A 144179-nucleotide genomic window follows, 5' to 3' on the forward strand; every position below is an offset into this window, starting at 1 on the left:
CAATGATGTTATAATCGAAGCATGGATCAAAGCTGGAAGCTGTATTTTCTGACAGAATGTTGACACAAAAAGAATAACATATGATGATACTGTACTATCTAACAATTAGTATTATTAAGCAGATAACATGTTGGAATGACAAATCACCAAGGAAAGATTATATGCACCACCTTCCCCTACAACTACTGTTATACAATTGTGGGCCCACACTGAATCTGAGAACACAGAAGTCCACAGATTTGTGCCGATTTTTGAGCACACCATTTAATCTATGTATTTACTTATGAAATGTGTGTAAATATATGTGTAAAGATATTTTATCTTATTTCTGTCTTTCAGTGAATGTATTATATGAGACCAACTGTAGCATTGTTTAACAAACAAGTGGCTTTGATTGGATTTTGATTGGAAACCTTAAATATAAATGTTTTTTATGAGTTTTTTATTTTATTTTATTTTATTTGTTTATTATATTTTTCTATTTATTTTTATTAATTAATTAATTTATTATTCATTCATTCATTCATTTTCTTGTCGGCTTAATCCCTTTATTGATCCGGGCTCGCCACAGCGGAATGAACCACCAACTTATCCAGCAAGTTTTTACGCAGCGGATGCCCTTCCAGCCGCAACCCATCTCTGGGAAACATCCACTCACACATTCACACACACACACTCATACACTACGGACAATTTAGCCTACCCAATTCACCTGTACCGCATGTCTTTGGACTGTGGGGGAAATCGGAGCACCCGGAGGAAACCCATGCGAAGGCATGGAGAACATGCAAACTCCACACAGAAACACCAACTGAGCCGAGGTTCAAACCAGCGACCCAGCGACCTTCTTGTTGTGAGGCGACAGCACTACCTACTGCGCCACTGCCTCTCAATTATTTATTTATTTATTTATTTATTTATTTATTTATTTATTTATTTATTTATTTATTTATTTATTTATTTATTTATTTATTTATTTATTTATTTATTTATTTATTTATTCATTTATTTATTCATTTATTTATTAGGGTTTTTTATTTTTTTATTTTAATTTTTTATGGTTTTCAACTCCAGCTCTCTCAAAATCAATGAGCTCTATGCACAGCTAGTGTGAGACATGGCCTAAAGGGATTTGTAGTTCTTAACAGGATCTTTAGTTCACCAGCAATCTGTCAGGAAGGATCACTGGTGATCGCGACATCTTCTTGCTGAAATGTCCACCCTGAATTCATCTATAGTTTAAGTTAGGTATAAGCAGATCTAAGAGCCATCTCCAAATGGTAAACAGTCGTGAGCAGGAGGTGAGCTGTACAAACTTTCTTGGGCTCACATGACACAGTCTTAACCTATTGTTTTTATTCCTGTCAACACCTACTGCAACCCTAAAGTTACCCCTGAAAATAACATGTTTTGTTTTATTTATCTCTTACTTGTGCTAAAAGGGAGCAAGACCATACTTTACCTGTGGTTGTGATTGGTGGAGTAATGGACTCTATGAGTGAGATGGACTGGGTTGTTCTGGACACTGATGTGCTGGACTGATTTACTAGATATGATATTAAGAACATTTTTATTGCAATATCAGGAAAAAAGTTTGTGTTCTAGAATTATTTCTGGCTAATTTACAGAAGAGGCTGTACTCACCTATACAGAAAGCTCCACAAACTGCTGGCCTGACTAACTCATACACATAGTAATCTCCAGGACAGGCTTTGACTCTTATTGGGTGGGATGTGTAAGCACAGCAGCCGCTCCATGAAGAAACACAGATGTGACGGAGGACCACTCCATCTTCCAGCTGAGGGTGGGATTCATTGAGCCACAGTGGGTATAAAGTGCCACACATGCCTTCATTTACACATGATTCTGGCATCTGAGCACTCTGATTGTTGTTGAACAGCCTGTACCAGCCATTCCACAACACAGCGTAGTCACAAATTACATTGTACTGATTATTACTATAGTAAAAGCTATCTGTGGATCTCAAAGGTTCATCCAGGCTAGTATAGTTGTAGCAGGGGTCGACACTTGGGGTGGTGAAAGGTACTGTCATAAAAAGCAGAAAGAGAGTATTATAAACTGCAGGTTATTCATGATAAAAATAATAATATATATATATATATATATATATATATATATATATATATATATATATATATATATATATATATATATATATATATATATATATATATTAGTGCTGTCAATCGATTAAAAAGAATAACTAATTAATCAAACTTTTTATTTTTTTTAATTAATCGCGATTAGAGCCGGTGGCTAGAGCCACTGCCTGTCTGCCCTCATTGGCTGAGGTGCCCCTCTCAGGAGGCACTTGCTCTTCACTTTGCGATAACATTGAGAACCTGCCCCTGTAAGGGTCTCTGCTCTGTGTACGGGCCTGACACAGACACACAGACAGACAGACAGACACACACACACAATGCGTGCAATGACGGCAGCCAGAGCAACTTCCTTTAGATTGAATAGGCATGATCGCGTTCATCAAATTTGCTTAAGCGTTCTAAAGTATTACTGTATTTCACAAGGATTCTGACACAACAACGCGAAGCAGACGCTTTCGTTGCGTTTAAGGAGGAAACAGGTCAAACTTAATAAAAAATTGGAGGGCGCATGCAGAAAGGCAGAGGATTCATCGTGACTTCATCTGACACTTTCTGAGTACATTTACATAAGACACCAATACTCCGATTTTAAAATGATTAAGATAATACTCTTATTAAGAGTCTACCATGTAATCAGCGATTTTTGATTACCTTAAAGGACCACCGAGTCATTAATTATTCACTCCCCTGTTTATTTTTATTCCACAAATTTCTGTTTAACTGAGATTTTTTCAACGCATTTGTAAAGATAATAATTTTACTAACCCACACCTCCTTCACCACCCGCGTCCTCAGTTATGTCCGCGACACCTCCCTTACCACCTGCGTCCTCAGTTATGTCCGCGACACCTCCCTTACCACCCGCATCCTGTTATGTCCGCGACACCTCCCTTACCACCTGCGTCCTCAGTTATGTCCGCGACACCTCCCTTACCACCCGCATCCTGTTATGTCCGCGACACCTCCCTTACCACCTGCGTCCTCAGTTATGTCCGCGACACCTCCCTTACCACCCGCATCCTGTTATGTCCGCGACACCTCCCTTACCACCTGAGTCCTCAGTTATGTCCGTGACACCTCCCTTACCACCCGCGTCCTCAGTTGTGTCCATGACACCTCCTTCACCCCCCCGCGTCCTCAGTTATGTCCGCGACACCTCCCTCACCACCCGCGTCCTCAGTTATGTCCGCGACACCACCTTCAACACCCGCGTCCTCAGTTATGTCCGCGACACCTCCCTTACCACCTGCGTCCTCAGTTATGTCCGCGACACCTCCCTTACCACCTGCGTCCTCAGTTATGTCCGCGACACCTCCCTTACCACCTGCGTCCTCAGTTATGTCCGCGACACCTCCCTTACCACCTGCGTCCTCAGTTATGTCCGCGACACCTCCCTTACCACCTGCGTCCTCAGTTATGTCCGCGACACCTCCCTTACCACCTGCGTCCTCAGTTATGTCCGCGACACCTTCCTTACCACCTGCGTCCTCAGTTATGTCCGAGACACCTCCCTTACCACCCGCATCCTGTTATGTCCGCGACACCTCCCTTACCACCTGCGTCCTCAGTTATGTCCGTGACACCTCCCTTACCACCCGCATCCTGTTATGTCCGCGACACCTCCCTTACCACCTGCGTCCTCAGTTATGTCCGTGACACCTCCCTTACCACCTGCGTCCTCAGTTGTGTCCATGACACCTCCTTCACCCCCCCGCGTCCTCAGTTATGTCCGCGACACCTCCCTCACCACCCGCGTCCTCAGTTATGTCCGCGACACCTCCCTCACCACCCGCGTCCTCAGTTATGTCCGCGACACCTCCCTCACCACCCGCGTCCTCAGATATATTCGCGCATAGATGCTAGAGAGGGCGGCGTCAGCGACACCTCCATCAGCACCCGCGCGTCCTCAGTTATATCCGTGCATAGGGCGGCAGAATAGAGGTCCGCGACACCTAACTTCATTTTCATAACCGGTCACTTTCGTTTTCACATTGGGTTTGAGGGCAGCGTGATCGTCCTCTGCCTAGAGCGGCAGCTCAGCTTGCTCCTGCCCTGCTAATAACTGATTTATTTTATCTTTGCCCTAATGACGGTATATAATATTTGACTAGATATTCTTGAAGACACTTCTATACAGTTTAAAGTGACATCTAAAGGCTTAACTAGGTTAATCAGGCTAACTAGGCAGGTTAGAGGTAATTAGGCAAGTTATTGTATAACGATGGTTTGTTATGTAGACTATAGGAAAAAATATAGCTTAAAGGGGCTAATAATATTGACCTTAAAATGGTGTTAAAAAATTAAAAACTTTTTTTATTCTAGCTGAAATAAAACAAATAAGACTTTCTCCAAAAGAAAAAAAATATTATCAGACATACTGTGAACATTTCCAAGTACTATTTATGATAAGGAATAATTAATATACCTGCACAATATACAGGAGCTGGGATTGAAACTGTTGGCCTGGTTAACTTGTAGACATAATAATCTCCGGGACAAGCTTTGACTTGGATTGGGTCAGATCTGTAGCGACTGCACTGATCATCACGGGAGCCAAAAACTTCTCGAGTAACAACTCCATCTTCCAGTCGAGGATGAGATCCACCAAGCCACAGAGAAGTAAATCCTCCACAGTTCATATAAGGGGCACACCAATCTGGCATCTGAGAACTTGATCCATTAATGAAGAGTCTGTACCAGCCGTCCCATTCTACAACATTGTCATCGTGGCCATTTACATGGCTGTATATATCCCAGTAACTGCCTGTGCTTCTCCAGTAGTCGTCTAGTATGTTGTAGTTACTGCATGGCTCATTATCTATGTTAATAAAACATCAGCATAAACAGGTAATATTTCAGAGCTTCACAACACTGTAAAAACTATTACACTGTAAATTGCCTTCATTTTTATTAGATTAATCAAATTGACTTTTGAAGTTTTTTCAACTTATATCAATCAACTATATGCTATACACTTTTTATGCGTGTATATACGTATTTAACAACACACTTTACATGGCAATTTGCACATAACAGCTGCACATATAATGTTGTACATAGTAACATACCTGTACATACACTTGTCAATTTGGATATTTGCATTCACTACTTGCTTATATTTTTAAAATACATTTATTATCTGTTTTTGTCCTGTCTCTGCAATTCTGTTGCACTTACAATCTCTGTCATAAAATCAGATTCCTTGAATGTGTGAACATACCTCCCAACAAAGCTCTTTCTGATTCTGATTTAAAGAAGGTATTCTGAAAAAATGCTGGTAATCTATAACCATTTGTTTTTTCCTACCATGGAAGTCAGATTTCAAACATTCTTCTAAATATCTTCTTTTGTGTTCAGAAGAAGGAACAAAAGAAAGAAACTCATAAAGAGTTCCGATTTTTCCACACAACATGTGTACTACATGTGTACTGTAAAAACATTATTTTATGACAACAAATGTTTTATGTTACTTATTAATAAATGAACCAGGTTTCAATCTTTTTTGTCTATTTATGCAAAGTTTAACTTGATATTTGTATTTATTTTTCGATTGATGTAAGTTGAGTTAACGAAAAGTTAAGTTGATTCAACTAAAAATTGAGGCAGTAAGTTTTTCTACAGTGTAAAAGTGCTTATGTTTCTTTTATTTCCTTAAAACATTTTTCAGATATATTTAAAACTTACTCATGGTGATGCTGGAGTCAGTGATTGTTTGTGGACTTACAGTCAAAGTTAGCTGTGAAATAGTGCTGACATCTAAAACAAAGAAAAGGTTAAAAAATATTCCTCAATTAAAATAATTTAAAAAGTATTTAACGACTTTTTAAAAATGGTTGGTGGGGGCTACCTATGCAGTATCCTGAACACGAGAAGTGTGGATTTACAAGTTCATAGACATAATAATTTCCTGGACACGCTTTCACTCTGATGGGGTTTATCTTGTAATTACAGCAGCTGCTCAAGTCATAAGTAGCACAGACCTCTCTGGTCACCACTCCATCCTCTATCTGAGGGTGAGGACCATTCAGTACCAGACTCACATATGCGTTACAACCAACACCAGCAGCACAGGTCTCGGGCATCTGGATGTTCATTCCATAGTAGAAAAGCCTGTACCAGCCACTCCAGGTGAAAGATTCATCACACAAGTAATCTCTAGTTTCATTGTTGGCTCTCCAGGGGCGATCCATAGATGCATAGTTGTAGCAGGGGTCACCGCTGATGTTTGGAAAAGCAACTGTCATGATGTAAAAGTACAGTTAACATAATACACTAAAGAAATTTTTTAGTATTACATACATGAATTACTTATATAATGATAATTAAAGGCTTAGTTAACCCAAAAATGAAATTTCTGTTCATAATTAATAACTCTTATTTCATTCTGATCCTCCAAGACCTTCATTTATCGTTAAAACACAAAATAAGGTGTCTAGATAAAATCTGATAACTCTCTGACCCTTCGTAGATTGTAACATTTATGAGAGGGTAAGTCCAGAAAAAGGACCAAAAAGAGTGTTGAAACTGTCCACGTGACTTCAGTGGTTCATCTGTGATCTACAAAGCTTCAAAAACACGTTGTGCTACTCTGTGCTGACTTTAATGGCAATACATTGCACTGCCTATAGTAAACACACACTCTCAACTGACACAGGAGAGAAGACATTGGCAAACAGTTGTTTTACAGTGAGAGCAAATCTCTCTCCTCCAGCTCTTCCGTGGGACCCTTGCACTTCCCGGATCAGCACACCCACTCTGCGCTGCCCCACTGCTGGTACATCAGCAATTGTAGCGATGAGTCCATTAGCGAGAGCTCTGCCTGCCTGGTTAGTGCGGGCCAGCCATTCGCGGTGGCTCATACGCACAATCAGACTCGGCTATGCGATTCAGTTCGCGAAACGGCTCCCCAAGTACACGGGTGTGTATTCACCAGGGTCAGTCCCCTGTCCGCCCCTGTCTTGTGAGAGGAGATTGCTGTCCTATTGGCGAAGGATGCAATCGAGCTGCTCCCTCCAGCCGAGATGGAGAGCGGGTTTCACAGCCCGCACTTCATCGTGCCTAAAAGAGCGGTGGGTCACGACCAATCCTAGATCTCCGCGTTTTGAACCACTGTCTGCACAAGCTGCCGTTCAGAATGCTCACGCAGAAGCGCATCCTCTGGTGCGTTCGTCCTCTGGGCTGGTCTGCAGCATTAGACCTGAAGGACGCGTATTTCCATGTCTCCACTCTTCCTCACCACCGTCAGTTTCTGCGGTTTGCGTTTGAAGGTCGAGCTTGGCAATACAAAGTCCTCCCCTTCGGGCTCTCTCTGTCTCCGCGGGTCCTCACCAAGCTCGCGGAGGGTACCTTAGCGTCCTTTGGCTCGCGGGCATCCGCATACTCAATTATCTCAACGACTGGCTGATTTTTTTGCCCACTCTCGGAGCAAGTGCTCCGGCACTTCCACCTGTTGGGGTTTCAGGTCAACCGAGAAAAGAGCAAACTCACCCCCTCGCATAGGAGCTCTTCTCTCGGCCTTCTCGCGCAGTTACTGTGCAAAATCAGGGAGGATGTGGAACAGGTTGCTGGTTGCGCCCCTCTGGCCCAACCGGACCTGGATGTCAGAGCTCTCCCTCCTCTCGATGGCCCTCCCCTGGCAGTTCCCTTTAAGAGAGCACTTACTCTCTCAGGAACAGGACACCATCTGGCACCCTCGCCGATCTTTGGAACCTCCACAGTGGTCCTTAGAAGCGAGGAAGACTTAGGTAACCTACCGATTACGGCGTTTAATACCGTCACTCAGACTAGAGCCCCCTACCCGAGTGCGCCTATGCCCTGAAGTGGAGTCTAGTCACTGAATGGTGCGTCTCTCGCAGAGAAGACCCCCGTAACTTGCCAGATCAGCGTTGTGCTTTCTTTACGCCAAGAGAAGCTGGAGAGCAGGCTGTCGCCCTCCACTCTCAAGGTTATGTGGCTGCCATCTCCGCTCTCATGATGCGGTGGTTGGCAGCACCGTGGGAACACATAACCTCATCATCCGGTTCCTCAGGGGCGCTAGGCGAATTAATCCACCCCGCCCCCTCTCATGCCCTCTTAGGATCTCGCCCTCGTTCTCACGAGCACGCGTCAAATCCCTTCGATACTCGACTCAGTATCTTTATCTTTCCAGGTTGGGGACCTGGAGGCATTTTTCGGTCCGTGACTCGTGCCTGTAATTGGGCTGGCCTACTCTCACGTTCCTGAGACCCCGCCCGCTATATGTGTCCAAGGTTCCTACCACTCCGTGAGCCGAGGTGAGCCGTGTCCCCTGAGACTGCGTGCGCACTCCACTCGGAGTGTTGCATCCTCTTGGGCGCGTGCATGCGGCGCGTCTCTAACAGACATCTGTAGAGCTGCGGGCTGGGCGACACCCAACACATTTGCAAGTTTTTACAATCTGCGAGTGGAGCCGGTTTCCTCAAGGGTATTAGGTAACACTTGGTGAATGAGGAAACAACTCGGTGAAGGTGTTGAAACACGATTGCTGCGCCATTCTCCCTAACACGGAGATACGTGCGCCTTTTTATCTGTCAGTAAAGTTCCCCATCAGGTGAGCACTGCAGATTCCTCCTGGTCAGCCCGCGTTTTGGGTATAGGTACCCACTATGCGTGATCCTCACTAGGCAATCCCATATGCTTATTCTGCCACGGTTCAGTCCCCCCTTTCGGGCGGATCTGTGTCTTCCCTCTCCGCTAACCACCTTTTATTATGCGTACTCCCCTCCTTAGGGGTAGTACATATGTACCTGCCATCATATCTCCCCACTGGGTAGCAGATGGCCTCCGCAGCGTCCTCCCTATCGGGACTGCATGCTTCCCAACGTACTGTCGTATTTTCCTAGAATTATCTAGACGCTTGCGACTTCCCAAAAAAATATCTAAATCCGTAAAACTTCTGTTGAAGTGGGATAAGTAAGGGCCAGGGACACGTTGGAGGACCGCGCCTCCCATGATGTAGGAGCGTTCACGCTTGCTTGACTATCCTCTCATCGGAGGCGTTGGTAAGGTGCAGTCATTATGGCGCTTTCCATTCTTCTCCCATTCGTGGATGTTCTTAAATCAAATCCACCAATAGCATTGGAGTTCCCCACCCGAAGGGGAACGCTCTGATTACTAAAGTAACCCTCATTCCCCGAGGAGGGGAACGGAAATGCTATTTACCATCGCCGTAATGACTGTCCCTTAGCTGTTAGTTCAAGTCTCTTCAGCTTAAAAGGATAGCGAATGCTTGCTCCACCTGTGCTTGTGTGCTGAGATAATTGGCAATGAAGCACATGTGCGCAAGCTTACGCTGCCAATTCATTGGCATTCATTGGACCGTTCCATATCCTTTCAGACAAGTGGCTTCTGAACCGAATCCTCCCATTCGTGGATTTTCTAAGATCAAATCCACCAATAGCATTTCCGTTCCCCTCCTCGGGGTTTTCTTCTGTTTATCTTATTTAAATATGTTAGGACTAAGAGTGAGGCAAACGATGGCAAACTTTTCAGTTTTGTATGAGCAATACTTTTTGTTGATATATATATTGAACAGAGCAAGGGGGGCTAATTTATATCTTTATGTCTTGTTTTCTTGTGGAGAAAGTCTTATTTGTTTTATTTCGGCTAGACTAAAACCGGTTTATAAATATATATATATATATATATATATATATATATATATATATATATATATATATATATATATATATATATATATATATATATATATATATATTATATATATATATATATATATATATGTATTAAATGTTATGTTTCATGTTGATTTGACAGTATATCTGCACATGCTGTATGTTGCTGGTAAATAATGTCATTTTCTGCCAGTTTCATATCATTCACTCTGCTCTGACCAGCAGGTGAAGCCAGTGTAACGGTTCTGCTGTCAATCATAGATCATCCCACCTGTGACTCCGCCCATTTCTCCTGTTGCTTATTAAAGGTGAAGTAGGTGATTGTCTTCAGAAACAAGTGTTGTTGTGCTGGTTGAAAGTCTCTTCACATTTCAATAGTGTTTAAAGTAAATGATCTAAATGTGTTTGTATGTATTTCCTGGTTAAGGCAGAAGACTTTGGCTGAAGATTTTGGCAGGTCGCCTACTGCATTATTAACATCTCATTATTTCATCTCATTATCTCATTATATTTATGCCACTTGCATATACAGTTGAAGTCAGAAGTCATAATTATTAGCTCCCCTTTGACTTTTTTTTCTTCCCAGTTTTTTTTTTACTTCCCAAATTATGTTTAACAGAGCTCAGAAATTTTCTCATTATGTCTGATAATATTTTTTTCTTTTTCAGCTAGAATAAAAGCAGTTTTTAATTTTTTAAACACCATTTAAGGTCAATATTTCTTAGCCCCTTTAAGCTATATTTTTTGTAGTCTACAAAACAAGCCATTGTTATACAATAACTTGCTTAATTACCCTAACCTGCCTAGTTAACCTAATTAACCTAGTTAAGCCTCTTAATGTCACTTTAAGCTGTATAGAAGTGTCTTGAAGAATATCTAGTTAAATATTATTTACTGTCATCATGGCAAAGATAAAATAAACCAGTTATTAGAAATGAGTTATTAACACTATTATGATAAGAAATGTGTTGAGAAATCTTCTCTCCGTTAAAAATAAAAAATAAATAAATAAATAAACAGGGGGGCTAATAACTCTGACTGTACATTTCTGCATTCTTCAGATTCCAACCAGATCGTGCCATCTGGTTGACTTTTTTTAAATGTATATTTTTAGCTTGACAAACAAACATCACTTCAACTCTATTAAGGTTTAGAACAATGGTCCATTAGTTAATGTTAGGAAGTTTATTTACTAACAATAAGTACCAGTAATACTGTAAAGCATTTATTAACAATAGTTCAACATTAGATAATGCATTATTATAATCCAAAGTTGTGCATGTTAACATTAATTAATGCACTGAGTTATTATGAACTAACCTGAACTAATGTTATTTCACTTAAATAGCATTAACCAATTATTACTAATTGTCTGTTTATGTAGTAAATACATTAACTAACATTAACTGATTGACAATTATTTTACTTTTATTAAGTGTTACTAGGTCTTGCATTTTTACAGACATTCTGGCTTTATGCTTGACTAAAAGTGCATTTAATTACTTGACGTAAGAACTATATATATATATATATATATATATATATATATATATATATATATATATATATATATATATATATATATATATATATATTTTTTTTTTTTTTTTTAGGAAGTGTATTTACTAACAATAAGTGTATATATATACATATATATATATATATATATATATATATGTGTGTGTGTGTGTGTGTGTGTGTGTGTGTGTGTGTGTGTGTGTGTGTGTGTGTGTGTGTGTGTGTGTGTGTGTGTGTGTGTGTGTGTGTGTGTGTGTGTGTGTGTGTGCAATAAATACTTTTCTTTAGTTTATATTGCAGCATATAAATTGCCATTTATATGTTTGCTGGTGATGAGGAAACATACATAAAAAGAGGACAGTATCTCTTCCTTAACAGAATACTAGTTCACAATATTTTACTATTTAGTTAAACTTCCAAATAAAACAGACAGCTCAGCTAAAATTAAATGCACGTCTCATTTAACCATCTCTGTCTGTTTTTTAATCCAACCTAAAAACTTTACAGTTTAACAAAGCTTTTACTGTATGAATGGGTTTTGCTTTGCTGGCTTTTGAGCAGATAAATATGTTTATTTTCTTTTATTCTGTATTTTCTAACTTGTTTTCGTCTTTCACTTACATTAGTTGTCTGAGGTTTTAGGTTATTGTGAAGCACATTGGTCAACTTGAGTAGTTTTTAATTGTGTAGATGAATAATCTGTCATTGTCAGTGTCATTAGTATTATAAGAAACATTTCATTCTAAAAGTCTTACCATGAATCAGGAGAAGCGGCACAAACAGTGAGATGAAAAACCTCATTGTGAGGAATGACACCTGCCCACACAGACAACATGAGAACATGCATATAGATGAAATACATTGATTTGTTAGAATTTTTTTATTAATATTTGCAAAAACATTTTGAATTATGATATTCACTGATAAATAAAATGATAATTTTTACTAAGTAATTTAAATCCATTAAAAGCAGAAGAGTCTTTAAAGTGTAAGTATATCAGAAGTATCTTTACCTGAAGTCAGAGCAAAACTCAGATTGGCAGATTCAACACAGAGATGATGATGCTCAACTGCAAACCTCATGATCACGATCAGGGGCTTTATTAATACCCGTGGGTGGACCTTTACTGGAACTGTACAATTTTAGCAGTAGAACCAGTAAAATACCATAAACCAGTTTTTTTCTTTCCATTTTTCATCTGTGATTTTCATCAGTTTGTAACGTGAGCTGATTATTTTATTGTATTCGTCTGCAGTCACTGTGACATTCTTTCACTTTCTGCTTGAACAGATGTAAATGTAGATGGGATGACAACTAATCTGTTTAATCTGTCCTTTTCTTTTTGCAAATATTTTTGTAAAATCAACAAAAAAACACTGTATTTTTATTGGCTAATGTTTATGCATTAATTCATTTTCTTTCCGGCTTAGTCCCTTTATTAATCTGGGGTCGCCACAGCGGAATGAACCGCCTGTCTAATGTTTAGTCATTCACAATTAAATGAAAAGCTTTAGATGTAGATTTTAAATCAAGTCAAGTAAGTTGCAGTTTGTGAGGTGAACAAATGAACAAAATTTTAACAGAAATACGTTATCCTTTATTTATCAGGGGTTGCCACATGCAGCGGAATGAACTGCGAACTATTCCGGCATATGTTTGTTATGCAGCAGATGCCCTTTCAGCTGCAACCCAGAACTGGAAAACACTCATACACTGTCTCAATGTCCAGCTTAGTTTATTAAAAATGTACTGCATGTCTTTGGACTGTGGGGAAAACCGTAGCACCCAGTGGAAACCTCCACCAACACGAGAAGAACATGCAAACTAACAAATTAAAATAAGCACACAAGACTATATATTACTAAGCATAATAAACTCTCACAGTGGAAGTAAATATTTATATAAATGAAAGAAAAAAATTATATACATGGAATATGATTTACAAAATCCAATTGAAATAAGCCTCACATCAAATCCAAAAATCTGAGGTAAATAATCAGCTTTGGCATCTGTTACAGTATATTCTCTATTGTTATATTCATGTTTACGCAATGGTGTATACTTTCCCTCTTTATTTATTCAAGAACTCGAATTATGCACTTCAGCATTTTGCAATCATACAACACATGCATTCATTATAATTCATTGTAACGTCATAAAAAGCAGAATGTTTGTGACGTTTTATCTGGATATGGCAATTTCTAAATGAATTATTTATTAAATAGTATTTATGCAACACCTCTCCTCTTAGTCACAGTGCTTTCCATATACTATACACTCAGCGGCCACTTTATTAGGAACACATTATTCTTATCAGATCAGAAACATGTTTACACTCGCTGTATAAATCTTTCACCACACCAATATAAAACTAAGTTATCACTGTCTAATGAGATCATTGCTGAAAAGTGATCAATTGTGACTGATGCATAAGTTTGCATGCTGAAAAAAATACCCTTACACAAAGGGAAAAAAAAATCTCACACAATACATTCCATTCAGGAAAATCATTAATTCACTCATTTTCTTTTCGGCTCAGTCTCTTTATTAATCTGGGTTCACCACAGCGGAATGAACCGCTAACTATCCAACACGTTTTATGCAGCGGATGCCCTTCCAGCCGAAACCCATTGAGGAAATTATATTCCAAATTAATTTTAATGCATCATAATGCTTTTACAGCTCTAATATAATAACACACAGAAACACAACCACATTCAGCAATACTGAAACCGTGTTCCCAGATATTTTGAATGTACTTAAGATGTAGGAATGTTCAATGAGAGTGAATATTGTTCTGAATAATGCATGCATATGTACTGTTCTAATATGACTTTTTAAATATATCTCACCAAATGTTTACATTTTACTTTCTTTACAGCTGTCAGTGCAATAGCTGAACTTCACTTCACCTTACCATAGAACAACACAACCAGTACTTCAACATTCTACACAACCTTTAGAACTGAAAACACAAACACACTCCTTACATTTAAACATCGCAGCACGTGTGTTGGAGTATGCATACATGTGCCAGTGAGTGCCTGTGGTGTAAATGGTTCTATAGCTGGCGGGCCAAAGTGGACACCTAAAATAATCGTTGTATCATACATGTGTACAGCCTGCATGGAAATATGAAATTAGTAAATAGTAATTTTTGTAATGTTTGGGTTACTTCAAAAAAGTCTTTAAACTTCAAGTAAAAAATAATAATAATGTAGTTTTTTCTGCTGGTAAAATGGTCACAGGTCATTTTTGACCTGCCAGTCAACAGTAGGTTTTTGTATTTAATACACAGCTCTCTGGGATACTTTATGATCAGTCATTCATTATCAGTCTGACAAATCATTTGACCAAGATCAATCATGAAATTTCAAGGTGTGTTATATAAGGGCTAAAGCAGGGCTTGACTGGGGCAAAAATCTGGCATTGAAAGGGGTCTGGATGCAGACCAGGGGCTTCATGTATCAACGCTGCGTATGCACAAAAACTGCGTACGCCAGGTTTCATGCTCAGAATCGCTCTTGTTTGGATTTACTAATGATGAAATGAACGTGGGAATGTGCGCAGCTTCATGCCTGGCGTATGCACATTTTTTGTGCTTGTCTGTTTTTTCCATTGGCGACTCCTAGATGCGGTTGTGTTAAATTGCACTCTACAACGTGTCTTTGAGCCGTGCAATGGCAGCTGTATGTTTGGTTACGCCGGTCACTTGATGCAGAAGTATAAACCAGGCTTCAGTAATTGCGATTCTACCACTGTAAGTTGGGAATACAGTAAGTCAGAATCACCACAGCTCTGATATGCTTGGTGTTGTTCACAGAGGGTTTTACTACATCAGAGCGGATTACTTTCTCTGTTTTTTCTTGATGATAAAGAATGAATTGCGACGTCATTAATCTGCTCATTATGGGGGCGTCTTGACAGTCCATCTGCATCCAGGTCTCAATTGCCTGCACAATATTGGATCTTGAATGAATCAAATGTTGACAGGCTGGACAGCCACCTGTACCTGGTTGCCTTAACTTTTACAGATGTTTAAATTAAGGATGTGAATTTCCACAAAATCCTGTGATCGACGATCTTTTAAATGAATGATCAATTATTGATTAATCATTAATCACCACAATTCATCATCCTACATTATTTTATATGTAAAAAATCTTACCTATTATATATACAGGCTAAATAAAGGCATCTTATCAGAGCTGAAGATCACTGTGGTCACGGCACGTTAGTATGACAAAGAACAGACCTATAAATGACAGACCACACAATCTCAATAAACACTTGATGCCTGCTGTCAACTAGGTTACATTATTTAAGGGCTTTTGTTCTGACATTGATAGCATCTGTTTTTGTCAAATTTATGTTTTCTTTTTTTTAATATTAAGATATTGTTCCTAAATATAAAGTTTATCAATTAAAAGGCTTATTGACTATCAAATGATCATTGAGTTATCACTAGCATCCCTAGTTAAATGTTGGTAAGTGAGTTGGCTTTACTTTTATTTAGTCCCCTACTTGCGAGAACAATCACTCTCATTCTGGCCTCCTGGAATCTGAGATCTGCTAATTCCAAGGACTGGGCTGGCACCTTCTCTATGATGATGTCAAATGCCCACTGCAGTCTTGCTCCTAGAACTATTATTACAGCTTATCAAGTACCCTTGATAATACGACTTAACTCTGGGCTTGTGTGTTTGCATATGGCCAGCATACAAGACATCTAAGGTGTACCAGGAGACATCACAGATGCAAACTTTTGCAGACTAGTTGCAAAATATCAATTAACAAAGTATAACACTTTTAACACAGCACAGCCCCTTCCCTAAACTAAATCAATGATGTTTTCAAAAGCAAACTAAAAGAGAAAAGCCAAATCCGCTTACCATGATTTCACACTGCCTTTTTCTTTTGTTCTGCCTGGTTTTTGGAACCATCTTTTGTCAGACTCAAACCCTGCTCGGGAAACCCTAAGATTAGCACAGAGCTATCTGTGAAACATATATGTTTAAGTTTACAGCTTAAAACTATTACTATACGGTACATGCTATTTCTGGAATATTATTAGATTCATAGTGCAATATACAATGTTTGCTTTTCATCAACTGTATTCCAAGGACAGCTAGCAATTTCTATTATTTTTTATTTATTGGCACAATCAATATGAAATATTATGAAATATTCACATCTCTCATTGTAAGATTGTGACTGTAATGTTCGTTTGACTAGAACAAATTGAGGTTGGAAATGGACATTTCGGCGCTTAAACTTTGAAATGTTGTTGCCATTTTCTGAGTTCACGTTATCCGTCCGTTATTCCAACACAATCGTTATTCGATTATCCTTCTCAGTGTACGTTGTTTACGAGGCTTGAATGTAGATGACAGGTAAGAAGGTCACGTGACATACATTCTGCAACACCTAGGCCAGCTTCCAGCCTCCACCGCTGAGACTGCAGCTCTGCACAAGACTTTTGGCCAGCGGAGAAATTCAAATGGTTGTGCTGAACTGAGTCTGGTTTCTCTTGAGGTTTTTTTTCTTCACTCTCCTATCTGTGAAGTTTTTTTTTTCCCTCTCCGCTGTCGCCACTGGCTTGCATGGTTCAGGATTGGTAGAGCTACGCATCGATGGATTTTCTCTTTAGTGTTTGGACTCTCAGTAATGATTTTAAACCACACTGAACTGAACTTAAACACTAAAAACTGAACTACCCTGATCCATTTACTATGACCATTTATGTGAAGCTGCTTTGACACAATCGACATTGTAAAAGTGCTACACAAATAAAGCTGAATTGAATAGGACTACTCTTCTGTAGTACATTAGGATAGGGGTGAACGCCACCCCTCTTCGCTCTTTGCATGTTATTATTTTGTTTTCAAATAGTTAGATGCTTCTGGGAAGTTAGATTTAGTTTGGGTTTTGTTCTATTCATTTCTTCAGCACCGCCCGCGTCCCTTCTGCCAGCTCTCCTGTTTTTTTCTCCGTCTTTGTATTCGTCTCAGTGTTTTATATATTGTATATAGTAAATTTTTGCTTTACTTACTTTTTCTTTATTTTGGATTATTTCGTTGTTTTTTTGTTCACTTTGGGTCTTGTAAATTAAAGCACATATTTTTGGTATTACTTTGGTTGTCTTTTGCACTTATTCACTGTTTGTATAAATATATTTAAAATACCTAAATGTCAAACCCCACCATCCCCTAGCATAACATCAGGGGTTTGTAACACTGTGTATGGAACGTAGCATTAGATATAGAGTTTATTAAGACTTATCACGACTGCATTTATGATCCGTTATTTTACTTGAATTCATATATAAGCAGTCTCAAAACAATAAATATATCCCATAACGTCACCTTTTATTTTAACCACAGTAACAGTATAGCATATTATCAATTTTTGCTACTTTTGGTTGTCATAAATGTACTTGTTAATAGCTAAATACATAGGAGACTCTGTAATATCAATTTCATTTTGTGTAAAGCTGATGCTTCGTAAACATATCAGCTGCATAGAGAACTCAATATTAATAAATAAACTCATAATAATTGATAGAAAGGCATTATAGAGGACTAGAGTGACTTTTCCACCCTCTTTCACTAAAACCTGCAATACAAGAATATTTCTGTCATTTGATAAGTGACTAAACTTCACCCCATTTAACCTGTGCTGCAGCATTCTTCTGCCTTTTAAACAGAAAGTAGCAAGATTCCTTTTGTTTTTTTTATTTGTTTTTTTATTTACTTTTTATGCATACGTATCATTGCACTACTGTTAAAAATAAAGGTAGCACTTTACAATATGACTATGCTAATATGCATTAATTTATGCTTTAATGTCCAGATAAACATCAGTTAATGAAAAACTGAATTTACATGAATGACTATATTTAAGCAAATGATAAAAGTGTGTATAATTAACAGATTGTCATAATATATGAATTGCTATGAATTTAATGACTTGGTGTATTAACTTTTAAAGAATTGCTTAGTCATATTAAAACACTTAATCTAATAATCATGCTTACTAACAGATGTTGATGCAGAGTTAATAAAAGAATAGTTTAATACATTAACTCATAATTATATGTGCTTTAGTTCAGCATAATTGTGTACTTGTATTGTGAAGTTCTCGTAATGAGGAAACATCTTTAAAGATAGCAGCAATCTTTCTTATGTTTAATGAGAAAAGTTGTTACAAAATCAAACAAGACAGACCATAACATCACTTTAATTGTGGAATAAATTTATTTTATCCTCAAATACCTTTTGAATGTTTATGCCGCTGTACTGAAACTTTACTAAATGCCTGAATCCTAAATTAAACACATTTTCACAAAACAATTTCTTTTAACTAATTACCTTTTATAACTTAAAGATTGAAAAAAAGAAAAAGACCAACCCAAGTTTTTTTTTTTTTTTTTTTTTTTTTTTTGTATAATTTGAATAAACGTATCATTTACTGTTTTGGATCTTTGTTAGACTGCTAAAGTATATCATGTCCTCACACATATATATAAGTCTGTGTAAAAATTTTAAGTAAATACCATATAAAATTGTTATATAATAAAGAGATACCACATCCATTAAAATGAGCCAAACTAAATGTTGCACTTTCTGTGTCAATAATCTAAAAAAGGGTGAAGAAACTCATCAGAGGAATGAACAACAGCACCAGAGAAGCACACAGACAAGAAGCCTCAGAAACCGTCACTTGGTCTGGGAGAAACTGAACATCTGTGAACAGAGAATATCAGTCAGTCTGATGAAATAAAAGATTATTTACAGCTGAATCAAACAGTGTTGAGGAGCAGCTCGACATGGAGATCAACAATTAGCCTAACTACATTTTTCAGAAACTTGACAATAGCTCAGCTATAAAACAATAGCTTTTCCACAAGATAGCTACTTTTTCCAGCAAAGAGAAGCGTAGTTTGACAACAGCTATATTTAATTCTGTAGACCTTGCAGATTTACATTTTGACACCTAGAGTCTGTTTGAGAAAAATGAAAATATATAATTAATGCTCAATAAAGCATTGAGCTTTGATTTTATAATTGTATTTACTGTTTTAAGTACCAAATAGTAACTTTAGAAGGGTAGTTTATTTATGTTAATGATGAGTAGCCCATAGTTTTGGAGCTCCAGTTTCAGAACAGCGTCCCCAACACTACATTCAGACATATGAAATGCTGACCTGTGTTTCCTCCAGACCACACTAGAGGACCCATAGATAGTGACGCACTGTCATGGAGATCCAGAGCCCTGCGCTCTCTCCGCTGCTCTCCAGAGTCACAGCTCTAGAAGAGAAAAGAGTCAAATCCAGCTGTGCAAATCCCTGATAAACATCACTGAACAAACACAAAACCAACAGGAGTGCACAAAATCCCCAGCAGAGGGCAGAACAAACATGTTTAACAGCCTTCATCATTAAACCTCAACACCATCATATCTCCCTGTCTGTGTTTAGTGCTGAAACATCAGTGGGAGATTCTGAAGACTTTTTAAACTCACCGTTGAGCATTGTTCACTGGACAGAAGGCAAAGGTGAACAGCACAGTGCAGGTAAAGCTTAGTGGAGTTTGCAGTGAAGATGAACATCCTGAAGGAGAAACGGCTGCTTGTGGAGACGCCGTTCTGCAGCAGCTTCACTGTGTCGTCCTCAGGATTGGGACACCTGACGAGATCAACAACCACAATCAACAAAGCAAAATATTTCATCACATGCATTCAACTCAGAAGTGATTTCCAGTTATTCATTTCACAAAAACTGAAATGTTGAATGTCTAAAATACTGAAAAGATACAAATCTCAGAGAATTCCAAGAGTAACATGGATTATTATTTATTCAGACACAGATTTTTAAAAGTGTTGTGAGTTAACACTGATGTTTAATGAAGAGAGAAGTCTTTACTCATCAATGATGAGGTCCCAGCGGAGACTGTAATCGGGGTCATTCACAGGTGTAGCCCAACACGTGTCCATCACCAGGGCAAACTGGCGGCTGTCGACCCCCTCAACACCAACCTCCACATGCATCTCCTGGTCCAGCTCTGCATCCTCTCTACCAGTGAAGGGCTGAGTGAACTCTTCATCCACATACGGGACCATCCGCACCTGATAAACCCCTTCACCAGAGGGGAGGACCTTGTACAGGGTGCTGTTTAAATTATAGATATATTGTTTTATGCATAAAACATATATTGAATGACTAGATTGTGTAAAATTGTCTAATTTTCAACTGCACCAATATTAAACAGTCAAACTGAAAGCAGAATGAGTGTTTAGTGGCACCTCTGCACTGGGTTGATCTCCGCGTTCATGGAAAGTGTTTGTGTTTGAGGATAAACACAGCTGAAAGAAAGCTTCAGGATTCTCACTCTGCTGATGAGACCTTCTGTTCCCGGCGTCCCCACAATATAGTTACTGTAGATGAAGTGGCTGCCGTTGGCCTGCAGACAACACATATACAATTTATTTGTTATTTTACTTGAATTGTTTATTTTATTTCTCAAGGAATAGCAGAAGTTATCGAGAAATAATGGTGCGTTATATAATATTGGTGGAGAATGCAGGCAAAAGTGTCAGTGTGTTTGGTAGCATGTTGTTCTTCAATCTTCATCACTGAATGAAAGACTTGAGAAGTCTCTAGGAAAGTTTGTTTGGTCCATTCCTATTATTTAAGATATTTCAGATCAACAGAGAGAACAGACAAATGGAGGGAGGTAGAATATCTTAGGGTGCTAGAGGAAGCAGCATGATGAATGAGGGCAGACAAATATGGAGGGGCAAGACTGTGGAGGGCTTTGAATGTCAACAACAAAACATCAATACAAAAATGAACCGGTAACCAGAGGTGCTGCTGCTGCAAGACAGGGGTGTTGTGATTAGAACAACTCAAGCAACCTTGTAGTAGAAAACAGATTTAACAGACAGGTAGTTGATTTTACCACAAGATTTGTGCCACAGATGTGTTGATCGTTGTCGAAGTTAAACTCCACTCTGCCGTTCTGGACGGTTCCTCTGCAGCTGGGGTCATTGAGGTGTAAGTGCTCAGCTGAAAAACCAGCTTCAAAAAGCTGACAGCGAGACACAGACATGGAGCCAGAGCTGCTCTCACAGGTCTCATTGAAATCTGAGAGAAAAACATGATCATTAATGACACAAAAACACCTTTTATTTCACATTTGACTGTAGAATCACACACTAACCAAAGGAGTCTTGAGCTGCTCGCTGTTTTTGGTGGCCTTTATTACATAAACAGCCATAAACACCATTTTTCATCCCACACCTTTCCTCTTCGGTGCAGTTGAGTTCAGAACAGGGGTTTCTGACATCTAGATGGACAAGTTAGTAATGTTCATTATTACAAGGTTTTCTGATAATTGTACACAAAAATAAAACCTTCACTTTGTATGATTTTTTTCTGTAATGTAATGAAGAGCACCTCATGAAGCCGCTTTGGAACAAATATAATTGTGAAAAGTGCAATACAAATACACTTGACAACAATTTACTTTAAATGTTTTGTTTTTTACTGCACTTTTACGATGTTTAAATGCATTCTAAGCACCTCACATATAAATTAGCAAATCAACTCCATATGCACGTTTACCTAAAATGAAACACAAACTTGCAGTCTAGGGGCTCTATTTTTATGGTCTAGCCACAAAGTCTGGGAGAGGAAGGGGGAGGGGGTGATGGAGAGTCGGTGGAGCGAGGAAGCGATCACAAAGTGAGGACCGGGGAAGGGGGGCGGGATGGAGCGACAACCCGGGGAAACCATTACAAACTGAGGAGAGATCACAAACTGAATAGTGGGGGGAGGGGGTCGGTGGAGCGATGACACTAGGAAGCGATCACAAACTGAGGAGGGGTAGTGTTTTGTAGCGACGACCGACCCTGGTATTTATATTTATGTAGAAAAGAGATATTGTAGTTTCTGTTGTGGTCGTCTCTGGCATGTCAGTTGTATAGCTAGTGTTAAACCTCACATCTAGAAACACAAATAAATGTCAGACAGAAAGCCATCATCTCTAACATAAACAGAAGGCAGAGTTAAATGTGTGTCCAGTACCTGCACAGTATGCTAAATTGCAGGTGGTCGGCCTCACAAACTCATAGACATAAAAACCTCCAGGACAGGCTTTGACTTGAATGGGATTGGACTGGAAATAGCAGCAGTTGTTTCTCCAGTGTGCGCAGACATTACGAGAGACCACTCCATCCTCAAGTGTTGGATGTCCTCCGCTCAGCCACAGTGGAGCATTAGTGCCGCAGCTATTCTCATCAACACATGTGTCTGGCATCTGAACACTCTGACCATTAATGAAGAGACGGTACCAGCCGCTCCAGCTCACCGCTCTGTCACACATTAACTGAGAGGAATCTTCGTTGCTGGTGGCTCTCCATGGCTCATCCAGGACGTTGTAGTTGTAGCAGGGGTCAACAGGGGGAGCTGTTGGGAGCATATTCATTAGTTATAGTGGTGTTGGCATTTGTCATCTCATGACAGAGCACTGAACAGGCAGCATTATGTTTCATGCTCACTGATGAGGACAGCAGACTGAGTACACTGTAGTGTTGATGAAGTAATGTCATTAAAGGGTTTAGCAAACCTGGACATAATTTATTGAGATTTAAACAGATTTGTTTCTGTTGAACATGAGTTAAGAATGGGTTATCATCTGTTAGAATTATTTTTAGAGAACAAATATATAATCGTGCAGGGTTTTCCCCAAATATCATCTTCTGGGTTAAATACCTATATTAGGGATAACATTTGAAGCAATTTTCCCTACACACTCTGTTTCAAGGGCGAAGAGGAAGGGGCACAAAAATAGAATTGGGATTGGACCTAAATCCTGGGGCTTTGAAATAATGCAAAATGAAACAAGGATACACATTTTAACTTGATTTGACTTCTCTGTCCTTGCATGCTTTTATTGCGTCATTCCCTCGAATCCTGAAGAGACAGGGCTAAGAGGCACGACGAGAGGGAAAACAAGGATGCACAAATGGGAATTGAGAAGCACCCCTCGGACTCAAAACACAGCTCTGCAGAGCTTTACTCCAACCAGCTCCAATGCAAATCTGCTTAATAGTTTCTAGTCTTGATTAGTTGGGTTACCTTGATGAGTTGGGTTAGCAGTGTTTGATTTGGCTAATCTGTTACTAGATTCTAATTTGTTTCTGAAGAAACTACTAATTGCTGTGCATTGATCAACATCATGTAACAGGTCTGTGAAGAATGCAAGAAAGAAAGATTTACCAGTGGTTGGTGGAGTAATGAAGTCTATGGATGTGATTGGCTGAGTTGTTGTCACGGCTGTGCTGAGCTTTGTTGAATCTTTTGGTATTAAGAACATGTTTATGTCATTATAAGATATTTTCAAATAAAATCCAGAAAAAATACAAGACTGAAGTGCACATGAATAAATACTCACCAATACAGTAAGCTGCGCAAAATCTTAAACGTTTAAACTCATACACATAATAATTTCCAGGACAAGCTTTGACCCTTATAGGGTGGGGGGCGAAAGAACAGCAGCCTCTCCATCCAGGAGCACAGACCTGACGGAGGACCACTCCATCTTCCAGCTTTGGGTGAGATCCATTGAGTGACAGTGGGTTATAAGTGCCACACATGCCTTCATTTGCACATGATTCTGGCATTTGAGCACTCTGACTGTTGTAGAACAGCCTGTAAAAGCCATTCCATGAATCACCCCAATCACAAAAGCTATAGTAGTTAGCAGGGTTTTCAGTGGATCTCCAAGGATCATCCAGACTGATGTAGTTGTCGCAGGGGTCGACACTTGGGGTGGGGAAAGACACTATTATAGAAAAAGAAAACAAGCAGAAAATACTGAAGATTCAATTTCCACATATAAGATAATGGATCATGTTTAAAAGCCCTGTATTGGTAGGTGTCCCTACAATAACTGACAAAGCATATCAGACACTGTGTAAAGATGAATATACCTGCACAATATCTTGGAGCTGGGATTGAAATAGGAGGCCTGGTAAACTTGTAGACATAATAATCTCCAGGACAAGCTTTGACTTGGATTGGGTTGGATCTGTAGTAACTGCAATAAGCATCACGGCTGCTGTGAACTTCACGAGTAACAACTCCATCTTCTAGTCGAGGATGAGATCCATGAAGCCACAGACCATTAACACCTCCACATGTCACATAAGAGGCACACCAGTCCGGCATCTGAGCACTCAATCCATTAAGTAAGAGTCTGTACCAGCCGTCCCATTCATAATTGTTGTCATGTTCGTTTACACCATTATACGTAGACAAGAAACTGTCTGTGCTTCTCCAGTTGTCATCGATAATGTTGTAGCTATTGCACGGGTCATAATCTGATAGTGAGAGATTATCAAATCAAAACTGGCACCTTTATTTATATAAACGTGTTTGTGTGTGTGTGTGTGTGTGTGTGTGTGTATACACTACTTACTAAAGGTGATAGTGGATCCAGTTAGTATATCTGGACTTGCAGTGGAATCCACCTGTGAGATAGTGCTGACATCTGATTTAATAACAAATAATATTTAATCATTACTGGATATTGTATAATCATTACTCAAATCATTCTAAATGCTTAAAAGAACAGTACCTGTACAGTATCCTGAACACCCGATATGTGGAGATGCAAGTTCATAGACGTAATAGTTTCCTGGACACGCTTTCACTCTGATGGGGACTGACTTGCTATCACAACAGCCTCTGCTCCAGTAATTACTACCACAGACCTCTCTGATCACCACTCCATCTTCTATCTGAGGGTGAGGACCATCAAGTACCAGATTCATGCCTGTGTTACAGATGAATCCAGTAGCACAGTTTTCTGGCATCCGGATGTTCATTCCATAGTAGAAAAGCCTGTACCAGCCACTCCAGGAGAATGACCACTCACAAACGAAATCTCCACTTTCATTGTTGGCTCTCCAGGGGCGATCCAGAGACTCATAGTTGTAGCAGGGGTCACTGCTGATGTTTGGGAGAGCAACTGTCATGGAGTTTAAAAAAGATAATGGTTAACCTGTGTACTGTATGGAAGATAGTAGAATACTGTAACCCAAAACACAATGATGTGTACATGTTGAGTAATTAAAATATAATCAGTGGAGGCAAAAGAAGGCAAGTGGGAGTTTGTAGATTCACATCCCAGCCAAGGGAAATAGGAGGTCACATCTTTCATCAAGGTTCTAAATTAAGTGCTCTCCAAATGATCCAATAGTATCTGGATGCAGCCTTTCATATGTAAACTGAGACTGCATAATCACACTTGCAATATCAGACACAATGCACTCAATGGAGCTGGTGATGTTAAAGTTGGGGTTAAGTGTGCACATTTTAAAGTAAAGAATTGATTTTAAAATATGATAATTCAGCATAGTCATATACAGACAGTGTGAATAAACTGTTAAAATGTTTAAAGTTCTGAGCATTAAGTAAATGCATTAATGGCCCGTTACCACTGAGTGGTACAGTACGGTACGGTTCGGTTTGGTATGCTTTTATGGCCGTTTTCTGTCACCATCCTGCACTTTGTCTCCATTCCCCTAGAGGTCCCTGTGTTTCCCCTCTGTCTTTGTTCTTCCTCGTGTGTTCTTGTTTACTTCATTTTGATCACCTGTAACTTGTTCTAGCCAGTGTATTTCAGTTGTCACTTTGTCTGTGTTCCTCACTCGTTTTTTGAGTCATCTCTGGTAAACTTGCCTTGCGTTTTCCTTGATCTCCTGAGCTACGTCTAGTAAGAGTGTTTTATTTTCCTTGTTGCTGACTGCATTATTGTCTGTTTGTTTTCTCCCCTCGTGGAGTTTTCTTTACATGTTTATTTTACTGTTAGAATATTTTGTATACCTCATTCTGAGAAGAACCTGAGTTGTCTGTTTTGCTACCTCATTTTTGAGAAGAATCTAAGTTGACTATTTTTAATAAATCCTTGTTTTCTGGATTCCCTCTTGGAGTGTTTTCGTTTCGGTCCAACACGACTTCCTCTTTGGCTTAGTGGTAAACACACCAGTTTCAACACCAGAGACCCGGGTTCAAGACCCGATTGTGACAGTTTTTGCTGTCAAAAAGTGTACCGATCCAAACTGTACCATACCACTTTTTCGGCATCCTTTCAAAAGGGTACCAAACGGGAGAAAGGGTACCAAAAGGTGGAGCTACACATGCAGCTGAACGCTGATTGGTTACGGAGATACGCAACAAGCTAGTGGAGCTACACAGAACGTAAACAAAGGAACCGCCATGTTTTTTTTTTTCATACAAAGCCGAGACATTACATTATGCTTTTGATAACGAGCATGGATGACCCGAGCTTAAACAAACCTTGTCGTCGTCTCGATGAACAGACACAAAGCCAAGAAGAAAAGTATGTCGTGTGCAGTTGTTGCTTTACAAGCCCGTCTAAATGTGCTAGCGGTATTCGATTTCTTTCGGGAGCTTGCAATCGTTTCTATATTTTATATAACGACCTTCGGGAGTGAAACGCGAAAAAAAAAAAAAGAGAAGCCGTCAACACACAGGAGCAAAATTGTTTTAGCAACCTGAATCATGAACAAACTGCCATGTTTATCTTCGCCTTTTGGGTTATTATGAACTGGGAATGACAAAATGACTCTCTAACAGAGTTTACATGTGCTGGTGAAGATTACAGACACAGATGAGAGGTTTGCGCTGACTGTGGGCTATGTTTTGTGTTGTTTATGAACTCAAATAAGGACTAAATGTCTGCTATGTGTAGTGTTTCTGTAATTAATAATATATCGGAGACTGTAAGGGGCTGTATGTGTTCACATATGTTGCATTTATATTTTTATTTTATATAATTATAGACATTACAGTAGCCTATTTTGAACTGTCATTGATCTGCAGTTATAATCAAATCATGTTCATAAAAAAGTTAGTAATAAACATTTATAAACAAGTGTTTATGTGTATAAAGCAGCTGTTTTGTAAGAAGTGCTGCTCATTATGATATGTGAACGACCCGTACAGCTTTACTTAGACATTTATTTGAGCGAGCATGACGTCAACTCAACCTTTGTCATACACCACGCCCACCAAAAGAGTACCTTTTGTGGTGGAAACGCAAGCCTGATAAAGGTGACCCGTACCAACCGGAACCGTACCGTACTGTACTAGTCAGTGGAAATGAGGCATAAGTAAAGGCTATTCAGTTCCGTGGTGACATCTGCTGCATTAATAATGGATTACAGACAACTGCTTAAATATTATTTTAATCTAAATTGATTTGCACCTGCACAGTATGAAGGTCTGAGGATCGACAGATCTGGCTTGACAAGTTCATAGACGTAATAATCTCCTGGACAGGCTTTGACTTGAATGGATGTGGATTTGTATTTTGTACAATTATTGGACGCAATATCACTTCCCAATACATCACGGGTCACCACTCCATCCTCAAGTGTTGGATGAGAACCGTTGAGATACAGTCCAGTTTCACCACCACATCCCATATAATTTATACACCAATCAGACATCTTGGCACTTTGTCCACTGAGATACAGCCGATACCAGCCGCTCCATTCAACCATGGTGTCATTATATTCATAGTAGGACCAATGTCTTGTATCTCGCCAGTATTCATCCAGAGTGGTATATTCATAACATGGATCAAAGCTGGAAGTAGTATATACTGAAACAATCAAGACAAAAAGGAGAGTATGACAATGTTATAATAAACACTTCTGTGCATTATAATTAGCATTTTTATTTAAGATAAAGTGGAACAGACAGTACATCTGATAAACTTCTATGTGTGTATTAAAGAGAAGATAAGGTGATGATGGATGAGAGAACCTGACTAACCAGTCTGTCCACTTAGAGTTAACACCAATATATCTTACACACTGCATTAAACATCTTCAGAGTGTTTAAGGTTGGAATTTGAATGTACAGTATTATGAAACCACTATCTAGATTTTTACAAATTAGGATTATTATAATAGCAGTTGTTTAAAAAATACTACAGTGACTTTGAATCTACTTAAAGGGGTAATTAAATTTGAATATAGGTCTTTGTTCCCCCTCAGATTGTTTAAAGCTTTAAGAGTTTCTGTTTTTCACTCATGAACACTACATAATCATTGACATCCATAGTAGGAAAAACAAATGTGATGGAAGTCAATGGTTTCTGGTTCAAAATATCAGTCAATAAGTCAATGGTTTCCAGTTTCCAGCTTTCTTCAAAATATCTTCTTTTGTAGAATAAGAAACTCAAACAGGTTCAGCACAAATGGAGGGAGAGTAAATGATGACAGAATTTCAGTTTTGGGTGAACTGTACCTTTAAATGTAAACACTTGTTAATTAGGTAAAATCTCCTTTAAACCATGTATTATGCTGATTTGACAGTATATCTGCACATGCTGTGTGTTGCTGGAAAATAATGTAATTTTCTGCCAGTTTCCTATCAGTCACTCTGGTCTGTGCTGTTCCTGCTCTGACCAGCAGGTGAAGCCAGTGTTACTGTTCTGCTGTCAATCATAGATCATCCCACCTGTGACTCCACCCCTTTCACCTGTTGCTCATTAGCATCTCATTATCCACTAGCTTATATATTTCTTCAGCTTGAAGTTAACCTTTAGGTTGATTTTTAAAATGTTTTTTTTTTTTTTTGTTTTGTTTTGTGTTTGTTTTACTTCACTTTAACCCTATTATATTAAAGTCTTTAGACATTTACCAGATTCTTGTTTTAAAAGCTTTTTCGTTGTTGTTTAATTTGCTAAACATGCAAATACTAGAAGTAATTACCAGCCATTTCATTTTCTTAACTGCAATAAAGCATGGTGTTTGTGCTCTACGTGCTATTATTTTATTCATATTGCTGCAATGTTTCATATTACCACTTATATTGCTACTGCTGATGCTGACATTCATAAAAAAGATCTCTTCTTTAACAGACGCACAGAGAGCTCACGACATCATACTGTTCAGTTATACTATAAAAACAGTTCAGGTACAATTTAATTTCTCTTCCTCGTCCTGTCTTTTGTTTCATGTAGAATTTTAAGGACTTGCTGATTACTCCAACAATATCTCATGGCAATTCGTAATTTTTGATTTAGTGGCTATGATGCTAAAGGAAACAAGGATACACATTTTAACTTGATTTAACTTCTCTGTCCTTGCATCATTTTATTGCATCATTCCCTCGAATCCTTAAGGGGTGGGGCTAAGAGGCCAACGAGAGGGAAAACAAGGATGCACAAATAAGAATTGAGAAGCACCTCTCGAACTCCACTCACACCTTTCCGGAGATTTGCTCCAACCAGCTCCAATGCAAATCTGCTTAATAGTTTCAAGTCTTGAACACCTTGATGAGTTGGGTTAGCGGTGTTTGATTTGGGTAATCTGTTACTAGATTCTAATTTGTTTCTGAAGAAACTACTAATTGCTGTGCATTGATCAACATCATGTAACAGGTCTGTGAAGAATGCAAGAAAGAAAGATTTACCAGTGGTTGGTGGAGTAATGAAGTCTATGGATGTGATTGGCTGGGTTGTTGTCACGGCTGTGCTGAGCTTTGTTGAATCTTTTAGTATTAAGAACATGTTTATGTCATTATAAGATATTTTCAAACAAAATCCAGAAAAAATACAAGACTGAAGTGCACATGAATAAATACTCACCAATACAGTAAGCTGTTTGATATCTTTGTCGTTTAAACTCATACACATAATAATCTCCAGGACAGGCTTTGACCCTTATAGGGTAGGATGTGAAAGTACAGCAGCCTTTTTTACCAGGAGCACAAACATGACGGAGGACCACTCCATCTTCCAGCTTTGGGTGAGATCCATTGAGCGACAGTGGGTAAAAAGTGCCACACATGCCTTCATTTACACATGATTCTGGCATTTGAGCACTCTGATTGTTATAAAACAGCCTGTAAAAGCCATTCCATGAATCACCCTAATCATGATTAACGTTACTGAAGTTAACAGGGTTTTCAGTGGATCTCCAAGGATCATCCAGACTGATGTAGTTGTCGCAGGGGTCGACACTTGGGGTGGGGAAAGACACTATTATAGAAAAAGAAAACAAGCAGAAAATACTGAAGATTACATTTCCACATATAAGATAATGGATCATGTTTAAAAGCCCTGTATTGGTAGGTGTCCCTACAATAACTTACAAAGCATATCAGACACTGTGTAAAGATGAATATACCTGCACAATATCTTGGAACTGGGACTGAAAGAGGAGGCCTGGTAAACTTGTAGACATAATAATCTCCAGGACAAGCTTTGACTTGGATTGGGTTGGATTTGTATCGACTGCAGTCATCATTAAGGGACCCATAAACTTCTCGAGTAACAACTCCATCTTCTAGTCGAGGATGAGATCCATGAAGCCACAGTGCAGTAACACCTCCACATGTCATGTAAGAGGCACACCAGTCCGGCATCTGAGCACTCAATCCATTAAGGTAGAGTCTGTACCAGCCGTCCCATTCATGATTGCTGTCATGTCCATTTACATCATTATTCAGAGACAAGAAACTGCCTGTGCTTCTCCAGTCGTCATCGATAATGTTGTAGCTATTGCACGGGTCATAATCTGTTAGTGAGAGATTATCAAATCAAAACTGGCACCTTTATTTATATAAACGTGTTTGTGTGTGTGTGTGTGTGTGTGTGTGTGTGTGTGTGTGTGTGTGTGTGTGTGTGTGTGTGTGTGTGTGTGTGTGTGTGTGTGTGTGTGTGTATGTGTGTGTGTACAATACTTACTAAAGGTGATAGTGGATCCAGTTAGTATATCTGGACTTGCAGTGGAATCCACCTGTGAGATAGTGCTGACATCTGATTTAATAACAAATATATATATATATATATATATATATATATATATATATATATATATATATATATATATATATATATATATATATATATATATATATATATATATATATGTATGTATATATTTAAACATTACTGGATATTTTATAATCATTACTCAAATCATTTCAAAAGCTAGAAAGACGTGTGGTAGAGAGAACAGTACCTGTACAGTATCCTGAACACCCGATATGTGGAAACACAAGTTCATAGACGTAATAGTTTCCTGGACACGCTTTCACTCTGATGGGGACTGACTTGCTATCACAACAGCCTCTGCTCCAGTAATTACTACCACAGACTTCTCTGATCACCACTCCATCCTCAATCTGAGGGTGAGGACCATCGAGTACCAGATTCATTTGTGTTCTACAGTTGAATCCAGTAGCACAGGTTTCTGGCATCCGGATGTTCATTCCATTGTAGAAAAGCCTGTACCAGCCACTCCAGGAGAATAAATTATCACAAACGACATCTGTACTTTCATTGTTGGCTCTCCAGGGGCGATCCAGAGACTCATAGTTGTAGCAGGGGTCACTGCTGATGTTTGGGAGAGCAACTGTCATGGAGTTTAAAAAAGATAATGGTTAACCTGTGTACTGTATGGAAGATAGTAGAATACTGTAACCCAAAACACAATGATGTGTACATGTTGAGTAATTAAATATAATCAGTGGAGGCAAAAGAAGGCAAGTGGGAGTTTGTAGATTCACATCCCAGCCAAGGGAAATAAGAGGTCACATCTTTCATCAAGGTTCTAAATTAAGTGCTCTCCAAATGATCCAATAGTATCTGGATGCAGCCTTTCATATGTAAACTGAGACTGCATAATCACACTTGCAATATCAGACACAATGCACTCAATGGAGCTGGTGATGTCACTGTGTGGGGTTGGGGTTAAAGTTGGGGTTAAGTGTGCGCATTAAAAGCTTTGCATGTAGCTCAGATTGTAACTGCACCTGGTCTGCATCCAGAACCCTCTCCAATGATCAAGCATTTTAAGGTAAAGAATTGATTTTAAAATATTATAATTCAGCATGGTCATATACAGACAGTGCAAATAAACGGTTAAAATATTTAAAGTTCTGACCATTAAGCAAATGCATTAAGTAAAGGCTATTCAGTTCCATGGTGAAATCTGCTGCATCAATAATGGATTACAGACAACTGCTTAAATATTATTTTAATCTAAACTGATTTGCACCTGCACAGTATGAAGGTCTGGGGATCGACAGATCTGGCTTGACAAGTTCATAGACGTAATAATCTCCTGGACAGGCTTTAACTTGGATGGATGTGGATCTGTATTTTGTACAATTATTGGTCCACATATCACTTCCCAAAACATCACGGGTCACCACTCCATCCTCAAGTGTTGGATGAGAACCGTTGAGATACAGTCCAGTTTCACCACCACATCCCTTATAATTTATACACCACTCAGACATCTTGGCACTTTGTCCACTGAGATACAGCCGATACCAGCCGCTCCATTCAACCATGGTGTCATTATATTCATAGTAGTGCCAATGTCTTATATCTCGCCCGTATTCATCCAGAGTGGTATATTCATAACATGGATCAAAGCTGGAAGTAGTATATACTGAAACAATCAAGACAAAAAGGAGAGTATGACAATGTTATAATAAACACCTCTGTGCATTATAATTAGCATTTTTATTTAAGATAAAGTGGAACAGACAGTACATCTGATAAACTTCTATGTGTGTATTAAAGAGAAGATAAGGTGATGATGGATGAGAGAACCTGACTAACCAGTCTGTCCACTTAGAGTTAACACCAATATATCTTACACACTGCATTAAACATCTTCAGGGTCTTTAAGGTTCAGATTTAAATTTTACAGTATTATGAAACCACTATCTGGATTTTTACTTATTAGGATTATTATAATAGCAGTTGTTTCAAAAAATACCACGGTGGCTTTGAATCTACTTAAAGGGGTAATTCACATGAAAATAAAAAATAAAAAACTCGCTCTTTATTCCCCCTCAGATGGTTGAAAGCTTTAAGAGTTTCTGTTTTTCTCTCATGAACACTACATAACACACTATGAAGAATGTTGGAAACGGGTAACCATTAAACATTCATAGTAGGAAAAACAAATATGATGGAAGTCAATGGTTTCTGGTTCAAAATATCAGTCAATAAGTCAATGGTTTCCAGTTTCCAGCTTTCTTCAAAATATCTTCTTTTGCAGAATAAGAAACTCAAACAGGTTCAGCACAAATGGAGGGAGAGTAAATGATGACCGAATTTCAGTTTTGGGTGAACTGTACCTTTAAATGTAAACACTTGTTGATTAGGTAAAATCTCCTTTAAGCCATGTATTATGTTGATTTGACAGTATATCTGCACATGCTGTGTGTTTCTGGAAAATATTGTCATTTTCTGCTAGTTTCCTATCATTCACTCTGGTCTGTGCTGTTCCTGACCAGCAGGTGAAGCCAGTGTTACTGTTCTGCTGTCAATCATAGATTATCCCACCTGTGACTCCGCCCATTACACCTGTTGCTCATTAGCATCTCATTATCCACTAGCTTATATATTTCTTCAGCTTGAAGTTAACCTTTAGGTTGATTTTTAAAATGTTTTTTTTTTGTTTTTTTTGTTTTGTGTTTGTTTTACTTTACTTTAACCCTATTCTATTAAAGTCTTTAGACATTTACCAGATTCTTGTTTTAAAAGCTTTTTCGTTGTTGTTTAATTTGCTAAACATGCAAATACTAGTAGTAATTACCAGCCATTTCATTTTCTTAACTGCAATAAAGCATGGTGTTTGTGCTCTACATGCTATTATTTTATTCATATTGCTGCAATGTTTCATATTAACACTTATATTGCTACTGCTGATGCCGATATTCATAAAAAAAGATCTCTCCTTTAACAGACGCATAGAGAGCTCACGACATCATACTGTTAAGTTATACTATAAAAACAGCTCAGGTAAAATTTAATTTCTCTTCCTCGTCCTGTCTTTTGCTTCATGTAGAATTTTAAAGACTTACTAATTACTCCAACAATATCTCACGGCAATTTGTAAAGTTTTCATTTAGTGGCTAAATCGCATGAATTTTCTGTAATCTCACTCAAACAATTCCCCCAATGATGGTCGGGTTTAGGGGCAGGGTTTGGTGCCACGTCTCCATTTAAAAATCGTACATTTTTGATAAAACATCATACTTTTTTTGTATGAATTTGTACAAATTAGACACTAAAATGACAACATTTAAAATAGTTACATTTCCTCATGAGAGCTCAATTGATTCCAAACTATTTTAAAGTTTTTATTTCCCTGTTGTTTTAATTTTTATTTTCCTGTTTCATTTTCTTGTTAAAAGCAAAATGTTGGAAATAGTCGAGTGAAATTTGAAAACTGAAAGTTGGAAATAGCCATTGGGATTGATAAAAGTACATAAATAAAAAGTCATACTACTGGTTTCCAACATTTTTCAGTTTTATCTTGTTTTTTTTTTTCACTTATATTTATTTTATTTGTGTTGAAAGAAACTCAAACAGGTTAAGAACAAGTGGGGGACGAGTAAATGGCAGAATTTTCAATTTGGGTGAACTTTCCCTTTAAGAGTGACTATAACTGTGTTTAGTTTTAATCAGATGTGCAGCTTTAGTGTATATCAACCTGATATTTGCCAGTGTTTGTTTTTCCTTTTGCTCTTTAATTTCTATATTTTATTCTAAGTAAAGGATAAAAGTTAATCAAAAAAGGATAAAAAAAAGTTAAGTTGTACCTGTTGTTTGTCCACTGGTTATTTCACCTGTTAATTAAACAACATTTTAATTATTTTACAGTATTTTAAAGTCAATTCAGATTGAAAAGGTCTCATTATATAAAAGTCTCACCATGAATTATGAGCAGCGACACACACAGTGAGATCAAAAACTTCATAGTGACGAATGAAACCTGCACACACACGACATGCATTCATATGAGATGTTTCTGTAGATTTATTTTTTTTTAATTATTACTGCAATTTGATTAAATTTTTACAAATAAATAAAATGAACATTTTACTAAATATGTTTAACCCGTTAAAAGCAGAAGAGTCTTTAAAGTGTGTGAATAAGAGAAGTATTTACCTGAGGTCAGATGCTGCAGCAGAGCAAACTCAGGCAGATTTAACACAGACGATGATCAACTGCAGATCTTATAGTCGTGTTCGTGCATTTATTAATAACTTTAGGAGGATATTTCCTGGAACGAGCACAATTTTCAAAACAACCTTAAACCAGTTATTTGTTTTTCATCTGTGATCAGAATGTTTGTGATTTAAGTTGATTGACTTCTGCATTTGTCTGCAGTCACTGTGACGTTCTTTCACTTTGTGCTTGAACAGATGTAAATGTAGACGGAATGATGAGCAGCCAGTTTTATATTTCCTTCTCGTAGACGTCCTTACAAAAAATCCTCAAGACCTCAAGGCTTGTAAACACAAAAAACACTTTCATGTGTCTGAATAATGGATATTCGTTATAAAACTCTAAAGGGATGCAGGTGGCCGAGTTTGATGATGTTTGTGTGATGAGTAAATTAAAAAATATAGACTTTATGTACAGTATAATTAATTAATTTTTTCATATGTACAGTCATATTCTTTTTCTTTTTTCAAATATTTTCAAAAATGATGTTTAGGCAAGCTAGATTTTTTCACAGTTTTTCCTTTAATATTTTTTCTTCTGGAGAAAGTCCTACTTGTCTTACTTGTCAGTCTTACTTGACTGCTAGAATAAACAATAGTATCTGGATGCAGCCTTTATGATGCAAGCTAAGATTGCATCACTTAGCCATGTCAGTGTCAATGTCAGTACACAATGCACTCAATAAAGTGAGTAATGTCTCTGTGAGGGTTAGAGTTGAGGTTAGGTGAGCCCATTAAAAAGCATTGGATGCAGCTCAGATTGCACTGCACCAGGTCTGCATCCAGACCACTCTCAGAATAAAAGCAGTTTTTAATTTATGTTTAAGTCACTTTAGGGTCAATATTAAGCAATATTTGTTTTGTGTTGTCTACAGAACAAACCATTGTTATACAATTATTTGCCTAAACGTAAAAACGGGCTGGATAAGTTGCTGGTTCATTCCGCTGTGATGACCCCAGATTAATAAAGGGACTAATCCAAAAAGAAAATGAATGAAGGAATAAATTTAGAACTAGATCGGATGGACTTATTGGGCTGTATTGTGATGTGAAACTTAGCCTACCAGAACTTTTAGCAAAGGTGGAACTTTTTTATTTATTTACGACAAAATAATTATGCTAGAAATGTTTCTGGATGAGGTATTTGTGTGATTTATAGTCATTGATCAAATAAGAAGAATCGGTAACACTTTACAATAGGGTTCATTAGTTAATGCATTTACTAACATGAACTTATCATGAACAACACATGTAAAGCATTTATTCATCATAATTGAACATTTACTAATGCATTATTAACATCCAAGTCAATGCTTGTTAACATTAGTTAATGGACTGAATTAACATGAACTAACAATGAACTACTGTATTGTCATTAACTAACATTAACTAACATGAGCAAATACAGTAGTAAATGTATTGTTTATTGTTTGTTCCCATTAGTAAATGCATTAATTAACATTAACTAATGAACATTGTAAAGTGTGACTGAAAAATTGATAATAACTTTTTTTTAAAATGTAAATAAAACCCTAAATTTAAATATTTTCATCATATACTTTAATTAAACATTTCAGAGCTTGAAAGTATTCTTTAAATCTGGACAAAAAGTGTCTCTATGGCCTTAAAAGTGTGTGGGAGTTTTGCCAGCGCTATTGAAATGATTAATTGTCATGAAACAAAAATCGACCATACCTTGTTAGTACAAATCCCTATACATGTAGCCTTGTGATTTAAGCAATTAAACCATTTAAATAATTTTATACGTAAAAAGGGCCAAAAAGAAAATCCGATTTTTTTTTCAAAAGTAACTAGAACTTATAAAAGAGTCATTTGTAAAATGTAACCCAAGCTCATTGTGGAAACGTAGCCCCGCGGACGTTTCTGGAGACCGCGATTTACATGGCCAGAGGTACCTACGGCCGCGTTTAGTTTTTTCTTGAGCGAACGCTGCGGGGCAATGTGGTGCCGCTCTGCTCCTCCTCTTCGCGCTCGTCGGCCGACGGCTCGCCTCCGAGTGAAGGGCTTTCCCGATGCAACCAGTTTGTCCGCTTAGCTCGCAGCGTTACGTCGGCGGAGCGGAGGCTTGGAGGAGGATGAGCCGGCCACGGGGACGACCAGGATCGAGTCCGAGGAGCAGCGGTTCCAGAATTCAGGTAAGATGAAAAACAGAATCCAAAAAATAAGGGCAAGAACAAGGCGAGATCCGAAAACGCGGTCGAAATCAAAGACGAGGGCTTTTGATTTTTTTTTTTCTGGACGGCTTTTGCAAACCGTTGCTTGGGTTTAAGGAAGGAGGAGGAGGAGGAGCAAGAGGACGGCGGCCGGGTCGGCCGCCTGGTCGATAGTTCGGTCGTTCAGCCAGCCAGTCGGACGGACGGTCGCTCCATAGCAGCCTCCGGCGGCTTTTCGTGCGAGAACAGCACGGGCGCTCGAGATGCGAAAAAGTTTGCACAGCGGCCTCTCGCGGATCCAGGAAAAAACTGCTCAAATACGTACCTCCCGGGACGTATTTCGTGGTCCGCAGAAATGTCCCCGGGGCTGCGTTTCCACAATGAGCCCGGGTTGGTAAAATATTAGTATTATTTACTAAAATGTGTATTATTTTAGCAGTGTAATTGTATACTAACTGGTACAAATATTCTGTTCTCTTTCCATATGTGAGAGAACATCAACAAATAAAATAAAAATTTCACAAGCACATTTAGTCTAATTAATTATTATATTATCAATAATAATGTTTTTTTATTTGTATGAATCGATAGACAGTTCCTATGCAATGTTTTTATAGGTTGCTGAGAATACATTTCAGGTGTTCAATATGTCAGTTTCGAAAATAAAAATTGGTGCTGGAAAAAGTGCTTTAAAGTCTTTGATTTTCATCAGGCTGTGCCTGTATGAACCCTGTGTAAAATCAGTGTCACATTTTCAATCGTGAGGTGATGGTCAATTGTAAGCTCTCTTGGTCGTCAGGTCGTGTGATGTATGTTGCCGAACTGTATTCAAATGTTAGAAATGTAAAAACACCACATTTTGAAATGTACCTGCAGTAGATCAATGTAGTTTATTTGTGTGTGCTGCGCTCATAAACTTAAGGAAACGCTGCTCATTTGTTTGATTTCTCTTTGAGAAGCTGCTCAAGCCTCAAAAATTTAAGGTCCTCGCATCCTCACTGAGTCCAAAACTGTCATATTTGTTTTTTCATATTCGTCAATTGGTGGCTCACAAATGTCAAGAACAACCCTCAAATTATTTGCACTGAGACCCCAACTGCAATGAACCAGCTTTGGGGGTGCCCAGCTTGCAAAAGCTTGAGAACTCCTGCCTAGTAGACTAGTAGTCCTTATGAAAAGATGTAAGAGTATTCAGTGAGAGAGGACACTGTTCTAAATAATGAACTGTTCTGACTTTAAATACATCCGTCTCATGCATCTTTTACACATCGCTTTCTGTTTAGCTAAGACCTAGAAAAATAAAAGGACAAATCTGTGTGATTAAGCAATGACTGAAGTTCCCCTCGTGTTACCAGACAACAATGCAACCAGTACATCAACATTCTACAGAACCATCAGAACTCAAAACAAACACACTGTTTACACTTGAAAACCACAGCACCAACATCAATGTGTTACATTAGGTGAAGAGAGTGCGGATCCAAATGCAGGTTTATTAGAGCAAACAGATGTATACTGGAAATTAAGAGTCATGGTCGATAAACAGGCAGATGGTCAAAAAGGCAGGAAGCAGATGGGAATAAACAAACAAAACAAAGCTAGGGTCTAACACAGCAAGGAAAAACAAGGAAAACACGTTATAATGTTCAACAGTTCAACAAGACTCAGCACTGATATATGTGTGTGCGCTCTATTAATAGTTCATGCAATCAGTCTTTGACAGTCCTCCGGCTGTGTGAATGCAATCAGTCAGGAACAGAATCCAGTTGTGTGTGTGTGTGTGTGGTGCATGACTGGATCTTGTAGTCCATAAATGGTGGATTTGTAGTCCATTACCAATCTGTAGCTGTTTTTTTTTTTTTTTTTGTCATTTAAAGAGCATGTTAGTGATATGTGCACCTAGCCGGATCCAAAATGTGCATACATATTGCTTATTACTAGACTCAGGGATGCACAGAAGCACAGAAATATCTTTATATGGGAAAAATTAAAGGATTCAAATGTAAAAGAATAATAATTGTCTACATGAATATACAAACCACTATCTCCTCCAATGCCTTCAGCATCACCTCAGGAGGCTTTGGAGGAATCTGCTTTGTGCTGATGGTCTGCTGCATTCTAATGAGTTTCTTCATTCTATTGAATTTAAATTACACAATCTAATAACTATAAATCAGTTGTTGATGCAAAGGGTGGCACGGTGGCTCAGCAGTTGTCATCATCCCCTACAAGCAAGAAGGTCGCTGGTTCAAGCCCTGGGTGTGACAGTTGGCATTTCTTTGTGGAGTTTGCATGTTCTCCCCGTGTTGGCGTGGGTTTCCTCTGGGTGCTGCGGTTTCCTCCACAGTACAAACACATGCGCTATAGGTAATACATGTGTTGTGTTGCCATGATGAGCAAACAGCTTTAAAGATAGCTGTAAACTTTCTTAATTTGACTGAGAGAAATTACAGCAAAATGACAAAATGCAGAATGTTATATCACTTAAATTTTTCCCCCATACAGCTTTTTAATCTTTATATTAAATGCTTGAAACATCTGTTGAACACACAATGTTTTCAGATCACAATTACTATAAATACAATATTTAAACTTTAGGATTGAAAAAAAATGTCTGATCTTTGTTACTATAGCACATACACCCAAATAATTATAGAATTAACCTGCTGAATTAAATGTGTAAAATATTATGTCATGTAAATTGCTGTGCCTCAAGAAATAATATTTATGGAATAAAGAAACACCACAACCAGTTCCACATCCATTACAATCAACCAAACTAAGAGTTGCACTTTCTGTGTCAATAAACTAAGACAGGGTGAAGAAACTCATCAGAGGAATGAACAACAGCACCAGAGAAGCACACAGACAAGAAGCCTCAGAAACCTTCACTTGGTCTGGGAGAAACTGAACATCTGTGAACAGAGAATATCAGTCAGTCTGATGAAATAAAATATTATTTACAGCTGAATCCCACAGTGTTGAGGAGCAGCTCGACATGGAGATCAACAATTAGTTTAACTGCATTCCATCACTGCATTCAGACATATGAAATGCTGACCTGTGTTTCCTCCAGACCACACTAGAGGACCCATAGATAGTGACGCACTGTCATGGAGATCCAGAGCCCTGCGCTCTCTCCGCTGCTCTCCAGAGTCACAGCTCTAGAAGAGAAAAGAGTCAAATCCAGCTGTGCAAATCCCTGATAAACATCACTGAACAAACACAAAACCAACAGGAGTGCACAAAATCCCCAGCAGAGGGCAGAACAAACATGTTTAACAGCCTTCATCATTAAACCTCAACACCATCATATCTCCCTGTCTGTGTTTAGTGCTGAAACATCAGTGGGAGATTCTGAAGACTTTTTAAACTCACCGTTGAGCATTGTCCGCTGGACAGAAGGCAAAGGTGAACAGCACAGTGCAGGTAAAGCTTAGTGGAGTTTGCAGTGAAGATGAACATCCTGAAGGAGAAACGGCTGCTTGTGGAGACGCCGTTCTGCAGCAGCTTCACTGTGCCCTCCTTGGGATTGGGACACCTGACGAGATCAACAATTACAATCAACAAACCAAATTATTTCATCAAACACATTCAACTCAGAAGTGAAAATTTCCAGTCAATCATTTCACAAAAACTGGAATGTTGACTGTCTAAAACACTGAAAAGATACAAATCTCAGTAGTTCCTAAAGTAACATGAATTATTATATATTCAGAAGTAGATTTTATTAAATGAAGAGAGAAGTCTTTACCCTTCAATGATGAGGTCCCATTGGAGACTGTACGTAGGGTCATTCTCAGGTGTAGCCCAACAATCGTCTATCACCAGCGCAAACTGGTGGCTGTCGACCCCCTCAACACCAACCTCCACATGCATCTCCTGGTCCAGCTCTGCATCCACTCTACCAGTGAAGGGCTGAGTGAACTCTTCATCCACATACGGGACCATCCGCACATGATAAACCCCTTCACCACTGGGGAGGACCTTGTGCACAGTGCTGTAAATAATGAACACATAAACTCCTGATAAAATCTTAATACCAGGTGAAAATAGACAACTATTCACATTTCACACTGCTGGATGGTTGAAGTACCGCTTTAAAATACCAAAAGAAGAAACAAAAGTGCCAAGATATAGAGAGCAGGTAATGTATAGAAATCTCTATATTGACTGATCAAAAGTTTGACTTTAGTGATTCACCATTCATTCATTTTCTACTGCTTTTTTGGGGTTGGGTCAGAGGGCAGCAGTCTCATGCTGTATTCACACCAGACGCGGAACGCGTGGATAAATCGAACATTTGAGTTTACTCTCTTCATTCGCGCTTCAAACTCCGCTTCATTCGCCCTGATTGGTTAACGCGGCACGAATGTCCGCTTAAGTTCAGATTTTTGAACTCGAGCAAACAAATCACAAAAAAACAATGACTTGTTTGACTTGTGCGAAAAATTAGCACAAGTCAAACACGCAAAATGCTCAATTCACACCATGCAATTCGCGCAATTCACGCCATTCGCACGTATCGCGCCGCAGGATGTCTATTCGCGCGTCTGCATTGACTTAACATATAAATTGCGCATTCCGCATCTGGAGTGAACGCAGCATCATGAGAGAACCCCAGACTTCCCTCTCCCCAGACGACCAAAACCCGGGGGGATCCAGAGGTGTTCCCAGGCCATTTGAGAGACATAGTCCCTCCAGCTGTCCTTGGTCTTCCAGACATGTCCCACTGGGAGAAGGTATTGGAAAACACCTGTCTAGGTAGGCTTCAAGGAGCCATCCAAAAAGAGATGTCCGAGCCACCTCAGCTGACTTCTCTCGATGTGAAGGAGCAGCGCCTCTACTCCAAGCTTCTCCCGGGTGACAGAGCTTCCAGTTGGGCTATGACAACTTGCGAAGGAAACTCATTTTGGCCACTTGTAGCTGAGCCCTTTCTGTCATGACCCAAAGCTCATGACCATGGGTGAGAGTAGGAACGTAGATTGACCGGTAAATCGAGACCAGTTTGACCATAGTTTTTCAGAAATCAGTTTCGAGAGGACCACGTGTTTATGATTGATCATGGCTGGTCTCACATTAATAATCCCATGATACATCAATCAGATGAATCCAAACACACACAAATAGCCGGATTTCTTTACCTTAGCCTTCTACTTCTCGAAGAATCCCCCCATCCACCCTGACTCCTTCCCCTCTTTCCTAGCATAATCCAGGATACTTTTTGAGACCTTCTTGAGCTCAGACTCCCCTCTCTCCTTACTAAACGGGAGGCAGCCTCGGGCTCAAGGATCTTATGAGCTCAGGGCTCTCTCCTGGGACAGCATACCAAATACGCTTATTATCAATCATCAGCTAAGTGTGAACTCTTGAAATCTGCACAACAACATGGCTTTTATTTTACTGTCATTCATGCAGTCACTCTGTCATGACCTCCTGAGGCCAAATTGACAAAGACTTTCTCTCTTAGGCCTTGGTCACACATGTTGTATTAACGAGTTTAAATGATCTGACCACAAGTGGACAATGCTAAGTACAAGTGTAAATGTGTTGTGAAACATTTTAAGAGTCCACATTTGACTGCATCCAGAGGTGGTTTAAAACACATTGAACAAGATTATTCTTGCAATGAGAACACATTGTGTTTGAATATGTCTGATAAGCCACTAAACACTGCTTGCACTCCACTGCTGAGTTCATTCATGGACCCAGCGGGACGCGCTGAAGAAGCACACTGGAGAGACAGATTGAAGTCCTGTTTTACACTAATATTTTTTAGTTTTAAACAGTAAAAGTTTTTTTTAGTTTTTTAAGTTTTTCTATGTTATGCCATTTGTCCACACTACGCCAGAGTTTTTGAGCACCTAAAAGTGAGCTTTTTGAAAACACTGAAGAGGCCATTTTCATTTTAAAATGCTGCTGCTCCATGTGAGTGTGGATGGGGGGAAATGGAGACATCTGAAAACGGAGCTGCAGACATTCACCTATCTGATTGGGGCTTTTTCTTCAATATTAAGTAGCCTACACAAAGTTCAGTCCTGCATCCTCTCCTTATAAGTTCGAACATCGCAAGTTTGATATGGAAAACAAACTCCCGAGGACACGTCAGGAAAATCTTTAAGTGAAGTTTATGTATAAACTAAGTTCGAGAGGATCACGTGCTTATGATTGCTAGCTGCTGGATCCGCATTATCCAATTTACTATGCTCCAATCAGATGACTCCTTAACTACCATAAATACCCTGGGTTTCATTTCACTGCTATCTTCGTTTTGAAGAGTCCCCCCTTCCACCCCTATTCCTTCTTCTTCCTAGATGGGTGACACGGTGGCCCAGTGTGTAGCACTGTTCCCTCACAGCAAGAATGTCTCTGGTTCCAGGCTTTACCAAACCAGCAGACATTTCTGTGTGGAGTTTGCACTTTCTCCCCGTGCTTACGTGGGTTTCCCTCGGGTTCCCCGGTTCCTCCCAACTTCCAAAAACATGCAAATTAAGTTAATTGACTAATCGGCACCATAGACATGCTTCTAGTATGTAATTAACTCCAAGAGCAATCACTTACTGTTCATTGGTTACTACAGCAGGGGAGTTCTCGAGATCTACCTGAGCTCAAACTCCCCTCCCCCCTTGCAACGGGAGGGAACCCTGGGCTCGAGGATCTCATGAGCTCAGGGCTCTCTCCCGGGACAGCATGCCAAACAAGCTTTTATAATCAATCATCAGCTAAGTGTGAACTCTTGAAAGGAACTTTATAACCACATTCCTATCGTCCGCGCTACGTTCTTTCTAAGCAATAAAATTAAAACATAATATAAGGAACAGCCTATTTTCATTTCATATTAGCAACGTAACAGACACTAAAAATGTTGAGGCGTCCTGAAGCTGCATGTTTATATGACCATCATCTTCACTGTATGCATAAAACAAATCCTATAACATCACTGCTTTATCACTTCATTTTCATTGAAAATACAAAACCCTCTCCTTTTCCTTTTGTTTAATATCAGTTTTAGTAACCAATTATGGCCATTTTAGAAGTATAGCTTACACTAAGCTTATACAATATAGGAAATAATGGCAAGCAATCAGTCAAATTGAAATCTCTGAAATTCCTGCTCCCTGTCAAGGACACCTGTTGGACTCTACAGGCCTAAGGCTGATTTATACTTCTGTGTCAAACGCCGGCGTATGCTACGGCGCTGACGCATAGCCCTTCGCCGTGGCAGTCGGCGCTGCTGACGTGCACCTCTCAAAAAATGTAACTACATGTCGCAACGACGCGTAGCGCAAGCTCTGTGATTGGTCGGCTTGGTAGCGCTGACAAGTTTGGGCGGGACTGAGAGTCGGGTGAATGGTGCGAGCTTGATGGAGCGATTGTTTACAAGTGTGGAGTCCCATGAAGGAGCTCCAGATGGAAAGTTTTGTTTTGAGTTTACCTCATAGGTAAAGTTGTTGCACGTCCGCCGGTTCTTGCCTCAAAATGAGCGAGTTTGAGCCACTTGTACATCCAGGAAGTGTTCAGGAAAAGCAAAACAGCAGAGAAGAAACTCGACACAGAGGAACATTAACACCTCACTGCCAACTAGCGTTTTGGAAATGTTAATGCAGACCAACAGAGACAGCGCGCAGAAGTATAAATGCACAGCTATGCGCGTTGCATGCGCCGTGGGTTACGCCAGTCACTTGACGCAGAAGTATAAACCAGGCTTTACACACACACACATACACAGCTACAGATAGACAATTACTACCTATTCCCTTATCCCACGCCTTCGTGTGCCTTCACTCACTGGAGGGGGCAAGTCTGCGACCAGCGCCCCATGGCTGCAGGACTAGATAGCTGCCCACCCTCATCGGACTACATCCCCAACCCCTGTTCCCATCCCCTATGGCAATGTTGTCTTGTCTGTGTTTTTGTGCATGAATTGCTGGCCTTTTTTCTCCCTGGTCTCACTTTGCCCTAATTCAAGAGCAATGTGAGAGGGTGTTGTTTTTGCCTCCCTCTCCTGAAATGTATCTTAATTCCTTTTGTAAATGCTACCTCCTGTGACCTGTCTTCCCCTGAAAATTGTGATGTTTGTACAGTTGGGGGGTTCAATTTCACTATACTAAAGTGTTTGTGACAAATAAAGGCCTGATTTGATTTGATTTGATTTGATTTGATTTGATTTGATTTGATTTGATTTGATTTGAAATGTGCAGAATCAGTGAATGGGGTTACATTAATTAAGATATTAGCATAACTTATCTTTGAGCTCGGCCAAAATGCATTACGAAGCAGGTAACAGGTAAAATTTTATCACATTTTACCTGTTTTTGTGTTTTTTTTTTTTTTTTTACTCATTTTTATTATTTGTTTTTATTTTTATTTTACTTGTTTCTTTTATTCTTGTTTATGTAAAACACTTTGAATTGCCACTGTGTATGAAATGTGCTATATAATACATTAATACTATATACATTGCCTTGCCTAACTTGATAACAAGTAATAGATTCAAAAGACCAAAGTCCGGGAATATGTTGTTAGATATAAACAACAAGATTAATTAAATATAACGTTTAACAAATAAAGTGAGATTAGATCCAGCGGTAGATCCTTGATGAACAATCTGAAGAGCACAGCTCTCATCACTGCAGTGCATGCCAGATTGTGTGTGTGGTCACGTGATGTGCATTTACTGCAGTATAGTGTGGATGGAGAGTTGTTCTGAAACGCTGAGTGAAACGTCAGTGTGGACGCAGATCATTTGCATTCTAAAACATTGTTTTAAAACTAAAACGAATTAGTTTAAACGAGGCCACCAGTGAGATTCCACAGAACTAAAGACAACAAATGCTGAATAACTAAAAGGTGGAAAACTGTCTAATTTGGCAAACTACACGATAATTAAAACTGAAAGCAGAATGAGTGTGTTGTGGCACCTCTGCAGTGGGTTGATCTCCACGTTCATGGAAAGTGTTTGTGTTTGAGGATAAACACAGCTGAAAGAAAGCTTCAGGATTCTCACTCTGCTGATGAGACCTTCTGTTTCCGACGTCCCCACAATATAGTTACTGTAGATGAAGTGGCTGCCGTTGGCCTGCGGACAACAAAGAGACATTTTATATATATTTTTAAATAATTTTATATTAGAGAACAACATCAGATGTCAAGTGAAATAATTGTGTAATGAGTTAATGGTGGGAAATGCTGGCAAAATGGTCAAAATGGGAGATGACCAGCTAAAACCAGCTTGACCAGCTTAAACCAGGCTGGTCAAGCTGGTTTTAGCTGGATTTGGCTGGTCATTTTCCAGCCTGACCAGCTAAGATCAGGCTGGAAATGGTTGGAAACCAGCCTGGAAATGGCCAAAGCCATTCTAAAACCAGGCTGGTCAACCAGCTAAAACCAGCCAACCAGCCTAGGCTGGTTTAAGCTGGATTTTTTAGCAGGGTTATATTACAGTTCCTTCAACTAACCCTCAGATCAGATGTTGTATTTCAGACATTTCTCAGGTTTTCATCCTCAAACTACTCGTAGAGATATGGAGCTAGAGCAGTGATGGGCAAACTCGGTCCTGGAGGGCTAGTGTCCTACACAGTTTAGCTCCAACTCTAATCAAACACACCTGCTTATAGGTTTCAAGTGATCTTGAAGACACTGATTAGCTTGTTCAGGTGTGTTTGACTAGTGTTGGAACAAAACTCTCCAGGGACACCGGCCCTCGAGGATCAAGTATGCCCATCCCTGAGCTAGAGTATAATGCACTTAAATCCTGCCTGGAGCTACTTTAGCTGTTTGTTTGTCTAAAAAAAAAAATGGCACAGCTTAGAATTACTGTCAGCAAATCAGACTCAAGCATTCAACAGGCCAGTAGTAAAAAATCAGATTTAACACACAGGTAGTTGATTTTACCACAAGGTTTGTGCCACAGATGTGTTGATCGTTGTCGAAGTTAAACTCCACTCTGCCGTTCTGGACGCTTCCTCTGCAGCTGGGGTCATTGAGGTGTAAGTGCTCAGCTGAAAAACCAGCTTCAAAAAGCTGACAGCGAGACACAGACATGGAGCCAGAGCTGCTCTCACAGGTCTCATTGAAATCTGAGAGAAAAACATGATCATTAATGACACAAAAACACCTTTTATTTCACATTTGACTGTAGAATCACACACTAACCAAAGGAGTCTTTTGGTGCTCTGTGCTTTTGGAGGCCTTTGTTACATAAACAGCCATAAACACCATTTTTCATCCCACACCTTTCCTCTTTGGAGCAGTTGAGTTCAGAACAGGGGTTTCTGTCATCTAGAAGGACAAGTCATCAATATTTATTATTAAAAGGTTTTCTGACAATTGTACACAAAAATAAAACCCACATCTTAATATTTGGTGATTTTTACTGTAATGTAGTATGGAGCACCTTTTGTTAAGCTACTTTGGAACAAATGTAATTGTGAAAAGTGCAATACAAATACTCTTGACATGAATTTAGTTCAAATGTTTTGTTTTTTACTGTACTTTTACTACGTTTAAATGCATTCTAAGCACCTCACATATAAATTAGCAAATCAGCTCCATATGCACAATGTTTACTTAAAATTAAACACAAACTTGCAGTCTGTTTCCTATATCTAGTGCAATCCCTAACATTTATTTTTCAATACATAACGTTACTACTAAGCACATAAACATACACACATCACCTCTTTTTTTATCACTATTGTAATAATTTAAACAACCGCTGCAGATTCTGACACTCATAACACTTTAATCTGAGCAATAATCCTGCAGACTGTGATACAGCACATTACATTACCAGATATTATAGTTGTAGTTTCTGTTGTGGTCGTCTCTGGTGTGTCAGTTGTATAGCTAGTGTTAAACATCACATCTAGAAACACAAATAAATGTCAGACAGAAAGCCATCATCTCTAACATAAACAGAAGGCAGAGTTAAATGTGTGTCCAGTACCTGCACAGTATGCTAAATTGCAGGTGGTCGGCCTCACAAACTCATAGACATAAAAACCTCCAGGACAGGCTTTGACTTGAATGGGATTGGACTGGAAATAGCAGCAGTTGTTGCTCCAGTGAGCGCAGACATTACGAGAGACCACTCCATCCTCAAGTGTTGGATGTCCTCCGCTCAGCCACAGTGGAGCATTAGTGCCGCAGCTATACTCATCAACACATGTGTCTGGCATCTGAACACTCTGACCATTAATGAAGAGACGGTACCAGCCGCTCCAGCTCACCGCACTGTCACACATTAACTGAGAGGAATCTTCGTTGCTGGTGGCTCTCCATGGCTCATCCAGGACGTTGTAGTTGTTGCAGGGGTCAACAGGGGGAGCTGTTGGGAGCATATTCATTAGTTATAGTGGTGTTGGCATTTGTCATCCCATGACAGAGCACTGAACAGGCAGCATCATATTTTATGCTCACTGATGAGAAGAGAGAACTGAGTACACTGTAGTGTTGATGGAGTAATGTCTTTAAAGGGTTTAGCAAACCTGGACATACTTTTCAGAGATTTTAACAGATTTGATTCTGTTGAACATCAATTCAGATTGCAAATCTATAATATAAACACACACACACACACACACACACACACACACACACACACACACACACACACACACACACACACACACACACACACACACAYATATATATATATATATATATATATATATATATATATATATATATATATATATATATATATATATATAACATATATACAAGATTCTATTGATATTTATAAAAAGCCTCAGTAGTAATTTGACACCCCTCATCTAACCTAACATTAATGTCTTATGATGTTGTGTGCCTGCTGGACAATAACTTAATGCACTACAGAATGTTACGTTTACACACACATGCACAAATTACATGTAAACGCATCAGCTTTTAAAAGCGTAATACTCACTACTCTTGAGTACTTTTAAAAGGGCTACTTTTTACTCCTACTTTGAGTAATATTTACAACAGGTACTTTTACTCTACTCACACTACATTTTTAGGCAAGTAATGGTACTTTTACTTGAGTATGATTTTTCAGTACTCTTTCCACCACTGGTCATGTGATGCAATTTCGCGGGTCAGAGTTCACCAAGCTTGAACTTTACAACCCAGCGAAGTGCAAAACTTGCTCCAACACACTTACCTGTAGGTTTCAAACAAGCCTGAAGGACTCAATTAGTTTGATCAGGTGTGTTTAATTAGGGCTGGAACTAAACTGTGCAGAGCTGCGGCCCTTTTGGAACTGAGTTTGACACCTGTGATGTAATAGGTCTGTGAAGAATGCAAGAAAGAAAGATTTACCAGTGGTTGGTGGAGTAATGAAGTCTATGGATGTGATTGGCTGGGTTGTTGTCACTGCCGTGCTGGACTGGTTTGCAGCTTTTGGTACTAAAAACATTTTCATGTCATAATAAGATATTTTTAAACAAAGTCCAGAAAAAATACTAGACTGAAGTGCACATGAATAAATACTCACCAGCACAGTAAGCTCCACAAAACATTGGCTTCACAAGCTCGTACACATAATAATCTCCAGGACAGGCTTTGATTCTTATAGGCTCAGTTGTGTATTCACAGCAGCCGCTCCATCCAGAAGCACAAACGTGACGGAGGACCACTCCATCTTCCAGCTTTGGGTGAGATTCATTGAGCACAATTGGGTAATAAGTGCCACACATGCCTGCATTTACACATGATTCTGGCATCTGAGCACTCTGATTGCTGTAGAACAGCCTGTACCAGCCATTCCACTCCTCATTCCAATCACATTTAGGGTCATAATAGTAAGAGTTATCAGTGGATCTCCAAGGTTCATCCCGACTCTTATAGTTGTAGCAGGGGTCGACACTTGGGGTGGGGAAAGACACTATTATAGAAAAAGAAAACAAGCAGGAAATACTGAAGATTAGATTTCCAAATGATAGATAATGGATCATGTTTAAAAGGTCTGTATTGGTAGGTGTCAAATGCTCATACAATAAACTAACAAAGCATGTCAGACACTGTATAAAGATGAATATACCTGCACAATAGCTTGGACCTGGGATTGAAAGAGGAGGCCTGGTAAACTTGTACACATAATAATCTCCAGGACAAGCTTTGACTTGGATTGGGTTGGATCTGTAGCGACTGCACTGAGCATTACGGGAGCCGAAAACTTCACGTGTAACAACTCCATCTTCTAGTCGAGGATGAGATCCATGAAACCACAGACCAGTAAATCCTCCACATGTCATATAAGTGGCACACCAGTCCGGCATCTGAGCACTCAATCCGTTCATGAAGAGTCTGTACCAGCCATCCCATTCATAATTGTAATCAAATCCATTTACATTGGTATACACAGACGAGGGAGTATGTATGTTTCTCCAGTAGTTGTCAATTGTGTTGTAGTTACTGCACGGGTCATAATCTGTTAGTGAGAAATGATAAGATCAAATCTAGGACCTTGCAAAGAAGCCATAGATCATCAAATCTAGAAGCCACAGATCATCCCACCTGTGACTCCACCCATTATAAACATCCATGTTCATCTTAGTGTGTGTGTGTGTGTGTGTGTATATATATATATATATATATATATATATATATATATATATATATATATATATATATATATATATATATATATATATATATATATATATACAGGGCTTTACATTAACTTTTTTAATCACCGGCCACTGTTGCTAAAAGTTTTCCAATGTTACTAGCCACTCTGCATTTTTACTAGCCACAATTTTGTTGTTGGGAAAATATATTTTATATGCATGAATTTGACTTTGACATGCTAAAATTACTTGATTTAAATTTTGTGTTATGTCCACATGCGTCCTCATTCATTTCACTTTTTGTGTGTCGAGTATGAGTTTGCTCAATGAGCATGAGCAAATGAGTCATGGTTTCATAGTGTTATATTGCAATTAGTTTTTATTTCACATGAGTTTTTTTAGAGCTCAAAATTAACGATGTACCAAATTTATCTCTATAACCACACAAAACAATAATTTTTTGTTAGCCACAAATTTTTAATGTTTCAAAACAAGCAAAATATAGCTGTATACTATACTTTTTATTTAACAAAACATTTCTTAAAAAATAAAAAAAAGCAATTGACTTAAAAAAAAAAAACTATTGTCATGTATCAAAAATATGCACAGTAATCTGTCGTGGCTAAAGATCTCCCGGATCATCAGTTAACTACACATAAATGGAGAGTTCATCTCCCATTAAAGCAATGTTGTAAAAAAAAAACATTAAAAAAAATGAAAGCAAATAAAACCGTAAGCAAATGAAAGCAGGTGAAACATACCGTGTGTGATAAAAAAAAGAATGATCACATGCTCACGATTAACTTTAGGCCATTTGATAATCTGTTCAAAATGAAAGCAACCGCTGCTGCTTACAATAAGACACATTTTGAGCTCTTAAAAGCATCAGGACTGTGGGTGCATGTTCATCACTTTTTGTCTAGTTTATTTGAAAGAGAACCGATGACAGTTGCGTTTCCAGAACCTGTTCCAGACACGGTTTCTTCACGATTCGGGAGCGCGCACACGTTAAGCAGTCGCGCGCACACGTTTTAAGCAGTCGCGCGCATTACATCAGCTGTTAGCGCAAGCGATCATCATCCTCTCATTCGGTATTTATTTGCTTTCTTCTGCTCGTGTGATCACAATTATTTTACTTTTCGATTCTAAGATCACATTTGCACGCAAATTGGGTCATCCTATATATATATATATATATATATATATATATATATATATATATATATATATATATATATATATATATATATATATACATATATATATATATATATATATATATATATATATATATATATATATATATAGAGAGAGAGAGAGAGAGAGAGAGAGAGAGAGAGAGAGAGAGAGAGAGAGAATTCACATTACTTACTGGAGGTGATAGTGGATCCAGTTGTTATATCTGGACTTGCAGTGGAAACCACCTGTGAAATGTTGCTGACGTCTTATTAAAACGCAAAACAAATTAAAACACACATTACTGGATAGCCATTACTGCAATCTTGTGGAAGAGAGAACAGTACCTGTGCAGTATCCTGAACACCAGCTTTGTGGATTCACAAGTTCATACACATAATAATTTCCTGGACAGGCTTTCACTCTGATGGGTTTTGTCTTGAAGTCACAGCTGCCGCCCCAGTAATTATTACCGCAGACTTCTCTGATCACCACTCCATCCTCTATCTGAGGATGATGACCATTGAGCCATAGACCTACGTATGCATTACAGCTGTATAAAGTAGTACAGGTCTCCGGCATCTGTATGTTCATTCCATTGTAGAAAAGCCTGTACCAGCCACTCCAGGAGAAAGTTTCATCACAAATGTAATCCCCAGTTAAATTGTTGCCTCTCCAGGGGCGATCCAGAGACTCATAGTTGTAGCAGGGGTCACTGCTGATGCTTGGGAAAGCAACTGTTATGGAGAGTTTGGAAAATTAAGGATTAAATACTGCATACACATGGAAGTTTAGAATATTACAACCAAAAACACAATAATGACTATAACTATAATGACTATAACTATAATATATATGACTATAATAACTTTTATAAATTTCAGTAGTTCATTTTGAATCATTGATGGCATATAGGAGTTTGTACATTCACTTCACAGCCCAGCGATATAAGAGGTAGCATCTCTGAATAAACTAAATTAACTGCCCAAATGGTCAAGCATTTTAGGCTAAAGAATGGATTTCAGATCCAAAAGCACTGTGTGATATAAATTCAAAATGATCAAATACAGTTTGCATATTAAGGGCCCTATCATACACCCGGCGCAATGTGGTGTAAGGCGCGGCGCAATACTCTTTTGCTAGGGTCATTTTGAGGTGTTGCGCCACGCTGTTTAAATAGCAAATGCATTTGCGCTCAAATGTGCGCCCAAAAAGCAGGCATGTTTTGGCCAGCCTGATCTCACGAGAAAATGTAAGTATTTTACGTTTTGCCAGTTTAGTGGCTAATTCGTACGAATTCGTACGAGTTCAGTCGTACGATTTTAAAAAGGAGCCGTGGCACCTGACCCCTCCCCTAACCCCAACCGTCATTGGGGGACAAACAAATCGTACTAAATTGTACGAATTAGATCATACAAATTCATACGAATTAGCCACTAAATGAAAAAGTTACAAATTGCCGTGAGATTGTGTTGGTTTTGGCGCGTTGCTATTTTGAGAAACTGTAAATAGTCTGATTTTTAGACCAGAACAAAATCGGTCTATTGTCTGGCGCAAAGTGCGCCTGGCTTACACACTACACACAAGATGCAGAGCAATACACAAATATCTTTACATATGAAAAATATATAATATCTTAAGGAGATATATATATATATATATATATATATAAGGATATATTTATATCCTGATATATACAGGATATAAATATAAATGATTAAAATATTACAAAACATATTAATTTCTAGCCTACATGATGATTTAAAAACCACTGGCTTACTTTCTTCATCTCGGGAGGCTTTTTCTGTTCATTCGATTTGCTTTTGTATAATGTTATTATTTTTAGCAGTATTATTTATTATATCCATATTTATATTTATTTTATTAAAAACAAGCTTAGATTTGCCCACTTGTCAGGTTTTAGACCAAATGGGGCACAGCATGTGTTTTAGGATATAACTCAGGTTTTTGAGCACACTTTGTTATTATTGTTCATTTATTCGTTTGCTGGAAATTAAAACTGAATTTAGAAATAGTTTTAAAAAAATCTTTGCGCTTAACAAACAAAGTTAATTATTTATAGGCTAATTGATGTCTGTGCGTAAAGGTTTCCCTATCTACGAGAGCAAAAGCGAAAGTGAACTTACTTTACATAAAAATGCGCTTATGGCGCGACGCAGCTGGCTCTTAAAGGGAATGGGAGATGAGGTCCTAATTGGTTTATTCTCAAAACACACCTATAACTCATTAAGAAAATAAACTCAACCCTTTTAGACCATGCGCCTTGGCGCAAAGCAGATTTTCCCGTCCGTAAATTAGCAGAAATGCGTTCTGACACACCCTGAAAGCGTTTGTGCCCTGCGCATGGACCGTCAAAATAGAGCCCTAACTGTTTAAAGTAGTGTAAAGCTGTGATTTTAAGAAGCTGAATAAATATTTTGAGCATTATGTAAATGATAGATAGGTGTATGCGGTGATCTGCTGAATTATCAATGAATTGCACACAACTGGTTTAACCTTTAATTTCTTTAAGCAATTTAACAAAACGGTCCTACTTTATATTAAGTGGCCTTAACTAATAGGTACTTACACATGATTTAATAGTTTGTTACAATGTACTTATTGTGTAAATACATGTATTTACTGTGTACTTATGCTTGATTAAATACGTTTGTGGTTACATCTGTGACTAACATCTGTAATTACATTTGTAAATACACTGTTGACCATCCCTTACACCTTAACCCACCCTTAAACCTACCCATACCACCAAACCTGTCCATAACCCAACCTCTATCCCAACTCAAAAGCACCACAAGTGTTCTCAAATACATTTTAAAGAAAGTAAGTACATTGTATTTATTTTTTTGATGTAAGTACATAGTAGTTAAGGACACTTAATATAAAGTGGGACCAACAAAACAAATATCACATTGCACCTGCACAGTATGAAGGTCTGGGAATCGACAGATCTGGCCTGACGAGTTCATAGACGTAATAATCTCCTGGACAGGCTTTGACTTGGATGGACGTGGATCTGTATTTTCCACACTGGTTATACTGTATACGACTTCCCAAAACATCCCGGGTCACCACCCCATCCTCAAGTGTTGGATGAGAACCGTTGAGATACAGTCCAGTGTAACCACCACAGCTCATATCAGTCACACACCACTCAGACATCTGGGCACTTTGTCCACTCAGATACAGCCGATACCAGCCGCTCCATTCAAGTAGTGTGTCATCACGGTCATTGTAGTACATTGGTCTTATAGTTCGCCAAAAATTATTCAGAGTGTTGTATTGATAACATGGGTCAAAGCTGGAAGTAGTATATAGGCCTGCTGAGAGAATCAAGACAATAAAGAGAGTGTTATACAGTGTTGACCTAAACCAGAGGTCACCAACATGGTGCCCTTGGGCACCAGGTAGCCCGCGAGGATCACGTGTTGCCCGCAGGCCTGTTCTCAAAATAGCTCACCATGGTGCCACTTACCAGTTAGCTCCATCTAATATAGAAATGATCATTTAAAAATATAAATATTTGCAGAGAAATATAAAAATAAAGTGTTGCACATTGACACATTAAATACAGGGTATTTCCTACCCTGTTAAATCATTGTTGATAACTTTTGTGAGAATCATTAACATGATCAGTGTCTTCACATGGATGAATATCATTAATTATTACCAAAAATATAAAGTATAATTAAAAGTAAATTGAGCAAATTTGTTATTTGAGAAGTGTTTATCAACCTGTTAGCCCTCCACATTAATCGGTACCCAAAAAGTAGCTCTCAGTTTCATAAAGGTAGCGGGGAGGTAAGACACGTGTCGCCTGGGAGGAAGGATTACATCGTGGCTGAGTAAGCATATGGGATCGCCAGCAGGGATCCCATATCGTAACCATATGGGATCGCACATAGCGGGCACTTATACCCAGAATGCGGGCTGACCAGTGGGTATATATATATATATATATATATATATATATATATCCATTCTTCAAGTTGCAATCAGCCTTCAGATTGACTTTTTTTTTTTTTTTTTTCACTTCAACCCTATTCTATTAAAGTCTTACATTTTACCATAAATCTGTCTTGTTTCAAAAACATAAAACTTGTGTTGTTTTATTTGCTGAAAGTGCAAATACTAGAAGTAATTAGCAGTCACTTTATTTTTAAACTGCAATAAAGCATGCACTGTAAAAAAAAAAAAAAAAAAAAATTTACTGAAAATATCCCTAATTTTTTTACAGTAATTTTTGGTCATTTAAAATTATATGTAGAACTTAGTAAAATAACAACCAATCTTTCTAAATTCACAGTTTGACTTTCATTTTAGGTACTTTATCATTAAAGACAAATTACTGAAATTTATGTTTTTAAATAGGGAAATTACAGTATTATTTATTCAGTATTTTTTCTGTTACTTTAAATTATATTTAAAAATCCGTAAAATTACAAACATTATCTGTAAATTAACAGCTTGACTGTTATTTTATGTACTATATAAGTAATGACAAATTACAGCAATTTGTCTGTTTAATACAATAAAATTGCCGTATTATGTACACAGTGTTTTTTTACTGTTTTTATAAAATACATTTAAAATTACATAAAATGAAAGTTATAAATTGTAATTACTTGCCTGTAAAAAATTTTTTTAAAAATCGTAAAAAAAAAAAGGTCAAATGACTGCAGCTACGGCTGCCAAACAAAAACCATAAAATTATGGTAAAATTTCTTTGTTGAAATAAAGTAAAATAAACAAAAGAAAATTAAAAAAGAAAAAAAAATTAAAAAGAAATTTTACCGTAATTTTATGGTTTTTGTTTGGCAGCCGTAGCTGCAGTCATTTGACCTTTTTTGCGTTTTTTTTTCTTACAGTGTGGTGTTTGTGTTATACTTGCTATTCTTTAGTTCATATTGCAGCAATGTTGCATATTAACACTTATATTGCTACTGATGATACCCACATTAATAAAAAAAGATCTCTCCTTTAACAGACGCACAGAGAGCTCACATCATACTGTTCAGTTACTAAAAGGGACAGTTCGGTTAAAAATTAATTGCTCTTCCTCGTCCTGTCTTTTGCTTCATGTAGAATTTTAAGGACTTACTAATTACTCCAACAATATCTCACGGCAATTAGTAAAGTTTTGATTTAGTGGCTATTGCTTATGAATTTTCTGTAATCTCACTCATACAATTTAGTACGCTTTGCTCATCCCTCAATAATGATTGGGTTTAGGAGCAGGGTTTGGTGCCACGTCAACTTTTAAAAATCGTCCATTTTTGATGAAACATCATACTTTTTTAGTATGAATTAGTGCAAATTAGCCACTAAAATGACAATTTTTTATGTAGTTACATTTCCTCATGAGATCAGACTGATTACTCACTCTCAAGTGATTCCAAACTATTTTAAGATTTTATTTCCTTGTTGTTATTTTTATTTTTCTGTTTCATTTTCTTGTTAAAATCAAAATGTTGGAAACAGTCGAGTGAAATTTGAAAACTGAAAGTTGGAAATAGCCATTTGGATTGATAAAAGTACATGAATAAAGTCATATTACTGGTTTCCAATATTCTTCAGTGTTATCTTGTTGTTTATTTAGTAAATGTTACTATATCTTACAGAGTTACTATAACTGTGTTTAATTTTGATCAGATGTGCAGCCTTAGTATATATAAACCTGATGTTTGCCAGTGTTTGTCAAGTAATTTATTCCTTTAGCTCTTTAATATCAACATTTTATATTTAAAGTAAAGGATAGGGATAGGAAGAAATAAAAATAGAAAGTGAGAAAGTTATTGTACCTGTTGTCTGTCCATTGGTTATTTCACCTGTTAATTAAACAATATTTTAATTATTTTGCAGCATTTTTAAAGTCAATTCAGATTGAAAAGGTCTCATTATATAAAAGTCTCACCATGAATCAGGAGCAGCGACACACACAGTAAGATGAAAAACTTCATAGTGACGGATGACACCTGCACACACACATCATAAATTTATATGAAATGTTTTTGTAGATTTATTTTTAATTATTACAACAATTTGAATTAATGTTCACAAATAATTAAAATGAACATTTTACTCAATACGTTTGACCTGTTAAAAGCAGAAGAGTCTTTAAAGTGTGTAAATAAAAGAAGTATTTACCTGAGGTCAGATGTTGCAGCAGAGCAAAACTCAGGCAGATGATGATGATGATGATGATCAACACAGAGATGATGATGATCAACTGCAGATCCTCTAGTCAAGTCCGTGCCTTTAGTAAAACCTGTGGGTTGACCTTTATTGGAACCAGTACATTTCTAAAAACAACCTTAAACCAGTTATTCATTTTCATTTATCTGTGATCAGAATGTTTGTGATTTAAGTTGATTGACTTCTGCATTTGTCTGCAGTCACTGTGACGTTCTTTCACTTTGTGCTTGAACTCTCAGGCATCCGTACAAAAACAGAACCTCAAGACTTTAGTAAATACATAAAAAACACTTTCATTTGTGTGAATAATGGATCTTGGTTATAAAAACACTGAAGGCATGCAGGTGGCAGAGTAAGATGGTGTGCCAGTTAAAAGACGTGCAGCTGCATTCTGAACAAGTTGCAGTCGAGAGATAGAAGGCTGACTCTCCTCAAAATAAAGGCCATTGCAGTAGTTCAAGCGGGAGGTTATAAAAGCGCGGATTACTCTGTTAAAGTGCTTGTGTGATAAAATGTCCTTAATTTTGGCCAGTTGTCTCAAGTGAAAGAAGCTAGAGCGAACAACAGACCGAATCTGGCTTTCAAGCTTTAGTTCAGGCCACTTTATTCAGTACACATTACTTACGTATTTCAAGGAACTATTTTTACACCGTATAAATCTTTCACCACATCAACTTAAAACAACATGGTCACTGTCCACTGAGATCATTGCTGACTGATCAAGATAACATCAAGAAACAAATAACTATGTCTATTTTTCGAAATAAAAAGTCAGGAAGATACATAAACATGCATGCTGCAAAAATACAACTGTGCTTTTACATAACAGACCGTTCAGGAAGTTACAGAAAATATTACAAATGATTTTAATAATTTTTTGCATTCTACTTCAATCTTACTGCTCTGACATAAACACACTGAAGCATCAGCCTCTTACGTGTTCCCGTTACATTACATAAGATGTAGCAACATTCAATGAGAGCCAACATTGCTGTGAATAATGAGTAATGTACTGTTCTGACATGACTTTTAAAATAGATCTGTTTCGCCCAACTTTTACGTTTCATTTTCTCTTCAGCTAAGACCTAGAACAACAAAAATATGGTGGGATTTAAGCAATAACGTGAAACCTTAACAGAGAACAACACAACCAGTACATCAACATTCTGCATAACCTTTAGAACTGAAAACACAAACACACTGATCGCATTTAAATACCAGCATTATGAAAAATAAACAAAACGATCGCAAGGATTTTACACTAGCTGTAATCATTCTTTCATACCCTGCGATGAAGTAAGTGGCTCCAAAAAGCAGATTATGAAGCCATCTTGGGTTAATTAAAAAACAAATCTTTCCATTTACTCCTGTTTGCTCTCTTCATGTCAGATTACTGTTACTCTCTCTCACTGTGAAATGGTTAGCATTAGCGCTTAAAGCAAACTTTCACATTCTCTTTGTAGCAGCTGAATGTATTAAGATGAACTGCAGGTCTCACAATTGCAATCCTAACAGGCCATGGTCATTTCTCATGCAAATACAAAAAAACACCAGCAAATGAAGAAAAGATCTTCATGTAATCAGGAAGTGAAAATAAAAAAAATAAATAAATAAAACTGTCATTCAAAGTTCAACTAAAAACTGACAGAGCAATAGTCATGGCACAACATGGAAATCCCAGCCAGGTCCGTCACATTTTTTTGAGCTCCTCTTTAGAGGTATGACAATGAATTATTTCTTCGATGCAGATGCGAATAATTTGGTATTGGTTCAGTAATAATCATAACCAGTGGTGGAAAGAGTACTGAAAAAGCATACTTAAGTAAAAGTACCATTACTTAATATGCCAGTGATTATGCTTAACAAAAGTTGCAGACGCCTTTACCAATATCAAAATGCTTTTGGAAACAACCAGTTATTCTTTACACCGATTAAAAAACGGTTACTATAATAAAGAAAATCTTTTCTAAATGAAGAACTAAATACATTGATTTGCATTGAAATACATGATGAATACTCTTGTCTTGACAAATGAAAGTGTAAAGCCTGCAGCTCACAACAAATGTTAAAGGTTATTGCGTGTCATATTTAACAAACCGTTTACTGCTAATTTGATGTAATTTTGCTCACATGGATAATTGAATATGAATCAGATGATGTCATTACGCTGCTGTGCCGTCAGCCAATCGTTGCACTGCTGATCATGATTTCGAGGATCGATAGATCTGTCCTTAACAACAAACGCAGCGATCTCAGATCAGTTCATCCAGACATTCTAATCTGATTCACGAACTTGTTTGGAGAACCAAATTAGCGAGAGATCAGTTATCAAGATTAAAAGATCCGGGATCTGCCAAATCATCTTAGATCATTTAAGCGAGGTACGAAGAACGGACCGCAGCTTTGAAGAACGAAACGATCCTGGATCGTGTCATATCGTCAATATCCAAATCCAGCTAACTGAGTAATCCACGTACGAAGAACGGACCCCAGGTGGCAGTCTTTGTAGTTTCATTTCCAGAGTGCAGATTGCATACGTTTTATTAATATATATATAACTTTATTTTATTAATAACTATAACTTTATATATATATATAACTTTATATATATATATATATATATATATATATATATATATATATATAGTTAAAAAATATTTACTATTTTCCCAAGTGTATATAACTACTACTGTAAGAAAATATCAGAATTCGGAACATACTTTATTATATTTGCTTGAACTAAGCCGATCTAATCCTGTTTATATGAATTGAACCTGCCCCCGATCAGGTTTGACCTAGCAGAACTGTTGCTATGACAACAACTCTCGGATCAGTTTTGAAGAACGAAACGATCCTGGATCATGTCAAATCGTCAATATCCAAATCCAGCTAACTGAGTAATCCACGTACGAAGAACGGACCCCTGGGCTAGCTAATCTCTTACTAGGCTTTCTAGAAACATCCGTGGAGGTCTGTTGAGGCAAGTTGGAGCTAAATTGGTCTCTGGGTCAATGCGTGTCAAGATTTTGAACGTCTTCTTGGACACTTTTAATGCTTCCAAACAGTTTGTAATGTAAAGCAATGTAAAGCACACATGTCTTGAGGTAGTTCATTATGAAGCAATTTACCTTCTGTGTGTGCAGGGTGCAGGAAAGTAGTGGAGTAAAAGTACTGATACTGCACTAAACATGTACTCAAGGAAAAGTAAAAGTACACATTTTTAAAACTACTTAGTAAATTACGATTTCTGAGAAAAACTACTCAATTACAGTCATTTGAGTATTTGTAATTAGTTACTTTACAGCACTGATAATAACCAGTTTTTATGTACTGACGTCATTTATCTCATATGTGTAAATCCCCAAAAGTGAGTGCTGGCTAACAGGTTCAACATAGCATCAATCTTTCTTAATTTACTGAGTGAAACTGTTGCAAAAGAAAAAAGGCAGAACATTACATCACTTTAATCATGGAGCTTATTTATTTCCTCATTCACCTTTTAAATCTTTTATGCCCTTATATTATTGCCAGAATCATTTAACATGCAATGTTAAAAAAAAAATTTCTAGCTTAAAGATTAAACAGAACAACAGACCAATCCTGGTAATTTAATATAAAACCCCTTTTTTACGGTAGCACATCTTCTCAAATAAATCAAAAATTAACCTTTTGTATAAAATCAGTGTCAAGTACATTGACAAGTAACAATATTTCAAAAATAGAGAAAAACCACCACCAGTTCCACATCCATTAAAATCAAACCTAAACTAATACAGGGTGAAGAAACTCATCAGAGGAATGAACAACAGCACCAGAGAAGCACACAGACAAGAAGCCTCAGAAACCTTCACTTGGTCTGGGAGAAACTGAACATCTGTGAACAGAGAATATCAGTCAGTCTGATGAAATAAAAGACTATTTACTGCTGAATCACACAGTAGTTTGTTACATCTGTTGTAGATTTGCATTATGACTCATAGAGTCTGTTTTAGAAGATTGAAAACTGTGTGATCAATCAATAAGCTTTAATATCAATATTGTATGAAAGTGTATTGTAGTGTACCAAATATTTCACTCAGATCATTCCTCATTGACATTTATTCTCTTGTTTATTGTATACGCCATTGTAAAAAAAGAGGTTTAGTTTAACAGTAGTTTAGTGACTTTAAGCTACAAGCTACTCATCAACACTGCAACACTGCATTTATACATATGAAATGCTGACCTGTGTTTCCTCCAGACCACACTAGAGGACCCATAGATAGTGATGCACTGTCATGGAGATCCAGAGCCCTGCGCTCTCTCCGCTGCTCTCCAGAGTCACAGCTCTAGAAGAGAAAAGAGTCAAATCCAGCTGTGCAAATCCCTGATAAACATCACTGAACAAACACAAAACCAACAGGAGTGCACAAAATCCCCAGCAGAGGGCAGAACAAACATGTTTAACAGCCTTCATCATTAAACCTCAACACCATAACATTTCTGGTGGAAGATTCTGAAAGATTTGGGTTTTTAAACTCACTGTTGAGCATTGTCCGCTGGACAGAAGGCAAAGATGAACAGCACAGTGCAGGTAAAGCTTAGTGGAGTTTGCAGTGAAGATGAACATCCTGAAGGAGAAACGGCTGCTTGTGGAGACGCCGTTCTGCAGCAGCTTCACTGTGTCGTCCTCAGGATTGGGACACCTGACGAGATCAACAACCACAATCAACAAACCAAAATATTTCATCAAACACATTCAACTTTAATTTTTAACTAAACTGGAATCTTGTGCTTTAGTTTACTACATTTTTAGAAAAATACAAAAGATGCCTGAATTACTATTTAATTAAAAGTAGGTTTTAAAAAAATGTGTGAGTTAACACTGGTGTTTAATGAGCAGAAAAGTCTTTACTCGTCAATGATGAGGTCCCAGCGGAGACTGTAATCAGGGTCATTCACAGGTGTAGCCCAACACGTGTCCATCACCAGGGCAAACTGGCGGCTGTCGACCCCCTCAACACCAACCTCCACATGCATCTCCTGATCCAGCTCTGCATCCACTCTACCAGTGAAGGGCTGAGTGAACTCTTCATCCACATACGGGACCATCCGCACCTGATAAACCCCTTCACCACTGGGGAGGACCTTGTGCACGGTGCTGTTTAAATAATGGACACAGATGTGTAAATTATTGGAGCCATATGTTAAAATTATTTTATGCATAAAACACATATCTCATCCAAAAGAAAATAACCACATGTATTCAATTCTGCTTTATTCTCCAACACATACACCTTCCCCTTGGCACATGAACCAGAGTGTGAAAGGGTAAGGATGAAAATAGTCCCCTAAGAAACTGGACAGTACTACTCCACATGCACTCACGCATCATATGAGATGTCATCTGTGGTAGTTATTCCATAAGAGACAGTAATGTTTAAAGAGCCCCTATTTTGCATTTAGAAAGGTCATATTTTGGTTTTAGGGGTCTCATACAACAGGCTGATATGCATGCAAGGTAAAAAAAACACTTTCTTTGTCTTATAATGTGCAATTATTTTCACCTAATTATCCCAGCAACTCCCATATGATTCATTCAGCAGTTCATTTGTTGCCAAACCCCTCCTTAGCGTGATGCTAATCTGAGGTGATTGGTCTGATGACCCAGTCTGTTGCGATTGGTCGACTGCGTTCAGCACGAGACAGAGAGAAAAGCCCACCACGGCTATGAAATAGCAGCCAGAGAGTATGAGAGAGCCCAGCGCAGCAATGCAATAAATCAATGCAGTTAAAGGCCAGCATATTACTCTACTCTTAAACTTAACCCCAAGTAATAATAACGAAACACATTTAGTATTAATCCACACAGTGGCAAAAGCTGAACTAGTTTGAAAATTGACTGTGCCGCGCATGTGTAGAAACGGGTAAAGGTGGCCTTAGCAAAGGCAAACAGCAGAGCACAGGCAGTTCAGCATTTAAAGAAGCACACGTCACGTTTTTAACATGGTTTGGACGCGATATGTGAACAGCCCCCTACAGATTTAACCTGAGAGAGACAGACCAAGCACTGATCTATAACATATGTGATTACACGCCACACGGGGTGATCGCAACTTATAACACACAATTAAACACATTTTGCAAACTACACAAATCGAGGCAACAATTTTAATCACACTTACATGATCTGGAGGAGGATGAAACTGGTCCATATGGACTGTAAAAATTACTGACAAAGTCCCAAAGTCACTGCTGCTCCTTCAATAGCAAACGGCCGATAAATCCTGCGCTGCAGCGTAGGTTATTGTATCAAAAATCAGAAAAATAACAGGACCAAACACAGCACTTGGTTGGCTATGCTGTGGTGTTGTTGTGAAAATTAACATTAACCCTTTATTCCCCACAGCCGAATCTCCGTCTGTCATCTTTTGTCATGATCAGTCCTGTTATCCCCGTGCCTTCGCTAGTGTGTGAAGGGAAAATGCGTGCACAAGCGCAGAACTGGAAGTACATATTTGGTGATGTACCACGTCAACGTCGATGCGATCAAGCAAAAAAGATCCGAACCCAACTCAATTCGTTTATTTGAGTCAAATATTTTGCTAAAGAATCAATAGTTTTAAACATGCTGTACTTTTAGATTTAAACCTCTGCTGGATGTTTTCATTTACACACTCCATGGAAGCTTATTTAAAAAAAAAAAAAAAAAAACACGATAGGGGCTCTTTAATGCTGCGTTCACACCAGACGCGAAACGAGCGGATAAATCTCAGTAAATAGCCGTGTGAACATTTGAGTTTACTCGCTTCATTCGCACGTCAAACCCCGCTTTATTCGCGCGTCAAATCCGCTTCATTCGTGCGTCAAATAGACTTCAGAACAGACGCGGATTCACGTGGTGGGCAGGGCTTCTGTCTGCCCGGTGATTTAGCTTCATAGCTAAATGGCTAACATGGATTTTATAAAGAAAATAACAGTGTTTATGTGCTTAATGAAGACTAAAAAAACCGTGTTGATACGTTTAGGGTCGTGTCTGATTCCACTAGATGCTTTCAGAGGTGCATCCAGCTCTGTGAGCTCGTAAACTCCTCCAGAAACTGAACCTGGATGATGGAGGCTTTCAGCGGTGCTTCTGACTGAGCCCAGCCCAGTTTGATTAACTTTTTGTCGGTGTCAACTGGAGGATTTCCCCTGGGACTTCAACAACAGGTGTACGTCACAATCACGCCCCCACAAGAGCAAGCTCCTGATTGGTTAACGCGGCGTGAATGTCCAATGAAGTTCAGACTTTTGAACTTAAGCAATTCACGCGAAACGCAATTCGTGCCGTGCCCTTGTCCGCGATATCTATTCACGCATTTGCATTGACTTAACATGTAAATCACTTGCGCTTGACGCTCGTTCCGCGTCTGGTGAACGCAGCATAACAGATTACTCACTCACAATTTGTTTACTCTGTATTTGAAACTCTGTTTATTTTCATCTCAGAAAGTATGAGTCTCGTATTTATGGATATAACCCCAAGTAAACAACATGTAATGCCTATTCTGTCAAGTCATTGGAAAATTTTATTTTTAAGGGTTATCTGCCACTTCCCCCGCCCATACACCTCAGAGCAAAAGAAAATCAAGAAAGTCTGACCCCTTTATTTTAATGTACAAAACTTAGTGGTAGATGTATGAGGAAGGGCTAATAGATATAAAAAATATTGGTTCCTATTTTGTGTGTTTTAATGTGTGAATCAGATTAGATTTTTTGTCTTATCTTCCTGTCATATTATTTTTATAATGAATTTGTGGGGATTTTGTGTTTTTTTACATGTAAACTTTACATGTTGCCAAGAAGAATAAAATCATTGAACAGAGCAGCCAGTAAAACTATAGAAGTAAAAATAACAGTTTGATCAGCTAAACTTTGTGAAATGGTCTACTTTGTCAAATTACAGCAATAATAAACCAGAATGAGTGTGTTGTGGCACCTCTGCAGTGGGTTGATCTCCACGTTCATGGAAAGTGTTTGTGTTTGAGGATAAACACAGCTGAAAGAAAGCTTCAGGATTCTCACTCTGCTGATGAGACCTTCTCTTCCCGGCGTCCCCACAATATAGTTACTGTAGATGAAGTGGCTGCCGTTGGCCTGCAGACAACAAATAGACATTTTATTTAATATTTAGCTTGAATTGACTTTTTTTTTTTCAAAGAACAACACCAGTTGTCAAGTAAAATAATGGTGTGTTATACACTATTGTTAGAGAGTGTCAGTGTTTTTGTTAGCATGTTGTTCTCCACTCTTCATTACTAAATGAAAGACTTTCAGAAGATTTTAGGCAAGTCTGTTTGGGCTTTTTCTATTGTTTGGCTAATTTTCGTGAAGTTAATTTATAAACAAATTTCGAGAGGATCACGTGCTTATGATTGTTCACAGCTGTTCCAACTTTAGCTAATGACTGATTATCCTATCAGACGATCCTTAACTCACTATAAATAACCAGACTTTTCTCATCTCAATATCTTCGTCTTGAAGAACCCCCCCCCCCCCCCCCCCCCCCCGTTAGTCATTATTAATGTTTGCATGGCGTGTACGTAAGGAATAATTGATGACAGGTAATTGAATAGAAATTCAGTGTGCATTACTTTCTAATAATTCAGCTTTGAGTCAATAGCCCCTTACACACATACAGACCTGTAAATCAAGAAATTTACAGACAAATTTCCGGAAAGGTCTGTATGTTTGAACAGGCCCTTTTTGAAAATAACAGTAAATTTGTTCCGGCAATTGTTGAAAGAGAAGTTGTAACATTGACAGTAATTTGCCGTAATGCTGCTCTGCGGAACACAGGAGGAAGATTGCTAGAAAAAGCTTGTTCATGTTTAAAACGCGCTGATGTGAGACTTCTACTCCAGCCAATCAGAACACTCAGACACATTCACATCCGCGCTATTTATTAAAATAAAAGACTTTGAATATTTTTCCAGACACATTTAGCTGCTAGATGTTAGTCTGATACCATTTCTTTGTTCTTTCTTAAAGCAATTGTGGCAAAAATATTGATAAAATGCTTTGATAAAGCTCTGCTTTAGTTGCTTGACACATGAAGCAGTGGGCAGTGAAGCAGATCAACACAATCTCACGGCAATTCGTAACTTTTTCATTTAGTGGCTAATTCGTACGAATTCGTACAATCTAATTCTTATATTTTGGTACAATTTGCTCATCCCCCAATGACAGTTGGGTTTAGGGGTGGGGTTAGATGCCATGCCTCCTTTTTAAAATCGTACAATTTCGTACGACTGAACTCGTACAAATTGGCCACTAAACTGGCAAAACTTAAAATACTTACGTTTTTTTGTGAATTCAGGCCGGTATCATCAACAAAAGCCCAACCCCTTCTTTGTTTACAAATGCAAGCGGGCTGTTTAGAGGTAATTTCTGGTTAATGATGTCAGAATTTCCCTGTATTTTGGAATGGGTGTGTGAATGGTCTTTCCTGGAAAAATTTTGTAACTTCCTCGCCTGTGTGAACAGCGCTTTTTTTAATTTACCAGTAAAGTGATTCTGGTTTCACTGTGTGAAAGGGGCTAATGATTACTACAGTTCCTACAGCTAAAGTCATTGTTCAGAAGTTGTATTTCTGACACAGTATGTCAGGTTTTTGTTCTCAAACTGCTCTTGTGTGTAGGAATATTTTCTTACACGTCTCCTCCTGTTGTGTTTTGATGTGAATTCTAACTGTGAAATAGGTAAAATCATTCAATGTAGTGATATGGAGCTGCAATGCACCCAAAACCGGTTGGAACTACTTTAGCTGTTTGTTTATTTGAAAATAACAGCACAGCTTAGAATAATCAGCCAATCAGAATCAAGCATTTAGCAGGCCAGTAGTATAAAATCAGATTTATCCGGCAGGTAGTTGATCGTACCACAAGGTTTGTGCCACAGATGTGTTGATCGTTGTCGAAGTTAAACTCCACTCTGCCGTTCTGGACGGTTCCTCTGCAGCTGGGGTCATTGAGGTGTAAGTGCTCAGCTGAAAAACCAGCTTCAAAAAGCTGACAGCGAGACACAGACATGGAGCCAGAGCTGCTCTCACAGGTCTCATTGAAATCTGAGAGAAAAACATGATCATTAATGACACAAAAACACCTTTTATTTCACATTTGACTGTAGAATCACACACTAACCAAAGGAGTCTTTTGGTGCTCGGTGCTTTTGAAGGCCTTTGTTACATAAACAGCCATAAACACCATTTTTCATCCCACACCTTTCCTCTTTGGAGCAGTTGAGTTCAGAACAGGGGTTTCTGACAGCTAGAAAGACAAGTTATTAATATTTATTATTAAAAGGTTTTCTGATAACTGTACCTAAAAATAAAACCCACACCTTAACTTTTTTAATTTCACTATAATGTGATGTAAGGCGCCTTTTGTTAAGCTGCTTTGGAACAAATGTAATTGTTAAAAGTGCAATACAAATACTCTTGTTAACATGAATTTAGTTTCAATGTTTTGTTTTTTACTGTACTTTTACTACTTTTAAATGCATTCTAAGCACTTCACATATTAAATTATTAGCAAATCAGCTCCATAGCACAATGTTAACCTAAAATTTGACATAAACTTGCAGTCTGTTTCCTATATCTAGTGCAATCCCTAACATTTATTTTTCAATACATAACGTTACTACTAAGCACACAAACATACACACATCACCTCTTTTTTATTACTTATGTAATATTTTAAACAACAGCAGCAGATTCTGACACTCACAACACTTTAATCCGAGTAATAATCCAGCAGATTGTGAAACAGCACATTACATTACCAGATATAATAGTTGTGCTTTCAGCTGTTGTTTCTGTCGTGGTCGTCTCTGGCATGTCAGTTGTATAGCTAGTGTTAAACCTCACATCTAGAAACACAAATAAATGTCAGACAGAAAGCCATCATCTCTAACATAAACAGAAGGCAGAGTTAAATGTGTGTCCAGTACCTGCACAGTATGCTAAATTGCAGCCACTTGGCCTCACAAACTCATAGACATAAAAACCTCCAGGACAGGCTTTGACTTGAATGGGATTGGACTGGAAATAGCAGCAGTCGTTGTTCCAGTGTGCGCAGACATTACGAGAGACCACTCCATCCTCAAGTGTTGGATGTCCTCCGCTCAGCCACAGTGGAGCATTAGTGCCACAGCTATACTCATCAACACATGTGTCTGGCATCTGAACACTCTGACCATTAATGAAGAGACGGTACCAGCCGCTCCAGCTCACCGCTCTGTCACACATTAACTGAGAGGAGTGTTGATTGTTGGTGGCTCTCCATGGTTCATCCAGGATCAAGAAGTTATTGCAGGGGTCAACAGGGGGAGCTGTTGGATGCATATTTATTATTAGATATGGTAGTTTTGCCATTTTTAATTTCATGATGGAGCATTAAACAACTAAAATTTCATTCTCATTGATTAGGGCAGCAGACTGATTACACTAGAGCTGATGAAGCAATGCCATTAAAAGGTCATGCAACCATGCACAAAATCTGAGATTTTAGCAGATTTGTTTTAGTTGAACATCAGTTAAGAGTGTATACATCTGTTTGCTTTAGTTGTTGGCGAACAAATGGGTAGTATTTTTTTTTTCTAATTTCACCATTATATCGGGGCTGCATTATTGATGGGGATGTAAGGACTGCAAGTTCTCTGAAACTTTATTCATTCATTTTCTTTTCGGCTTAGTCCCTTTATTAATCCGGGGTCGCCACAGCGGAATGAACCAACAACTTATCCAGCACGTTTTATGCTGCGGATACCCTTCCAGCTGCAACCCATTTCTGGGAAACATCCACACACACTCATACATCAATGATGATTTAGCCTACCCATTTCACCTTTACCGGATTTCTTTGGACTTTGGGGGAAACCGGAACACCCAGAGGAAACCCATGCGAATGCAGGGAGAACATGCAAACTCCACACAGAAACACCAACTGACCCAACCAAGGCTCACACCTGCAACTCATCAACCTTCTTGCTGTAAGGCAAAAGCACCACTTACTGCGCCACTGCGTTGCCCCTCTGAAACTTCTGCTTCAGAATTATTTATTCAAGCTGTGAGACCTTGCAGTGGTTAGGCTGTCATGATGGATCATAGTCACAGCAGTGTTGTCAGAAATACCAACTTCTATGAGTCTGTATTGACATTTTAAAGACTGGTAATAGGAGGCGTTCTTGTGTGCGTTTGTGAGCATTGCCGACTCTTGAACACTGCTGATTGTTCACAAGCTCTACAGATATGACTGTAATTGACTCTAATGACCAACAGTTTTTTATAAGAACAATTACACAGACACTGGGGTGTTTGAAAGCTGGGATATGTTGATCCATCATTGACACAGCATTTAAACATTGACAGACTTTCACACAGGACTTCTCTGTCCCTTCAAGAATATGTGTCTAAATTTCAAAATAAGCACTCATTAAACATTAAAACCTTACATTTCCTCAAATTTAGCTTCTAAATTTCGTTCACAGTCAGTACTGACAGAGGATGGTTGATGGCTCTCCTACATTCAGCTCACAGCTTTAATAATAATAATAATAATATTAATAATAATTCCTTACATTTCTATAGCGCTTTCTGGGTAAAGTGCTTTACGCATTCGGGGGAATCTCCTCATCCTCCACCAGTGTGCAGCATCCACCTGGATATTGCACCAGTCCACACACCAGCTGATTGGTGGAGAGGAGAGAGAGAGAGATGAAGCCCATATGAAGTTGGTTATGGTCTGATATGGGGAGGATTAGGAGGCTATGATGGACAGAGGCCAGTAGGCAAGTTTGGCCAAGATGCTGGGTTAAACCCCAAGAATACCTCGAAGAACATTCTGGGATTTTTAATGACCACAGAGAGTCAGGACCTGGGTTTAATGTTGCATACGAACGACGACGCTCACTGAGCAGTATAGAGTCCCCGTCACTATACTGGGCCGGTTGGACCCACACAGACCACAGGTTGGGCGCCCCCTGCTGGTCTCTATAACACCACTTCCGGCCGCAGCCTATAGCTTTCCCATGTGGTCTAGCTTTCCCATGTGAGAGTAATGTTTCATGACCCTTTAAGTAAATAGTGTGGCGAGGGGGCGGGGCCAAGAGCCGTGGGAATGGAATGAGGCCGCCGAGTAAGTGGAGACACCTTCGGGCAACACCAGCCTCGAATCCCACAGAAGGAGCTCTGGACAATAAGAGAAGGAACGATGGCAGAAGAGGCCTGAGAGAGGACCGGGCTGGACATGCTGTTTTGCTTTTGTCTTCAGTTTGACGGCAGTCTCTGTCAGAAGCTGCCGTCCATTTGTTTTGGTTTAGACGGTAGTCTCAATGAGGAGCTGCCGTCACTGTTATTAATAAATATTTTAAAACTTCGGTTCTCCGCCTCGTTCTTCCCGGCGGCCAAAGGGCTGTAAACTTCATTACAAATACTAATAATTTAATGTATAAGTTTTATAATACTATTACAATATTTATTGCATTGTACTCATTATTTGAGCTGTATTGCTACAAACTATATATACTCTACACTGTATAAATTAAAGGATAGCACGGTGGTGCAGAGGCTAGCACTATCGCCTCAAAGCATGTAGATCACTGGTTCGAGCCTCAGTTGGCATTTCTGTGTGGATTTTGCATGTTCTCCCCGTGTTGGCGTGGGTTTCCTCCGGGTGCTCCAGTTTCCCCTACAAGCCCAAAGACGTGCGCTATAGGTGAAATGAGTGAACTAAATTGTCTGTAGTTTATGTGTGTGGTTGTTTCCCAGCGGTGGGTTGCAGCTCGAACAGCATCCGCTGCGTAAAACATATGCTGGATAAGTTGCCCGTTCATTCCGCTGTGGCGACCGCTAATTAATAAAGATGAATGGATAATGAATGAATGAATGAATTTATGAACTAAATAAAAGTTAAATATTTTTGAGCTATATAGCGATTCAGTCGAGCAGACTTAGTGATGTCAATATACAAGTTACCTCTGCAAAGCAGACATATTTCCGTCAGAAAATCAACAATGCCACTAATCCTCGCCTACTTTTTAAAACATTTTCCTCCCTCCTCTATCCTCCTCCTCCACCCGCATCCTCCACACTTACTACTGATGACTTTGCTACATTCTTTTGCACCAAAACTGCAAAAATCAGTGCTCAATTTGCTGCACCTACAACAAACACGCAAGATACACCACCAACACCACACACATTCACCTCTTTTTTCTCAGCTCAGAGTCTGAGGTGTCCAAACTCGTGCTATCTAGCCATGCAACCACCTGTCCACTCGATCCCATTCCCTCTCATCTCTTGCAAGCCATCTCTCCTGCAGTCATACCAACACTGACTCGCATAATTAACACATCTCTTGACTCTGGTTTATTCCCCACTTCATTTAAGCAGGCTAGGGTAACCCCACTGCTAAAGAAACCCAACCTGGACCATACGCTACTTGAAAACTACAGACCAGTATCCCTGCTCCCATTCATGGCCAAGATTCTGGAGAAAGTAGTGTTCAATCAAGTCCTGGACTTTCTTACTCAAAACAATCTCATGGACAACAAGCAATCCGGCTTTAAGAAAGGCCACTCAACTGAGACTGCCCTGCTCTCGGTCGTGGAGGATCTCAGACTGGCTAAAGCAGACTCAAAATCATCAGTCCTCATCTTGCTGGACTTGTCAGCTGCTTTTGACACTGTCAAACACCAGATCCTGCTATCTACGCTCAAGTCACTACTTAACCCTGCAACTCTCTACTAGCGGGGCTTCCAGCTAACTCTATCAAGCCTCTTCAGCTGCTCCAGAACGCAGCAGCACGAGTGGTCTTTAATGAACCTAAAAGAGCACATGTCACTCCGCTGCTCATCCGTTTGCACTGGCTGCCAGTTGCTGCTCGCATCAAATTCAAAGCTCTGATTTTTGCCTACAAAGTGACTTCTGGCTTTGCTCCTTCTTATCTGCTCTCACTTCTGCAGATCTATGTGCCCTCCAGAAACTTGCGTTCTGTGAATGAACGTCGCCTCGTGGTTCCATCCCAAAGAGGGAAGAAATCACTTTCGCGAACGCTCACGCTCAATGTGCCCAGTTGGTGGAATGAACTCCCTAACTGCATCAGAACGACAGAGTCACTCGCTACTTTCAAGAAACAACTAAAAACTATTTAGTCTCCATTCCCTTCCTGATCTGCAATTGCCTCTCTGGATATCACACTAACTGTACCCCCAAAAAAAATACTACTAATACTTTCCTTCTTAGACTTGAGAAGACCTGAAACAGACCTGAAACTTGCCTACAGCACTTATTCATTGTTGCTCTTATAGTTATGTAAATTGCTTCCTTGTCCTCATTTTTAAGTCGCTTTGGATAAAAGCATCTGCTAAATGACTAAATGTAAAATGTAAATGTAAATATATGTTGTGGTTTGTTTAAAAAGCAGGAATAAGACGTTTTTACTTTAAGATGCAGCACAATTAGGAGGACAACACAATTTCGTGAATTATTGTTCATAACTGGTTAAATACTCAGACAGGTGGACAATATTAGTGGTCATAAACTAGTCTTACTGTTCATATCTAAACACTACTCAGATCTCCCGTGTGACATGACCGAGTGCTCATGCACTGACATGTGGCTCACGTCACTTTCATGTGAAAGTCTCTCCCTATTTTAGTGCTCATTAATGGGACATTTACTCACGGGGAGATGTGTTTCAGAAAATGGACACTTAGTCTAGCATCCACAGAGCCAGTTCAGAGACTCTTTAAAGGATTGGGCAAAATGCTAAATAAAATATTTAATTTAAAGACAAAAACAAACAACAACAAAACAACTAGTTTCCATATGCATATTGAATCGTGGAGGTCATAACAAATATTATATTGAGTATTGTAGCAATCCTTATTCTTCACCATTATGTAATAAGAAAGAAAGATTTACCAGTGGTTGGTGGAGTAATGAAGTCTATGGATGTGATTGGCTGGGTTGTTGTCACGGCTGTGCTGGACTGGTTTGCAGCTTTTGGCATTAAAACATTTAATGTTATTATAAGATATTATCAAACAAAATCCAGAAAAAATACTAGACTGAAGTGCACATGAATAAATGCTCACCAACACAGTAAGCTGAGCAAATTCTTGGCTGTTTAAACTCGTACACATAATAATTTCCAGGACAGGCTTTGACTCTTATAGGGTGGGATGTGTAAGTACAACAGCCACTATATCCAGAAGCACAAACATGTCGGAGGACCACTCCATCTTCCACCTGAGGGTGGGAACCATTGAGCCACAGTGGATAATAAGTGCCACACATGCCTTGATTTACACATGATTCTGGCATCTGAGCACTCTGATTGTTGTAGAACAGCCTGTACCAGCCATTCCATGCTACACTCCAATCACAATTATAGCCATTGTAGTTATAAAAGTTATCAGTGGATCTCCAAGGTTCATCCAGACTGTTATAGTTGTAGCAGGGGTCGACACTTGGGGTGGGGAAAGACACTATTATAGAAAAAGAAAACAAGCAGAAAAACTAAAGTTTAGATTTCCAAATATAAGATAATGGATTGTGTTTAATAGCTCTGTGTTGGTAGGTGTCACATGAAAGTCCAAACAATACTCTGACTAAGCATGTCAGACACTGTGTAAAGATGAATATACCTGCACAATATCTAGGAGCTGGGATTGAAATAGGAGGCCTGGTAAACTTGTAGACATAATAATCTCCAGGACAAGCTTTGACTTGGATTGGGTTGGATCTGTAGCGACTGCTCAAATCATTACGGCATCCGTAAACTTCACGAGTGACAACTCCATCTTCTAGTTGAGGATGAGATCCATGAAGCCACAGAGCAGTAACACCTCCACATGTCATAAACGTCACAGACCATTCAGGCATCTGAGCACTCAATCCATCAAGTAAGAGTCTGTACCAGCCATCCCATTCATGATTGTTATCATATCCATTTACATCGTTATACACAGACCAGTAAACCTGTGTGCTTCTCCAGTAGTCATTGAGTATTTCATAGTTATTGCACTGGTCATAATCTGTGTTAGTAAGAGATTGTCAGATCAAAACTGGCACCTTTATTTATATAAACATATGTGTTTATGTGTGTACACTACTTACTAAAGTTGATAGTATATCCAGGTATTATATCTGGACTTGCAGTGGAAACCACCTGTGAGATAGTGCTGACATCTGATTTAATGAAAAATAAACAAATAAACATAATACTGGATATTGTATAATCATTACTGAAATCATTCTAAATGCTTGAAAGAGTTTTTGGAAGAAAGAACAGTACCTGTGCAGTATCCTGAACACCAGATTTGTGGACTCACAAGTTCATAGACATAATAATTTCCTGGACACGCTTTCACTCTGATGGGGATTGACTTGCTATCACAGCAGCCTCTGCTCCAGTAATAACTACCACAGACTTCTCTGATCACCACTCCATCCTCTATCTGAGGGTGAGGACCATCGAGTACCAGATTCATGCCTGTGTTACAGGTGAATCCAGTAGTACAGCTCTCTGGCATCCGGATGTCCATTCCATAGTAGAAAAGCCTGTACCAGCCACTCCAGGAGAAATAGTTATCACAAATGTAATCTCCACTTTCATTGTTGGCTCTCCAGGGGCGATCCAAAGACTCATAGTTGTAGCAGGGGTCACTGCTGATGCTTGGGATAACAACTGTCATGAAATTTTTAAAAAGTAATGATTAAATACTGTACATACATGGAAAATAGTAGAGTAGTGCAACCCAAAACACAATGATGTGTAAAATATGAGTAATTAAAATGAAATCAGTGGTGGCAAAAGAAGGCAAATGGGAGTTTTTACATTCACAGCCAAGTGAATTAAGAGGTAACATTTTTCAATAAGGTACTAAATTAAGTGCTTTCCAAATTATGCCAATCTGACTGAATATTCACACTTGCAATATCAGACCCCGTGCACTCAATGGAGCTAGTGACGTCACTGGTAGGGGTTAAAGTTAGGGTTAAGTGTGTGCATTAAAAGCTTTGCATGTAGCTCAGATTACAACTGCACCTGGTCTGCATCCAGATCCCTCTTCAGTGATCAAGCATTTTAATGTAAAGTATTAATTTTAAATCCAAAACCAATACAAAAATAATTTAACCTGTTAAAAGGTTTAAGGATCTGAGCATTAAGTAAATACGCTAAGTAAAGGCTTTATAGGTTCATGACAACATCTGCTGAATTGTAATGGCTTGCACATAACTGGTTAAATGTTTCTTTAATCAGTTTAATAAAAAAATTCATTACAAAAAGTTGAGATTTGCACCTGCACAGTATGACGGTCTGGGGATCGACAGATCTGGCTTGACGAGTTCATAGACGTAATAATCTCCTGGACAGGCTTTGATTCTGATGGGCGTGGATCTGTATTTTCCACACTGATCAGACCAAAAATCCCCTCCCACAACATCACGGGTCACCACTCCATCCTCAAGTGTTGGATGAGAACCGTTGAGATACAGTCCAGTTTCACCACCACATCCCATATAACTCACACACCACTCAGACATCTGGGCACTTTGTCCACTGAGATACAGCCGATACCAGCCGCTCCATTCAACCATGGTGTCATTATGGTCATAGTAGTACCTTATTCTTATGTTTCGCCAATAGTCATCCAGAGTGGTATATTCATAACATGGATCAAAGCTGGAAGTAGTATATACTGAAACAATCAATAGAAAAAAGGAGAGTGTTATATAGTGTTATACTAAACACCTCTGTTTTTGATCATGTGTAAAGTCCTGTCTTGCACATTTATTTAAGAATTAGCTAAACAAACCAAGAGTACAGTACTTTCCAATATATGTTAAAGCCAGGCTCAGACCACAGGAGTTTTAGCCCGATTTATGCCCGATTTTTACCCCCCCAGAATTGGAGATGAAATCTTGTCGAGGACTTTAAAGATCCGATTAGAGAGCCTCACTGATCAAATATTCAGGATTTTAAATTTGGTTGATCACAGCTCTTCCAAAGCCAAGAACTGTGGAGAATAGCGTTGGTTTTAATAATTAAATAATTTAATAATTAAGGCTGTATTATTTTTTTCGTGAAGTGTATCACATAGCCAAGTCTGACCGCGTGAATGAGCCGTTGCGTCGGGCTGGCCCGCACTAACAAGGCAGGCAGAGCCCTCACATGTGGCTTCATACGAACAATCGCTGACATACCAGCAGTGGGGCAGCGTAGAGTAAAGCCTGGTTTATACTTCTGCGTCAAGTGACCAGCGTAACCCACGGCGCATGCAACGCGCATGGCTGTGCATTTATACTTCTGCGCGCTGTCTCTGTTGGTCTGCATTAACACTTCCAAAACGCTAGTTGGCAGTGAGGTGTAAATGTTCCTCTGTGTCGAGTTTCTTCGCTTCTGTGTTGCTTTTCCTGAACACTTCCGGGATGTACAAGTGGCTCAAACTCGCTCATTTTGAGGCAGGAACCGGCGGACGTGCAACAACTTTAACTATGAGGTAAACACAAAACAAAAATTTCCATTCGGAGCTTCTTCACGAGACTCCACACTAAACAATCGCTCGTACCATTCACGCGGCTCTTGGTTCCGCCCAGACTCGTCAGCGCTACCAAGCCAACCAATCACAGAGCTTGCACTACGCGTCGTTGCGACGTGTAGTTACATTTTTTGAGAGGTGCACGTCAGATGGCCACGGCGAAGGGCTATGTGTCAGCGCCGTAGCATACGTCGGCGTTTGACGCAGAAGTATAAATCAGCCTTAAGTGAGCTCAACCGGGGAGCACTGTGGTCCACTCTCGCCTCGCACCCATCCTCTAGAGAAGCAGCTGGGAGTGGCAGAGAAAGAAGACCAGTCTCTCGCGCTTTGTGAGCCATTGGCGAAGTTCACTGACCCTGCAAGCTGGAAGGCATAGCGTCCCAGACTGTCAGTGTTCATGCTGTCACATCCCCAGGGCAGTGAAAAAAATGCTCTTTCTTGGAGGATTTTTATGTTTTTTTTTTTTTACGCCGTTAGATGAAGAGCCCCGCCTTCCAGCAGGGAAAATTCCCTCCTCTCCAGAAAGCCCGTCTCAGGGGTGCTTCGCGGTCCGTTTACCGAACGTAGCAGGGCCCTGGGGCGGGGGGTGCTAGTTGCCTGCGAGATGCTAGGAGCAGCCGCTTGGTCGGCGGAGCAAAAGCTACAGGCGAGCACCCTTGGCGAAAAGCAGTGGATGTGGATGGCTCAGCGTTAGGGAGCGGTCTTACGATGATATCACCCATTGCCTCCGACTGCTCCTTCGCCGGTGTGAATTCCTGGGCGAATTCACTGAGAGGTGGATTTTATACTCTTTAAAGTGTGAAATTAATCTATATATTCAAATTGTATGTGTATAATCTGTTTGTAGACTTGCATACCATTAAAAGAATTAAGGTGCTATGTAGAAAGGGTCACAAGAAGTGGATGAGAAGAGAGCAGGAGAAAGCCTGAGTAAACAACTAAGGTGTCTCAGGAAATGGATAAGAATAGAGCAACACATGTGTAAACAGATACGTATAGATGGATAAGATATATGGTTATCAGGTTGGGGTCAAGGGTTAAACTAGGAGGGATCTTGAGTGACATGTGGAGAACAAAGGAAAAAACTGTTGTAAAAGAGTATTTAAGCAGGCCAGAACATCAGTAAGACAGAATTTTTCAGACAGAGATGCTTCTGGGGGTCTCCTGAAAGTTCTCCTTTGTTGTCGACAATAAAGTATATTCTTCTGATATTCATAACCTCCAGACTGAGTTTGATTTAGTAAGAGAAAAACCAAGAAAACCACTACACGCTGTCGCCGAACAGGCCAGCCTGGGATATGGGTGAGTTAAGAAAGCGAACTTTGTCAACATCCCACATATCAACCAGGTTTAGCTCGAGGTGGCGTTTATAGGCCACTAATGTGACCATCGTCCTTCCCAGGGCACACACAGCCGACTTTTTTTAGAGCATAGTCGGTTGTGGTGTGGAGCTCAAGCTCAGTCCTGGGTCGGAACCATACTCGAGCAGCTGAGCCAGCGCCTACGCTTGGTAGAGCTGGTAGGTGGCCATAGCATGCATGGTGAGGGCGGAGGCACACCCAGCACACTGCGTGAGCCTATTGCGCACATCCAGGAAGAAGGGGACGGGAAGGCTTAGAAAGTCTTGCCTTCATCCTCCACATCACACCCCTCTAGTCGGTCCAGCCGCGGGACAGGGGGATAAACCATGTCCAGAGCCACGGCCGAAGCAGCCTGAGGAAGCACGGCCACAAGGTCTGCTTCTAGATTTGACACCGCGCTCATCATTCCGGAGGGGGGGCGGGTTCGAATCCTCATCGGACATTGACAGCCCACCCTCCATGGATGGTGAGGATGGAAGCGCATGCACATCAGGCAGAAAGTGTCCTTAAGACTGTGTGAGCTTACTGCGTACTTCCAGAAAGAAGGGGACGGAAGGCTTTGAAGGTCTTACCTCCCTATATCCTCCGCATAACACCCATCTAGTCTGTCCAGCCGCGGGGCTGGGGGATAAACCATCACCAGACCCATGGCCGAAGCAGCCTGGGAAAGCACGGACATCATGTCTGCTATTTTAAGATACCAACGCCGCGCTCTCCACCCCGGAGGGAGGGAGCGAGCGGATTCGCCTCCTCATCAGACAATGACAGCCCCTGATGCATCGGTGGACATCTAATCCTCGGCGTCATCAAGTGAGAGAGCGACCATCCGAGGACGGATCGCTTCTCTTCACCTGAAGCTTGGATGGAGCGCGTGGAGGAGAGAGAGGTCTGAAGCGCGAGGGCTATGCAAACAGAAACCTATTTTGAGTGCATGACAGTGTTTTGCAAGTAACGACAGTTGGTAATTAAATCGCAGAGGATTCTCCTCCCGTGTGCGCTGCAACCAGATTTCAATATCGGTTAGGATTTTAAAACTCATGTAGTCTGAGTCCGGCTTTAATGTGTCTGTATTAAAGAGAAGATAAGGTGATGATAAACTGATGATGGATGAGAGAACCTGACTAACCAGTCTGTCCGCTTAGAGTTAACACCAATATATCTTAAACATTTCTTTAAACATCGTCAGGGTTTTCAAGTTAAGGCTGGAATTTAAATGTACAGTATTATGAAACCACTACCTGGATTTTTACTTATTAGGATTATTATAATAGCAGTTGTTTCAAAAAATACTACGATGGCTTTGAATCTACTTAAAAGGGTAATTCACATGTTTAGGTTTTTCTCTCATGAACACTACATAACACACTATGAAGAATGTTGGGAACTGGTAACCATTGACATCCATAGTAGAAAAAACAAATGCGATGGAAGTAAATGTTTCCAGCTTTCTTTAAAATATCTATAACAGGTGTAGAACAAATGGAGGGAGAGTAAATGATGACAGAATTTTCAGTTTTGGGTGAACTGTACCTTTAAATGTAAACACTTATTAATTAAGTGAAAAAGATAATAATGGAAAATAATGTCAATTTTCAGTCTCACTCTCTCTGGTCTGTGCTGTTTTTGCTCTGACCAGCAGGTGTAGCTGTTTCTGTTCTGCTGTCAAACAAAGATCATCCCACCTGTGACTCAGCCCATTTCACCTGTTGCTCATTAGCATCTCATTATCCACTTGCAAATGTATTTCTGCATTCTTCAGGTTTCCGCCAGCCTTCAGGTTGACTTTAAATATATATATATTCCCTGACTTTTACGTCACTTTAACCCTGTTCTATGTTTCTGTTATATGACCAGAAATCTGTCTATCTGCTAAAAGCACAAATTCTAGAAGTAATTACCAGCCATTTCATTTATTTTTTTACCTGCAAAAAATAAATAAATAAATACCTTTAAAAAAAATACATGCTATTCTTGGGTTCATATTGGCGCACTGTTCCATATTGCCACTTATACTGCTGCTAATGATGAGAGGACAGTATCTCTTCTTTAACAGAAGCACAGAGAGCTCACATCATACTGTTCATTTATACGGGGAGAGTTCACCTAAAAATTTAATTACTTTTAAGGACTAACTGATTGCACCAAGATTGCAATTTGTAACTTTTTGATTTAGTGGCTATATTGTATTTTCATATCTCATTCATACAATTTAGTATGATTTGTTGATCCCCCAAAGATGGCTGGGTTTAAGGACAGGGTTTGCTGCCACGACTCCTTTTAAAAATCGTTCGACTGACTGACTGTATGAGTTTATACAAATGACTAAACTGAAAAAAAAAAAAAAATTACGTTTCCTATTGGGATCAGGCTGATTGCTCAATCTCAAGCAATTCCAAACAATTATGAGTTTTTATTTTACACACAAAACAAGCAAAATGTTGGAAACAGTCGAAATTTGAAAACTGAAAGTTGGAAATAGCCATTGGAATTGATAAAAGTGCAATGGAAGTTATACAAACAGTTTCAAACATTCTTCAATATTATCTCTTTAATAGTTAATATAACTCTGTCTTATTGTTTATCAACCTAATATTTAGTAGGGTTTATTATGTTCATTGTTAGTCTTTTATTTCTTTTATTTCTACCTTTTATTCAAAGCAAAGGATAGGAGGAGGAAGAAGTGAAAATTAGAAAGTGGGAAAGTTGTTGTACCTGTTGTTTGTCCACTGGTTATTTCACCTGTTAAATTAACAATATTATAACTATTTAAAGTATTTTTTAAAAATGTCAATTCAGAATAAAAATGTCTCATATAAAACTCTTACCATGAATCATGAGCAGTGAAATACACAGTAAGATGAGAAACCTCATAGTGACGAATGACACCTGCACACATACACACAACATACATTCAGATCAAATAAGTTTTTTTATATATTTTTTTTTGTTTATTATTTTCAACAATACATTAAGGTTCACAAATAAATAAATGTTTTGCTAAATAAGTTTGACCCATTAAAAGCAGAAGAGTCTTTAAAGTGTGCGAATAAGAGAAATATCTTTACCTGAGGTCAGATGCTGCAGGCAGATTCAACACAGAGATGATGATGCTCAACTGCAGATCTAATAGTCATACAGTATTCCTGCCTTTAATAATACCTGTGGGTGGACCTTTACTGGAACCTGCACAATTTTCAAAACATCCTTAAACCAGTTATCTATTTTTACTCCGGGATCAGAATGTTTGTAACTTTAGCTAATTGTCTTACTGTATTTGTCTGCAGTCACTGTGACATTCTTTCACTTTGTGTTAAAACACATGTAAATGTAGATGGAATGATGACCAGCCAGTTAGATGGAATGATGACCAGCCAGTTTAATCACGAGAAAACGTAAGTATTTTACGTTTTGGCAGTTTAGTGGCTAATTCGTACAAATTCGTACGAGTTCAGTCGTAAGAAAATGTACGAATTTAAAAAGGAGGCGTGGCACCTAACCCCACCCCCAAACCCAACCGTCATTGGGGGATACGCAAATCGTACTAAAATGTACGAATAAGATCGTACATTTTTGTACGAATTAGCCACTAAATGAAAAAGTTACGAATTGCCGTGAGATTGTGTTGTCTTTCCTTACAAAAACAGAATCTTAAGCCTTTTGCAAATACATAAAAAACTTTACTTTGTTTGAATATTGCTTAACCATTTAAAAACATGTTGAAAAGCACTGGAGTTTATTAAAGAGCCCATATTATACATGAAATAGGGTCATATCTTGGTTGTAAGGGTCTCCAACAACAGTCTAATATGCATGCAAGGTCAAAAAACACTTTCATGGTCTTATAATCTGCATTTATTTTTACCTAATTATCCCAGCGACTCCCGTATGAATCGTCCAGTGATTTATTTGTTCCCAAACCCCTCCTTAGCGCGAAGCTAATCTGCGCTGATTGGACTGTCGCAATTGGTCGACTGCCTTCAGTCAGAGAGTGAAATGCCCAACAGCTAATCAGCAATATAAAAGTAATCACAGTTCATACGCGCTCCATAGTGTAGGCGTGGATTTTAGCTGCCACGCACACACACACACAAACACACACACACCTCTGGACGACAACGCTCCCGCTTCCGCCCGCACCCGCCAGGTTTTAGCCTGAACCCGACCGCTCCCGCTTATATTTAGAATTTCTTGTCCCGGTGCCCGACCCGCCCCGTTTTCTGCCCGCCGCGCCCGATCCCGCTAAAGAGCGGAGGAGAACAAAACCAAAAATCACCCAGCTAAACAGTCCAGAGACAGCCAGACAGAGCTCTCTCTCTCTCTCTCTCTCTCTCTCTCTCTCTCTCTCTCTCTCTCTCTCTCTCTCTCTCTCTCTCTCTCTCTCTCTCTCTCTCTCTCTCTCTCTCTCTCTCTCTCTCTCTCTCTCATACATACGCGCGCGTGCGCACTAACACATACACACAAGCGCCAAGCAGACACACAGGCAGGCAAAGCTCTCTCTCTGTCTCATTAGACAGCCCGCTCCCGGCCCAAATTAAACCCGTTACCGACCGCTCCCACGATTAATTCGGAAATTTATTCCCGCGCCAGATTCTGGCGCGTGGACAGCCGCGGGAATGCAGACCTCTACCACGGAGCTCCATAAACAAACAGCACGCGTCGCGTTTTTAACGTGACTTTGCATGCGATAAGAGAATATAGCCAGTTAACCTGATACAGTACACTCGGTTACAAGTAACAAATCACAACTAAATACATTTGCAAGCTAGAGTAAACGAGGCAACTTTACTCGCACGTACTTACACTTGAGAAATGGAGGAAGAAACTCATCCTGACGTCCATCAGTAAGTTACTCTTTACTGATCCTTCCTTTAACAAAGGCAGATGAAGTATTCTTTGTAGCATGTAGTTTCCAGAAGTTTCCAACTGCTTGGTTATAATGCTGAGGTTTCCTCTCTGGGTAGAGAATCGATAATGTCCATCTGCAGTGTGACTTCAATCGACCGGCATGTTTGTGTGCGTGTGTTTGTGGGTGTGTGTGTGTGTGTGTGTGTCTGGGTTTCTGCGTCAAAGGGCGGGGCCTCAGGTTTGAAATCTCCCGGGTTTGCGCGTGCACGTGAATGACTTGGTTTCGTTTGTACGTCATGGCGAAACACCTAATGACTCTGTATCAAGGCGACTCGTTTGAAGCACTATGAGTCGACTCTTTTATAGATGAATCAACCGTTTTAAACACTGTACTCTTACAGATTTAAGCCTTAGCTGGATACTTCACTTCACTTAGAGCTGTGTTACACACTACATGGAGGGGAAATTTTAAAAACCCATAATATGGGCTCTTTAAAGACACTACAGGGATGCAGGTGGCCAAGTGAGATGGAGTTTCTGAGATTAAAAAATAATTTTTTTTTTTTCATTGAATCTAACAGATTAAACCTTTAGTAAATCCATCAAGTAGATCTGTGCCCAGTGGACAAAATAAGTTGATGCTGAAGGCATTGAAATGGGTAACTAATATAACGGGTACCAAAAAATGAAAAGGGAAGAAAACAGAAACCAATGAATAAAATACATGGCATAAGATTTATAATGTGCAAATAAAATAAAGCTGATGTCAAATGTGCTGATCGGTTAACTTGAGGTGAATAATAAGCTTTGGCACTTCTTTAAAGTCCTCTGAAATTAAAATTAAAAAGTTTTATATATCTTAAAAATCATATGCTAGTGAATCCATAGGCTAGTGTGCTCCAATGTTTACAAAAATCACATTTAGAAAATATAAACATCCAAAGCTTGCAGTTTGTCACTTCTGCCTAAATGGATCAACAATTGTCTCATCAAATCTTCTAACCAATCTAGTATCTGACAAGCCCCACCCCCTCCACCCCCTTCTGATCAATCGATGAATCTGATAAAAAAAAAAAGAAAAGCATTATTTCAAACCCTTTATTTATTAACAGATCTAAAATCTTAAGAAAGTGCACAAACATGTTGTTCTTAAACATCCCGGAGCTGTTTTAATAATTTTAATAAAATAAAATAAAATAAAAACAGTAGTTTAGTCTTGTTTTTAATCCATTTTAGGTATTAAAATCCATTTTTTAATATCTAAAAAGATCTTAAATCAAGTTACATAGACACGTGAAGTAGCATCAGAAATTGTCTGTTTCTAAAAAAACACCTCAGAATTAAGTGATTGTTTGCTCAAAACAAGCTAAATTATTTGCCAATGGGGTAGGACAAATCCTAATGAGATATAATCTCAAACAGAAGTTGTAAGCATCACTTCATTATCTCGTGCCATTTTTCTTGTCTAGGATTTTTTACATAATTGAACTAGAAACGAGAAAGAAAAGCTTTTTTGCAGTGCAGCTATACATGACAACAGGTTGAAAAATTCATGATCAAAAAAAAAAAAAAAAGAAGGAGAATAAGGTGAATAAAAACTGTGTCTTTAATCTCACAAAACAAAGTGCAATGTAACCAAACCGCTGCTTTACTACTGTTATTACCTCTTTCACTGCAGTTTAAAAGATTTTCTCTGGCCCCGGGAGTCACCCTTAATTGTTTCTGTGGTGATGCGTCATGTTTGTCACGTGGCACACCGCAGCCACAATAGCGCTGTATCCCTGTTTTTATACCTTTCCGTTTTCATACAAAATATTCACACGCTTGCTCACCATGTCATCAGCTACCTGATATTCCAATTCACAAAAACGTGTAAATGTCGAACTCTGATGTCATTAATGCACGAGTGAGACAGAGTGTTCACTGCGCTCCGCGCTCAACTAAAGTTTTTTTTTTTAAAAATCAAATGTCTCCATATCACTACGAATCGACTATGAAATATGTTATTAGTCGATTTTAATCAATTTGTTCGACATATCTAAATGATCATAATATTTTAACGCAATCTCAAGGCAATTCGCAACTTTTTGATTTAGTGACTAATTTGCATGTATTCGTACGATCTAATTCGTACAATTTAGTACGATTTGCTCATCACACAAAGAAGGTTGGGGTTATGGATGGGTGCCACGACTCCTTTTTAAAATCATACATTTTCGTACGACTGAATTCTTAAGAATTAGCCACTAAACTGACAAAACGTAAAATACCTACGTTTCCTCGTGAGATCAGGCAGGGTATTCATAAAGTCTACCAGTCTCGTTTTAAAACTTTACACAGCACAGAATCTGCACTGCTAAAGTCTGTAATGATACTCTTTTATTTTTTTATCTTGTATTTTAGTTTAAATATTTTATTTTTTTAATTTTTTGTTGTATATTAACTGTTCAGCACTTTGGCTCACTTCTCTGTTTTTATAGTGCTTTGTAAATAAAGTTTGACTTGACTTGACTTTTCATGTGATGCACTTGAGCTTAACCACTCTAGAGCTCAATAAAAACATATTGACTGTTTTTTTTTTTTTTTTTTTTTTTTTTTAAGGGTACAAGCTCTACTCTTTGTTAAAAGTTAATGCATTTACATGTAATTTGTGGATGTGTGTAAATGTAACATTCTGTAGTGCATTTAGTTATTGCCTAGCAGGCACACAATGTTATAAGACGTTAATATTAGGTTAGATTTAAGTTCTAGCGTCTAAGGACAATATTATTTTGATGTCTAATAATGACGTCAAATGGCGTTGATATGTGGTTGATTTTAGGTTGTTAGAAAGTCACCAAAATCCAATGTCAAGCTAACATCTTAAACCAACATTCTGTTGACATCAAATACTGACATTTATTCATCAGTTTTGGCCACCAAAATTCAGCGTCTGATAGACGTCATAGTGGTAACGTTGAAACAACATCAAGCTGTAACATCATTAGACGTTGATATTTGGTTGGTTTTAGGTTGGACGTTGGACATTGACATCATGCTGACGTTAAGTTCTGATGTAAACCCAATTTTTATTTCTAAACAAAATGCAGCATCTCCTCAACGTTAGGGTACATTTTCAATCTGACGGCATGTTGATGTCTTGTGTTTGCTGGGTGTTTAAGGCCATTTAAGTCATCATACTGTAAATATCCCTTATTTTCTCATCAGTGACATACATCTAAACCAGGGGTGCCCATACTCAATCCTGGAGGGCTGGTGTCCTGCAAAGTTTAGTTCCAATCCCAATTAGACGCACCTGGGATAGCTAATCAATCTCTTACTAGGCCTTCTAGAAACATCCATGCAGGTGTGTTGAGGCAAATTGGAGCTAAAATCTGCAGGACATCAGCCCTCCAGGACTGTGTTTAGGTATCTCTAGTCTAAACAGTCTCTGGGTCAATGCGTGTAAAGATTTTGAACGTCTTCTTGAACACTTAATGCACAGGTGTCAAACTCAGTTCCAAAAGGGCCGCAGCTCTGCACAGTTTAGTTCCAACCCTAATTAAACACACCTGATCAAACTAATTGAGTCCTTCAGGCTTGTTTGAAACCTACAGGTAAGTGTGTTGGAGCAGGGTTGGAACTAAACTGTGCAGGGCTTCGGCCCTCCAGGAATTGAGTTTGACACCCCTGACCTAATGCTTCCAAACAGTTTGCTGCAATGTAAAGCACACATGTCTTGAGGTAGTTCATTATGATGCGATTTATCTTCTATGTGTGATTTGATTGGACAGGAATCACAGAACTGATTTTTCTAATTCCCATAGACAAGAAAAAATAGACTATTAACTGCAGGTAGAAGGAAAGTAGTGGAGTAAAAGTACTGATACTGCACTAAAAATGTACTCAAGGAAAAGTAAAAGTACACATTTTTAAAACTACTTAGTAAATTACGATTTCTGAGAAAAACTACTCAATTACAGTCATTTGGGTATTTGTAATTAGTTACTTTACACCACTGCACACATCCAATAAAAATTGTACTTTTCAACACAAAGCAAGAAACACTAGTGTTGTATTCATTTTTACTATTAAATTTATCAGCCTCTAACGTGTTCACATTGCATTAATAAGATGTGGCAACATTCAATGAGAGCCAACATTGCTGTGAATAATGAGTTATGTACTGTTCTGACATGACTTTTAAAATAGATCTGTCTCGCCCAACTTTTACGTTTCATTTTCTCTTCAGCTAAGGCCTAGAACAATACAAGAACAATAGTGTGATTGAAGCAATGACTTGAAACCTTAACAGAGAACTACACAACCAGTACATCAACATTCTGCACAACTTTTAGAACTGAAAACACAAACACACTGATCGCATTTAAATACCAGCATTATGAAAAATAAACAAAACGATTGCAAGGCTTTTACACTAGCTCTAACCTTTCTTTTATATCCTGCAATGAAGTAAGTGGCACCAAAAAACAGATAATGAAATCATCTTAGTTCTGTTTCTCATTGTGAAATGATTAGCTTCAGCTGGTAAAGCTGCTGGAGAGCAAATGTTCACATTCTGTCTTCAGCAGCTGAATGTTTAAAGATGAACTACAGGTCTTGCAATCCTATTAGGCTACATTTATAATCCCAAAATTTATGGTTAATTTCAATTTTGTGACTATCGAAAGAACTAAAAATGTCAGTAATTTTTCGTAAGGATTTTTATGACGACCCACTTTCATCATCTTTTAAGCGTGACTCGTATCCAATGTCTGCATTTACATTGAACACAGCAAACATGCATTTATTATGTAATAAAATTGCTGTCATAAATATTTTTTGCATAAATAAAATTCATGTATCTGTAATTATAAAAACAGAACATAATCGTAATTTTACGAGGGTATAATTCCAAAATCTGCGATTAGAACAGACACAGATACGACATTTTCTTTGTCTGTTTGAATACAACTGATGAATTTACGATGATTGTGCTTTACAAGCACGAAATACAGTTTCACAACTAACACGACAACCTTTTTACGAGTATGAATCAAAATGGTATTTCCTGGGTTTATCCAAATTTTGCCGAACTTTTTTTAATAATTGGCAGGAGAACGTCTGCTGACACTGTGGTGAAAACCTCAGAAGCATGCCATGCTTAACCATGAGTGAATACCGCAATACTCTGTGTTACATTATACCCCGCGTTACTTTGTGCCCGGCGCTCCCCTCGGCTAGTCTGTGAATAATATAGGACTAACTGCAGAATAAACAGCTAAAGTGTATGATGGCCAGTTCTCCTAATCTCTCAGAGAAGCCTGTCTAATTTCAGTTGAAACAATTTGTCAGAAAAAATACAGCCGGTGAATAGGCATAATTCTGACATATGATACATGTTTCATTTGCACTCCCTGCTGAAAAATCCAGCTTAAACCAGCCTAGGCTGGTAGGCTGGTTTTAGCTGGTTGACCAGCCTGGATTTAGAGGGGTTTTGGCTATTTCCAGGCTGGTTTCCAGCCATTTCCAGCCTGGTCATACCCTTCTAAAACCAGCTTGGTCAACCACCTAAAACCAGCCAACCAGCCTATAGGCTGGTTTAAGCTGTTTTTTTTCAGTAGGGCGATGGTTATAATAGTCAGAAGTCTTAATTAAGCTCTCTTTATTGTAAATAAATTATTTACTCTCTTTAAGAGTAAATAAACCCTGTGCCACATGGCAACAGAGGTGGGTAGAAACAAATTACATTTACTTTGTTACATTTACTTCAGCGAATTGTTGGGTAACTCATACTTTTTATATACATTTTTAGAGAAAACACTTAACTCTTACTTCACTTTAAGTACCTTTACTGTCAGCTGTTTATATCATTTGTTTGCAAATATTGCAAAGTGCTGCGTTGTGGAGGTTGTGTCATGAAAGGCTGCTATAAAGCACCTGTGTTGGAATGATGGCTGAAGACGTGTGGATTTATCAGATCAGATCACCTGCGGCCTCAAGTTCAGTCTGTTTTCACTCCAAGTTGTCAAAAAGAATAGTTTTATAATGCAATGTAGCCTACCTACTTCTCAGCAGGTACTGCAGTTCAATTTGAATTTACTGCACAACTATTAGAAAAGTATGTTGTATATGAATATCAGTATGAATGGAACCCGGACATACACCCGCCATCTTGACATCATCACGAGACCTACCCGCGTCAATCGTGTCCCTTCACTCCCATTCATGAATTCTTTTACGGTGCATCATAGGATATTGAACTAAGATAGACCTTTCCAGTGAACTTTCATTTGTTTTTATAAATAAATTATTTTATTTTATTATTATTTTCATTTTCGTCCAAATAAAATTATTAATAACCTTATAAAAGTATATGGGAAATGTTCACTTTTTGTTTTGAAATCAGTTTTACGCTGAGTGATGTCACTTCCTTTAGGTCGCGTCCCGCTCTCTTCAGAACGGATTTGGACTTGGGTGAGACAGGTATGATGTGAATGAGCTCTGTGATAAATGGTTAAAATATAGTCGATTGGGTTAAAATGTTTGTTATATGGCAAGTACACTGGGATAACATTGATACAGGTAGACATTTATATAATATACAGAAACAAGTTGGAACTGGGAGGAAGGAGAACAGAAATCGTAGGGAAGGAAGTATTATAACTCGGATGAGAATAGGTCACACTGGACTCAATCATACATTACATAAAATAGGGAAACACCCAACTGGGCAATGTATACATTGTAATCAACAAGAAACAATAGAACATATTTTATTTCACTGTAGTAAATATAATAAAGAACGAAACAATCTTATTCAGTCAGTTAAAAAGAGCAAACTTCAGCATTTTACATTGGCAGGTTTATTAGGAAACAAATCTAGTGAGGTATATAATGATATAATTAAATTTATTAAAGAAACCCAGTTAGAGGAAAGAATATAGAGATAATATCAGAAGAATTGTTAGTCCACCCCATCCCCCATTTTGATTAAATTTTATTACTATTATTAAAAAGGTTTTTTTTTTTTTTTTTTTTTTATTTATTTATTTTTTTCTCTTTCCTCTCTCCCCCTCCCCTCACAATTTCCTTCCCCTTTCTCTCCCTTCATGTAATTTATACACTTCAGAAAGTATTCAACTAGTTCCATACTCCATTCCAGTCGGTGGCGGTAATGCACCTATAAGTCTGGTTGCCAACCGCCAGTAAAACCCAAAGAAGAAGAAGAAGAAAATGTTTGTTCATATCAGTGGATGACATGTTTTGATGATGGATTGAGTCAAATAGTGTCCTTGTTGAGCATTATTTTTCAGTATAAAGAGAGTTTTGATGTTATGAGCTGTTATTGCCTTGGTTCAAGTTGCCGCCCGCGCCAATTTTACTAATGGCGGATTATATATCCTTTTTCTGTCGACTTTGCTACTTAAATATAGTAAAAAAACGTGGATTATGTCTTTGAAATCGTCATGCAGTTAAAATTGTCAAGAGATATTGTTATATTATGTCCAGTTTGTGTCTTTGTAGTCATGTATTTTTGAGTTTTTAATCTGCTTTAGTGTTAAAGGAGACAGCGGTTCACTTTTCTCTTTTGCGACTCACAGAAACTGAGAGTGTGTCTGTTTGGTGTTTATCACTGTCCTGTCTTTAATAAACTGCAGGTATGTAATTGTAACAAAATAATACCCACTATACGATCCAATTCATGATGATAGACTGAAATAATTTTCTTTATGTTCAATGCATGAGATTATATGTAGAAATGTATAAAGGTTACTTATTAAGAATTGATATTATTTAATTATGTATGTTATTATTAATACATTATGCAAGTTTGTGTGTATGTGATGTCTATTGTTTAAAGAGAACAAGAGAAACAAATTGTTTGATGTAAAAGGAGTTTACTGTTAAATAAGAACGCATTTTGACTTGAGTGAGACAAAACAGAGAACGGAGAATGTATCTGTGTGGTGTTTATCACTTTCCTGTCTTTAATAAACTGCAGACGTGATCCAGCAAAGCCAGTGGTGCCGGAAAATTCTTTGTGGTGAGGGACAAAGTCCGCTTCACGCACTTCAGAGACTCGCCGGAAATAGTAGGTCATCCTGGTACTACTGGCATACTGTTTTCCCAATACTATGAATTCAGACATACTACTCGGCTTGCATACTGTTTTTAGCATACTATATAGTTTGGAAGTATGCGATTTCAGATGCAGCTTAGTAGTCTTGAACACCTTGATTAGTTTAATCAGGTGTGTTTATTTTGGTTGGAGCAAAACTGTGCAGAACTGCGGGCCTCCAGGAATCCAGTTTGAGACCTATGCTGAACATTAAACTGACATCGCAACATGTACATGAATTCCAGCTCCAACCTGACAAAACACATAGTAGTAAGTGCGAATTTATGCCTATTCGAACCATATTAATGGTCATTTAATAACTATGTGTACTTAAAACATGCTATAATACCAAATTTCACACTCGACAAGTGTTTTCCAGATACTTATTTACTGTAACTTTTAAGATTGTTACGTTTACTTGAGTAAAAATGTCCTCAAGTTCTTGTACTTTAACTTAAGAATAGATGTTGAATACTCTACCTACCTGTATGCGAGAAACAATTCAGAATTGGCTCACTTGTACCATGAAGTGTAAATACAGCCTAGTGTGTGTGGATCAAGTAATTGTACGATCCAGGTTTATTTGAGATATTTGTAATTTTTTTTTTTTTTTTTTTTTTTGTAATTGTAATGTGATCTTCTTTAAGTTGTTTCTTTGCATGCATCTGTCAATTAGGAGGACGTTCTCTCACTCTCTGCACAGACAGATGGACAAATAATCACAGGTTTACAGCCAATGTACTTTCCATTTCCAAATTATAATTTGTTACTGAGATAGTTTCAATGATCAGACGATAATAATGTTTTTTGGAAGTTATAGAGCTAAAGGAAACATAAAAAAGAAATGCCACTTTTGGTTTCACATTGGTTAAAACAGTGTTTCCTCTAGGATTTTTTCCAGCTGTGGCGGCAGGCCTTTTATTTTTTTACACAGATTTACCAGCTACCTGTGGCGTTATTTCAATGACAAATGCTGTGAGCGCAGTATAAAAAGTCGAGATCACATTTATGCAATAGCCTACAGCATGCGGATCTCTTTGCTTGCTCGCCGATTTCCTCTGCTCGTGCACAAAACTTCTTGCACTCCCCCTCAAATATAAGCCGCTTCAAGAGTGTGCAGATCTTCTTGTGCGCTCTTAAATAAACGCTGCTGAAGTGCAATTTAGTGCGTTTATGTAACGAGTATGTCTCCAGCAATTAGATTTGCTAAGAATATTTATGAATGTCTTTAATAGACCTACAAAGTGATATTAATGCGTCCTGAAGTAAAGTGAAAGGGATATACGTCGTGTTTGCATGCCTCGCGCATCATGCACCTGTCAGTTAGCCAGTCAGTCTGTCAGCACATAACCTTAGAGTTAAACAAATGATGCACAGCACTACTACAGTTACAGAGAAGTTTGCGCAGTTATAATTCACTCATCTTTTAATACGTTTTGATTCGATTATCACCCGCTATTAAAAAAAAAAATGTTTTGAATGAGAAGCTGGAATGTAGCCGTGTCGGGATGAATTTTGACGTGGCGCAAGAATGAATGCAGCGGAAACCATGGTTGAAACATGAATCTTGTCTTTTATACTACATTAAAACAATTTTCTTAGTATGGAGTAATGCATATCTGTGTACTATAAAGTGTTGCCAACTAAAGTGCAAACAACTTTTTCTAAGTGAAATTGTTGCAAAAGAAAAATAGCAAGTCAAGTCACTTTAATCATGGTCACTTTAATCAACAGATCAACCCTGGTTATTTAATCTCTGAACCCTAGTGATTGCATGATTTAATTGTTTTTTTTACTAGCATATCCTCCTAAATAGGGGTGTCACAGTGGTGAAGTGGGTAGCACAATTGCCTCACAGCAAGAAGTTCACAGTTTCGAGCTTCAGCAAGGTCAGTTGGCATTTTTGTGTAGAGTTTGCTTGTTCTCCCTGTGTTTGCGTGGGTTTCCACTGGGTGCTCCGGTTTTCCCCACATGAGTCCAAAGATATGTGGGTATTGATGAATTGAATAAGCTAAATTGGCCGTATTGTATGAGTGTAAAACATATGCTAGATGAGTTGGCGGTTCATTCCGCTGTGGCGACCCCTGATTAATAAAGGGACTAAGCTGAAAAGAAAATGAATGAATCCTCCTAAATAAATTAATAATTAACCTAGTGTATAAAATCAGTATAAAAATTGTCAAGTACATTTCAAGCCCTCATAAAACAATATTTATGAATTAAAAAATACAAAAACATGTTCCACTTCAAATAAATGAACCAAACTAAATGTTGCACTTTTGGTGTCAATGAACTAATAAAGGGTGAAGAAACTCATCAGAGGAATGAACAACAGCACCAGAGAAGCACACAGACAAGAAGCCTCAGAAACCGTCACTTGGTCTGGGAGAAACTGAACATCTGTGAACAGAGAATATCAGTCAGTCTGATGAAATAAAAGATTATTTACAGCTGAATCAAACAGTAATTTGTTACATCTTTTGCATATTTGCACTTTGACTCCTAGAGTCTACTGAGAAGATTGAAAACTGTGATTATTAACCTTTGACATCAGAATCGTATTGCATTATTAACACTGATTCCCTTATTTGTTTTATATGTCATTGTGGGAAGAACTAGCTTTAATGTAACTAGCTACTGTTAGGAACTTTTTATGGGGGGGTTAATAGTAGTGTAATTACTTTAAGCTACTCATCGGTTATGCAGCTCCAGTTTCAGAACTGCTTCCCCAACACTGCATTCAGACATATGAAATGCTGACCTGTGTTTCCTCCAGACCACACTAGAGGACCCATAGATAGTGACGCACTGTCATGGAGATCCAGAGCCCTGCGCTCTCTCCGCTGCTCTCCAGAGTCACAGCTCTAGAAGAGAAAAGAGTCAAATCCAGCTGTGCAAATCCCTGATAAACATCACTGAACAAACACAAAACCAACAGGAGTGCACAAAATCCCCAGCAGAGGGCAGAACAAACATGTTTAACAGCCTTCATCATTAAACCTCAACACCATCATATCTCCCTGTCTGTGTTTAGTGCTGAAACATCAGTGGGAGATTCTGAAGACTTTTTAAACTCACCGTTGAGCATTGTTCACTGGACAGAAGACAAAGGTGAACAGCACAGTGCAGGTAAAGCTTAGTGGAGTTTGCAGTGAAGATGAACATCCTGAAGGAGAAACGGCTGCTTGTGGAGACGCCGTTCTGCAGCAGCTTCACTGTGTCGTCCTCAGGATTGGGACACCTGACGAGATCAACAACCACAATCAACAAACCAAAATATTCCATCACATGCATTCAACTCAGAAGTGATTTCCAGTTAATCATTATACAAAAACTGGAATGTTGAATGTCTAAAACACTGAAAAGATACACATTTCAGAAGATTTCTAAAGTAACAAGGATTATTATTTATTCAGAAGTAGATATAAAAAACTTTAAAAATTAGACATTAAAAAAAAGAAAGGGAAACAGAGGATTTTACTCATCAATGATGAGGTCCCAGCGGAGACTGTAATCAGGGTCATTCACAGGTGTAGCCCAACACGTGTCCATCACCAGGGCAAACTGGCGGCTGTCGACCCCCTCAACACCAACCTCCACATGCATCTCCTGGTTCAGCTCTGCATCCACTCTACCAGTGAAGGGCTGAGTGAACTCTTCATCCACATACGGGACCATCCGCACCTGATAAACCCCTTCACCACTGGGGAGGACCTTGTGCACATTGCTGTTTAAAAAATATGTATAATGAACAACTACCGTGTGTAAAATTGTCTAATTTGGCGAATACACCGATAATAAAACAGTCAAACTGAAAGCAGAATGAGTGTGTTGTGGCACCTCTGCAGTGGGTTGATCTCCACGTTCATGGAAAGTGTTTGTGTTTGAGGATAAACACAGCTGAAAGAAAGCTTCAGGATTCTCACTCTGCTGATGAGACCTTCTGTTCCCGGCGTCCCCACAATATAGTTACTGTAGATGAAGTGGCTGCCGTTGGCCTGCAGACAACACATAGACATTTTATTTTTTTTATTCAATTGAATTGAGTATTATATTTTGGAGAATAACATCAGTCGTCAAGTGAAGTGGTGAAGAATGTGGGCAAAAGTGTCATGTTGGTAGTATGCTGTTCTCCACTCTTCATCACTGAATGAAAGACTTTCAGTTTTCTTGGCAAGTCTTTTGGGGCCTTTTCTATTATTTGGCAACTTTTCATGAAAATTATTGACCTGCCTGGAGACTACACAGATGGTCAGATTTGTTAAATAAAAATAGTTTTTTTTTTTTTTTCCATCACTATAAATGATTTGATCTTAGAAAACAATGTACACCCAAAGTGGAGTCACAAGCTGTTTGCTTATCTGAAAATAATGGCACACCTTATGGAGCGTTCACAGATGCGGCTTGCGAGAATAGATCCAGATATTTGCCAATAAATAGATGCTTGAACATGAGTTTACTTGCTTCATTCCCCCATTAAATTTACTTCACCATAGATGCAGATTCGCGTCATGGACAGACATATCTGCCTAGTGACTCCAGATCCGTTGCTAAATGGCTGACAGGGATTTTATTGAAAGAGTAGCTGTGCTTAAGGAAGGTTGAAAATGGCATAGATTTATTTGGTGCCATGTCTGAGTCTATCAGATCCTTCAGAGGTCCACCAGCTCTGTGAGTTCATCAACTCCTCCAGAAGCTACACCTGGATTATGGCCACTTTCAGTGGTAACTCTGACTGAGCTGGTCCCAGTTTAATGAGCTGTTTTACTCTCAGCACACCAGCTGCTGGCGCTACGTCATAATCACACCCCTAATATAGCAAGGTCCTGATTGGTTACCGTGGTGTGAATGTCTCCCAAAATTCAGGATTTTCAACTTAAGCGATTTGTGCGAATCACAAATTACTTGGCATTCGCTCAATTCATGTCATTTGCGCTGCTTCATTTGCACAAACAGCATCCCAGAATGTGTAATATCTTTGCATTGACCTAAAATGTAAATCACCTGGACTTGATGCTTTATCCATGTCTGGTGTTAACGTACCATTAGAATGAACATTGTTCAAGCGTTCAACAGGCCAGTATTATAAAATCAGATTTATCACACAGGTAGTTGATTTTACCACAAGGTTTGTGCCACAGATGTGTTGATCGTTGTCGAAGTTAAACTCCACTCTGCCGTTCTGGACGGTTCCTCTGCAGCTGGGGTCATTGAGGTGTAAGTGCTCAGCTGAAAAACCAGCTTCAAAAAGCTGACAGCGAGACACAGACATGGAGCCAGAGCTGCTCTCACAGGTCTCATTGAAATCTGAGAGAAAAACATGATCATTAATGACACAAAAACACCTTTTATTTCACATTTGACTGTAGAATCACACACTAACCAAAGGAGTCTTGAGCTGCTCGCTGTTTTTGGTGGCCTTTCTTACATAAACAGCCATAAACACCATTTTTCATCCCACACCTTTCCTCTTTGGAGCAGTTGAGTTCAGAACAGGGGTTTCTGTCATCTAGACAAACATGTTGTTAGCATTAATATGTTTCTGATCATTGTGCCACAAAAATAAAACCAACCAGTGTTGGGCAATCTACTTGAAAAATGTAGTGAGCTAAGCTATTATCTACTCTACTTAAAATGTTGCGTAGCTACACTAAAAGCTACCCTCTGGGAAATGAAGAAAGCTAAGCCAAAAGCTACTTGGCAAAAGTAGCTTAGCTACATCTAAGCTATTTTTGCAATTTTTATTTTTAAATCAAAGCAACCTAAATCCAAGTCAAATATTTACATGTTACATTTACATTAAGTCATTTAGCAGATGCTTTTTTCCAAAGTAACTTACAAATGAGGACAAAGAAGCAATTTACACAACTATAAGAGCAACAATGAATAAGTGCTGTAGGCAAGTTTCAGGTGTGTAGAGTGAAAGAAGCAAAAAATTAGTAATTTTTATATTTTTTTTTCTGTAATACAGTTAGCGGTTGAGCCAGAGAGGCAATTGCAGATTAGGAAGGGAAGTGGAGACTAAATAGTTGAGTTTTTAGTCGTTTCTTGAAGACAGCGAGTGACTCTGCTGTTCTGATGCAGTCAGGGAGTTCATTCCACCAACTGGGCAGATTAAATGCGAGAGTTTTTACAACTCTTCATTAAAAAATTACACTACATAACTAGTAACTATCATTAACTAATAGTAATCTTAGTATACTTTAGCGTTTACCATAGTAAACTAAACAGAACTCTCCCTCAGTCATCTTTCCAGTAAGAACATTTCTCGTGTTAGCCTAATTGTTTGTCGATGTCACCGACCATAGCGAAAGGTAGCAGTAATGCACCAAACAGTTTGTTATCGACCACCGAAAAACACAAAGAGTCATTCTCTCTGTCATATGGATTTACTTCCATCCCCTAGACACCAGCCTCACAGCTCTGTGAATGTCGGTGCTGTCACTTATTGATCCATGATCTGCTAATGTAGCTTGTGTGTACGCTACTTGACAAAAACTTTGCTACTGAAAAGCTATTTGTTTTAGAAAGTAGATACGCTACTGCCACGCTACTGAAAAATGTGGCAAGCTAGTAGCGCCACTACATGTAGCTACGCTACTGCCCAACACTAAAACTTGATTTTACTTGTAATATAATAAAGATTACCTTTTGTAAAGTTGCTTGGAACAAATAAACAGTTGAAGTCAGAATTATTAGCCCCTCTGAATTATTAGACCGCTTGTTTATTTTTTCATCAATTTCTGTTTAACGGAGAGCAGATTTTCACACATTTTTAAACATAATAGTTTTAGTAACTCATCGCTAATAGCTGATTTATTTTATCTTTGTCATGATGACAGTAAATAATATTTTACTATACATTTTTCAAGACACTTCTATACAGCTTAAATTGACATTTAAAGACTAGGTTAATTAGGTTAACTAGGCAGGTTAGGGTAATTAGGCAAGGTATTTTATAGCGATGATTTGTTCTGTAGACTATTGAAAACAAATATAGATTAAAGGGACTAATAATTTTGTCCCTAAAATGGTGTTTAAAAAATTTTAAAACTGCTTTTATTCTAGCTGAAACAAAATAAATAAGACTTTCTCCAGAAGAAAAAATATTATCGGACATACTGTGAAAATGTCCTTGCTCTGTTAAACATCATTTGGAAAATATTTTAAAAAGAAGAAAAAGTTCAAAGGGGGGCTAATAATTCTGACTTCAACTGTAATTGTGAAAAGCACAACACACAAAAAACTAATGAATTGACATGATATTCACATTTACATTTAGTTAAAATGTTTTGTTTTTTACTTTACTTTTACAACTGTCTTCAACAGATTCTGACACTCAAAGCACTTTAATTTGAGCAATAATCCTGCAAACTGTGCTACAGCATATTACATTACCAGATATTGTATAGCTAGTGTTAAAGCTCACATCTAGAAACACAAATAAATGTCAGACAGAAAGCCATCATCTCTAACATAAACAGAAGGCAGAGTTAAATGTGTGTCCAGTACCTGCACAGTATGCTAAATTGCAGGTGGTCGGCCTCACAAACTCATAGACATAAAAACCTCCAGGACAGGCTTTGACTTGAATGGGATTGGACTGGAAATAGCAGCAGTTGTTTCTCCAGTGTGCGCAGACATTACGAGAGACCACTCCATCCTCAAGTGTTGGATGTCCTCCGCTCAGCCACAGTGGAGCATGAGTGCCGCAGCTATTCTCATCAACACATGTGTCTGGCATCTGAACACTCTGACCATTAATGAAGAGACGGTACCAGCCGCTCCAGCTCACCGCACTGTCACACATTAACTGAGAGGAGTTTTGATTGCTGGTGGCTCTCCATGGCTCATCCAGGTTCAAGTAGTTGTAGCAGGGGTCAACAGGGGGAGCTGTTGGAAACATATTCATCGGTTATAGTAGTTTTGGTATGTGTAATCACATGACGGAGCACTGAACAGACAACATTAAATTTCAGGGTCCCTAATTAGGACAGCAAAACTGATTATATAATATTTTAAATTTTATTGATCACCTACAAAGCCCTGAATGGCTTAGGTTCCCAGTATTTGAGGGAGCTCCCGCTGTATTACAACCCCTCACATACACTATGCTCAATTAATTTTGGACAATTGATTAATTATATCAAAATCAACTGTATGCAATTAATAAGACGATCTCATATCTGGCACCTAATCTCTGCAACAGACTTCTTAGCCCAATTTGGGTGTCAGACCAACACAATCTCACGGCAATTCGTAACGTTTTGATTTAGTGGCTAATTCGTATGAATTCGTACGATCAAATTCGTACTATTTTGTATGATTTGCTCATCCCTCAATGACAGTTGGGTTTAGGGGTGGGGTTAGGTGCCACGCCTCCTTTCTAAAATCGTACAATTTTGTACGACTGAACTCGTACGAATTCGTATAAATTAGCCTCTAAACTGACAAAATGTAAAATACTTACGTTTTCTCGTGAGATCAGGCTGGTCAGACACACACTGTCAGTTTAAAACTAGACTAAAGACACATCTCTTTGCATTAGCATTCTCATAAAACAGAAATGCATAACTCTTGGAATCCAAATCCTCTAAAGCAGGGGTGCTCAATCCTGTTACTAGAGATCTACCTTCCTGCAGATTTTAGTTGCTACCCATATCAAACACACCTGCCTGTAATTATCAAGTGGTGTTCAGGTCCAAATTAATTGGTTCAGGTGTGTTTGATATGGATAGCTGATGAAATCTGCAGGAAGGTAGATCTCCAGGAACAGGATTGAGCACCCCTGCTATAAAAGATAGTTAGGCTGCATTTATTATTATGGCCACCGGAGCAGGGAACACTTATCTACACTTATGTCAGTCTCTTTCTCCTCATCTCAAACTCTACATACATCAACTTGTGGAGCTGTGCATCAGTGAGTTTTCTCCTGGTGTTTCAGCTTTCAGCAGTGACATTAAGGCCGTACTCACACTAGGTACAGTTGCCTCGAACCGGGCCAAAGCACGCTTGTCCCCCCTCCCGTCTCCCCCGACGGCCTGGGCTCACACCACAAACGGGTTTCGGCACGCTTACGTCATCGCTGCTGGGCTGTTCAGTGAGAAGCGCTCTCTCACTCAGCACAGTGGAGATTTCTCTAATTATATCGTTTCAGTCGTTTGATATGCCGTCAAATATTTCGGCAAACAGTGCTTAGGGATGCGGGGACACGCAGTCAGATATTTCGCCGTACAGATCCGCCACTTTTGGTGCTCATAAACAATCATAAAGCTCCCGTGCTTCAGGAATGAGGAGGTCTGCTGAAGGTGCGCAGCTGTCGTGAAGTGAGGAGTTTGTGTCTTTAATAAACTACGGCAGTTTGCGTTCACTGAACAGTAAGAATGATTAATAAATCTATATGAAACAGTCCCTTAAAAGTCACGTCTCGCTTTCAGTTTCGGGCTTTGGCGCGTTTTGCACTCACGCACAAGCGTACCATGCCAAAGCCCAAGTGAACTGCAATCAGGCACACCTCTTCCAACCCGGCCAGGGCCGGCCAAGTGAACCGTGCTTGAGCCCGATTCAGCGCACTCACACTTCTTAAACGATCCGGGAAACGGGCCTGGGCACGGTACGGATGGCACAGTGTGAGTAGGCCCTTATATTACACTGTACTGACTTAATTGAAGTATATATTTAACCTAACTTACAACATTCTACAACTTTCTCCCGTCTCTCGACTGCATCCCTGGAGCTCAGCCACAGTGATCTTTGGGTTCTACTTTACTTCTCTCACCAAGGCTTTTCTTCCCTGATAGCTCGGTTTGGCTGGACGACCAACTATAGAAAGAGATCTGAACATCCCAAATGTCTTCCATTTAAGTAATATGGAGGCCGCTGTGATCTTAGAAACCTTAAATGCAGCAGAATGTTTTCATAACCTTGGCCAGATCTGTGCCTTGCCACAATTGTCTCTAAGCTCTACAGGGGCAGTTCCTTTGACCTCATAATTCTCATCTGCTTTAACATGCATTGTGAGCTGTAAGGTCTTAAATATACAGATGTGTGGCTTTCCTAATCAAGTCCAATCAGTGTAATCAAACACAGCTGAACTCAAATAAAGATTTAGGACCATCTTAAGGATGATCAGAAGAAATGGACAGCACCTGAGTTAAATATACGAGTGTCACAGCAAAGGGTCTGAATACTTAGCATGTGATATTTTTCTTTTATAATAAATCTGCAAAATGTCAACAATTCTGTGTTTTTCTGCCAATATGGGGTGCTGTGTGTACATTCAGGGAAACAAAAACCTACTGAAATGATTTTACCAAATGGCTGCAATATAGCAGGGGGCTCTATTTGGAGAAGCTACTAAATGCAATGTATTGTTCTACACCATTATGTTATAAGAAGAAAGAAAGATTTACCAGTTGTTGGTGGATTAATGAAGTCTATGGATGTGATTGGCTGGGTTGTTGTCACTGCTGTGCTGGACTGGTTTGTAGCTTTTGGTACTGAGAACATTTTTGTATCATTATAAGATATTTTCAAACAAAATCCAGAAAAAATACAAGACTGAAGTGCACATGAATAAATACTCACCAACACAGTAAGCTGCGCAAAATAATGGCTCTTTAAACTCATACACATAATAATCTCCAGGACAGGCTTTGACTCTTACAGGGGAGGATGTGTAAGTACAGCAGCCTCTCCATCCATGAGCACAAACATGACGGAGGACCACTCCATCTTCCAGCTGAGGGTGGGATTCATTGAGCCACAGTGGGTAATAAGTGCCACACATGCCTTCATATACACATGATTCTGGCATTTGAGAACTCTGACTGTTGTAAAACAGCCTGTATCAGCCATTCCACTCAGTGTAATCACATCTATAGTTACTTAAGTTACTATAGTAAGAGTTATCAGTGGATCTCCAAGGTTCATCCAGGATAGTGTAGTTGTAGCAGGGGTCGACACTTGGGGTAGGGAAAGATACTATTGTAGAAGAAAAAGAAAAGCAGAAATACTAAAGATTTTCAAATATAAGATCATGGATGATGTTTATAAGATTTGAATTGGTAGGTGTCAAATTAATTTTCATACAACAAACTGACAAAGCATGTCAGACACTGTGTAAAGATGAATATACCTGCACAATAGCTTGGACCTGGGATTGAAAGAGGAGGCCTGGTAAACTTGTAGACATAATAATCTCCAGGACAAGCTTTGACTTGGATTGGGTTGGATCTGTAGCGACTGCTCAGATCATTACGGCAGCCGTAAACTTCACGAGTAACAACTTCATCTTCTAGTTGAGGATGAGATCCATGAAGCCACAAAGCAGTAAATCCTCCACATGACATATAAGTGGCACACCAGTCCGGCATCTGAGCACTCAATCCATTAAGTAAGAGTCTGTACCAGCCGTCCCATTCATGATCGTTATCAAATCCATTTACATCATTATACATAGGCAAGTAATTGCTTGTGCTTCTCCAGTAGTCGTTGAGTGTGTTGTAGTTATTGCACGGGTCATAATCTGTGTTAGTAAGAGATTATCAGATCAAAACTGGCACCTTTATTTACATAATTGTGTGTGTACACTACTTACTGAAGGTGATAGTGGATCCAGTTATTAAATCTGGACTTGCAGTAGAAACCACCTGTGAGATAGTGCTGACATCTGATTAAATAACAAAATAAACAAATAAAGGTTACTGGATATTTTATAATCATTACTGATATCATTATAAATGCTTGAAGGACTTGTGGAAGAATGAACAGTACCTATGCAGTATCCTGAACACCCGATTTGTGGACTCTCAAGTTCATAGACATGATAATTTCCTGGACACGCTTTCACTCTGATGGGGATTGACTTGCTATCACAGCAGCCGCTCCAGTAAGAACTACCACAGACCTCTCTGATCACCACTCCATCCTCTATCTGAGGGTGAGGACCATCAAGTGCCAGATTTATGTATGTGTTACAGCTGAATCCATTAATACAGGTCTCTGGCATCCTGATGTCCAATCCATTGTAGAAAAGCCTGTACCAGCCCCTCCAGGAGGAAAAATAGTCACAAATGTAATCTCCACTTTCATTGGTGGCTCTCCAGGGGCGATCCAGAGACTCATAGTTGTAGCAGGGGTCACTGCTGATGCTTTGGAAAACAACTGTCATGGAGTTTAAAAAAAAGTATTGATTAAATACTGTACACACATGGAAGATAGTAGAATATTGCAACCTAACACAAAATAATGTGTATTTATTATGATTTGGAGTAATTAAATTGTATTTAGTGTTGGCAAAAGCCCATTACATTACAGATGTACAAAATAAGAGGTCTCATCTCTCATTAAACTAAACTACTGTAAGTGTTCTCAATGATCAAACATTTTAAGGTAAAGGATTCATTTTAAACTCAAAAGCACTGTGTGATGATAATTCAGCATGGTCATATACAGTGTGCATTAAGTGTTAAAGGGTTTAAAGTTGTGAGCGTTAAGTAAATGCTATATACAGTTGACACCAGAAGTTTACATGCACTGTTTAAAAAGGCACATAACCATATATAAAAAGTCGGTCCCACTTTATATTAAGTGTCCTTAACTACTATGTACTTACATCAAAAAAATAAATGCAATGTACTTACTGTGTTTATAATGTATTTGAGAACACTTGTGGTGATCTTGAGTCGGGATAGAGGTTGGGTTATGGACAGGTTTGGTGGCATGGGTAGGTTTAAGGGTGGGTTAAGGTGTAAGGGATGGTCAACAGTGTATTTACAAATGTAATTACAAATATTAATTACAGTTGTAATTACATACATGTATTTAATCAAGCATAAGTACACAGTAAATACATGTATTTACACAATAAGTACATTGTAACAAACTATTAATTCCTATGTAAGTACATATTAGTTAAGGCCACTTAATATAAAGTGGGACCAAAAAGTCAAATGTTGATGTGACTAAAATTTTTCTCTTTTAGGTAAGTAAGGATTGTCAAATGTGTTTCTTAATAGCAGAATGAGAGAGTTTTTGTTTGAGAAATTGTTATAACTTTTCTTGAAAGTCAAGTTTACATACATTAAGATTATTCTGCCTCTGAAAAAGCTCTGATGATGATGTCAAGGTTTTGGAGGTTTCTGATTGGCTAATTGACAACACTTGAGTTAATTGGAGGCACAACTGTAGAACAGTATTGAAGGAAAAGCTCAAACACACTGCTTCCTTGTGTGACAACATGGAGAATCAACAAGCCAGAATCAACAACACAGCCAGATTACTATTTGCTAAATTACACTAGTACTAATGTTTGGAGACATGTCCTGTGCTCTGATGGAGCTAAGATTGAACTGTTTGGCCATAATGAGCAGTGTTACATTTGGAGGACAAAGGGGAAAGCACACAAGCCTAGAACACCATCCCAACTGTGAAGTATGGGGGGGACTGGCCCAACTGCTGCAGGAGGGACTGGTCCACTTCACAGCATAGATGGCATCATGAAGACAGAACATTATGGAGAAATACTGAAGCAACATCTCAAGACATCAGCCGGGAAATTAAAACTTGGCCACAAATGGGTCTTCCAAACAGACCATGACCCTAAGCACACTGCCAAATTAGTGAAAATGTGCTTTAAGGAGAACAGAGTGAATGTTTTGGAGTGGCCATCACAAAGCCCTGAACTCAATCCTATAGAAAATTTGTGGGCAGAGTTGAAAAAGCTTGTGCGAGCAAAGCAAATCTGACTCAGTTACATCAATTCTGTCAGGAGGAATGGGCAAAAATTCCTGCAAACTATTGAGAAAAGCTTGTGGAAGGAGACCCAAAACATTTGACCAAAGTTATACAGTTTAAAACGAGTTCATAGACGTAATAATCTCCTGGACAGGCTTTGACTTGGATGGATGTGGATCTGTATTTTGTACAATTATTAGACCAAAAATCTCCTCCTAAAACATCACGAGTCACCACTCCATCCTCAAGTGTTGGATGAGAACCGTTCAGATACAATCCAGTGTGCCCACCACAGCCCATATAACTCGCACACCACTCAGACATCTGGGCACTTTGTCCACTCAGATACAGCCGATACCAGCCGCTCCATTCAACCATGGTGTCATTATAGTAATAGTAGTACCTTTGTCTCATATCTCGCCAGTAATCATCCAGAGTGGTATATTCATCACATGGATCAAAGCTGGAAGTAGTAGATACTGGACAATCAAGAGAAAAAAAACATGAATGTTATACAGTGTTTTGCTAAACACCTCTGTATGATAGAGTGTGATGTGTCTAATAGTAATTCACATTTATTCATTCAGTCATTTAGCACAGTGGTTCTCAAAGTGGGGGTCGGGAGCCCCTGGGGGGTCGCGGGACAATGAGAGGGGTCACTTGGTTATTTCCAAAAATCTAATAAATTTGAATAAACGTTTTAAATCACCATTGTTTATCCATAACTTACAGAATATAAAAATAGTTACCATACATAAAAGTGCAACATCCAAACAAAAAGCCATCAGCCTTTCATTTTTTCCCCATTGAATTGCAACCCCTGGGATTTTTACATTAGCTTAACGACAGAGCAATAGCGTCACTTGCAGCAGATTGATTTTACGGCACTAGATAAACTTTCTGACACCTTTACGCAACTTATGTACGTTTACAATAAATACAGACAAGACTGAATTAGTCTCCAAAATTAAACCAAGAAAAGACTTGTGATGTTACTTAAATATTGTGCCCACCAGTCTCATTTGGTAAAGTTAATATTAAATAATAATAAAAATATATATATATACTTGTTAGTCTGTTGCACTTTTTTTGTTGTCAATATGCTTGTGTTTATAGGCCCATTGGTTTGGGTGAGCAGTTGCGTGCAACATTTGCATGATTATAACCACTTTCGAAAATAGTGGGGGTCGCCATTCATTGGCATTGTTATTTTGGGGGTCTCGGGGTTGAAAAGTTTGAGAACCCCTGATTTAGCAGATGCTTTTGTCTAAAGTGTTATTCCAGTTGTGCTATTTTTTGGTATTTATCTTCAGGAAATCACTGAAGGCATATATTATGTTATCATAATGATCGAATGTGGCATTAAGATTGTAACTATACTGTTTACACCGTGGCCTTATTCATCAATGTAAACACACCAAAAACAACATTAACATTATAGCAGACACTGTAAAAAGCTCATTCCCAGCAACTAGACATTTCTAACAAGGTATTTGAGAGACATTAGGTGACAGAATATTGTGGGACTGCTGTGCAGGAGTTATGATTATAGATTACAGATAGCGAAATCTAGCTGTTTTTATTTTAGTGGGGGTTTTTTGCGTTTTTTTTTTTTTTAAAGCATGACTGTAAAACACAACCCGGGCTCATTGTGGAAACGTAGCCCCGCGGACGTTTCTGCGGACCACGATTTACGTCCCGGGAGGTACGTATTCGAGCGGTTTTTGTTTTCGCGGATCCGCGAGAGGCCGCTGTGCGCGTTTTTTCGCGTCTCGGGTGCCTCTCGGGAACGCACGCCGTTCGCACCCGTGCCGTTCTCGCGCGAAAAGCCGCCGGATCGGCCGACTCGGCCGCCCTCCTCTTCCTCCTCCTCCTCCTCCTCCTTCCCTAAACCCGAGCGACGGTTTGCAAAAGCCGTCCAGAAAAAAAAAAAAAAGCAAAAGCCCTCATCTTCGATTTCGACCGTGTTTTCGGATCCCGCCGCGTTCTCGCCCTTATTTTTTTCGGATTCCGTTTTTCGTCTTACCTGATTTCCAGAACCTGCTGTTCCCCTGACTCGATCCAGGTCGTCGTCCACCGCGGCCGGCTCTTCCTCCTCCTCGTCCGGGGCCTCCGCTCCGCCGACGCAACGCTGTGAGCTAAGCGGACAAACTGATTGCATCCGGAAAGCACTCCACTCGGAGGCGAGCCGTCGGCCGGCTAGCGCGAAGAGAAGGGGCGAAGCGGCGCCACACCGCTCCGCAGCGTTCGCTCGAAAAAAAACAAATGCGGCCTTTACGTACCTCCGGCCACCTAAATCGCGGTCTCCAGAAACGTCCGCGGGGCTACGTTTCCAGAATGAGCTTGGGTTGGTAAAACATGAAGGCGGTTCTGATTGCATTAAAACATGTTCTTGTTTGTTGTAAAAATTCATAATAATGACAAAAAAAATACAATTTGTGGATATCCTTACTTCCGGGTACAGCTATCCTGCCGTTGTGACTGGTGTATTCTGGGAAATTTTCTGACCCCTTGGTTTCTAATGTGTGATCCTGAAAAATCTCTGTTCCAAAGGCTATCCGCCCTTTCCCCTTAGCCCTAAGCCTTAAAGCTGAAGAGAATTACGTGAACATGCAAAACAGGGGAAGGGGAAGGGCTAAGGGGTAGAATTGGGATTGGGCCTTACTCTGCATCAGTACTTTTAACGCAGTGCTTTGACTCAACCTGCAGTCCTTGTGTTTATTTTTGTCTTGTCTACAAAGATTGGATAAGTCGATTAATCAGCTCCATGATTCAATCAAAACACATGTAGAAAAACTGCATCAGATAGACTGACCAACCTAAAGACACAGATGCTTTATAAATCCAGCAAACATGTACAGTGTAAAGCTTTTACAGTGTTTTGTACTGTAGGTCACACAGATTTCACTCCACATGTTAACACATCAGCCTGTTTTCTTGCAGATTTGGGTAAACTATCCAATAAATGTAAATATGTATAAAATAAAGTTTAACAAATCGCCTTTAAAACCATTTTTTATGTGCATTTGAAAGTATTTTTGCATACACTGCATGTTACTGTAAATTACAATGTCATTTTCTGCCCGTCTACTATCATTATTTCTGGTCTGTTTTGTTTGTGAAGCAAGTGTTACCGCTGTCAATCATAGAGCTTGCCATCTGTGACTCCGCCCACTTCACAGGTTGTGAAATTAACTCAATGTTCACATGCATTTATACTTCTGCATTCTTCAGGTTTCAGACAGAACATGTCTTGCATGCAGTATTTTCACTTTAACCTTACCTCTTTGAAGTCTTACAGGCTTACATTTTACAGGCTGGTTTCAAAAGCATCCTTTTTGATTACTAGAAGTTCAGTTAATAACTAAAAGTAAGTACCAGTCATCAGAGACAGACTGCCCATAGGGAGCAACGGTGGCTTGATGTACAATCTGGCCTGCCACTGTAAATCTAGCCTGCCCTCCTCTTTTCACCCACTGATCACTGCATTCTTCCAGGGACAGTTCAAATAAACAAGAAATTAATTTTGCTTTATATATAAAAGCATTAATATTTCAAGAACTGTTTACTGCGTGCTCTCTTTCGAGGAATTCTAAAACCTTTGTGCATTTTATTTGCCTGTTATACATTATTCATTCATTCATTTTCTTGTCGGCTTAGTCCCTTTATTAATCCGGGGTCACCACAGCGGAATGAACCGCCAACTTATCCAGCAAGTTTTTACGCAGCAGATGCCCTTCCAGCCGCAACCCATCTCTGGGAAACATCCACACACATTCACACACACTACGGACAATTTAGCCTACCCAATTCACCTGTACCGCATGTCTTTGGACTGTGGGGGAAACCGGAGCACCCGGAGGAAACCCATGCGAAGGCAGGGAGAACATGCAAACTCCACACAGAAACACCAACTGAGCCGAGGTTCAAACCAGCGACCTTCTTGCTGTGAGGCGACAGCACTACCTACTGCGCCACTGCCTCGCCCTGTTATACATTAACAAATGTCATTTACTGTGTTCTCAACCAGGTGGAAAGGATTGTAAATGATCAAACTCATTTTTTGTTTCCACAGTATGAACTGCTTCCCTCTGGTAGAAGATTTAGAGTCCCAAAGTGTAGATTAAACCGCTATAAGAAATCCTTTGTACCTGTGTCAGTGGGTTTATTTAATAAGAGTACATCTTAATTAGCACTATAAATTTTGTAAGTGTTGTATTTTCTATTGTTTTTTATTGCTTGTTTTAGTGAGTGTCTGCAGCAATATGGCGATTGTAACGACGGGGTGGAGTGACAGATACAACAGAAGGTAAGATCCAATATGCAGGTTTATTCAGCGTCAGGCAAGCAGTGGTCATACAGGTGTAAACAGGTATGTGTAGGCAAATCCAGAATCGTCGTCAATATAACATGCAATAGGTCTAAAGGCAGGCGGCTAAGCAGGATAACAAGGAATGCAAGGCTAGGGTCTAAACATGGAGAAAACAAGACATGGAGAAACGCGTTGTAATGTCACACTGCGAAAACAAGACTCGGCAAACTGGAAGGGTGAAAGAGTGGCTAATGAATGGTGTGATATCAGTCTGTGACAAGGTTCAGCTGGTGATTGCAATCAGGATAGATGAATGAGCAGGCGTGCGTGTCTGGGAGCAGTGCATGTATGAATGTGTAGTCCTGGGGAATACGGAAATGTAGTCCTGAGAGTTCGTGTGAGAACCAGCGATCTCTGGAAAGCGATCGCTGGTTGTGTGACAGCGATGCCCATAACAAATCTCCTGTCAAGGACAATAAAGTTTTTAATACTTTTTACTACTACTATTTATCTTGTAAAGTGTTATATCTATTCTTATTATATCCTATATATATCCTTAATATTTACATTTTGTCATATGTAAAGATATTTGCCTATTGCTCTCTTGTGCGTTGTTACGACTGAAGTTTATTTATTTTTTTTATTATTGCGGATTGTACACCTTTTTCTTTTGTCCCGCCTCCTTGCTGTTTTTCTGATGTCTTATAGGCTCCCACACCGGCGTGATTCCCTGCTCTGATTGGCTGCTGGTCTACGAGGCCTGTATAAAAGGGAGCTTCCGGCAGGAATCGGAGAGCTCATTTCTGCTGCGTTCGGTGTTTGGAGTGGAGCTCCTGGGTTTCCCTCACCCCTTCGGCCGACGACCAACAATAATCAATTTTGTATTGATGACCATCCTATGCTTGAATATTTATTGAGAGTTTGAGTGTGTAGGGGTGACCTGCCTATTTATTTGATTACTTTTGACTTTGTTTATATTAGGGAGTCAGGTAAGATTCTTGTATGTTTCTTTAAATAGTAATAGGTAATTTAGTGGATTTATTTTATAGATTCTTTTGTTTGTTATTTTGGCCTGTGGTCACCCTGACGAAATGCTCGTTTATATAAACCCTATTTTTCTATAATAAATATCTTCATATATACTCTCAATTGAGTGTGTGAGTTTGGTTGTCGACCGAAGGGAATCTTTTGCTTTAAGTTTTGTTTAGTTTGGGAAATCCACCACCCCAACACATTTGTTTGTTCTTCGTTTATTATGCCCTTTTCGTTTCCCCTAGACTTGGGGCGTAATAGCGTATTAAGCAGTGTGTAAGCGAGGCGCAACTCTGCGCCGGAGTTTAGACCGGGTTTGTTTTGGTCTAATGAAAAATATATTATAGTTTCGCAAAATAGCAACGCGCCAGCAGTGCGCCTCAGAAAGCTTTCCTTTTTAGACCAGAACGTCTATGGGCGCACATATGAGCTCTAATGCATTTGCTATTTAAACAGCGTAGCGCAACGCCTCAAAACGACTCTTGCGCCAAGCTGAAACTACCAAAAGACTATTGCGTCACGCTTTGCGCCACACTGCGCCGGGTGTATGATAGGGCCCATAGAGTCCCAAAGTGTAGATTAAACCGCTATAAGAAATCCTTTGTGCCTGTGTCAGTGGGTTTAGTAATAAGAGTACATCTTAATTAGCACTATAAATTTTGTAATTGTTGTATTTTCTATTGTTTTTTATTGCTTGTTTTAGTGAGTGTCTGCAGCAATATGGCGATGCCCATAACAAATCTCCTGTCAAGGACAATAAAGTTTTTACTACTTTTTACTTCTACTATTTATCATGTAAAGTGCTCCTTTAGGTCTTTAATTTCTGCTTTTTAATACAAATCAAAGGATAGGAAGAGGAAGAAAAGTGGAAAGCTTATTGTACCTGCTGTTTGTCCACTGGTTTTTTCATCTGTTAATTAAACAACATAAGCAGAATTATTAAAAGTATAAAGAAATGTCAACTCAGATTTAAAAGGCCTCACCATGAATCAGGAGCAGCGACACACACAGTGAGATGAAAAACCTCATAGTGACGAATGACACCTGCACACACACACGACATACATTCAGATCAAATATTGGTTTATGTTGCTTTTGTTTATTATTTTTAGCAATACAGCAATGTCCACAAATAAATAAAATGAACATTTTACTAAATAAGTTTGACCCATTAAAAGCAGAAGGGTATCTAAAGTGTGCGAATAAGAGAAGTATTTACCTGAGGTCAGATGCTGCAGCAGAGCAAAGCACAGGTAGATTCAACACAGGTGATCGTCAAACTGCAGATCTTATAGTCGTGTTCGTGCATTTATTAATACCTGTAGGAGGATCTTTCCAGGAACCAGCACAATTTTCAAAACAACTTTAAACCAGTTATTCATTTTTCACCTGTGATCAGAATGTTTGTCATTTGAGTTGATTGACTTCTGTATTTGTCTGCAGTCGCTGTGACATTCTTTCACTTGTGCTTGAATAGACGGAATGATGAGCAGCCAGTTTTATCTTTCCAGCTCTCAGGCAGCTTTACAAAAATAACATTCAGACTTTTGCACATACATGAATAGAGAACACACTTTAGTCTTATTTTTCTACATTTGGCAGCTTTTCTTCTTTACTGTCATCTGTAATAAATATGTATCTTTAAAAGTATCGCAAGGTGTCGCGTTGGAGAGGTTGTGTCATGAAAGGTTGCTAGAGAGCACCTGTGTTGGAATGATGGTTGAAGACGTTATCAGATCAGATCTTTGTGACCTCAAGTTTAGTCTGTTTTCATTCCAAGATGTTGTAAGGATGGTAAATCTCTGCATAATATCAGACCCTCAGAACTGTTATGGAATTTTTATGAAACAAGATCACAAGAATCGCTGTGCAATAAAACAAACCTGATCTGAGAAGAAGATCAGGAAACCGGCTGTTAAGCTGACACTATTTATGGTTTCACATTGGTTGAAACTTGAATTTTGTCCTCAAGACAATTTTCTTTAAGTGTGGATTTTTTTATTATTATTATTATTCTCATTGCTTTATTTGCTGAACTTTATTTTTCGACTCTTTTTGTTTCTTTCCTTTTCTTCTACTCCTCCCATTCTTTTTCTGTTTTTCATTTTATTTTTCCATTCCCTCTCTTTCCTCTTCTACTTACTACTGCTATTATTATTATTTATTATTATTATAACTTGTCCTCTGCCTGATTTCCCAACCCCCCCCCCCCCCCCCCCCATTATTATTCCCCCCTAATTATTGACTGATCTTGTTCCCTATGTATGTAATCTGACCTGTCCACCAAGTTACCTTTACATGGACACACACAAATACACACACACACACACACACTCACCTAACAGTACCTGACTATATTGTTTTTGTTTTGTTTTTTGTTGTTGTTTTGTTATGGTTTTTTGTTGACGTTTTTTTTTTTTTTTTTTGTATTTGTATGATCCCAATTTGTGTACCTTTTTGCATATTCTAATAATTTTTTTTAAGTATGGAGTATGGAGTAATGCATAAAAAATACAGAACTTAAAGTCACTTTAATCATAGAAATTATTTATTTTTTCCTCATTCACCTTTTGAATTTTATGCCCTTGTTTTAATTGCCTGAATTATTTGTTTTTACAAAACAACTTATCTTAACTAATTTTATTTCGTCAAACTTAAAGATTCAACAGATCAACCATAATAATGTTTTGGCAGGTTTTTATTTAAATTTTTTTACTAACGCACATCATCCTAAATAAATTTTAAAATAACCTAGCGTTTAAAAACAGTTTACAATATATATAATGTATAATGTACATTTCTAACCTTCATAAAACAATATTTATAAAGAAATACCACAACCAGTTCCACATCAATTAAATGAACCAGTCTAAATGTTGCACTTTCTGTGTCAGTAAACTAGGACAGGGTGAAGAAACTCATCAGAGGAATGAACAACAGCACCAGAGAAGCAAACAGACAAGAAGCCTCAGAAACCGTCACTTGGTCTGGGAGAAGCTGAACATCTGTGAACAGAGAATAGAATGATAAGATGAACGTATTTACCACTAAATCAAACAATGGCTCTAGAGTCTGTTTGAGACAACTGTGTGGTAAATCAGTAAACTTTGACATCAGAATATAACAGTATTGCACTATTATCAATATTTTACTTTAAACCTCATTGACACTGATCCCTTATTTGTTTTATGTCATTGTTGGGGCAAAAATAGCTTCAATGTAAAAAGCTCAGTTCAGATAGTTGCTTTATAGAAAGATGGTTTAACAGTAGCTTAAGGTGCTTTCACACTTGATTCAATTGCCTGGACCAAACCCAAGTTTGATTGTCCCCCCCTTGCCAACTTTTAGTCTGGTTTGTCTTCACATCGTTTTTTTTCCTTCTGAACCCCGGGACACTTGCGTCATGTAGCTGCTGTTTTGTGTACGGCGATTACTAGGTTGAGGCAACAAAAGAACATTGTCAAAATGGAGACGTGCGCATATCACGGTCATTCTACTTTTACTGAATCTTTTGGTTTTGTTACCAAAACCCAAAACAGAGTCACTTGCATCTATCTGCTGCAAAAACATTAAAAACGTCCAGAACATCACGCACGGGATGTCTGCAGAAGCTTGGAGACAAGCAGACATTATCACTATTTGTACTGGGTCAGTCCCAAGTCACCAAGGTAGGTGATACACAGACATACACACAAATGAACGTTGTGAAAGCTGAAGTTTCATGTACAGTTGGTGGTTCACTTCCATTATTTGCTACGATTGCATTCATACCATGCAGAAGTGAACCGGACCAGAGTTCGCACAAACCGTACAGTTCACGGGTGCACGAAGTTCAGAAGTCACGTTCACACTAGCTAAATGTACCATACTTTGATATCAAACAAACCTGGATGCAGACCAAATGTGCCAGGGTGAATGCACCTTAAGCTACTCATCAGTTATGGAACTCCAGTTCAGAACCGCTTCCCCAACACTGCATTCAGACATATGAAATGCTGACCTGTGTTTCCTCCAGACCACACTAGAGGACCCATAGATAGTGACGCACTGTCATGGAGATCCAGAGCCCTGCGCTCTCTCCGCTGCTCTCCAGAGTCACAGCTCTAGAAGAGAAAAGAGTCAAATCCAGCTGTGCAAATCCCTGATAAACATCACTGAACAAACACAAAACCAACAGGAGTGCACAAAATCCCCAGCAGAGGGCAGAACAAACATGTTTAACAGCCTTCATCATTAAACCTCAACACCATCATATCTCCCTGTCTGTGTTTAGTGCTGAAACATCAGTGGGAGATTCTGAAGACTTTTTAAACTCACCGTTGAGCATTGTTCACTGGACAGAAGGCAAAGGTGAACAGCACAGTGCAGGTAAAGCTTAGTGGAGTTTGCAGTGAAGATGAACATCCTGAAGGAGAAACGGCTGCTTGTGGAGACGCCGTTCTGCAGCAGCTTCACTGTGTCGTCCTCAGGATTGGGACACCTGACGAGATCAACAACCACAATCAACAAACCAAAATATTTCATCACATGCATTCAACTCAGAAGTGATTTCCAGTTATTCATTTCACAAAAACTGGAATGTTGAATGTCTAAAACACTGAAAAGATACAAATCTCAGAGGATTCCTAAATTAGCATGGATGATTATTTATTCAGAAGTAGATTTTTAAAAATGTTGTGAGTTAACACTGATGTTTAATGAGGAGAGAAGTCTTTACCCTTCAGTGATGAGGTCCCAGCGGAGACTGTAATCAGGGTCATTCACAGGTGTAGCCCAACACGTGTCCATCACCAGGGCAAACTGGCGGCTGTCGACCCCCTCAACACCAACCTCCACATGCATCTCCTGATCCAGCTCTGCATCCACTCTACCAGTGAAGGGCTGAGTGAACTCTTCATCCACATACGGGACCATCCGCACCTGATAAACCCCTTCACCACTGGGGAGGACCTTGTGCACGGTGCTGTTTAATTCAGAAATACATAAGATACAACTAGTTTATGCTTAAGACATACATTGAACAACTAAAATGTTTGAACTTGTCTAAAAAAGCAGTCAAACTGAAAGCAGAATGAGTGTGTTGTAGCACCTCTGCAGTGGGTTGATCTCCACGTTCATGGAAAGTGTTTGTGTTTGAGGATAAACACAGCTGAAAGAAAGCTTCAGGATTCTCACTCTGCTGATGAGACCTTCTGTTCCCGGCGTCCCCACAATATAGTTACTGTAGATGAAGTGGCTGCCGTTGGCCTGCAGACAACAAATAAGACATATTTTTATTTATTATTTAGCTTGAATTGTGATTTTATTTTTCAAGGAATAACAGCAGTTGTCAAGTGAAGTAATGATGTGTTATATATTATTGGTAGAGAATGTGGGCAAAAGTGCCAGTGTGTTCGGTAGCATGTTGTTCTCCACTACACATTACTGATTGAAAGACTTTGAGAAGTTTTTAGGCAAGTCTGTTTGTACGGTTTCTGTTATTTGGCTAATTTTTATAACCTTTATTGACCTGCCTGGAGACTAAACAGATAGTCAGGGTTGTTAAAAATAGTTTTTTTTTCCTGTCAATATTGTTTTGATGGTGTGGATTCTTAGTCTTAGTAAATAATGAACATCTGAAGTGGTAATGTAGCTAAAATGTGAAGTCCCAGTTTGATGACCTATTGTCCCAAGTCCGATTTCCCTTCAACACACCAGCTGCAGTTGCTACATCGTAATCACACCCCTATTAGAGCAAGGTCCTGATTTGTTAATGTGGCGCAAATGTCTACCAAAGTTCAGATATTTCAACTTTTCAAGCGGTTTGCATAAATTACATGTCATTTGGTCGATTCGTGTCATTTGCATGGATTCATTTGTGCGAACCGCACCCCAGGATGACTAATTGCATCTTTGCTTTGACTTAACATGTAAATCTCCCGCACTTGATGCTTCATCCGTATCTGGTGTAGACGCACATTTAGAATGTTCATCAGCCAATCAGACTCAAGCATTCAGCAGGCCAGTAGTATGAAATCAGATTTAACACACAGGTAGTTGATCGTACCACAAGATTTGTGCCACAGATGTGTTGATCGTTGTCGAAGTTAAACTCCACTCTGCCGTTCTGGACGGTTCCTCTGCAGCTGGGGTCATTGAGGTGTAAGTGCTCAGCTGAAAAACCAGCTTCAAAAAGCTGACAGCGAGACACAGACATGGAGCCAGAGCTGCTCTCACAGGTCTCATTGAAATCTGAGAGAAAAACATGATCATTAATGACACAAAAACACCTTAGTAGTACTTATGGGACACTACCTGTCAAAAAGTTTGATGGATTGTAGCCCCGCCCCTAAGGCGGGACTTCCGGTCTAAGCCCCGCCCCATTTATATAAACTTTATAGTTCCGTAATTAGATTCTTATCGGTTTAATAACTACCTGTCAAAAAGTTTGATGGATTGTAGCCCCGCCCACTAAGGCGGGACTTCCGGTCTAAGCCCCGCCCCTTTTATATAAACTTTATAGTTCCGGTAATTAGATTCTTATCGGTTTTATATAAAATAATAATTCCGGTAATTAGATTTTTATCAGACTAATTAAATTATTGATTCCGTTAATTAGATTTTTATCAGACTAATTAAATTATTGATTCCGTTAATTAGATTTTTATCAGACTAATTAAATTAATAGGTTATTTCCGGTAATTAGATTTTAAACAAACAGAAATAAAATTAATATTATAATAATATCGGTAATTCAATTACTGTTATTAGAACCATTATTTTATATTTTTAGTTATTTGACTAAATTATATTATTACATTACAATATATTATATTATATTATATTAAGTTATATAAAATTTATATTTTATTAAATAAAATTATGTATTGTATTATATTATATTATATCATATTAAGTTATATTAAATTATTATTTTATTAACTTATATTATAATTATATTATATAATATTATTATATTATATTTTATATCATATTAAGTTATATTAAATCATTATTTTATTAACTTATATTATAATTATATTATATTATATTATTATATTATATTATTATAATATTGATATTTATATTAAATTTAATTAACTTATATTATATATCATGATTATTCTATTATACTATATCATTACATTATTATATTATATCATATTATATTATATTATAATTAATAAACTATTAAAATAAACATTTCTTTATGTTCATACCGATGTTTCCTCTGTGTGTCAGTCTGGGCCTGAGCGTGTGAGTGATGATAAGGAAAACTGTGGATAACATCCTGTCAACTGCTTGTGAAAGATAGATTTATATCAGATGTAGAATATGTATATCTGATTGTATGTGGTGGGTGTCTCCCACTAAATACTATATGTTGTTAGGTGATTAGAAAGTGTGCTGATATCTATATATCCACATGCAGTCAACTGTATGCATATGTATGTGTGTGTGTGTGTGTGTGTGTGTGTGTGTGTGTGTGTGTGTGTGTGTGTGTGTGTGTGTGTGTGTGTGTGTGTGTGTGTGTCTGTGTGTCTGTGTGTGTTTGTGTGTGTGTGTGTGTGTGTGTGTACGTGTGCATGCGCTCGAGCGAACTTGGGTCTGGCCTTGTATGTTTGAATACATGACACAGTATTTACTAAATATGTTCATTAATAGGTTATGTTGTTTTTTACATTATTACTACATTAATACATATTTAAAGACACACAAACTTTTTAATGTATCTTTGTCTGACTATTAAATTTAAATATATTTACAATATTTCTTGTCGCCTTAGCACCTTTATTAATCCGCGGTCGCCACAGCGGAATGAGCCATCAACTTATCCAGCAAGTTTTTACGCAGCTGAGCCCCTTCCAGCCGCAACCAATCTCTGGGAAAATGTTTACAATATTAATCCAGTAAATAACAAATCTTAATCTTTATTGACAATAAATTGTCACACCTTTTAAAACAACGTTATCTAAAATGTAATATTCTAAAATGTTGAAAAACACAGATGTAAATTCAAGTTGTCTTTATAATTAATGAAAACTTTTATTATGAAAAACAATTTAAAATGAAAGTTTTTCCTTTGAGTAACATGTTTTCAATTTATTTACATGCATGACCTGTAATTTATGGCACACATTGTAATACAGTTAATCCAAAGCCTAATGTTTTGAGCACTGGTCATCACTGGTGTTGGTTTAAAAAATCAACATAAAATATTTACTAAAAAGGACTTATCAGTCTTATCAGACATTATTGTTATTTCTGTTTCAAAAGATAAATAAAATGTAATTTTATTACAATAAATTGTAGTAATTGCATTACTAGACAACTTAGTTACTGAATTTTAAATTTAAACTGTTTGTATTTCATTGCAAATACTTGATCATATAAAGAGAAATATGTATATTATTCAGAATAATGGGTAAACGCTGATAATTATTTTAAGAAGAAAAATTGGCTCTCAGTTTATCTAAAAACAGTACAGCTCCAGTCCTTAGTTAAATCTACTTAATGTTTTATAGTAAAATTTTCTAGTTTAACTACTGATTCCACCATTTATATGTTCATACAACAGTGTCAAATCTAGTAAGTCTACAAATTTGTCAAAATTAGTCCAGTTTACAAGTAGTTCTTGAAAGTAGACTGATTACTTTTTTACAGGGTAAATAATGCTTTTCTTCTACCAATAGATTTAATCAAGATTATTGTTACTACACACAATTTGTTGGGAGTGTATATACTTCTTTAAACTATGTTTTTTTATTGGCAAACACATTTTCAAATTTTCAAACTAAAATCTAGCATAATGTTTTTCACTCTGAATATAAAAACATTATCTGTGCATTTTTACTTGGAAAAGTGATGTTTAAAATACTATTCATTAAACTTACTGCATGACTGGAGTTTTATTTTTACAAACCAATAGCATTGACCTAATTCAAGCTTTTGATTTTGCACTCTATTGCAGTTTTTCAACACAAAATGTTTTATGCATGTGTTAAAAATCTGTAATTTTGCACAACTGTTTGTATGTAACATAGCATACATGTTTTTTAAAACTGTCAGTTTTCAAAAGTTACTTAACGTTGTCCCCTTTCTTCAGGAGTTTTTAGGAACAACGATGTTTCATTTGGGGGAAAGAAAAAAAGTGATGTTTTGAAGTACATTGGTTACAACAATATGGTGTAAAGGTTAGAATTTGGGGTTTCATCCAGACGGCTGGGGCTCAACTCATGATTTAAGAATATTTTTTAACCTCTAAAGTGTCCCAAACATTAATAACAACACTTAGCCACAATTATTTGTATTCTAGTTGAATGCTACACTCAATACTGTCAGCAAAGCACAATAATAACAAAGAGTAAACACTTTTTTATTTTAAGAATACTTTGCAGTAAACTTTAATCCATAAATAAGTTTATTTTTCAACCTTCTAATGCAGAATGTTTTTGAAACATTAAATTATGTTTTTACCACCACTGTCATCATACCAAATTAAATGACCTAATTCAAGTAACCAGTGCTGTAGTTTTTAACTCAATGTCTTTGCAAACTTTTTTTGCATATGTGTTAAAAGTCTAATTTTACACAACTCTCATAGCATCTGTCACGATGCATACAGTAAAAGGCACAATATCCATTTCTACTGCCAATTTTCTTTAGTTCTCTCATTCTTCACAGTATATATTTATTTTTCACAAGAAGTATGACTCTACAAAGGCAAGGCAAGGCAAGGCAAGTTTATTTATATAGTACATTTCATACATAATGTCAATTCAAAGTGCTTTATATAAACAGGAATAAAAGAGACATGTTTAAGAAAGATAAAAACAATAATAAAAAATATTTAAAATGATAAAAACAGATCAAATGTGTTAAAACAAGTTATAAAAGAATGAAAAAGAAGAGAAAAACATAATACTGTGATCTGTCAATAGTGCGATCTGTCTACAAAACTAAATGAATATTTGCCACTCAAACTGCATTAATATCTTTTTGCAACAGTGTCTAATGTACTGTGTATTAGAAATGTTTTCTTTTGAACTGACATGAAAGTTTGAGATGTAAATTTTTTGGTTTTAAACCAGACACAACCAACAATATCATGTATACCTTTTGTTCATTCTCTTTTTCAAATGAAAGAGAAATTATGAAATTGTACGTCAGTGCATCTTTAAAACTAAATTGGGCGAAAATTTTAAGGTTGTCTTTCTAAACTGACTACAAACCCGTTACACATGAGAACTGTGTGTTATTGGCTTGTTTTAAACGTTAACCAACTTTAATAAATGATCTACAGTTTATACCTTTATGCTTTAGACAAGTAACCAATCCTTGACACACTATGCAACATTCTAATTTTCTAAATATTTAAATATACATTTGCCATAAATACAGGGCTTTAATCAGTTTCGACAATGTTTCTATGATTTGTTTCACACCATCATGTTTTCCACCTAGCTCAATTTTTAACTTTTTTACAGGAAAGGCATAGACACTTGAGTTGATAAACTTTTATTTCAAGTAAATATACACTGAAATAGAGTAGTACATAATGAACAAACATGGATTGCATTACCATAATAAAGACAAATTAACTAAGAGAAAAAAATACATATATACTGTCATACATTGAAGAAAAAAACAGGGTACACCACCAAAACAATAAAGACATTACTGAATATTACCAAACAACAAAGAAATGCTGCTAAAAGCATTCTGTCATGTTCTAGTATGTGGCTGGTCATAACTTACACAGGCTCAGTAATATTTGTTATTTTGTTTTCTGAAACCAGTGACACACAAATATCTGCTATATATGTTGACATACATAGAACCTGCCTTACCCCCCCCCCATCTCATCACTCAATTCAGTCAGCTCCTCCAGAATTTTTGTATTGGTTGCACAGACAGCACCATTGCTATGAAAACACAGGTGTGTCAAATGATTTATCGTATCGGCCCATGAGTTTAAGGTCCCACTCACAACGTCCATTTCTCTTGAGATTTTTCATACGTTTGCCATCTCCTTTACATACATGTTTAGAATCACACGCATCATTAATGATCTTCTCCAGAAGAAAAACCCTATGGTCCCTATAATGCTGTTTAAACATGTTGTCCACAATAGACCTTATTTGACAATCAAAAACAGGGTTGCACTCGTACTCGGGCCTTTCATGCGCATTACCGTCAGTATTTTGAGAACAATAGCAACCAACCATCTTTGCATGGTGCCTGTCAGAAAAAAATCTGAAAATATTTTTAAGAAAACGTTTTTTCTTTAATCACAATACAAAGTTTGTCCCATAATCTGTGTAGATCATATAAAGTAGTACCTTAAAGATGCGGCCTGTGTCCTTAAACAGCGATAGTTCAGTCCTAATAGTTCAGTGCAAACAAGACCAAAGAAGGGGCTGTGGTCCTCAAAGATAGTATCTTTTTATGTCTTTAATCTTCTTTTTACTCCTGATCAATGGGTTCTTGTAGAAACCTTTAGGATCAGTGACTGTACCCAGAAGCATTACTCGATGGTAGCTGGAAGTGATAAAGGGGCGCTTTATCTACACTTTCAAACAGGCCCGCCTTCACTCACGGGGCAGTACTATGAACATCTGCCATGGTGTCATAATAGTCATGATAGTTGACATCTTTTCTTTTATTTTAGACACTGGCGTGATGATGTAGGGCTACCTATTTTTAAAATAAAAATAAAAATACAGGGTCATACCGTAAATATATTCGCAATGAAAGATTTTAGAGAACTAATAGAATTTTACATTTCATGGAAGTTTTAGGTTGACAAAATATAATGCACAGCTGAAGTCATCTCAAAACTCATTGCCAAAATGGACAATACAATTAATTTGAATGTTTTTTTAAGCAAATATGTACAGTCTTTTCAACACTACTCTGCAATTTGAATTGTTCAATATAGTTGTTTATTTGGATTCCTATTAGGGCTCAAAGCAGTCACATATTTAACTGAAATTTGCATCTTTCATGATAGTGTTCTTTTTCAAAGAATGTTTGAGAAGAAATAGGATTACATCTACAATTGCATATTCATTTTGGAATTTAAGTGAAACACTTGTAAGAAAATACAATTAAATTTATGAAATAACCCATATTCCATAACTTATTACAATGCCTTTGAGGTCAAGAAAGAGATCAAGTTTACGACCCATTACCTCATAATTGGTTATTAGATAAAAGTTATTTTAAAAACTCAAGTTTGGTTAAAAACCTAGGCTTTCTTAAATTTGTTCTGTTAAAACATAAAGAAATTTTAAAAATCAAGTTATGCATTATACGTTCTGGAGATATATAAACATACACTTTACCATCAGATAATCTACGAATAACAATATTCACCAATTTTATACAAAGGGTACCAAAACCGTTTGCTTATATTTGTTGCAGAGTAGCAATAAGATGTTTTTATTGTTTTTTTTTTTATGTTATGTGATACTAAATCTAGTGTCTGGGCTATAATTTTAGTGATATACTTATGATAAAGTTGAAATAAAAAGCTGATACATTTAGTTAACCATCATGTGCTTGACATTTTGGTAAATAGTTAAAGCTTCTGATTGTACTAATTGAATATTTAGCATTTTGAAAGGTAAATATGTGTCAGGGTATGTAAAGCTGACACCTCTTACTTGTTTGGTTGAGATTTGTGGAATGTTTCCACAAATTGAAATATTAAAGTGTTTTTCTTATTCACTATTCTGCAACTTTGATGCAACATTGTAAAAGTGTTAGAAATATACAAAAGCACATGTCATGCTGTTTTGTAAAAACAGACAGTCATATCAGTAAAGAACTGCACTTCCTGAGACAAACATTTTGTTTTGCTGTAAATCTTTAATATTTTAATGTATTGGTCAGGATGTAAGCATACAACTTACATATAACTGACTTTTTGTACGACAATCTTTCGATGAACATGTTGACATTATATTGTGACATTTTTAGAGTGGCCTTTGAAATAGTTACAACATCACAGATGTAAAGTACTCGAACAATGTTTGAACAATGTTAGCTGATTGCTGTACTTAAGTACTACTTTTATGATTTGTACCCTACTTGAGTACAGTTAAAATTAATGTTTACTTTTACTTCATTACTTTTTTAAAAACAGTATTTTTTTTTTACAACTTTCAATTTTATTTATTCTCAAAAAAAGTTCCTTACTCCTAACAAAACGACAAAGCTGCTTAAATTAATGTTATTTACTTTGTAATTGACATTCATTTCAATATTCCATCAAACTGGTCAGACATGCTCTTTGATTGTTTAGAAGTCATGTCCTGTCACATTGAGCTCTACAATACACATCAACCCAGTAAGTCTGCTATCAGTACACTTCTGTTAAGCAGTTCATAAGAAAGTATACATCCAGTCCATTGTCTGTGTACACATCCACATAATTTTATTTAGATGCCGCATAGAAATAAACTTAAACCTCACTTAAGTATATTTAAACTCATACAAACAGAAAGCGTTTAGTTATTTGTCCTACAGTATGCTTGGTCATTGTTTTACGCGTACAATTTTATTACAGTACGTGTTCTAAGTACATTTGGTTAGTAGTTATTTTAACACTCTTTGATTAATTGGGCACATTATTTTCTACATGTTATAGACACATGTACTAAGACAGAGAATAAATTTGTTTGAGTCGACTTAACTGAAATGAACTGCGAACATGTCAAATCTTTATAAAAGACGGTAATCTTATAATAACACCAATTTAACTGCTTACTGCAGTGAGAAAAATATTAAAATGAAATCACAAAAACATAAAAAGTATACATGCAGCTAGACAAAGAGCCTGTATAATTCAATGTAATTAATTATTTGCTATCTTGAAATCCCATATTTTGAAATATTAAATTTGGTATATTTGAATTGTAAATAATTTGTACTACAGCATATTCTCTTGGGTATTTAATGTACTTTTATGGGCTATATTTGATTAGCAACAAGTATACTTTGACCATATGACTGTGTAAGTTCATTACATGGTTGAATAATGTTTAAAGCTTTTGTTATTTTTATTACAATTATTTTTATAATTTTTTTAAATTATAAACATTTTCAAAATCCACAGGTAATCTAAAACTGCACTTATTCTGAGAAAAAATGCTCAGCGGTTAATTCAGTTGTTTTCTAAATTGGTTTCTACAAATTGCATGACATGTTTTCAATAACACACTATCCCTTGTGGTAACTGCTTTGTGTACTACTAGTTAACCAAGGCTACACTAGCTGTACTCTTGCAAGTTTCAAGACACTAGAGTACTATGGACACTGTATAACTAAAAATTATAAGGCTAAATTGTTTGGCAAGCCAGACCTGTGGTGCAAATGTTGAAGCATTGAGCATGCAGCACCGACAGTTCTCATATGGATGGTTTAAGTGGAGACATAAATGCATCATTTCATTGCATCATTTCCAGCACAAACTATTTATCTACTACAAGTATAAGTGAACTACTACTATTCTTATAAGTTGACAGGATGTATAAATAAAAATGTTATAGTTAGCTACTTGTGTGCTTAATGTTTACTGCTGTCACACTTGAAATTATACTTTTACAGTATATATACTAAAAAGAATACACTCAACATGGTAATATTGAATTATACAGGCTCTTTGTCTAGCTGCATGTATACTTTTTATGTTTTTGTGATTTCATTTTAATATTTTTCTCACTGCAGTAAGCAGTTAAATTGGTGTTATTATAAGATTACCGTCTTTTATAAAGATTTGACATGTTCGCAGTTCATTTCAGTTAAGTCGACTCAAACAAATTTATTCTCTGTCTTAGTACATGTGTCTATAACATGTAGAAAATAATGTGCCCAATTAATCAAAGAGTGTTAAAATAACTACTAACCAAATGTACTTAGAACACGTACTGTAATAAAATTGTACGCGTAAAACAATGACCAAGCATACTGTAGGACAAATAACTAAACGCTTTCTGTTTGTATGAGTTTAAATATACTTAAGTGAGGTTTAAGTTTATTTCTATGCGGCATCTAAATAAAATTATGTGGATGTGTACACAGACAATGGACTGGATGTATACTTTCTTATGAACTGCTTAACAGAAGTGTACTGATAGCAGACTTACTGGGTTGATGTGTATTGTAGAGCTCAATGTGACAGGACATGACTTCTAAACAATCAAAGAGCATGTCTGACCAGTTTGATGGAATATTGAAATGAATGTCAATTACAAAGTAAATAACATTAATTTAAGCAGCTTTGTCGTTTTGTTAGGAGTAAGGAACTTTTTTTGAGAATAAATAAAATTGAAAGTTGTAAAAAAAAAATACTGTTTTTAAAAAAGTAATGAAGTAAAAGTAAACATTAATTTTAACTGTACTCAAGTAGGGTACAAATCATAAAAGTAGTACTTAAGTACAGCAATCAGCTAACATTGTTCAAACATTGTTCGAGTACTTTACATCTGTGATGTTGTAACTATTTCAAAGGCCACTCTAAAAATGTCACAATATAATGTCAACATGTTCATCGAAAGATTGTCGTACAAAAAGTCAGTTATATGTAAGTTGTATGCTTACATCCTGACCAATACATTAAAATATTAAAGATTTACAGCAAAACAAAATGTTTGTCTCAGGAAGTGCAGTTCTTTACTGATATGACTGTCTGTTTTTACAAAACAGCATGACATGTGCTTTTGTATATTTCTAACACTTTTACAATGTTGCATCAAAGTTGCAGAATAGTGAATAAGAAAAACACTTTAATATTTCAATTTGTGGAAACATTCCACAAATCTCAACCAAACAAGTAAGAGGTGTCAGCTTTACATACCCTGACACATATTTACCTTTCAAAATGCTAAATATTCAATTAGTACAATCAGAAGCTTTAACTATTTACCAAAATGTCAAGCACATGATGGTTAACTAAATGTATCAGCTTTTTATTTCAACTTTATCATAAGTATATCACTAAAATTATAGCCCAGACACTAGATTTAGTATCACATAACATAAAAAAAAAAACAATAAAAACATCTTATTGCTACTCTGCAACAAATATAAGCAAACGGTTTTGGTACCCTTTGTATAAAATTGGTGAATATTGTTATTCGTAGATTATCTGATGGTAAAGTGTATGTTTATATATCTCCAGAACGTATAATGCATAACTTGATTTTTAAAATTTCTTTATGTTTTAACAGAACAAATTTAAGAAAGCCTAGGTTTTTAACCAAACTTGAGTTTTTAAAATAACTTTTATCTAATAACCAATTATGAGGTAATGGGTCGTAAACTTGATCTCTTTCTTGACCTCAAAGGCATTGTAATAAGTTATGGAATATGGGTTATTTCATAAATTTAATTGTATTTTCTTACAAGTGTTTCACTTAAATTCCAAAATGAATATGCAATTGTAGATGTAATCCTATTTCTTCTCAAACATTCTTTGAAAAAGAACACTATCATGAAAGATGCAAATTTCAGTTAAATATGTGACTGCTTTGAGCCCTAATAGGAATCCAAATAAACAACTATATTGAACAATTCAAATTGCAGAGTAGTGTTGAAAAGACTGTACATATTTGCTTAAAAAAACATTCAAATTAATTGTATTGTCCATTTTGGCAATGAGTTTTGAGATGACTTCAGCTGTGCATTATATTTTGTCAACCTAAAACTTCCATGAAATGTAAAATTCTATTAGTTCTCTAAAATCTTTCATTGCGAATATATTTACGGTATGACCCTGTATTTTTATTTTTATTTTAAAAATAGGTAGCCCTACATCATCACGCCAGTGTCTAAAATAAAAGAAAAGATGTCAACTATCATGACTATTATGACACCATGGCAGATGTTCATAGTACTGCCCCGTGAGTGAAGGCGGGCCTGTTTGAAAGTGTAGATAAAGCGCCCCTTTATCACTTCCAGCTACCATCGAGTAATGCTTCTGGGTACAGTCACTGATCCTAAAGGTTTCTACAAGAACCCATTGATCAGGAGTAAAAAGAAGATTAAAGACATAAAAAGATACTATCTTTGAGGACCACAGCCCCTTCTTTGGTCTTGTTTGCACTGAACTATTAGGACTGAACTATCGCTGTTTAAGGACACAGGCCGCATCTTTAAGGTACTACTTTATATGATCTACACAGATTATGGGACAAACTTTGTATTGTGATTAAAGAAAAAACGTTTTCTTAAAAATATTTTCAGATTTTTTTCTGACAGGCACCATGCAAAGATGGTTGGTTGCTATTGTTCTCAAAATACTGACGGTAATGCGCATGAAAGGCCCGAGTACGAGTGCAACCCTGTTTTTGATTGTCAAATAAGGTCTATTGTGGACAACATGTTTAAACAGCATTATAGGGACCATAGGGTTTTTCTTCTGGAGAAGATCATTAATGATGCGTGTGATTCTAAACATGTATGTAAAGGAGATGGCAAACGTATGAAAAATCTCAAGAGAAATGGACGTTGTGAGTGGGACCTTAAACTCATGGGCCGATACGATAAATCATTTGACACACCTGTGTTTTCATAGCAATGGTGCTGTCTGTGCAACCAATACAAAAATTCTGGAGGAGCTGACTGAATTGAGTGATGAGATGGGGGGGGGGGTAAGGCAGGTTCTATGTATGTCAACATATATAGCAGATATTTGTGTGTCACTGGTTTCAGAAAACAAAATAACAAATATTACTGAGCCTGTGTAAGTTATGACCAGCCACATACTAGAACATGACAGAATGCTTTTAGCAGCATTTCTTTGTTGTTTGGTAATATTCAGTAATGTCTTTATTGTTTTGGTGGTGTACCCTGTTTTTTTCTTCAATGTATGACAGTATATATGTATTTTTTTCTCTTAGTTAATTTGTCTTTATTATGGTAATGCAATCCATGTTTGTTCATTATGTACTACTCTATTTCAGTGTATATTTACTTGAAATAAAAGTTTATCAACTCAAGTGTCTATGCCTTTCCTGTAAAAAAGTTAAAAATTGAGCTAGGTGGAAAACATGATGGTGTGAAACAAATCATAGAAACATTGTCGAAACTGATTAAAGCCCTGTATTTATGGCAAATGTATATTTAAATATTTAGAAAATTAGAATGTTGCATAGTGTGTCAAGGATTGGTTACTTGTCTAAAGCATAAAGGTATAAACTGTAGATCATTTATTAAAGTTGGTTAACGTTTAAAACAAGCCAATAACACACAGTTCTCATGTGTAACGGGTTTGTAGTCAGTTTAGAAAGACAACCTTAAAATTTTCGCCCAATTTAGTTTTAAAGATGCACTGACGTACAATTTCATAATTTCTCTTTCATTTGAAAAAGAGAATGAACAAAAGGTATACATGATATTGTTGGTTGTGTCTGGTTTAAAACCAAAAAATTTACATCTCAAACTTTCATGTCAGTTCAAAAGAAAACATTTCTAATACACAGTACATTAGACACTGTTGCAAAAAGATATTAATGCAGTTTGAGTGGCAAATATTCATTTAGTTTTGTAGACAGATCGCACTATTGACAGATCACAGTATTATGTTTTTCTCTTCTTTTTCATTCTTTTATAACTTGTTTTAACACATTTGATCTGTTTTTATCATTTTAAATATTTTTTATTATTGTTTTTATCTTTCTTAAACATGTCTCTTTTATTCCTGTTTATATAAAGCACTTTGAATTGACATTATGTATGAAATGTACTATATAAATAAACTTGCCTTGCCTTGCCTTGCCTTTGTAGAGTCATACTTCTTGTGAAAAATAAATATATACTGTGAAGAATGAGAGAACTAAAGAAAATTGGCAGTAGAAATGGATATTGTGCCTTTTACTGTATGCATCGTGACAGATGCTATGAGAGTTGTGTAAAATTAGACTTTTAACACATATGCAAAAAAAGTTTGCAAAGACATTGAGTTAAAAACTACAGCACTGGTTACTTGAATTAGGTCATTTAATTTGGTATGATGACAGTGGTGGTAAAAACATAATTTAATGTTTCAAAAACATTCTGCATTAGAAGGTTGAAAAATAAACTTATTTATGGATTAAAGTTTACTGCAAAGTATTCTTAAAATAAAAAAGTGTTTACTCTTTGTTATTATTGTGCTTTGCTGACAGTATTGAGTGTAGCATTCAACTAGAATACAAATAATTGTGGCTAAGTGTTGTTATTAATGTTTGGGACACTTTAGAGGTTAAAAAATATTCTTAAATCATGAGTTGAGCCCCAGCCGTCTGGATGAAACCCCAAATTCTAACCTTTACACCATATTGTTGTAACCAATGTACTTCAAAACATCACTTTTTTTCTTTCCCCCAAATGAAACATCGTTGTTCCTAAAAACTCCTGAAGAAAGGGGACAACGTTAAGTAACTTTTGAAAACTGACAGTTTTAAAAAACATGTATGCTATGTTACATACAAACAGTTGTGCAAAATTACAGATTTTTAACACATGCATAAAACATTTTGTGTTGAAAAACTGCAATAGAGTGCAAAATCAAAAGCTTGAATTAGGTCAATGCTATTGGTTTGTAAAAATAAAACTCCAGTCATGCAGTAAGTTTAATGAATAGTATTTTAAACATCACTTTTCCAAGTAAAAATGCACAGATAATGTTTTTATATTCAGAGTGAAAAACATTATGCTAGATTTTAGTTTGAAAATTTGAAAATGTGTTTGCCAATAAAAAAACATAGTTTAAAGAAGTATATACACTCCCAACAAATTGTGTGTAGTAACAATAATCTTGATTAAATCTATTGGTAGAAGAAAAGCATTATTTACCCTGTAAAAAAGTAATCAGTCTACTTTCAAGAACTACTTGTAAACTGGACTAATTTTGACAAATTTGTAGACTTACTAGATTTGACACTGTTGTATGAACATATAAATGGTGGAATCAGTAGTTAAACTAGAAAATTTTACTATAAAACATTAAGTAGATTTAACTAAGGACTGGAGCTGTACTGTTTTTAGATAAACTGAGAGCCAATTTTTCTTCTTAAAATAATTATCAGCGTTTACCCATTATTCTGAATAATATACATATTTCTCTTTATATGATCAAGTATTTGCAATGAAATACAAACAGTTTAAATTTAAAATTCAGTAACTAAGTTGTCTAGTAATGCAATTACTACAATTTATTGTAATAAAATTACATTTTATTTATCTTTTGAAACAGAAATAACAATAATGTCTGATAAGACTGATAAGTCCTTTTTAGTAAATATTTTATGTTGATTTTTTAAACCAACACCAGTGATGACCAGTGCTCAAAACATTAGGCTTTGGATTAACTGTATTACAATGTGTGCCATAAATTACAGGTCATGCATGTAAATAAATTGAAAACATGTTACTCAAAGGAAAAACTTTCATTTTAAATTGTTTTTCATAATAAAAGTTTTCATTAATTATAAAGACAACTTGAATTTACATCTGTGTTTTTCAACATTTTAGAATATTACATTTTAGATAACGTTGTTTTAAAAGGTGTGACAATTTATTGTCAATAAAGATTAAGATTTGTTATTTACTGGATTAATATTGTAAACATTTTCCCAGAGATTGGTTGCGGCTGGAAGGGGCTCAGCTGCGTAAAAACTTGCTGGATAAGTTGATGGCTCATTCCGCTGTGGCGACCGCGGATTAATAAAGGTGCTAAGGCGACAAGAAATATTGTAAATATATTTAAATTTAATAGTCAGACAAAGATACATTAAAAAGTTTGTGTGTCTTTAAATATGTATTAATGTAGTAATAATGTAAAAAACAACATAACCTATTAATGAACATATTTAGTAAATACTGTGTCATGTATTCAAACATACAAGGCCAGACCCAAGTTCGCTCGAGCGCATGCACACGTACACACAAACACACACAGACACACAGACACACACACACACACACACACACACACACACACACACACACACACACACACACACACACACACACACACACACACACACACACACACACACACACACACACACACACACATACATATGCATACAGTTGACTGCATGTGGATATATAGATATCAGCACACTTTCTAATCACCTAACAACATATAGTATTTAGTGGGAGACACCCACCACATACAATCAGATATACATATTCTACATCTGATATAAATCTATCTTTCACAAGCAGTTGACAGGATGTTATCCACAGTTTTCCTTATCATCACTCACACGCTCAGGCCCAGACTGACACACAGAGGAAACATCGGTATGAACATAAAGAAATGTTTATTTTAATAGTTTATTAATTATAATATAATATAATATGATATAATATAATAATGTAATGATATAGTATAATAGAATAATCATGATATATAATATAAGTTAATTAAATTTAATATAAATATCAATATTATAATAATATAATATAATAATATAATATAATATAATTATAATATAAGTTAATAAAATAATGATTTAATATAACTTAATATGATATAAAATATAATATAATAATATTATATAATATAATTATAATATAAGTTAATAAAATAATAATTTAATATAACTTAATATGATATAATATAATATAATACAATACATAATTTTATTTAATAAAATATAAATTTTATATAACTTAATATAATATAATATAATATATTGTAATGTAATAATATCATTTAGTCAAATAACTAAAAATATAAAATAATGGTTCTAATAACAGTAATTGAATTACCGATATTATTATAATATTAATTTTATTTCTGTTTGTTTAAAATCTAATTACCGGAAATAACCTATTAATTTAATTAGTCTGATAAAAATCTAATTAACGGAATCAATAATTTAATTAGTCTGATAAAAATCTAATTAACGGAATCAATAATTTAATTAGTCTGATAAAAATCTAATTACCGGAATTATTATTTTATATAAAACCGATAAGAATCTAATTACCGGAACTATAAAGTTTATATAAAAGGGGCGGGGCTTAGACCGGAAGTCCCGCCTTAGTGGGCGGGGCTACAATCCATCAAACTTTTTGACAGGTAGTTATTAAACCGATAAGAATCTAATTACGGAACTATAAAGTTTATATAAAAGGGGCGGGGCTTAGACCGGAAGTCCCGCCTTAGGGGCGGGGCTACAATCCATCAAACTTTTTGACAGGTAGTGTCCCATAAGTACTACTCACCTTTTATTTCACATTTGACTGTAGAATCACACACTAACCAAAGGAGTCTTGAGCTGCTCGGTGCTTATGGTGGCCTTTGTTACATAAACAGCCATAAACACCATTTTTCATCCCACACCTTTCCTCTTTGGAGCAGTTGAGTTCAGAACAGGGGTTTCTGTCATCTAGAAGGAAAATATTATTATATCCATTATTACAAGTTTTTCTAGCTGACCATTGGGCCACAAAAATAAAATCCACACCTTAATATTTAGTAAATGTAATGTAATAAATAGCACTTTTGTAAAGCTGTTTGGAACTAACTGTGAAAAGCGCAATACATATACACTTGACATAAATTTAGTTAAACCATCTTGTTTTTTTACTGTACTTTTACTACGTTTAAATGCATTCTAAGCACCTCACATATAAAAGTATTAGCAAATCAGCTCCATAGCACAATGTTTAACTAAAATTAAACACAAACTTGCAGTCTGTTTCCTATACCTAGTGCAACAGCTTACATTTTACAAGTTACTACTAAGCACATAAACATACACACATCACCTCTTTTTTATTACTAATGTAATCATTTGAAAAATAGCAACAAATTCTGACACTCAAAGCACTTTAATCTGAACAATAATCCTGTAGATTGTGATACAGCACATTACATTACCAGATATTGTAGTTGTAGTTTCTGTTGTGGTCGTCTCTGGCGTGTCAGTTGTATAGCTAGTGTTAAACCTCACATCTAGAAACACAAATAAATGTCAGACAGAAAGCCATCATCTCTAACATAAACAGAAGGCAGAGTTAAATGTGTGTCCAGTACCTGCACAGTATGCTAAATTGCAGGTGGTCGGCCTCACAAACTCATAGACATAAAAACCTCCAGGACAGGCTTTGACTTGAATGGGATTGGACTGGAAATAGCAGCAGTTGTTGCCCCAGTGTCCGCAGACATCTCTAGTGACTACTCCATCCTCAAGTGTTGGATGTCCTCCGCTCAGCCACAGTGGAGCATGAGTGCCGCAGCTATTCTCATCAACACATGTGTCTGGCATCTGAACACTCTGACCATTAATGAAGAGACGGTACCAGCCGCTCCAGCTCACCGCACTGTCACACATTAACTGAGAGGAGTTTTGATTGCTGGTGGCTCTCCATGGCTCATCCAGGATGATGTAGTTATTGCAGGGGTCAACAGGGGGATCTGTTGGAAGCAAATTTATTATTAGTTATGGTAGTTTTCCTGTTTATAATCTCATGATGGAGCACTAAATAAGCAGCATTAAACTTCATTCTCACTGATTTGGACAGCAGACTGATTACACTGTAGAGTTGACAGAGCGATGTCATTAAAGGGTCGTGCAGTCTTATATTTGAACAGATTTGTTTTTGTTGAACATCAGTTAAGGCGATGTTAGCATCTGTTAGCTTTAGTTGTTAGTGAACAAATGGCTAATATCTCTTTTTATTTCATCATTATATCTGGGCAGCATTATTGGTGGTGATGTAGCAAAGGACTGCAGCTTTTTAATGAAGCTGCTTCTGAATTATTTAATGAAGCTGTGAGACCTTGCAGTAGTTAGTCTTTCATGATGGGTCATAGTCATGGCAGTGTTGTCAACTTCTACGAGTCTGTATTGACATATTAAAAAGGGACGATAGGAAGATTTTCCGCATTTAAAGCCTTGCCAGGTAGACTCTTAAACACTGCTGATTGATTACGAGCTCAACAGATATGACTGTAATTGACTCTATTGACCAACAATTTACAAGAGCATTTACACAGACACTGGAATGTTGTAAAGCTATAATCAGCTGATTCGTAATTGAAACGGCATTTGAAACATTGACGGATATGACCTTTCAAATCATGTGCGTGTGTCTAAATTTAAAAATAAGCACTCTTTAAATATTAAAATCTTACATTTCTTTAAATGTTGCTTGTAAATTTTGGTCATCAGTATAGGCCACTGACAGATGACGGTTGACGGCTCTCCTACATTCTGTTCACAGATTTTCATGTTCATTTGAATTGCATGGTTTGTTTGGGGTTTTTTTTATTCTAGACTTGAACCGAAAGAGGAGGGTTTCATGACCCTTTAAGTAAATTGTAATAATTTAATGTATACGTTTTCAAACTATAATAATATTATAATATTTATTGCATTCCCTGCTGAAAAAAACAGCTTAAACCAGCCTAGGCTGTTTGGCTGGTTTTAGCTGGTCGACCAGGCTGGTTTTAGAGGGGTTTAGGCCATTTCCAGCCTAGTCCTAGCTGGTCAGGCTGGGAGATGACTAGCTAAAACCAGCTTGACCAGCTTAGGCAGGCTGGGAGCCCAGCCAAAACCAGCTATGTCCAGCTTAAACCAGGCGGGTCAAGCTGGTTTTAGCTGGATTTAGCTGGTCATTTTCCAGCCTGACCAGCTAAGACCAGGCTGGAAATGGCTGGAAACCAGCCTGGAAATGGCCAAAACCCCTCTAAAACCAGCCAACCAGCCTAGGCTGGTTTAAGATGGATTTTTCAGCAGGGTTGTACTCATTCTGTGAGCTGTGGTGCTACATCTTTTAGTATTTTCTGGAGAATTTAATAATTGCTATGACTTGTTCTACACAAGGGCGTTAGAGTAGCGCAGTTTGCATGTTCTCCCCGTGTTGGCGTGGGTTTTCTTCAGCCTGATCTCACGAGAAAACGTAAGTATTTTACGTTTTGCCAGTTTAGGGGCAAATCCGTCTGAATTCGTATGAGTTCAGTCGTATGAAATTGTACGATTTTAAAAAGGAGGCGTGGCACCTAACCCCACCCCTAAACCCAACCGTCATTGGGGGGTGAGCAAATCGTACTAAATTGTATGAATTAGATCGTACACATTTATACGAATTAGCCACTAAATGAAAAAGTTACAAATTGCCGTGAGATTGTGTTGGTCTCTCCGGGTGCTCCGCTTTCCCCCACAGTGCAAGCACATGCGCTATAGGGAAACTGATTAACTAAATTGGCTGTAGTGTATGTATGTGAATGTAAGAGTGTATGGATGTTTCCCAGTATTGGGTTGCGACTGGAAGGGCGTCCGTTACGTAAAACATATGCTGGATAAGTTGGCGGTTCAACAATACAGATTTCTTGCAGTTCAGTTTTAGGGTCACGGTTTTGGTATGGTTCGTTGGCTATATGATGTTCAGTAAAATAAAATAATAATAATAATAATAATAATAATAATAATAATGATAATGAAAAAGTTTATTCTAAAATGAGCAGTGCTTTTCAGGATTTTCAGGTATCTAATAGAGACATAAGCTTAAAAATTTAATCCAATATCACACTGCAAACTGCATATAATCTTCACTGTATAAATTAAAGGTTAAGAATTTTTGAGCTATGTGACTATTGAGTCAAGAGCGGAGTTTGTGATTTTATTATATTTTGTGGCAAAGACTCTTGAATACACAAGACATGTCACTCATATCTTCTTAAATGGGGAAAAGTGTAACAGTCAATATGGTCAATAAAGCCCCGCCTATAAGTACAGGAGCCAACTACTGATTGCTTTATGGCAAATAAAGCCCGCCTTCTAGTACGGGAGCCAATCATCTATTGCTACAGACTGACTATAATCCAGGGGAGGGGCTTGAACCAGAGGTGAGTTTCTGCACACTTTGGACTTTAAGAAATGAAACTAAAGGGAAAGTTGTTGTTTAAACCTATTGGTGATTCCAAATATGTTATGTAATCATAAGCTTGGCAAGCAGTTTTGGAGAACTTGATGTTTCCAATTTGATGTTGCATACTTCCTGAGAGGCGTTTTAAAGATGGCCGCCGAGTGAAATAACTTGCCTTAAAGGGACTTTGGTTGTGGTTTGTTTCATTTTAAAAACAAACACAGCAGGAATGAGATGTTTTTACTTTAAGACGCAGCACAATGAGAAGGTTAAAAGCAGCACAATTTCCTGAGTGTTTATGTTTTTAGGCTTAACTGATTTAATACTTGGACAGGTGGACATAATTACTGGTCATAAATGAGTCTTATTGAGAAGCTAAACTCAATTTGTGTGGAGTAACTTTCATTCAGATGTTTAGATATGAACACTACTCAGCTCTCCCACGTGACTTGAATGTGTGCTCATGCTCTGGCATGCAGCTCACGTCACTTTCATTTTCGTGTGAAAGTGTCTCCCTACTTTAGTGCTCATTAATGAGACATTTACTCAGGTAAGTCTAGCATCCACAGAGCCAGTTCAGAGACTCTTTAAAGGATTGGGCAAAATGCAAAATAAAATTGTTTAATTTAAAGGCGAGCGAGGCAGTGGCACAGTAGGTAGTGCTGTCGCCTCACACCAAGAAGGTCGCTGGTTCGAACCTCGTCTCAGTTGGTGTTTCTGTGTGGAGTTTGCATGTTCTCCCTGCCTTCGTGTGGGTTTCCTCCGGGTGCTCTGGTTTCCCCCACAGTCCAAAGACATGCGGTACAGGTGAATTGGGTAGGCTAGTGTGTGTGTGTGGATGTTTCCCAGAGATGGGTTGCGGCTGGAAGGGCATCTGCTGCGTAAAAACTTGCTTGATAAGTTGGCGGTTCATTCCGCTGTGGTGACCCCGGATTAATAAAAGGATTAAGCCGACAAGAAAATGAATGAAAGAATAATTTAAAGGCAAAACCACAAAAAAAAAAAAAACTTTCCATATGTATACTGAACCATGGAGGTCATAACAACTATTATTTGGAGTATTGTAGCAATCCATATTCTACACCATTATGTAATAAGAAAGAAAGATTTACCAGTGGTTGGTGGATTAATGAACTCTTCAGATGTGATTGGCTGGGTTGTTGTCACTGCTGTGCTGGACTGGTTTGTAGCTTTTGGTTTAAAGAACAATTTTATGTCATTATAAGATATTTTCAAACAAAATCCAGAAAAATACAAGACTGAAGTGCACATGAATAAATACTCACCAACACAGTAAGCTGAGTGAGTTCTTGGCTGTACAAACTCATACACATAATAATCTCCAGGACAGGCTTTGACTCTTATAGGGTGGGATGTGAAAGTACAGCAGCCATTCCATGCAGAAACACAGACCTGACGGAGGACCACTCCATCTTCCAGCTCTGGGTGAGATCCATTGAGCCACAGTGGATAATAAGTGCCACACATGCCTTCATTTACACATGAATCTGGCATCTGAGCACTCTGACTGTTGTAGAACAGCCTGTACCAGCCATTCCATGCTACACTCCAATCAAAATGATTGCCATAGTAGTTAGCAGGGTTATCAGTGGATCTCCAAGGTTCATCCAGACTGGTATAGTTGTAGCAGGGGTCGACACTTGGGGTGGTGAAAGACACTATTATAGAAAAAGAAAACAAGCAGGAAATACTGAAGATTGCATTTGTAAATAAAAATAATGGATAAAGTTTATAAGGTCTGTATAGTCCAAACAATACTCTGACAAAGTATGTCAGACACTGCGTAAAGAAAAATATACCTGCACAGTATCTTGGAGCTTGGATTGAAATAGGAGGCCTGGTAAACTTGTACACATAATAATATCCAGGACAAGCTTTGACTTGGATTGGGTTGGATCTGTAGCGACTGCACAGATTATCACGGGAGCCGTAAACTTCACGAGTAACAACTCCATCTTCTAGTCGAGGATGAGATCCATGAAGCCACAGAGCAGTAACACCTCCACATGTCATATAAGAGGCACACCAGTCCGGCATCTGAGCACTCAATCCATTCATGAAGAGTCTGTACCAGCCGTCCCATTCATAATTGTTATCATATCCATTTACATCGTTATACACAGGCCAGTAAGTATATGTGCTCCTCCAGTCGTTGTCAAGCGTGTTGTAGTTATTGCACGGGTCATAATCTGTGTTAGTGAGAGATCATCAGATCAAACCTGGGGCTTTTATTTACATAATTGTGTGTGTGTGTGTGTGTGTGTACACTACTTACTGGAGGTGATAGTAGATCCAGGTATTATATCAGGACTTGCAGTGGAAACCACCTGTGAAATAGTGCTGACATCTGATTTAATAAAAAAATTAACAAATAATTGTTACTGTTAATATATAATCATTACTAAAATCATTATAAATGCTTGAAGGACTTGTGGAAGAAAGAACAGTACCTATGCAGTATCCTGAACACCCCATTTGTGGACGCACAAGTTCATAGACATAATAATTTCCTGGACACGCTTTCACTCTGATGGGGATTGACTTGCTATCACAGCAGCCGCTCCAGTAAGAACTACCACAGACCTCTCTGGTCACCACACCATCCTCTATCTGAGGGTGAGGACCATCGAGTACCAGATTTGTGTATGTGTTACAGTTTAATCCAGTAGTACAGGTCTCTGGCATCCGGATGTCCATTCCAAAGTAGAAAAGCCTGTACCAGCCCCTCCAGGTGAAAGAATCATCACACAGGGAATCTCCACTTTCATTGTTGGCTCTCCAGGGGCGATCCAGAGACTCATAGTTGTAGCAGGGGTCACTACTGATGCTTGGGATAACAACTGTCATGGAGTTTTAAAAAGTAATGATTAAATACTGTACACACATGGACGACAGTAGACTCAAAACACAATAATGTGTATTTTTTATTATGTTGAGTAGTTAAATTGTAATCAGTGGTGGCAAAAGGGGGCAAGTATAAGTTTGCAAATTCACATCAAAGCCTAATAAAATGAAGTAACATCTCTCGATAAAATAAATTACAGTAAGTGCTCTCCATCATCAAGCATGTTAAGGTAAACAATTCATTTTAAATCCAAAAGCACTGTGTGATGATAATTCAGCATGGTCATATACAGACAGTGTGCATAAACTGTTAAAAGGTTTAAAATTGTGAGCGTTAAGTAAATGCTGTATAGGTCTGTGGGGACCTCTGCTGAATTATTAATGGTTTACAGACAGCAGCTTAAATATTCCTATAATCAGCTTAATAAAAAATCATTCATCAAAAGTTTTGAAAGTTGAGAAGTGCACCTGCACAGTATGAAGGTTTGGGGATCGACAGATCTGGCTTGACGAGTTCATAGACGTAATAATCTCCTGGACAGGCTTTGACTCGGATGGATGAGGATCTGTATTTTCCACACTGATTGGACCACATATTCCTTCCCACAACATCACGGGTTACCACTCCATCCTCAAGTGTTGGATGAGAACCGTTGAGATACAGTCCAGTGTAACCACCACAGCCCATTGAACTCATACACCACTCAGACATCTGGGCACTTTGTCCAGTCAGATACAGCCGATACCAGCCGTTCCATTCAACCATGGTGTCATCATGGTCAAGGTAGTGTCTTATTCTTATGTTTCGCCAGTATTCATCCAGAGTGTTATATTGATGACATGGATCAAAGCTGGAAGTAGTATGCACTGAGACAATCAAGAGAAAAAAGGTAGATGTTAAACACCTCTGTATGATAGAGTGTGATGTACTGTACAGTCTGCAGTGGTGTAAAGTAATAAGTTGCAAATACTGTATCCATAAATGACAACACTTCCATATCTCAGCAGGGTCCGTCATGTTTTTGGATCCCCTAAAAACATTTCCGTTGTGTTACGTGCATATTTGCAAGTGTTGTGACCAATTTGCTGTGAGTTTCTTCAGTTGTTTGCTGTCAAATTGATGAAGATTGTTTCTTTATTTGCTGGTGTTTTTTGTAATTGCATGTGCTTTCTTAAATTGCAGCGCGGGTTAAGCTCTCTCAGCCATCGTAAATAAGACATTGTTAGATTAGATTAGATTAGATTATTAGATTCAACTTTATCGTCATTGTAGCGCAGTGTTTGTTTTGTCCACAAGATATCGCTGTGACACTGTTTCATTTAGGTATTTTGACGTTTTTTGTGTTGTTTGAGCCTCTTGGAATACCGTAGTGTTGATAAATGCGCAGTGCGCTGTAATTTCCTCAGTTTGTGTTATCAACACTGATAGGTGCCCTTCTGACAAATAAATGGTCGAGTCACGATCGCGAACCTCTCTTTGCCTGCATCTCCTGTTTACCACCCCACAACCAATACAACACAACGCAGAGTAGCAGCGGTGGTGCTAGAGGCCAGCAAGCATGCAGAGAGCGAGTGGGTTACATCATTACACATGTACAAGTACAATGCAACGAAATGCAGTTAGGTCTAACCAGCAGTGCAACAGCAGCAAGTGCAGGATACAGGTATCAGTTATAAAGTGCAGTTATAGAAAAACTATGGTGATATTTACAGATGGATGTACTATCAACATTATATACAGGTTGTATTGGCTATGAACAGGTTTACACAACCCGGGCTCATTGTGGAAACGTAGCCCCGCGGACGTTTCTGCGAACCGCGATTTACGTCCCGGGAGGTACGTATTTGAGCGTTTTTTTGTTTTCGCGGATCCGCGAGAGGCAGCTGTGCGCGCTTTTTCGTGTCTCGGGCGGGCGCCTCTCAGGAGCGCACGGCGTTCGCGCCCGCGCCGTTCTCGCGTGAAAAGCCGCCGGATCGGGAAAAAAAAAAAAAGCAAAAGCCCTCGTCTTCGATTTCGACCGCGTTTTCAGATCCCGCCACGTTCTCGCCCTTATTTTTCGGATTCCGTTTTACGTCTCACCTGATTTCCGGAACCTGCTGTTCCCCGGACTCGATCCCGGTCGTCGTCCACCATGGCCGGCCCCGGCTCCTCCTCCTCCTCGTCCGGGGCCTCCGCTCCGCCGACGCAACGCTGTGAGCTAGGCGGACAAACTGATAGCGTCGGGAAAGCCCTCCACTTGGAGGTGAGCCGTCGGCCGGCGAGCGCGAAGAGTAGGGGCGGATCGGCGCCACACCGCCCCGCGGCGTTCGCTCGAAAAAAAACAAACGCGGCCTTTACATACCTCCGGCCACGTAAATCGCGGTCTCCAGAAACGTCCGTGGGGCTACATTTCCAGAATGAGCTTGGGTTGGATTTACAATATATGAATATATGTACATGTTGCTATTAATAATCAGAATTGTGCAGATAGATAACCATAGTTACAAATGTATATGCGCAGTGGGTGTGTACATAAATACAAATGTCCATGTGCAGTGGGTATGTACTGTTCAAATAAGTGAATCAGTGCAATGTAGTGCAATAAATATGTGCAATTTTTAAATATGCAAATGTTAAACAGTGCAGTAATTGTGAGGAGTATAAGTTAGAGAAGGTTGGGGGATGTATTGGGGGATGTTGGAAACTGGGAACCACTGACATACATAGTAAAAACAAATACAACTGAACTCAAAGGCTGGCAGTTTCCAGCATTCGTTATAGAGTATTTATTTGTGTGTTTAACAGAAGAAAACTCACAGGCTTAGAATGAGTAATTGAGCAGAATGTGCAGCTTTGGGTAAACTTTCCAATGTAAATATTTATTAAGTGAAAAAAATTGCCTTTAAAACCATGTTTTATGTTGATTTGAAAGCATTGTTGCATACACTGCATGCTACTGTAAATAACAATGTCATTTTCTGCCCGTCTACTATCATTATTTCTGGTCTTTTTTTGTCTGTAAAGCAAGTGTTACCGCTGTCAATCATAGATCATTACTGCTGTCAATCATAGATCACGCCATCTGTGACTCCGCCCACTTCACAGGTTGTGAAATTAACTCAATGTTCACACGCATTTATACTTCTGCATTCTTCAGGTTTCAGACAGAACATGTCTTGCATATCTTATGTCTTTAAAGCAGGGGTGGGCAAACTCGGTCCTGGAATGCCGTTGTCCTGCATAGTTTAGCTCCAACTCTAATCAAACACACCTGCTTATAGATTTCTAGTGATCTTGAAGACACTGATTAGCTTGTTCAGGTGTGTTTGATTAGTGTTGGAGCTAAACTATGCAGGACACCGGCCCTCCAGGACTGAGTTCGCCCACCCCTGCTTTAAAGTCTTCAGTAAAAAGTGCAGTTATTTACTAACAGTAAGTACCAGTCATTATATATACATTTTAAAACTACAAAAAAAGCATTATGCTTTATTTTAAATTCTTTGGTTTATATTGCAGCAATGCTTCTGCTGCTAATAAGGCCAACATGCATAACCATTTGAACATTCAAAGTACTGAAAATTGAGATCGACAAAACCACAATGGAAGTCAATGTCAACTGGCTTCCTAGGTCATTCATTCATTCACTTTCATTCAGCTTCATCTCTATTTTCAGAGGTCGCCACAGCAGAATGAACCACCAACTTTTCTACATACCAATGTTTGTTTTTTGCAGTGGATGCCCTTCCAGATGCAACCCAGTACTGGGAAACACCCATACACACATTCACACAGACACACACACACACACACACACACACACTCTACACACTGTCATCCACTACAATTTAGTAAATCAATTCCCCTATAGTGCATGTGTTTGGACTGTGGGAGAAACCGGAGCACCCGGAGGAAACCCATGCCAATATTATTTTATTTTGTTTTCAACAGAAGAAAGGTACAAAACAAGTTTAAAAGTAAAGGATGAGTAAATGATGACAGAATTTAAATTTTTGAGTGAACTATCCCTT

At 38.0% G+C, this 144179-nt stretch overlaps 5 protein-coding genes and 1 pseudogene across 13 annotated transcripts in view; all 6 read right to left on the reverse strand.

Annotated features, from left to right (window-relative positions):
- LOC137496864 (pancreatic secretory granule membrane major glycoprotein GP2-like) overlaps positions 1 to 12110 on the reverse strand; it is a 29022-nt gene extending 16912 nt beyond the window's left edge. For 2 of the 3 annotated variants that reach the window (XM_073918934.1, XM_073918933.1), the window contains exons 1-2: positions 12028 to 12110; positions 1 to 48 (exon numbers count right to left, since the gene is read on the reverse strand). The exon at positions 1 to 48 is cut by the window's left edge and continues 375 nt beyond it. The gene's annotated coding sequence lies outside the window, so the exon portion shown is untranslated. Of the gene's footprint in view, positions 49 to 1462; positions 1547 to 1640; positions 2047 to 4548; positions 4942 to 5807; positions 5880 to 5970; positions 6296 to 12027 lie in introns of those variants that run through there. The other variant, XM_073918935.1, reaches the window with a different exon arrangement.
- Positions 12111 to 17298: 5188 nt separating this feature from the next.
- On the reverse strand, positions 17299 to 35546 carry LOC108179123 (uncharacterized). The gene is made up of 23 exons (XM_068224834.2): positions 35315 to 35546; positions 35078 to 35138; positions 34966 to 34992; positions 32400 to 32798; positions 31362 to 31754; positions 31085 to 31156; positions 30525 to 30914; positions 29984 to 30376; positions 29809 to 29886; positions 27590 to 27988; positions 24935 to 25327; positions 24776 to 24847; positions 24288 to 24677; positions 23750 to 24139; positions 23575 to 23652; positions 22381 to 22761; positions 21515 to 21640; positions 21254 to 21438; positions 20598 to 20755; positions 20218 to 20463; positions 19818 to 19980; positions 19501 to 19603; positions 17299 to 19039 (listed from the first exon to the last, which is right to left on the reverse strand). Exons 8-23 carry the CDS (start codon positions 30210 to 30212, stop codon positions 18933 to 18935), a joined length of 3498 nt encoding a protein of 1165 aa, XP_068080935.2. The 5' UTR covers positions 30213 to 30376; positions 30525 to 30914; positions 31085 to 31156; positions 31362 to 31754; positions 32400 to 32798; positions 34966 to 34992; positions 35078 to 35138; positions 35315 to 35546; the 3' UTR covers positions 17299 to 18932.
- A 3646-nt stretch (positions 35547 to 39192) lies between these two features.
- On the reverse strand, positions 39193 to 59580 carry LOC100005685 (pancreatic secretory granule membrane major glycoprotein GP2). 3 transcript variants are annotated; one of them, XM_073918931.1, is made up of 18 exons: positions 58448 to 59580; positions 58215 to 58275; positions 58102 to 58128; positions 55219 to 55623; positions 52627 to 53016; positions 52476 to 52547; positions 50575 to 50964; positions 50029 to 50418; positions 49854 to 49940; positions 48496 to 48876; positions 48340 to 48414; positions 47703 to 47828; positions 47442 to 47626; positions 46469 to 46626; positions 41302 to 41547; positions 40926 to 41088; positions 40609 to 40711; positions 39193 to 40462 (listed from the first exon to the last, which is right to left on the reverse strand). In XM_073918931.1, exons 2-18 carry the CDS (start codon positions 58258 to 58260, stop codon positions 40356 to 40358), a joined length of 3351 nt encoding a protein of 1116 aa, XP_073775032.1. In that variant the 5' UTR covers positions 58261 to 58275; positions 58448 to 59580; the 3' UTR covers positions 39193 to 40355. The 3 variants fall into 3 exon arrangements, with proteins under 3 accessions (XP_073775032.1, XP_021336113.2, XP_073775033.1); XM_021480438.3 differs by lacking the exon at positions 58448 to 59580 and having other exon boundaries at positions 55219 to 55620; positions 58215 to 58296; XM_073918932.1 differs by lacking the exons at positions 52476 to 52547; positions 52627 to 53016; positions 55219 to 55623; ... (1 more) ...; positions 58215 to 58275; positions 58448 to 59580 and adding an exon at positions 51865 to 52108.
- Positions 59581 to 61955: 2375 nt separating this feature from the next.
- On the reverse strand, positions 61956 to 90650 carry LOC108191777 (uncharacterized). 4 transcript variants are annotated; one of them, XM_073918930.1, is made up of 19 exons: positions 90447 to 90650; positions 82491 to 82608; positions 82251 to 82311; positions 82138 to 82164; positions 76826 to 77224; positions 75817 to 76209; positions 75639 to 75710; positions 75167 to 75556; positions 74615 to 75007; positions 74442 to 74519; positions 69467 to 69847; positions 69299 to 69385; positions 68659 to 68784; positions 68398 to 68582; positions 66456 to 66613; positions 63390 to 63635; positions 63018 to 63180; positions 62721 to 62823; positions 61956 to 62369 (listed from the first exon to the last, which is right to left on the reverse strand). In XM_073918930.1, the coding sequence occupies exons 3-19, from the start codon at positions 82294 to 82296 to the stop codon at positions 62263 to 62265; spliced, it is 3354 nt and encodes a 1117-aa protein (XP_073775031.1). In that variant the 5' UTR covers positions 82297 to 82311; positions 82491 to 82608; positions 90447 to 90650; the 3' UTR covers positions 61956 to 62262. The 4 variants fall into 4 exon arrangements, with proteins under 4 accessions (XP_073775031.1, XP_073775030.1, XP_068080933.1 ...); XM_073918929.1 differs by having other exon boundaries at positions 90190 to 90459; XM_068224832.2 differs by lacking the exon at positions 90447 to 90650 and adding an exon at positions 88699 to 88889.
- Positions 90651 to 93132: 2482 nt separating this feature from the next.
- On the reverse strand, positions 93133 to 112780 carry LOC108191778 (uncharacterized; annotated as a pseudogene).
- A 1354-nt stretch (positions 112781 to 114134) lies between these two features.
- si:ch211-226h7.3 overlaps positions 114135 to 144179 on the reverse strand; it is a 68133-nt gene continuing 38088 nt past the window's right edge. For both annotated transcript variants that reach the window (XM_073918925.1, XM_073918927.1), the window contains 15 exons: positions 140640 to 141038; positions 139778 to 140167; positions 139603 to 139674; positions 139127 to 139516; positions 138593 to 138985; positions 138419 to 138496; positions 134473 to 134853; positions 134317 to 134391; positions 133697 to 133822; positions 117499 to 117683; positions 116542 to 116699; positions 116170 to 116415; positions 115770 to 115932; positions 115453 to 115555; positions 114135 to 114457 (listed from right to left, as the gene is read on the reverse strand). In XM_073918925.1, the coding sequence (XP_073775026.1) occupies positions 114351 to 114457; positions 115453 to 115555; positions 115770 to 115932; positions 116170 to 116415; positions 116542 to 116699; positions 117499 to 117683; positions 133697 to 133822; positions 134317 to 134391; positions 134473 to 134853; positions 138419 to 138496; positions 138593 to 138985; positions 139127 to 139516; positions 139603 to 139674; positions 139778 to 140167; positions 140640 to 141038 (3266 nt within the window). In that variant the 3' untranslated portion in view covers positions 114135 to 114350. The remainder of the gene's footprint in view (positions 114458 to 115452; positions 115556 to 115769; positions 115933 to 116169; positions 116416 to 116541; positions 116700 to 117498; positions 117684 to 133696; positions 133823 to 134316; positions 134392 to 134472; positions 134854 to 138418; positions 138497 to 138592; positions 138986 to 139126; positions 139517 to 139602; positions 139675 to 139777; positions 140168 to 140639; positions 141039 to 144179) is intronic.

Source organism: Danio rerio, chromosome 12 (assembly GCF_049306965.1).
Source record: "Danio rerio strain Tuebingen ecotype United States chromosome 12, GRCz12tu, whole genome shotgun sequence".
Classification (NCBI taxonomy): Eukaryota; Metazoa; Chordata; class Actinopteri; order Cypriniformes; family Danionidae; genus Danio; species Danio rerio.

What these genes read in the sequence shown, in the direction of transcription:
- LOC108191777 (XM_073918930.1), bottom strand. Translation starts at nt 82,296, where the DNA reads ATGAGGTTTCTCATCTTACTGTGTATTTCACTGCTCATGATTCATG. An exon ending in AACCAGTGGACAAACAACAG is followed by an intron (nt 77,225 to 82,137) that starts GTACAACAACTT and finishes TGATTGTTTCAG; the next exon opens with TATATACTACTTCCAGCTTT. An exon ending in CATTACTCCACCAACCACTG is followed by an intron (nt 69,848 to 74,441) that starts GTAAATCTTTCT and finishes TGCATCCAACAG; the next exon opens with CTCCCCCTGTTGACCCCTGC.
- LOC108179123 (XM_068224834.2), bottom strand. Translation starts at nt 30,212, where the DNA reads ATGCCAGAATCATGTGTAAATGAAGGCATGTGTGGCACTTTTTACCCA. An exon ending in CATTACTCCACCAACCACTG is followed by an intron (nt 22,762 to 23,574) that starts GTAAATCTTTCT and finishes TGCTCCCAACAG; the next exon opens with CTCCCCCTGTTGACCCCTGC. An exon ending in AGCAGCTCAAGACTCCTTTG is followed by an intron (nt 21,439 to 21,514) that starts GTTAGTGTGTGA and finishes TTTTTCTCTCAG; the next exon opens with ATTTCAATGAGACCTGTGAG.
- LOC100005685 (XM_073918931.1), bottom strand. Translation starts at nt 58,260, where the DNA reads ATGAAGTTTTTCATCTTACTGTGTGTGTCGCTGCTCCTGATTCATG. An exon ending in GTGTTCAGGATACTGCACAG is followed by an intron (nt 52,548 to 52,626) that starts GTACTGTTCTCT and finishes CGTTTTAATAAG; the next exon opens with ACGTCAGCAACATTTCACAG. An exon ending in TGGGACCTCATCATTGAAGG is followed by an intron (nt 41,089 to 41,301) that starts GTAAAGACTTCT and finishes TGATCTCGTCAG; the next exon opens with GTGTCCCAATCCCAAGGAGG.